The sequence below is a fragment of the Eleutherodactylus coqui genome, chromosome 4 (genome assembly GCF_035609145.1).
Source record: "Eleutherodactylus coqui strain aEleCoq1 chromosome 4, aEleCoq1.hap1, whole genome shotgun sequence".
Lineage (NCBI taxonomy): Eukaryota > Metazoa > Chordata > Amphibia > Anura > Eleutherodactylidae > Eleutherodactylus > Eleutherodactylus coqui.
The window spans coordinates 8401588-8545766 of NC_089840.1; the positions used below are offsets into that span (position 1 = coordinate 8401588).

The window sequence follows — 144179 nt, forward strand, 5'->3', positions numbered from 1 at the left end:
TAATGGCAATCAGACTAATCCCTGGATCAACCCCTAATAGTTCCTACCTGCCTGTATACCCGGATTAACAATTAACCTAAGATTTATATCCTGTAATATCCTTCCTCTCCAGAAAGACATCAAGTCCCCTTTTAAACTCCTCTATGGATTTTGCCATCACCACGTCCTCAGGCAGAGAGTTCCACAGTCTCACTGCTCTTACAGTAAAGAACCCTTTTCTATGTTGGTGATGAAACCTGCTTTCTTCTAGATGTAGCGGATGCCCTCTTGTTACCGTCGCAGTCCTGGGTATAAACAGATCGCGGGAGAGATCCTTGTATTGTCCCCTCATGTATTTATACAGAGTTATTTGGTCGCCCTTTAGCCGTCTTTTTTCCAGGGTAAATAATCCCAGTTTTGGTGCCTCTCTGGGTATTCCAGTCCCATCATTCCATGTATTAGTTTAGTTGACCTCCTGTGAATCCCCTCCAGTACTGTAACACCTTTCTTGAGCACCGGGTGACCAGAACTGTGCGCAGTATTCCATGTGGGGCCTGACAAGTGGCTTATATAATGGAAGGATAATGTTCTCATCCTTCGCCCCTATACCACTTTTAATGCATCCCAAGACTTTATTAGCTTTTGCAGCAGCTGACTGGCATTGGTTCCTCCAGTTTAGTCTACAGTCCACTAGTACCCACAGGTCTTTTTCCATATCACTTTTCCCTAGCGGTACCCCATTAAGTGAATATTGGTGACATCCGTTTCTCCTGCCCTTGTGTATAACCTTACATTTAATCGATGTTAAATTTCATTTCCCATTTTTCTGCCCAAGCCCCTAGCTTATCTCGGTCCGTTTGTAGCCGCACATTGTCCTCCGTTGTATTAATTATCTTGTATAATGTTGGATCGTCTGCAAATATTGATATATTACTGTGCAGTCCTTTTATCAGGTCGTTGATAAATATATTGAACAGAATGGGGCCCAATACTGAACCCTGTGGCCCCCACTAGTGACTGTGGCCCAATCAGAGTACGATCCATTTATTACCATCCTCTGCTTTCTATCTCTGAGCCAGTTACTTACCCAGATACACACGTTTTCACCCAATCCGAGCTGTCTCATTTTATATATCAGCCTATTATGCTTTAGAGAAGTCCAGATATACGAGATCAATAGACTCTCCCAGGTCCAGTCTAGAGCTTACTTCATCGTAGAAGCTGATCAGATTGGTCTGACATGAGCGCCCCCTCATGAACCGGTGCTGGTGAAGAGTTATATTGTTGTTCTCCTTGAGGTATTCTTTGATTGTGTCTCTTAGAAACCCCTCGAATATTTCAGAACCTCTCTTCTTGTAATCGATGGAGATCGCACCATTCTCTGTATACTCTCCACATCATTACACGTGAAAACCTCCCAGCGGTTGGCAGTAAGACCCCGGCTAGTCTAGCACCGATGACCCGGCCTCGTTGGAAGTCGCTCAGATCGCTGGATTTCCCCACCTAATGTGGATTCACACTGAAACTGATCCACGGAAAACTTGTCACGTGATTTTATGTTGCACTCCGGGGTCACGGGGAGAATTTCCATATAGAGAAGCATGAAAGGGCCGGGGCTCTAATTAAAGGGCCATTCAGGGTACATAAAGTATATGAGAATATTGCTGAGCATTTCACATCACTACTCTTAGTACGGCTCTTGGTAAGTTTTTAAACCATCAATATCTTAAAAATTGCAACAAATGAACAATTAACATTTTTAAAACTATCCGAAAATAGAAATCTGTTGAGTCGGCACATTCCGAGTGAACGCTGAGATTTCCCGATACTCTATGATGAGGTCATCCTGATTTACAGTCACTGTGTTGCAATCATTTCTTCTCTCCGATGACACATCTGTCTTGCAGAAAGTTTATCTTTATTTTTATTCTCAAAGATTTTGCAATCAGAAAAATGTGGAGAATTACCAGCTTACCGTCATGGCAGATCTGTGAATGCACTCCAGTTTAGAAGCAGGTCATTGCACAACACATTGCAGAACTTCTTATATTACAGTGTCCCTACAATGCCCCTATAGTCAGAGCTAGTGCAATAGCCCCCATATAATCACCCCATCAAGACTGTTATACGAGGGGATTGTCGGGGTGAACAGCTGCATGAAAATGGTTCATGACTTACTATTGTTTGTGTAGCCAATTGTTTCCATTATTGTCAACTGCACATCCTTGATTTTGAGATCACGGGCCCTTGAGAGGTGTTGGGGCCCTCCAGTAGGTTCAGGAACGAGGCTCACCTGTGAGTAGTCAGAATCCGCACAACAAGTTCTCAGAGTCAAGGTTGCTATTTTCTAGCAACATGTGTGCAATCCTTTAGTGTCCACTTACATGAGTGAAGGGGATGGCAGAGGTGGTGGTTGGGGTAAGTTCCTAGCCACCAGGGGGTCGTGAAGCCGATCAAACAGGCTGTGTTGAGGCAGGAACCTCCAGTTTGTCCTCAGGCTGAGGCCCCTCTCCTCTGTGTCATAGTCCTTTTCTTGTGGGTAGAAGGGAAAGAAGTTATCAAGGCCTCGTGGCCAGGTTCGGGCCACCTCAAGTCCACCGGAGACCTATTGTGGGTCTCGCTAAACTGGGCTTATGACAAAATGGGACGACAAGAGTTCAGTGCATAGACGTGAAATTGAGACTCCCAACTCATCGTGGAATACGCTTCAACTTTTACTGTAAAATGTATACAACAGCTGTCCGACCAACAGTCAATGAAACAAATAACAGAAGCGTACAGCGTTCCCGAGGCACAAGTCCGACTCCGGCTTCTTAGGCCACAGCTGGCAGCAAGTTCAGCAAACAGGTGGTTGGACACGTCCGCAGCGGAGACCACAATTAAGACAGAGTCCCTCTAATAGCTTTGCAGGGCTCCTCCAACACAAAAACTGATTGTCCTTTTCCAGGAGGACGCGTGCAGCCGTGCGGTGATGAGGAGGTGCGGAAGGGCCTTCTCAGGAGTCGTACACCGGCCGTTCAGAAGGAGGAGCTGAGACTCAGTGTAAGGAGGCCGCTCCGGAGTACCCACTCTACGTTCGTCCACTGGGCAGATGGCTCTGGTGGCCCCTAGGAGCCAGGCCTGCTCAGGAAAGCTCCGGGTCTGCGTCCTTGCACGATCTCTTACAATCTCTCACTGGTGTCAGGCTGGATGCCGACCAGAGAACTCAACAACTAATGTGTAGAAGAGCGCCCCTCCACAGGGCCGTCCTAGATACCGCTCCAATCCTCCTCATTCACTGCACTATTAAAGCCATATTACATATCCCCAAAGCCCCATATGCTCCCCCTTTTACATGAGCAACTGAACAGTCCCTATATCAAGTCCAGGGCATTGCTGTTAGGAGACACGTGCTCAGGGTGCGAGGGTAGTCATGGACATCTGAGGCTAAATCTGCATCGATCCCGATGTTTTGGGGATACCCCAGAACCTGCTAAGCCTCTCCTTTCAGGCCAAACCACTGTAGGCCATGCCAGAGGGCCTGTTACAGCATCCAACTGGCAGCCGCATCCTCTCTGCAACAACTTCTGGCATGAGCTGTGCCACACCTAGAGCCAGCGACACCTCTCTATGGTGCCTGTGTTCCCACGCGTCCTCACAACCCATGTGACTCACCACAGCCAATCACAGTCCAGATCATTAGACTCTATAGTGAGACTTAAATCAGTTACATTGCAAAACCATTAGAGGGCAGACCAATACAGCAAATATCAGAACAGGCATTGTACCTAACACTGCAAAAACCACTGTGAGCCCGTTACTTATAAACCCATCAAGACGCACCCCTTAGACCTGCTTCACCAGCTTGGCAGCAATGGGTCATCAATTTGTTGTATTCAGCTGACTGTGCAGCACTTGTTGGTCAGATCGATTCCTGACATCCTCCTCTGACCCCTTTCAATATTGAGTTGTTTCCACCAACAGGATCCCCTTTTGCTGGACTGTTTGGATGTTTTCCTCGGTGGCGCCATTCTCTGTATACTCTCTACACCGTTACACGTGAAACCCCCCGTGGTTGGCAGTGAGACCCCGGCTAGTCTAGCACAGATGACCGGCCTCGCTGGAAGTTGCTCCGATCGCTGGATTTTCCCTTCTAATGTGGATTCATACTGAAACTCATCCGCGGACACTTGTCACGTGATTTTATGCTCCGGGGTCACGGGGAGAATTTCCATACAGGGGGCGCCAATCGTGAGAGGGCCGGGGACTAATAAATGGGCCATTCAGAGTATATCAGCTATTTGCTCCCTCCCTGACTCTAAGGCCAGTTTAATTCTAGCTTTGCCTATGAGCTCACCCAGCAAGTATCAGCGCTTTCCCTCCTCTAGGCACAGCGTCATTGTCAGGCACATTGCTTCATGGCCGAGTCTGCATCTGTTTATAGTCGGCTCGGAGGGTGACTCTAGACATATAATACAGCACTTCTGACTTCCATCAGGATGCACTCCCCGTTTTAGTCACAGAGGGACAGCTGACGGGGTCAGAGCATTGAGGGGCTGCTATTTGCGGCGTGCAAGGGCAGAGCGGTGCTAAATTATTTACTATTTATTTAGTTGTGTTTATCTCGGATTGGCCTCCGCCGCATGCAGATGTAATCCGAGCAATTTCACAGGTATTTCATGAATTCTTATTTATAGATGCCACAAATGTGCAGCTGGGTTCAGAAACTCTATATTATACCTACAGGGGATGACGAAATCGGCCTGGGACCGTTACACTATAGAAAAGGCCGATTTTTATATACTTTATTCTAATGAATATGAACTCTGCACATTCTGAACTTTTATTTTTAGGGGTCTCTCTGGGTCATACCATTAGCTCTAGACATGCATAATTATGTTTTTTGTTTTTTTTTACAAAATTTTACTATTTGTTGTAAAATTGCATGAAGGCGCACAGGAGTGTTAAAGGGGCTGCATCACAATTTGAAGTCATTCCCTGCCCACAGGATAACTTGTTGACCACTGAAACACCCACCGATCTGAAGAACAAAACTCCCGTGTCCCATTCTGCCCGACACTGCGGGAATCCCTCCCCCCTCTACAATGACGTCACTGTGAATGGAGCGCTGGCCGAGCATGCACAGTAGCCATTCCATTCATTTCAATGGGGCTGACAGAAATAGCCAAACGGGTGCCAATCAGGTATCTACCCTGTCCTATTGAAAGTGAACAGAGCGCTAGTGCTCTTGTATGACCAGCGCTCCATTTAGTCTCCTGCTTACGGGAGGTGCATTAGCGCCATAGTGAGAAGGACGGGATACACAGGACCCCCATTCTCAAGATAGGCAGGAGTCTCAACGGTGAGTCACCCACTGATCAACAAGGTATCCCCTATCCTATTAATATGGCCACGCCCACCGAGCACCACCGGCAGCGTTCATGTGATGTACCAATCATGTGATGCCACTTCTACATCACATGATCACCGGCGGCGGGGCTCAGTAGTAGTTGCCGGTGTGAGGATTTCAAGTCAAAATCCAAAACAATGCGTTTGTATTGCAGAAATGCTGCAGATTTTGACGTGAAATTTTCTGCTGCGGAAAATCCTTTGTTCAAAAACATCTACAATTTGCGGCAAACTCAACATTGCAGAAGAAAAGTGTGAAGGTTCCAGAAACCTACAAGGAGAACCAACAGCAGTTTCCTTTCTTCCTGCTGCTGAAAGCAATAATCTGGAGACAATGTTACGATGCGTCTGCCAAGTTCTTGAGTCAATCAAGGGAAACCGAAGGGGATATCTGGGGAGACTTTCCTTTTCAAAAACTTGCTCAACCTCAAGTAGTGTCATAAAAAAAGTCATACTCTGCTGGAGTCTGGTCCCCACAGGTCTTCACTTCTCACAACACAGCAGAGTCCCCACAACAGATTTCGTAACTGTTGCAGCTCATCACTGGCTGAAGAAGGCCAACGGTTAGCTGCAGCGGTCAGATGGCCCTGTGTTGGCGACATCAATGACTCCCAGAAGTGAAAGCAGCAGAGGAGCGGGCATGGCGATTAGATCTTCTTTTATGTCACTACTCTATACTGAAAGTTTTTCAAAAAGAATGTCTCCCCAGATGACCCCTTAAGAACCGGCCTGTTTTATTTTTTAATTTTCGGTTTCTCCACTCCACCTTCAAAGAATGATAACTCTTTTGTTTTTCGGGTGATGAAGCTGCCTTGTTGTTTTTTGCGCGACGAGTTTTATTTTTCAATTGTACTATTTAATGTAGAATATAATGTACTGAAAAACTTAAAAATGTCTTAAGTGGAGTGAAATATAAAACCCCCACAATTTCGGCATCTTTGGGGGGAGGGTGTTTCTGGTTTTATGACGCACAAACTGTGGCAAAAATGACGACAACTGTATTCTGCAGGTCGGCACGATTATGGCCATACCAAATGTGTTTGCTTTTTTTGCTGTACTACTTTTAAAAAAATCTTTAAAAAAAATTATTTTCTGCAGCCTTCTTCTGACTTCTCTAACTTTTTAGTCTTTTTGGCGATATAGCTGTGTGAGGGCTTGCTTTTTTTGTCGGGACGACCTGTGGTTACTCTTAGTACCATCTTCCAGTACATACAATTCTTTATTGCTTTTTATTACATTTTTTTCCTGGAAATAGGGTTATTAAAAAAACACAATGTGACGTCCTGTATTTTTTTTTGGACTACATTTACCTTACAGGAAAAGCAATGCGTTACTTTGATAGATTGGACTTTTACAAACACGATATTAACCCCTTCCCACTATAGGATGTACAGTTACGTCCTGCGGGGTCGGGGTATGTGTGAAGAGAGATCACGTGGCTATCTCTCTTTATACATCGCAGGGGCCGGCTGTTTATTACAGCCGACACATGGCGGTAACAGCTGCAATCGGCCGTGTGGTCGATCAGGGCCGTTAACCCTTTAAATGCCGCTGTCAATTCTGACAGCTGCATTTATATCCCTCATCGTTTGGGGTAGTGTGGCTGTGATGGCAGCCGGGGGCCTTCTGAAAGGTCACAGGGCTGTCTTGGCAGTATGCCTATGATGCTATCCCCGTGGGGTGGCTTGATAGACTACCTGCCTAATCGCAGTATAATGTAATGCTATGGCACTACATCATACTGCAGGAGCAAACAAACCAGTGCATGTTGTGGTCCCCTTTGGGGGCTAAAAAAAAAAAAAAAAAAATAATAATAAAGTTTAACTAACGGTAAAAAAAACGTAATAAACGTTCAAAATCCTCCCTCTTGCCATATTTACAATAAAAGAATCTAAATAATAAAACGAAAATTCATATTTAGTATTGCTGCGTCCAAAAAATTCTGAATTATCAAAGTAACATATTATTTACCCCGCATGGTGAAACTACAGGATGTACCGCACAAAAGAAACCCTTGCACAACTAAGTTGATGGAAAAATAAAAAAGTTATTGCGCGCAGAAGATGGCAGCCGAAAATAATTAAAAAAAATTAAATGTCTTTGAAAAAAATAAAAGTATTACAGCAAAGAAATTTTATTTTTTTAAAAATTTTAGTATCGTAGTAATTGTACTGACCCATAGAATAAAGTTAGGGTGGGTTCACACGAGCATGTTTTTGTGTGTACTTAGGTGCGTACATACATGCGCACCTAGATACGAGCAAAAACATGCGTGAACACAGCTGCGTGCTTGTTGTCAATGGACCAGCAGCTGCTGCCGGCGACTCCATTGAAAACAATGGTCTGCCGGCCCCCTGCATTCTTTTTCAGAGAAGGGCTTTACATATAAGCTCTTCCCTGAAAAAGAAACATTTTAGTGTAAAAAAAAAATGCAGGCATTCTCTTCAATAGAGCCGCTGCTGCTGCTGGTGGCTCCATTGAAGACAACGGTCTGCCAGCACCCCTGAAGTGTTTTTCAGGGAAGGGCTTTACATATAAGCTCTTCCCTAAAAAAGAAAAATTTTATTGTAAAAAAAAATAAATTTACTTACCTGTCCGTCGCTGCTGTGTCCTCCGCGGGGATGAAGAGCACATCTGCCGCATGCGGCAGATGTTTCCTTCATCCCCACTAGTTTAAAGAATTCCCTGCTGCTACAGCTGCCACGTCTGTGACAGATGCAGCAGAGGAATTCTTAAATTCTCTACAGCAGCTGTCACACGTCAGCTGCGGTAGAGGATTCTGCTGCCGGCAATTGATTTCAGGGAAGGGCTTTGAATATAAGCCCTTCCCTGAAAATCAAGTAAAAGTGGTTTAAAAAAACAAAAAAAATACTCACCTCCCTTTAGCTGCCGAGGCTCAGCAGGTCTTCTCCTGCTGTCCCCTGCACTGTGGTGCTGATCTATCAGCAGGCGGGGATTTAAAATCCCCGCCTGCTGAAAGAGCTCAATGTGATTGGCTGAGCACCTCAGCCAATCACATTCAGCTTTTTCAGCAGGCGAGAACACGCTGGTGTGAACCCACCCTTATCATGTCATTTTGTTGCAGTTTGTGCGCCCTAGAAACAAGACGCACTAAAAGATGGCGGATTGTCGTTTTTTTCTATCATTTTACTCCCCTTTTTAAACTTTTTCAGTACATATTATGGTACATTAAATAGTACCAATGAAAAATACAACAAAAATATGTTTTGGGCTTTTTTTTAAATATATTTTTTTTTTTTTACAGAAAAAAGAGAGTTTTTAAAACTTTTAACGTCCTATAATTTTAGAACAATAAAAGTTTTTTTCCACGTATTTTTAACTGCATTTAGTCCCCATAAGGGACTTATACTTGCAGTTGTTTGATTGCTTATATCATATATTGCAATACTTCAGCATTGTAGTATAAGTATTTCTGCTGGCATTGTATTAAGATAGGCCACAGGCATGTCCTTTATAAGCGGAAATACATGGCAGCCCTGGGGGCCTTCAGAAGGTCATTGGCTGTCATGACACATGAACAGCACCTCACAATTTCATCACAGGAAAGCTGTTTGGGACTTCTGATTGCCGATTGGGATATTTAAGTGTCCCTGACAGAGTTGATAGCAGCATTTAAAGAGCTAACTGCTGCGATCGGTGTGAACGCTGATCATGGCTGTTGCAGGCGGGATTCAGCTGCCAACTTCCGTGTATGGAGTGGGCTCGGCTTCTAAGCCTGTACCATGTTAGCCCCGTTCACCTAGAATGTACATATATGCCCTGGAGTGTGAAGGGATTAAAGCTGATTAAATGTGATGGTAAAAAGGGTCCACTTTATTTCCACACAACTCAAGTTTCGAGGTCCCGTTAGAAGCTGTGGAAGCAAAACGCTCATCCCGGGTTGCAGCGGGAAAAGGGGGTGGGAGGAGTCCCAGCGGGAAGAGGAGGTGGCAGGAGTCCCAGCGGGAAGAGGAGGTGGCAGGAGTCCCAGCGGGAAGAGGAGGTGGCAGGAGTCCCGGCGGGAAGAGGAGGTGGCAGGAGTCCCGGCGGGAAGAGGAGGTGGGAGGAGTCCCAGCGGGAAGAGGAGGTGGCAGGAGTCCCAGCGGGAAGAGGAGGTGGCAGGAGTCCCAGCGGGAAGAGGAGGTGGCAGGAGTCCCAGCGGGAAGAGGATGTGGCAGGAGTCCCAGCTTTTTTTTAGTCTTAATAACTTTATTGGAATTTATACATACTTGTACGTGTGCTGAAGCTCGAAAATCCCCCTCACAAGGGTATAACAGTGTAATACAAAGCTATAAACTTAATACAAAACATCCACACAAAGTGTTAAGTTTAAGCTGGGAAAAAGGAACTTTGTTAGGTTTATTATTAAGTAAAAGAAAACTGAAGCCAAGTAAGTAGAACCCGACAACCCACCTCTGAGGGTATATCCCTAACATACTGTCCTCAATTAGTGAGTAGTCCAGAGTGACCGAATATGTCAAGATAAATAGAACAGAGGAGCGAAGTCTTGAGAAAACGTTCTATGTTATCTTCTCTCATGGCTGATAAGTCTCCTCACTCACCTTCTTGGTGCTCTCCCTAGGGAGTGATGATACCCCTCCCGACCCACATCATAGGCCTCTCACTAGCCAAGCTAGGATCCTACTGCACACTGATGAGGGGCAAAAAAACCATAACAGCTGTCTGTGTATGGGTCCTGGCTTGATTTTTCCCAATCATTGCTCTACAGATCTGTACAAAGAGTCAAACATTGATTTGAAGGAATGCTGCCATTCAATAGGTGGCGCTGCAGAGGCATTGTTCCATCTCCTTTATTTGCATATTTCCCAGAGGAGCATGGATGGCCTTATAAGTCTCCTCACTCCTCTCTCTAAGGAGTGATGTTACCCCTCCCGACTCTTGAAACTCTGGCATGGATTGGATTAATTTGAAGAGTAAGTGATAGCAATCGATAGGCAATGTAAATTCTAACTGCCATACTAATATATTGAGAAAGTTTATGCTGTTGATTACTAAACCCAGGGGTTTGTCAGCCAAGAGAAAAATCAATGAAGACAGGGGGAACGTTTGCTGAGGACTCTAGATATAAGGTCATCTACCTGCCTCCAAAGAGACCTCACTACTGGGCATGTCCATCAAAAATTGTGATGCTGTTCCTAGTAAATTGCAGCCTCTGTAATATCTTGAATGATGATTCAGCCAAAGTTACTTGATCGATATCTTTAGATATGAAAATAGAGCAATGTTGCCACCAAGCTAGAGAGAGGAATATGATTTAGGTCTGATTCCCAGCATTTCATAACAGGGAGCTTAACTTCCGGTGGAGGTCGATTCTTGGTAGCGTAGAGGAGGAAAAACACCAACCAGGCTGAAGGGGTGTCCATATGCATAATCTGTCAAAGGCAGTGGAAATAGTAAAAGAAGATGTTATCAGAGATCGGATGTCTTGGAATGGAGTGTTTTTCTATACGTTGTTGTGGGGTGAGGAGCTTATATGGCATGAAGTGATATAATAAAGTCAGATCTTTGTTTCGCCGCCCATCACTCTGGATACTCGTAGCAAAGGCCTGATTGGGAATACAGGTAATAGCGGGGATAGATAGACGGACATCAGTGAGTACTTAAGTCAGTTTTCCTCCAGATTAGGAACAAGTGGTAGGTTAGGTGTGAGAGCGGCTGTATAAATGTGGGTTTTATATTTTAGGAAAGCAGAAGGATCTTGTTGGGGCCAGTGTTTATATAAGGTGCTTTAAAACTCATAAAAAGGTTTGGGCAATTTTATCTGGGCTCGAGGTGCAGGTTCTGCTTTGGATCTAATGGAGAATATTATGTTAATTCTCTCTTTTAAGTCTTGTAGTTCCTGAAGCTATTGGGTTTATTGGCTACATTAAAATAAGTAGATTGGATCCATCGAAGAGCTTTTTCAGCCAGGAGAATGTACAGGAGATGAGGTTGTATTTTGGTGTCTCTAAGGTCTTCAGTTAAAGAAACACTAGGCCATTGTGGATTAGCTATCTCTAGTAGAGTAAGACAGCTTTCCGAAGCAAGTTGGGCCCGTGGTTTTTCCCTCTTTTTGCAGGAGGCAATCCGAGATCTGACCTCTTATGAAGGCCTTATGAGCTAGCCAAACCCAGATAGGTTGTGATTCTGGGTTTTCATTCATTGCAAAGTAAGTGGAGAGATGTTAGGATATTTTTGAAAGGGTTACTGGATCATTGAGTCTCCATCTCTTAGCAAAGGATGGGGTGAATAGGTTCAAGAAATGAGATGCCATGATATCATGGTCTGACCAAATGCATGGGATATGTCTCATCCCTGTGAAGGATGGTAGGAGGTGCATAGAAATAAGTGTCTAGTTAATGCATGAGTAGGATCTGTGTGGGGCTGAAAAAGAGTTATATCTTCTCCTTTTACCATAAGCCTTCCTCCATAAATCAGCTAAAGGCAGGTTCCCCAGCATGGAGCTCAGTGAGGCTCTTTGCAATGCGCTGCGTTTGTCTGGGCCAATTGAAGAGCGGTCCCGGATAGGAGAGAGGACCATATTGAAGTTGCCCATCCAGTAGGTGCAGACAATGTGTATTGTTCTAAGGTTATTAGCAATAAGAGAAGGCGGTTTAAAAGGATTGTTGATGGGTGCAAATACTACATATAACAAGATGATAAATCTACCATGTGGTCCTTCTCAGTTTTGCTTATAGAGAGGAGGAGTGAATTATGTAAAAGGATTGAGACGTCTTGATGTTTTTTGTGGGCTACTGAGGAATAAACCCGTGTGTATTAGGAATGGAGGTATTCAGGGGCGTAAGAGGTAGAGAAGTGGGTCGGCTGTAAGCGAATCACATCTGGTCCAGTTTTGAGATATTGTATGAAGGCCCTTCACCTTTTGAGTGGGGAACTAAACCCTTTAACATGATGTGAAAGTATTACAACCATTGTATAGTTAAGATGAGGGCTGGTAGTACCTAATTTTCAGAGGAAGGATAAGGGGGCCTCCGAAAAATATTATAACAGTGTGTGGATACAAAGTCAACCATAAATATGATGACAAAGAACAACATAGGAACAAATTTGAAGTTAATGTCGTAGGATCGCGGCTATTAACCCTTTAAATGCCGCTGTCAATTCTGACAGAGGCATTTAAATCCCCCGAACATCGTCCCGTACGTCCCCCCTGCAGTGAGATCGGGGAAGCCGTGCAGGTGTCATGGCTGCTGGGGGCCTTCTGAAAGGCCCCAAGGCTGCCTTGAGAGACTGCCCATCAAGCCATCTTTGTGGGGTGGTTTGATAGGCTGCCTGTCAGAATGCAGTATGACGTAATGCTATAGCATTACGTCATACTGCAGAAGCGATCAAAGCATCGCATATTGTAGTCCCCCAGAGAGACTTAAAAGTAAAGTCCAAAAAAGATCAATAACGTTTTTTTAATTGTAAAAAAAATGTTTAAATTGCCCTCCTTTTGCCATATCTGTAATTTAAAAATCTAAATCATAAATTAAAAATACATATTTGGTATCACTGCATCTGTAAAAGTCTGATCTATCAAAGTAGCACATTATTTTTCCCGCATGGTAAACGTCGTCTGAAAAAAAAAATAAAGAACGCCAGAAATGCACTTTTTCAGTCACCCTGTCTCCCAGAAAAAACGCAATAAAAAGCGATCAAAAAGTTGTACGTATTCCGAATTAGTACTAACAGAAAATACAGGACATCCTGCAAAAAATGAGCCGTTGCTGAACTACGTCGACGGAAAAATAAAAAAGTTATTGTGCAGAAGATGCAGCAGAAAATAATTGAAAAAAATTAAATGTCTTTGAAAAAAAAAGACTAGTACAGTTAAAAAAAAAAAACTAGACAAGTTTGGTATCGTAGCAATCGTACTGACCCATAGAATAAAGTTATCATGTCGTTTTTGTTGCAGGTTGCCGTAGAAACAAGACGCACTAAAAGATGGCGGAATGTCGTTTTTTTTTTCATTTGACTCCACTTCGAATTTTTTAAAAGTTTTTCAGTACATTATATGGTACTTTAAATAGCACCATTAAAAACTATAACTCGTCCCGCAAAAAACAAGCCCTCATACAGCGACGTCGATGGATAAATAAAGGAGTTACAGTTTTTTTTAAAAGGGGGAGGGGAAAAGAACGAAAATGGGAAAAAAAGGGCCGCGTCATTAAGGGGTTAAGTTAAACACATCATGGTCTGTGAAGGATAGTGACGTCATATATTCGGATGTATAGAACAGAAAATCCGAATTTTAAAGCTTTTTATGTCTTTGTGAAACAGAAATGATTAATTAAAATTTTTGTATGTAATGTGACATAGAGCCCCTGTGGCCCCCACTAGTAGCGGTGACCCAATCAGAGTATGTACCATTTATGACCACCCTCTGTTTTCTATCACTGACCAGTTAAGGCCCATTTAGACACAATGATTATCGCTCACAATTTGTTAAAATTGTAGCAAGTGAGCGATAATTCTTACGTGTAAACGCGCGCCCATCGTGTACTTTTCGTTAGTAATTCGTTCATCGTTGGCTTTCAGTTCGCTTAAAATCCATCGTTTGGCACTTCGTTTTTTGTTTGGTTTATTCAGTCATTTAACGATTTTTACCCCATTTTGTTACCTTCACTGATGCACACGCCTTTCAAACAATCGTAAATGTAAGCGCTACACAATGATAAAAGAACTACTGAAATTCCCGGACGCCTCGTACATTTTCCAACGATAATCGTTACGTTTAAATGGTTGTCCTTAAAAGCAAAACCATCGCTCACTTTCGATCGCTTAAACGGATTTTGAACGCTAATCGTTGCGTCTAAATGGACCTTTACGCACCCCCTCACACATTCTCACCAGACCAAGCATTCCCATTTTATATACCAACCTTTTATGCGGCTCAGTATCCAGTGACTCCCCGTTCCAGTCTAGGACTTACCTCCTCGTAGAAGCTGGTCAGGTTGGTGTGACAGGAGCGATCTCCCATAAACCCGTGCTGATACGGAGTTATACAGATATTTTCCTTGATGTCCTCCAGGATGGCGTCTCTTAGGAACCCTTCAAACATTTCACACACAATAGAAGTAAGATTTACCAGCCTGTGGATTCCAGGTTCACTTTTTGACCCTTTTTGAATATTGGCATCACATTGGCTAAGCACCAACCCAGTGGCACAGACCCCGTCATTATAGAGTCCTTAAATATAAGAAACAAGGGTCTGTGTATCACAAAACTTAATTCCCTTAAAATCTGGCTTATAGGGGATTCTCTCTTCCCTTAGCACATGCTTCCCATTCTCTAGGGATCTAATTGAGAAGGACCTTAGATTGATGAACACAAGTAGTGCAAACAGAAAGTTCCACCTGTATCTCATATTCAACCGTCGGAGTGCCAGAGCGATGGGTCTCAAATTTCTTCTCTTTACTAAAGTTGAAGGTGCAATGTCAGCGAATATCTGTATGGGTGAAGGAACCCCCAGGAGAGCAGATAAGATTTGGTCCCTCACCTCAGTGTAATGTAATTTGAGAATGATATCAGGTTTAGCAGGCTTGGTGAGGGCATGATGGATCCTATCCATGCAACATGATTCCTGGCCGATTTGAGGTAGGAGCGCAGAGATGGATTAATGGCAGCTTCTTTTAAGTTGTTTATAGACTCAGGCAGGCCTCGAATCCGTAGATTTGCCCTTCTGCTCCTATTCTTGAGGTACACACATTTCAGCTCCAGGGCTCTTGCAGAGTAGTCGTCCTATTTCGCTCGTTCCTGATCCAGCGCATAGACTATCTTGTCCATTTTGTGTTCAAGGTCAGTCGTACATTGGCCCAAGTCAGAGATTTCTTTAGAGATTTCACAAACTGCTGTTTGTAGTCAGTCTTGGAATACGATAGAAGGCTGTGTTTTCTGAGGTACAAAGTTCAGTGTTCTGAGAAGGTGTCATAAGTTGGTTAGGTTGCCAGTTAGTAGAGTGATCTCCTGGGTCATTAGAGTCAGAAGCCCATGGTGAGGGGGCCAGTTGAGTGGAAGCAGTGGATTGAGAGCCTGAGAAAGGATTTGGCAGGGCACTCTGGATGGATGGTTGTTGTACCTTGTTTTGTATAGCGCTTTTTCTGGTCATCTTAGGTATTTAACCCTAGGGAAGTCTTTTCGTGTATCGCCTTACTGGGTTTCCACTTGGATGTCTAGGATGGGGTCAGAGCACAGTTCAATGGAGGATGGCAATCATCCCAATAACTATGTATGAGCTCCACCAACAGGGGGGCTTGGTAGGTCCGCGGCCTTGTATCCAGTCTCTATTCAAGTAAGAATTTTATACACGTAATGTTGTTGAATTTTAATTTGCTTGGTAGGTAGAGGAAAAGCAGAAATAGGGGGGAGAAAGTTTCGAGGCCGCCTCCAGCTAGAAATTGAGGAAGATGAAAATGCTAATAATGATACAATAAAGTCGCTCCGTTGCAATAATGTAATTGCCAGGCCTTTCAAATTGTATATGATAAAAGATGAGGCTGAAGGAGTGTGTGTATGTGGTGGTGGTGGTGTGTGTGGGGGGGGGGGGGCGGGAGTTGCTGAAATGTATTCTTGGGGGGGAGTGGGGAAACAAGGAGGAGAGAGGAGGCAAAAACGTGCAGTACATACACTCAGCCAGTGCTGGAGAGCAAAAGAAGGGGAGCTGCAGGTCAAATGCAGGTGCTCCTGAAGGTAAGGGGTGAGTGGGCACATACCCCTCCACCAGCAGTCCTTCTCCACCACTATTCCTCCACAGGAGTGGATTTATGCCCCAGTCATTAGGTCCCATCATCACAGCGTAGGGGAGGGGGTCTGCAGTCCCCTTAGTGTTCCACATCTCAAAAGGTATCTCCTTGGAGCGGCAAGACCCCGACATGTGGGGGCAACTTCATCCGCAACCCCTCTAGGTGCTCTCCGCCAGAAGTCTGCGCAGACTGAGCAGGTGCTAGCACCTGCGTAGCAAACAGCGACCGGGAAGCGACTGTGGCCTCCAAGCGGGGGTCCAGCCCCAGTGATCTTCAGAGTGTCAGGTGAAGTCCTGATACAATGGAGGTGGGAGTGCACCCCTTTTTCATCAGGAGGGTCTGGGTACAGGCAGGCAGTCCGATCCAGGATCCAATATGTTTTGCATGGCTAGCGGTGCTCAGTGTGAGTCCCGAGGTTGCAGGCTGCGGTTAGGCCTCAGGTCCTGCGCTGGTCCAGAAGCACTGCAGGGGCTCCAGGAATGGACGGGTAAGACGTGTAACAGTCCAGGGGCTGCGGGGATCACCTAGTGAGCCGCAATGGGGGAATCCACAGCTGGATTGGCCTGGATGTGTAAAATATCCTCAGAGCTACAGAGATTAATCCTCACTGCTCGGTCGCCAGCCTCACCCCCCAGACCAGCTAGTGGGACTAAGTCAGGGGGCTCGAAGATGATGTCAGCGGCCCGCTGAGAGATTAATCTGCATAGAATTTTATACGTATTTAGAAGAAAAAAAAACATCATCCAGGGCAGATATTTAAGGCTTATCCATACGGGCGCATGCGTATTTTAGTCCATGAGATACACGGCATTCTTACTGTGTGTATATACGCGCAATCGGTGCAAATGTGTCTTTTTTGCACATGTATTCACAGTTTTTCCACATGCGCAAGAAAAAAAAAAACACGCAAGAAGGCGCAATTGATTTCACAAATTTTTTAACCATTGTTTCCTACCAACATGCATAAAAACGCAGTGAATACGCATGAAGCCGTGCATTTCCTGCGGTTTTCTGCAATCCTGTAGACTTTAAAGGAAAATGTTGGTTTGTGATTACAGACAAAAATAGAAGTGAAAGTCGCATGAAGAATACGGAATATATCGGTACAGATCAGTGGGGTTTATTAGCCGCGTGTAATATAGAACGTAAACGTGTGAATGAGCCCCTACTATAAGGGGTTAATAATCGAGCCTGACAACAGTAACTCCTCTCCGTCAATCATCCAACTTTTGTCTTTCTTGAACCGAAAAAGTGGAAGTGAAATCACATGGCAGGAACTTTTACGGCTCGGCGTTGATATTGCTAATAGCCCGCCGCTCCGTAGCGTGAAAACTCATGGGGGAAGTGATACAAAGAAAGGGGAAATTAAAGGAAATCTCTACGGCAGCGCCAGACACAACACAAATAATACCGATGTGACAAAAGTGAAGTAAATCGCACGCGGAGCAGAAAGGAGAGTTCTAGAGAAAATCCCGGGGATCAACGCGTTTCCCAAGCAAATCCGATATCTCGTCTGTAAGTAGCGCTGAGAATGCAAAGACTCATCAGACGCAGAACACAATGAGGCAGAAATATCATAAGTACTGCAGGGCAAACATGGCGGTGCTGCCCCTAGCAGCCAATCAGATTGCTGACTGCATTCTCCAATGGGATGCAAGAGGAAGCTGATAGGTTGCCATAGGCAACCCCACCGCTGTACGCAAATTGTTATCAAGCACATCCTGTTCCCATTTACAGTAATGCGCGTATTTTCGGTTTGCATGTTGTCCGTGTGCTCCATGGACATCACCTGGACCCATCATAGCCTACGAGGATATACGCAAATGATTGGTCTGTCTGAAAAACAATGAATGGCTGTAATAGGTTCGTCAAGCGCTGCATTGATTGGCTGAACCATGGCGCCCGAAAAGTGCCGCAGGGCGGACAGCGCCTGTTAGGTAATGTATTGTTTTCTGCTTTTAATGTAGCTATGGCTCATTTTCAGGGTAGGGCTTATATTTCAAGCCCCCCCCTGAAAATCCCAGCAAAAGAGAGCTAAAATATCGCACAAATTTGTAGCACCAAAAAAATCGCGATCTCGCAGCGAGAAGACACAGAACACAACTGTGATATTGCAGTGATTTTCTCGCTGTTGCCCATGTGAAAGTGGCCTAAACCCGCATGTGAGGGTCATTCGCACCTTGTTTAGGCTTTCAGGCACAATTCCATTTCTCGGTTCTCACAAGTGCGCAATATGCAGAGAACAGAACCCATCGGTCTCAATCGGTTTGTTAACATTCACGCGTATTTTTCCTGTGCATTTCAGTTACACAAAATAGAAAAAACACTGCAGCGCGCTCGACTTTCCTGCGCTTGTGCGCGTGTCATTTTAATTCAGGGGGGGGGTGCACGAATGCGCAATGCACAAGGAGATGCGTGATATGCTGCGCAATTCTGCTGGAAGAACAACACATCTGGAACTAATTAGGCTCATTAGCCATTTAAATTGGGGCGGGTTTGTTTTCCACGTGTATATACACATGCCTTGCGGGGGCAAAAAGTACAGTAAAATGCGCCAATACGTGTGCTAATTAGCTTTCTCCCGTGCACAAATGTGCAATAATCACAGAGGCGAGAGAAAAATCTACGACAAAACTGAAAAAGAAAAAGAAAGCCTCATCTGATAAACTGCAGGGCGGCTCAATCACCATGAACCCTCTCTAATCCATTGTCTGACCTCTGAAGACATTATGATTTAAGTCTGTACAGCTCCGATGTTGGAAGACGTCCGTCGGGGTTCTCTTACTGTATATTGCCAGCCTCTCTGCTGTCGGAGCCTATCCAGTGTGTCACCACATGCAGTACTGGCTTTAGCCAGCAGACAGCGCCATTTTATAACGGCAGAAAAAGAGTAAGCCCCCTAGGAAAACCAGGATACAAATTGGATTGGAAAGGGTTAATGCAGAGGGCCAAAGTGCAGCATGAGCTAAATGTTCAGTGCCAACCAGTATACAGCCCAGATCGGGAAGGGGTGACTGTAACATAGTCCGCACAGGTGAGCTGATACCAAGGATGCCAGCCATGGATAAGTGCGCCACACCATACAGGAGTACGACCCCTCCTGGCAGAGCAGTGGATCGCCCTGTATCACCAGTGTGCCACTCTGGCAGGACACCCCGGGCTCGCTCGGCATCTAGAGCAAACCGCATAAGAAATAAAACACGGCTGAAATGTGAAGGGCGTCAGAGGCTTTAACAGAATGAATAGGTAACAGTGAAAGTGATTACAGTGCAGTTACCTCCAGTGTCCACAGGGGGCCTCATAAGTGATCTCTTTTGTTCTCTACAGATTAATAGTGTCCTGTTTTGTTACGCCCAACACAGTAATGATTCTCTTTTGTGAGTCCAGAGTAATAATACCCTCTTTGTGTCCCTGAAAAGTATTAATACCTCAGTATCCTGTGCCCTACAAAGCAATAGCGGCCCTTCTCTGTGCCCCACAAACAATAGCGGCCCCTCTCTGTGCCCCACGAAACAATAGCAGACCCTCTCTGTGCCCCACGAAACAATAGCGGCCCCTCTCTGTGCTTTCACATTTTAATAGCATCTGTTCTATGCCCCCACATTCTACTAGCAAGTCCTCTTTTCTCCCATATCTTAATAGCAGCCGCTCTGAGAACCCGCATTTTAATACCGCCCCCTCTGTGCGCCCGCATTTTAATAGCGCCCCCTCTGTGCGCCTGCATTTTAATAGCGCCCCCTCTGTGCGCCTGCATTTTAATAGCGCCCCCTCTGTGCGCCCGCATTTTAATAGCACCCCCTCTGTGCGCCCGCATTTTAATAGCGCCCCCTCTGTGCGCCCGAGTTTTAATAGTGGCCCCTAATCCCCAAAATTCAAAGCAGCCCACTGACAAATCAACTTCCTTGACATGTCTTTAGACATCTATTAGGGGAACCGCGATTCGCACGGCTGCCGGAATTCTTTGTAGCCGTCTCTCTAACTGTAGTCTCTGCAGCTTTGTTCTCTCAGCAATGTCGGATGTGGCGCATTATGGAGTTGTGTCTCTCAAACATTGGCTGCTTCCTTTCTTGAGCCGCTGTCCCTCTCTAATGGGCGCAGACTCTCCAGCACACGGCTCACACGGCTCCTTAACCTGACTCCTCACGCCTTTGGCAGTTCTCTCGGTAATGCAGTATCTCTTAAGGCTCAGTACTACAGGAATTGCTCTCCAGCTTGCAGCTCTCTATGATCTCAAGTCCTCCAGCTCTCCCACCTGACTTCTGCAGCCAATGGGAAGTCATATACAACACTCCATAGAGAAATACACAAACTGCAGTAATGTATGATGGCCAGTAGATGTCATCCTTATATCATCCAGAGTACCTAACAGAGTTTATTACAGCACAAACTCCACCCTGGGCTCCCTCCTTACATGCCCGCCAATCAGCTATTCACCATTAATGTCCAGAGCTACTGTGTGCTGAAAACACTCTGCTCTGTACACTGTGCAGAGGTCCACGATGGTACTGCAGGAACAGTTCCTATAGCCGTTAGGGGTGTGTCTACTGACAAACCTGTTGACTGTTTCCAGCAGAATTGAGAATGCAGCTCTGGAGTATAATAAAGACTGTAGGAAGATCAATATTGAGATTTAGGATCTAGTATTGGGTCTTGTTGAATGACACATTGCCTAAATGCTCCATATTTGCCTGGAAATGATGACATTAGTAAAGCACCACCAATATCAGTAAATCGGTTTGATTGATCTGCACAATTCCAATCCCCTATTACACTTGAGATCAGGATGCCGCTGACTTTTTAGCTTTTGTAAGATGTTAGGATCACGTTATTAGAAGTCCGATAGTCCAGAGAATTGTCTCCACCTCCACATGGTACCGCAGCTGCAGTGTCCACTAGAGGGCGTCATGTGTCACAGGCATCCAGGAAAATGTCCAAATGATAAATCTCCGGATTCGTTATTGAGCCATCTAAGATTAAAAGACGGAGGAATTGACTAGAATATGAGCACGGCGTTATTTACAGATTATTCCATTTTATGAGTGAAAGCCAAGAGCTCCCGAGGGACACGTTATGAGAAAAAGTGCCGCATAATGAGGTGCGATCCTTATATTATGGGATTAACGGAACCTTAATGCCCAAAACAGCCGAGCAGATCGACTTCAGGGCGATTATTTCAGGTCATCGTCTGCAGTGTCATTACCGCTCGTTCAATCAGAGAAGCAATTAACCTTTTCCTTTCAGTAGAGCTTAAATACATCACTGGTCCCTGATGTGCGGATGTATATGGGATGCGACCCGGAGGCACCCCAGGTCGGAGGGGGTTACAGATGGCAAAATTACTAGAACCAGGTATACAATATGCACACGGGAATTAAATCTGGGATTCATAAGGATGAGCTGTCAATAGGTTAGATGACACCTTCTGCAGATTCTTTTTTTTTTGGTCCCCCCACCATCGAAGAATAAAGCTCTCTCTCTCTCTATAGATATATATATATATGTTGCACTCATGTGTAGTCTGCCTGTAGAAAGCAGCAAGATAACAGCATGCCCAGACCACAACAGCTCAGTACATAAATATGGTACCTGAACCAAGCTTGTTACCTAAATACAACCCCAGAAGCAAACTCATAACATAAATATAACCCCAGAACTAAGCTCAGTGCACAAATACAGCACAAATCAACCTGAGTACTTAGATACGGTACCAGAACCAAACTCATAATTTAAATGCAGTAGCAAAACTAAGCAATTATGAGTCAGAAGGAGGATGATTCAGGTAGCGGCACGGAGGAAGAAGATCATCTGGTCAGGTGAATCCAGGGGATGACGATCACCCCCAGCCTACATCCGCCTGGTGTACCCCGCTTACAAGCTGGACACCAGTACCCCATGTGACTGCAGGGGTCACACGTAGATGGGCCCGACCATGCCTGCACCCCCATCAACTTGCTGGAAGGAGGGTATATGGCAGTCATATGAAGTAAATAGGAGTTTCAGGCAAATATCAAAGCCACAACTGTATGTATGGAGCTCAAGTGAGCGCCACATCCCCTCCGTGGTTTGCCCACACAGCACTGTGCATATCTTGCTAACATTAAAATTCCCCAAATTGGAACATTTGAACCCTATTGCCCTGTAATGCCATCAAACGAGCGCCTGTGGGGCCAATCTGCATACACCCAACCCCTTTGCAGCCTGGTTCACAGGATTATCTTATCCCTTGTGGAGAGCCTCAGGGAAGTGTCAGGAAACATAAAGGCCATAAGGTGCTCCTCTGGGAAATCTGGTATGCAAATGAGAGGAAACCGCAACATTTGTAACACCTGGGCAGATAAGGATGTGGCACCAAGGGTATTGCAGTGTAATTCTTGTACCTGCATCATTTATACTGAAACAAACTTGGGCCACCACAGAAGCCGTTCTGAAGCTGTCTGGATTATTGGTTGCCAGATTAGAGGAAGATCTCTGTAATTAATGCTGTATCGCTCTGTGCTGTTAATGGATATGCTTCGGTTCGTATAGGAACACTATGGAGGAACAGAGGAGCTCAGAGAGTTTCTAGAGAAGAGGATTTGGGTGAATTCCTAGTATGATGCATCACTCAGAGGCGTTTTCTCTCATCAGCTGACTTCCACACGGCTGGGCTGCAGCAGATTAGCTGGCACGGCTCTCACTTAGAACTTTTTCTTTGCACTTATCTTTCCTTCAATATTTCATCAGAACTTTCTTTTCCCCTCCTCTCGATATATGTGAGCGTTTTCAGAAGAGATAAGTCATACGACGCGCTGCACCTCATCTGCTGCAAGGAGAAGCTACGGAAGACAGAACAGTTCCAGAGGTAAGCGGTGATGATACTACCGCAGGTAGGGAGATATCTGAAGGATCAAAAGATGCTGCCGCCACTGTTGACCTATAGGGGGCGCATGATATCACATGTATACCTGCAAGCATTCACCGAACTCCGTATCACAGGCACCATAGGTTAACATTAGCGGGAATAATATGTAGTATTGGACTGTAAACTACGGTGATCATAAAGTGTGATAATCTTGGTGTGCTAAGTCGTCATCGGGGTCAGACCTAATAGGGGCTGTCTGAATTACTTTATATACACTCTTTAGCAAAAAACAATTCAGAAGAAGTTGTCATTTTTCTTTACTGTATAACCCGTCCTGCGGTTCCATCTCAGCAGATCTGTAAATGATGAGAGTTGTGGTGATTAGATGGACGGTCTTGTCACCGGAGGCCCTAAAAGTGGTTCCCCCCTTGGCCTATAAGAGGCTCTCAGAGGCTCCTTGTGTGTAGTGGCCTCTTCTTCCACTTGTAGAGCTTGTTGGCCACTAGACGCCTCTATGACGCAGAGAAGAGATTTCACCTCGTTACCAGAGGGGGGCGCATTATTGGGATCTGAGAAGCTGGATGGTCATATCGATTAATTGTCCCCCACCGGGCCATTCTGACCAGACTTAGGGGCTGTTGGGACCAGTGGATAGGGGCACACAAGGTGACAGACTCAGGACCCCCTACAGACCACCAGTAGAGAGTACCGTCTGACCAGACTGTTAGGAAGTATTGGGACCAGTGGATGGGGGCACACAAGGTGACCGGCCTCAGGAAGCCCCCTACAGACCACCAGTAGAGAGGAGCATCTGACCAGACTGCTAGAAGGTGTTGGGACCTGTGGATGAGGGCACACAAGGCGACAGGACTCAGGACCCCCTACAGACCACCAGTAGAGAAGAGTGTCTGACCAGACTGTTAGGAGGTGTTGGGACCAGTGGATGGGGGCACACAAGGTAACCGGGCTCAGGACACCCCCGACAGACCACCAGTAGAGGAGAGCATCTGACCAGACTGTTAGGAGGTGTTGGGACCAGTGGATGGGGGCACACAAGGTAACCGGGCTTAGGACGCCCCCTACAGACCACCAGTAGAGGAGAGCATCTGACCAGACTGTTAGGAGGTATTGGGACCAGTGGATGGGGGCACACAAGGTGGTCAGGCTCAGGCCCCCCCGACAGACAACCAGTGGAGAGAACTGTCTGATGGTCCGACAAGCACCAGCAGCTCCAACTGTTTCATTGTCCACGATCCAGAGGCAGGAGGTACCATCGTTAGCCCCCTGTGGCTAAAGGACATTTGGTCTCACGGTGCCCGTTATATTTACTGACTTTGACCCCCACCGTCGCCTCCATTTGAAGTGATGTTGTGAACGATGAAACTGGACGCTACGGAGTGGAACTGGGTTGTCTTCAGCGACGAATCCAGGTTTAGTTTGAGCGGTGATGACGGACGTGTTCGTGTCTGGAGACCTCGGGGTGAGCACCCCAATCCTGCTTTTGCTGTGGAGCGGCACAATGTACTGAAAAACTTTAAAAAAATTCTAAGTGGAGTAAAATGTAAAAAAACTCGACATTTCGCTATGTTTTGGTGCGTCTTGTTTCTATAGCGCACAAACTGCAACAAAAAGGACCTGATAACTTTATTCTATGGGTCAGTACAATTACTACAATACCAAACTTAGGGCTTTTACCCACGAGCGTTTTCTGTAATGTTGCGATATCGCTGCGGTTTTTTCAACGGGACTTTCTCATTTTAAAATCACATCGCACAAACTTGCAATTTTAACATTAGAAAGTCCCATTAAAAAAAACGCAGTAATATCGCAGCGTTACAAAAAGACGCTCGTTGTGCTACTTTTATTTTTTTTCAAAGACATTTAATTTTTTACATTTTCTGCCGGCATCTTCTGCGCAATAACTTTTTTCAGATTTTTTGTGGGATGTCCTGTAGTTTGCGTTGGTACCACTTATTGCATTTTTTCTGGGAGACAGGATGACCAAAAAAGTGCATTTCTGGCCTTCTTTATTTATTTTTTAGGACAATGTTCACCGTGCGGGGTAAATAATGCATTAGTTTGATAGATCAGACATCTAAGGCTGCAGCGATACCAAATATGTATTTTTGTTTCATTATTGAGATTATTTTTAATATAAATAAAGGGGGTCTTTTTTAACTTTAATTACTTTTTTAATATTTGGTAAAAAACTTTATTGTTCTGATTTTTACTTTTTTTTTTAGCCCCCCTGGGGGACCACAAGTAGTGATGCTTTATCCATAGCATTACATCATACTGAGATCGGTAGGCAGTCTATCAAGCCACCCCACGGGCATGGCTTAATAGGCAGTCTGCTAAGACAGCCTTTCAGAAGGCCCCCGGCTGCCATGACACCTGCAGGGCTCCCTGCAGAATTGACAGCGGCATTTAAAGTGCTAATAGCGAAGATAAGCCGCACTACTGATTGCAACTATTGCTGGCGGTTGTCAGCTGTAAGAAACAGCTGACGCCCGCACTGTATGAAGAGAGGTTGCCCCGCGATCTCTCTTCATACATACCCCAACTCACAGGATGTGACTGTACGCCCCATAGTGGGAAGGGGCTAAGAGCTGCTCTTTCTAATGGCACAAAGTGGAATAAAATTGTAAGTGTCCTTTTTGAGTTACAGCTCATAAAAAATGATAAAATTTGCAAAAATGATTTTTTTTAAACCAATTTCAGTTGGGGATAAAATAGTAAGTATACAAGCAAAATAGTAAGTATACAAGCAAACTTGGAATATTTTTCGAAAAGACCTGTGAGGGAAGAGCGACTTTTATGCAAATGGTTCTAGTGCCTCAACCAAGATATACAGCAAGCCGAAACTGTAGAACTTCATACAGGTGGGGATGGACATTCTGTAAAAATGTCAGCAAACTTGGAGGTGTTCGAGCCGGGACCATCAGGCCACTTGACATGGAATGACCCAAGTGTCTTGCTTACAGCCAGTAAACCTGACAAGAGGATACATGTGCAGGCATGCTCCAACCCAGCGGCCTACGGAGAAGAGATGGGAGGCCATAGCAAAAACATAAATGGTGTTTTTCTATATATCCGTGTGTCATCCATTTTTCATGCAGGCAAAAAACCCCACAAGAACGCCCAAGTGATGACAGTTTTGTCATAACCTGCAGAAAACAGGGTGCGCAAAAAGACGCAGTGAGCATGGATGCTGGAAAAGGCCTCCTTTGGGCCGAAAACGTAGATTGCCTTCTTTTAAGACCATGAAGCAATAAAGGTTACTTTTTACTTTTAACCTCCCTGCTTCTGCTGCCGCTGCTTTATATTCTTCCTGGACTGTATATGGAGCCTTGAGGGTCAGCCACCCATCCAGCGGCGTCCCTTACCCTCACCTCACCCTGAGTGCTGCCGGGTTCGGGCTTCTGGATTTTTAATGCACGAGTGTCATCCATTTTTCACGCACAAAAAAAGTAAGCGGTCCGATTGAATATTTTAAAACCTCCATTAGAGCCATCGGGTGCCTGAAGATAAATGCAGCGCACACCTACGTCATGCAAGTGCATTCTGGTTTTTTTTATCACGCATCTATTGACTTTTTGGCCATATTTACACCGGCGGGTGCGATATCAGACCGATATCACGTGTGCAAACATTCCATCTTTCTATGTGAGTGGGATGCGTTTTGTGAGAACACATTGCATCTCTGCACGTAGAGTTGGGGGGCTGCTCCAGTATTCTGTACAGCCGGTGACTGGGAGCGCCGCTCCGCAGGAACAGCTCTTAAAGGGAATGTGTCAACAGAAAAATGATATAGATAACACAAGATCCATAACTTATAATAGGTGATGCCACAGCTTACCCCCTCCCCTTCTCTGCAGAGGTCACAGCGGGGAGGGAATTTTTATGTGATGTGGTAAGTGGGGTGCAACATTGGGGGCACTAAGGAGGCATCTGTGTGAGGGCACTAAGGAGGCATCTGTGTGAGGGCACTAAGGAGGCATCTGTGTGAGGGCACTAAGGAGGCATCTGTGTGGGGGCACTAAGGAGGCATCTGTGTGGGGGCACTAAGGAGGCATCTGTGTGGGGGCATCACTAGGAGCACTTTTTCTTTGTGAGGGCAGGAAGTAGGAATTTTTACTCTGTGGGAGCATGACTGGGGGCTCGAAGGGATAATCTTTAATTCCGGAAGAATCACTACTGTGAGGGGGCATTCAAGGGTGTAACTATAGTGGATGCATAGCGTTAGCGTACAGTCGTACCCGGGCCCTAGAGCCTTAGGAGGGGCAATAAGGGTATAACTATAGTGGATGCATAGCGTTAGCGTACAGTCGCACCCGGGCCCTAGAGCCTTAGGAGGGGCAATAAGGGTATAAGTATAGTGGATGCATAGCGTACAGTCGCACCCGGGCCCTAGAGCCTTAGGAGGGGCAATAAGGGTATAAGTATAGTGGATGCATAGCGTACAGTCGCACCCGGGCCCTAGAGCCTTAGGAGGGGCAATAAGGTCTCTCTTTCGCATACAAGTGAACAAGTAATATATGTGTGGGGCACAAAGAGGATGATTACAGTGTGGGGCACTAAGGAGGCACTACCAAAGTGTGTTAGAAGAAGGATGGCACTACGATGGTGCATTCACATGGGCAATGTTCACTGCGGGTGTGTTGTGATTTGCAAGAAAATTGCATTGCATGGCTGTTTTCCATTTGTGTGAAAATGGCGTGTATTTTCGTGCTAATAAAATACGATTTTTTTTTCTCCCATTGGAAACAATGGCGGAGATTTCTGCAGACTCACAGAAAAATAGAACATGCCGGTATCCTTATATCCATAGAAAGATGTAAATACGACCATGGAAAACAATGGGGTCTATTTCAGTGTGGGTTTTGTACGTTTCGTAACGCACAAACACGTGTAAAAGACTCGCTTGTGTGAACGCACAGTTAGGCCTCCTACATACGACCGTAACTACAGAGATATTTAGCCACATAACAAAATCGCTAAAAAATCGCGACCATCCGAACCATTGGATTTCACTTTATTCATTCGAATGAACAATTTTTGGGCACATAAAAATTGCGCCAGGTAAAATAGCGCATACATGACCGTTTTTGGTCGCTGATTTTATACGCTGTGTGAAAAGGTAAGTCTTGCCATATCTTTTGCCGAGGTATGCAGGAAACTCCCATAGACTTCTATGGAAACTGGAAAAAAGTGAGGGGGAGGAAGTTACCGGGGGCGTACCGCGCTGGGAAAAAAAGGCGGGGGGCTCTATTCAAGCATTAGCAGTTCATCCCAGGATTTCTGTCGCTGCAGTGTATTTTTTTGCCGATACGCCTCAGCTGCAGAAAATACGGCAGAAAATACGCGGCTAAAGATCGGGACTTGATCGCGGCTATTCTTTATTAGTGGGATTTTATGGCGTGTACGGGCAACCGAAAAACGCATAAAGTTGTGTGAAAGAGCCCTTACAGTGCTGTGGGACAAAGACGACTGGGCGGGATCAGAGGAGGTTTAGCTTTAACACAATTTGCGGTCGCACTTAATGACCGCTGCACTGATTGTCCCTGTTTTCACTCTTTACAAGTTGGGGGGAGGGGTGATTTTCCGTATGGTATCTTGCATATTTGGGTGTGTTTGTGGTCTACGGTGCATGTATTCCTCTGTACGGTATGGGGTTTTAATTATTTCAGTACTGTAGTGGTTTTACGGATTATTTAGGCAGTGTTTGGCGGTATTACGGCACTGCATGGCGGTATTATTTGGCAATATATGGCACTTTTAGCACAATTTAAACATAATAATTACGGTATTAATTCTGCAATATTTTGGAAATACATGCTGGCATTATTTGGCGTAGTAACACACTTATTTTAGCACTACGGTGGTATAACCTGAGCATTGTATGGCGGTTTTATTTTAGCACAGTATGCCAATATTTGGGCTTATCTTGCTGATGCTGTGTGCGATACATTGAGACTATGTCCTCAAACCATGACGGGCCGCGTGGGTACGAGCGCGCCATGTAGCGTGTCTCGGTTGTGCTCTGTGATGAAATATTCTACGTTACACAAGAGCTTGAGTCATGTAGTGAGGAAATGCTGACTCACCCCATGTCAGCAGCCGCAGTGAGTCAGCAGCCTGGCACCAGTGTGCCGAGCGCTGCCTGCTGGGCATCCCGGCTGCTCTTCCTGGTTAACCTCCGCTGTAGTTTGTGGTTTTCCTTACTAAGTTCTGTTTTATAGTTTTTGTCATCCCACAACATGAGAAATGGAAGACGTTAAGGCAGGCCGCCACGGCGCAGCCACCCTTCATGTCGCCTCCTGGCAGTCACCACCAGCACTGCAGGGCTCATGCAGCGGCACACAGAGCCCCAGCGGGTCATTGTGTTTATTACGGACCGCTAATATTCCTGGGGGAGAATACCTCCGTAATACGGCGTGTCGCAGCTGGATCTTACAACTATCATACCCCACTGTCCACTGGGAGCAGGGCATAAATACACTGCATATTACCGCATGCGAAAAAGAACGTAGATGGGCTCCTGGATACGGTGCGCAAGCAAGCAGGAGCGTACTTGTGCCGCCCATTCACTTCAATGGCTCATTGCGATGTGTAATGCGCCCCAACAAGGTCGTGCTGCAGGACTGTACATCGTGGTAAAACATTGAAATCAGCGGGTTCTATTCACTGCGTATTCACCGCGCACAAGACATCGCAGTCATTGAGGACCGTTACAGAGAGAGGTACAATCCGGATACGATGGCGACTCTTGCTGGTTCTTACGGGAGGAAGTCAAGATCCAAGCGGCGTTTTCAACCAAAAACAGTTGAATAGTAATATTACGGCGCGTCCAAACAGTTATCATCTGACATAAAGGAAATGGTTCGGAACGTGAAACGTGCGGCGATTCAGTGTGACCGCGGAATCAGAAGGGTTAATTTTACAGAAACATCAATTACTTTCTGATGAAAACTTTGTCGCGCAGCGTTATATGTTGATAGTTGAGGGTCGCAGACGGGAGCCTTACAGCTTACATCGTTTATAGTGGATATAAGCCACTCCCCTTTCATGAACGCGAACACGTTTATGATTGTGCACACGTACGTGCGTGCGATTCCTCTCCTGAGCAAATGTTTTTGGGCTGAAGCAAAGCCCCCCGGGAGCGGCACAGGGCTTTGGGGACCGGCAAGTGTTTTCCATCGTTTTTAATAGGAAACATCGCATTCGCAGGCACCGCGCACGCCATCTGATGCTTTTGCCGGCCCCAATGAAAACAATGGTCAAGGCGTTCCGAGGGAACAACCAAAGTTAGGACATGCCGCCATTTTTCCCTGCACCGCAATGTGGGAAAAGATCATGTGTCTGACTCCATTCAAAAGAACGGGCTTCATATTTGTGGGAGATTTGTGCGTCTCATAACGCCCAAATCCCGCGCAATTTTCTCCAATATGTAAACGCGGCCTCAGGGGCTGTTTGAGGTTGGCGCTGCTGGCACACATAATAAAGGGGCCACGAGCGACGACCCCTGAAGAAACCGGTGTGCGGCTTTGGTTGGGACTGCGTGGTGTGCGGAGGATACTGAAGCGAGGAGCAGGAAACGGCATTTCTGGATAATACGAAGTGTAATTTGCGCGGCTGCGCTCGGACGCTGATAGCTGCCATCTTATGGTCTCTGTGGACTAATTCTAAATACTGCGGGTTCTACGGTCGGAAAACGTCCTTGTTCGGAGACGGGGGACTCGTTGTTTTCCATATCTTCCGGCCGGATCAGCGCGAGGTGAACTGTTTATTAATGAAAGCTTTGAGCATCGTACAATGTCCGACTACATGAGGTTTCCTGCGGAAATCTCGCGTCTGCAGCGGGACCGCACGGACATTCTGCGGGTTTGAAGCGGCTTGTCCGCCTGTATTCCCCTGCGGCCATCTCTATCTACAGAGAGGAGAGAGCCTGCAGTGGAATTAGTATGCCGCGGCTTTGAAATCCACGCGGCACGTCAGTTTCAGCGCAGCTTGGCCGCAGCGGTCTGTCCGCAGCGTGTGGACGAGATTTTTGCCAATCTCGTCCCCTTTGCTGTTTAGGTGGGGGTCTAAGATTGCAGGCAGAATTTCAGTGCGGAAAGTCCGCCCAGAAATTCCGCGCCTGAAACAAGATGCGATGACTCCACCCGTAACGACAGCGAGGTACAAACGAGATAAGTGACTCTGTGGCTCCTCCACCTCAGTCTGGGCGGATTCCGTCTGTCAGGGTCTCAGGGAACCCCGCACCTTGCATCGGTCCTCCCCCTATACAGATACGCTAGAAGTATATATATACACACACTGTGATTCTCTCCCTGGGAAACCCAAATTTTTGTCTAGTTCGCTATGAAAATTGACGAAGATTATGGAGCAGATCTATATGGCGACTGACCTGTTGCCGCTAGCAACCAATCATAGTGCAGCTTTTATTTTACCGCAACACGATGAGTACAGAAAGCCGAGCTCTGATTGGTTGCTAGGGGCAACAAGACCATTTCATAACTCTCCTCCCCATAACTACTGAGCCATCAGACCTCTCACTGAGGTGAACTGTATTCGGGACGTCAAGGCGCGACCGCCAAGCAGGCGTCTAACTCTGCGCGCCAGAAACATGTACTCATTGATGGGCGCGCGTTTATTGGCAACCGGCTCTAATTAAACAATTTCAAGACACAGCCGATGAAGGAACCGGCTGACAAGATGCCGGATTCACTAAATTGGTGAAAAAAAATTGAGACGAATTAGCGAAAATGGCGCGGCGTGCATATAATACAAGTGCGAGGAAACTAGAAGTTATTTTGGTGACTATTTTCGAAAAACCTGTGACCACCGAGACGGCAGAAGGGTGATGACATCACTGATGACACAGTAGCCGTAAACATTCAAAAGTGCTTGGATGCTGGATGCGCCATTTTCAACAGATGCTGTCGGCAACGTCTGAGGTAAATACTGATCGGTTCTTATAGGGAACCGGACGCGGGTCGCACATAGGAGCTTCGGGCGCGTTCACGGGCGGATAATCCATCCGTGTGCTGATCGTATACTTCATGGACGGCGCACGGACATGCTTTAGCACGTGTGTCAAACTCAAGGCCGCGGGATGAATCCCTCCCGCCATGTTACTTCATGTGGCCTGCGACGGGGCCGGACGCACAAGGACCAACTCTCCACTTTCCCGGAGGGCACAGTCAGCGCTTTGCAGGGGGGGGCGGCGCTGGCACAGGGCGCGGATATAAAGCGCACATACACCCGCAATATCATCGGTCTTCTTATCACTGACACAGAACTGCACTCGCCCGTCAATAAGGCCGCAGGCTGCGTTTACATGGTCATTGTGCGGTTGTACATTCTGTCAGTTTCGTGCGTCGTGAGATTAGAACCCGTTATTTAGATGATTTTTCTCTTGCAGCGGGCTGTATTTTTGGGTGATATCGCAAATTATTTTCTGTGGACCTGAAAAAAAATCGCATTGCTCTGGCACGCTGTGCGGATGTGACGCATTTTTTACTATTGAAACAACCTGCGTATTTCCCTGCGTAACACGCGGTAAATGGAGGCAGTGAAGTCTATGGTCCTCCATTCTTCCATTCACCCCTGCCTAGGAGCTGTCACGTTTCCGTGACGTCAGAATCCCATACACGCCCGTGACGTCGGAATCCCGTACACGCCCGTGACGTCGGAATCCCGTACACGCCCGTGACGTCGGAACCCCGTACACGCCCGTGACGTCGGAACCCCGTACACGCCCGTGACGTCGGAACCCCGTACACGCCCGTGACGTCGGAACCCCGTACACGTCCGTGACGTCGGAACCCCGTACACGTCCGTGACGTCGGAACCCCGTACACGTCCTTGACGTCGGAACCCCGTACACGTCCGTGACGTCAGAACCCCGTACACGTCCGTGACGTCAGAACCCCGTACACGTCCGTGACGTCAGAATCCCGTACACGCCCGTGACGTCAGAATCTCGTACACGCCCGTGACGTCAGAATCTCGTACACGCCCGTGACGTCAGAATCTCGTACATGCGTAGTGCCAATCGCAGCCTCTATGCCATCTCTGCCAGCAGAGCGAATGGGCTGCGATGCTACAATGCTGCGAGATACTCACAGAGTTCTGCGCTTGAGCCCGTATGAATGAGCACTAAGGACGCAATCACATGGGTGCGCGCGTTATCGGTCCTGAGAAACGCAGACGGATATCACGCTTGTAAAATTGCGGTGTTCATTGCGATTTGCAAGAAAATCTCACCACATTGCCAAGCGTGTGATTTTCATGTGTTTTTGCGCATGTTTTGCATGTATTTCTAATAGGAAAATTAATAATGGCATAGCGCTTCCGTGCACGTACGGCACCCGTGAGGGCGCTTAGCTTTCCTCACCTATTGAATATAGATTTCTGCGCACTTCGCTGCAACCTGTGAAAATCGCATGTGGTTTCAATCGTGAGAAATAGAAAACTGGCGTGTATATTGTACGGCGCGCACGTTGTAGGGCGCGCACATTGTACGGCATGCACATTGTACGGCATGCGCATTCTTGGCTGCGAACATTTTACGGCATGCACATTGTAGGGCGCGAAGATTGTAGGGCATGCGTATTGTTGGCTGCGCACATTGTAGGGCATGGACGTTGTAGGGTGAGCACATTGTAGGGCATGCACATTGTTGGCTGCGAACATTTTACAGCGCGCACGTTGTAGGGTGCGCACATTGTTGGCCGCGCATTGTACGGCATGCGCATTCTTGGCTGTGAACATTTTACGGCATGCACATTGTAGGGTGCGCACATTGTTGGCCGCGAACATTGTACGGCGTGCGTATTGTTGGCTGCGCACATTGTATGGCATGCACATTGTAGGGTGCGCACATTGTACGGCATGCACATTGTAGGGTGCGCACATTGTAGGGTGCGCACATTGTACGGCGCGCACATTGTAGGGCATTCGTATTGTTGGCTGCGCACATTGTAGGGCATGGACGTTGTAGGGTGAGCACATTGTAGGGCATGCACATTGTTGGCTGCGAACATTTTACAGCGCGCACGTTGTAGGGTGCACACATTGTTGGCCGCGCATTGTACGGCATGCGCATTCTTGGCTGTGAACATTTTACGGCATGCACATTGTAGGGTGCGCACATTGTTGGCCGCGAACATTGTACGGCGTGCGTATTGTTGGCTGCGCACATTGTATGGCATGCACATTGTAGGGTGCGCACATTGTACGGCATGCACATTGTAGGGTGCGCACATTGTAGGGTGCGCACATTGTACGGCGCGCACATTGTAGGGCATTCGTATTGTTGGCTGCGCACATTGTAGGGCATGGACGTTGTAGGGTGAGCACATTGTAGGGCATGCACATTGTTGGCTGCGAACATTTTACAGCGCGCACGTTGTAGGGTGCACACATTGTTGGCCGCGCATTGTACGGCATGCGCATTCTTGGCTGTGAACATTTTACGGCATGCACATTGTAGGGTGCGCACATTGTTGGCCGCGAACATTGTACGGCGTGCGTATTGTTGGCTGCGCACATTGTATGGCATGCACATTGTAGGGTGCGCACATTGTACGGCATGCACATTGTAGGGTGCGCACATTGTAGGGTGCGCACATTGTACGGCATGCGCATTGTAGGGTGCGCACATTGTACGGCATGCACATTGTAGGGTGCGCACATTGTACGGCATGCACATTGTACGGCGCGCACATTGTAGGGTGCGCACATTGTAGGGTGCGCACATTGTACGGCGCGCACATTGTATGGCATGCGTATTGTTGGCTGCGCACGTTGTACGGCGCGCACATTGTACGGCATGGACGTTGTAGGGTGCGCACATTGTACGGCATGCGTATTGTTGGCTGCGCACGTTGTACGGCGCGCACATTAAACATCCATTTAAAATAATGTCACAATGTACAGGAGTTACGCAAGAAAATCGTTCAAGTAAAATGCACCCTTACGAGCGCAATATCAATGCTGCAAGCGTGATATGTGAGGCTGATGTCGCCCTTGTCCGTGTGAATACACCCCTAGGGAGGATGTTTGGGTGTCCTGCTGGCAGCATCACTCTGCAGATGAAGCACTGTATAATACACTGCAGTACCTCCCGCAGGCTGAGCACATGCACTCCACTCACCACACTACAACCAGCAGAGAGTTCGCGGACTGCCTTAGTTTGGCCCTCCGGGGCTTCTGTAGCCGCTGACGTCACCCCGTTACGTCACCCAGGAGACACCAGCAGCCCAGGAAGCCACCGGAGAACAAGGAAGAGGAAAGCGGAGGGACGGCAGCCCGTGCGGCCGCGGTGAGTGAGCGAGCGGCGGGGGGCAGCCTTAAAGGGGCCGCGTCCTGGGGAGTGTCGGTACATGCTGGGTCTGCGTTCGTGTATCAGCAGGGTTTATGGGACCCGTATGTGGGGTATGAGCCCAGGTTATACTACCCCGGGTATTCCGCCCCCTGCAGGCCGCCTCCGTATTACTGGATCCTTCTGTTTGCATTGTGCCGTACCTCTGTTGTTCCTCCTGGAAATGTGTGTGACTGTTCCGCCTGTCAGTAGGCGGTTCCTCTGCGCTGATTGGATGGGGCCCTCGTGTAGGAAACACCCAGACGTCCGTTCATTCATACGTTTCCAGGAAGAGTAACAGAGGTGTAAGGCCGGCTCCCACTGCCGTATGCTGATCCCAGCTGTGAGCCGGCCGTGGCGCTGCGTGTGATGCGGGCTCACGCTGGCGGTCGTGCTCAGTACACGTTATTTTGGTTGTTTTTTCTTGTCTTTGCCGTCGCTGAGTGATGACCGATACCGCGGCCTCCGTGTGGCGCCGGCGAGCAGCCGGTACAGCTGTGCTGGGTTGTAGATTCTGCGATAACATACAACTTGCTGCGTTCTATCTTGCGATCGCGGATTACGTATTTCCGACCCGATAATGTGATCCGATAAACGGCGTTTGATGGATCCGTGTATAACCGCGCACCAAGCGCTCGCGGAATCCGCAAATAGGCCGCTTGGGCACGAATGGATGTTTGCTGTGAAATCCGCGGTCGTCGTCCGCACGGTGGATCCGCAGTAAGTACAGCATCGCCACGGCAACACGCTCTTTCCTTCACCCTCACGGAAACTAACTGTGATTTCTGTGAACGGAAGAAAAGTCGCGACACGCTGCATTTTGGTGCGGACGTCTCGCGGGCGGCCTATGGGAGCCGTCCGATTTGCTGTCCATCCGCGAGTCCCATTATGGACGAGCCGCAAGCAGCCGCGGTGCTCCGCAATACGGCAAAGTAAGGTACGCAGGGCGCCGGCCTCAGACCCCCGCTGACCGCCATGTACTCTGTGGCCTCCGTCACGCGGAGGCCGCGTGGATTTGCGTCATTATCTGATGCAGATTCTGAAGCCGCGCCTCCGATTCCTGCAGCACACTTTCGTTATAAATGGCGCGGGTCCGCCTGCGGCTCTACCCCGTCTGTGTGGTGAATCTGCGTGCGCCGCCTGATCCGCCAACTGACATTTACATTTTTTTTCTCGCAATGTGGATATCAAAATCCTCATCGTATGAACTTTGGCGCCGATTCCCATTGAATTGATTAATATACTAACAGGACGCGGATCTCGGCTGGGAGCCCGGACGCGGTGTAACCGCAGTGTCGGATTTTTATTTATATTTTCCGTGCGCATTTACCACGCAAACGAAAATCGTATCTTGTTTCAATAGGAGCCAGAAAAATCGTATCGCGCTCGCATGAAAATTGCATCTCTACGAGGAACCCCCCCCCCCCCCCCCCCCGATAATCGCTAGGGGCGTCCACCTGCGCAGGCGTGAAGCGGTCTGGCAATACTGGACCCTCCTCGCCCTCCGGCTGGTCCTTCTCCGGTTGCATTGCTGGACGTACGATTTTTCATGTGCTTCCGTTGTTGCGCTCGTCTCATAAGAACGACTGTGCGATTCTGTAGTGAGGATGACCCCCAAACCGGAGGCGCAGCGATCGCGATGTCTCAGACTGTCGGTGCGGGAGAGGAATCGTTCCTGTGTGTAGCCAGATGAATGTAATTGCCTGTGAATTACCACATATCCCCCGGGCGCGCGGCGCACACGGACGCGGTAACCATTCGCTCCGGCGCATTTTGAAAAAAAAAAAATCTCCCGTTATTTTTTATGATGATACAATTCATTTTTTCGTGCGATGACCGGTTTTTATTTTTCCTGTTGGACCTGACTTTTGCGCACGTGCTGCAGAGATGCGATACGTTTTTCTTGCGTACCTCATCGCACTCACAGCAGAAATCGCAGGTTTGCCAACGCAGTATCGCTCCGTTTCTCTGACGGATATCGCACTCGCTTTCGCGAACGCGTCCGAAGGCCCAGAAACCGCGGGAATATGACCCCTCCTCCTTTGTATGGAGCAATGTTGTATCTATTCGCGTTTCTTGGAACGCATCGCCCGTTGATTTCAGCGGGATCTGTAATACGTGGCGGGGGTCCCGCACACCATGTGACGCGCGGCTTCACATTGGTGGGAAACGCTTCCGATGCTCAACTGCGCAAGAGACTCATGAGCGGATCGGAATTTCACTGACGTGATGCGTTTTGGCGGGTAAATTGCGCGTTCATGAGCGCGATGTCTTGTCAGGTTTCTCCGCCTGATATGGCGCACGCCTGTGGGTACCTCAGGGCGCTGCTCACTGGCGGTTTTCTTGTGTGAGGAGGACCTTCTAATGTTAAGAATGCGGCGCAAGAAAACCGCAATACGTTTTTAACGTTAAAAAGTCCTATTAACTTTTGCATTAAAAAAGCAGCAAAATTCAGTGAAAAAAAAAACGTGCGAGAAAAAAGCCGGTGTGCGGGAGCGCTGGGGGCGCTGCAACATCACTGCGAGAAAAAAGCCGGTGTGCGGGAGCGCTGGGGGCGCTGCAACATCACTGCCAGAAAAAAGCCGGTGTGCGGGAGCGCTGGGGGGCGCTGCAATATCACTGCCAGAAAAAAGCCGGTGTGCGGGAGCGCTGGGGGCGCTGCAACATCACTGCGAGAAAAAAGCCGGTGTGCGGGAGCGCTGGGGGCGCTGCAACATCACTGCCAGAAAAAAGCCGGTGTGCGGGAGCGCTGGGGGGCGCTGCAATATCACTGCCAGAAAAAAGCCGGTGTGCGGGAGCGCTGGGGGCGCTGCAACATCACTGCCAGAAAAAAGCCGGTGTGCGCGAGCGCTGAGGGCGCTGCAACATCACTGCCAGAAAAAAGGCGGTGTGCGGGAGCGCTGGGGGGCGCTGCAACATCACTGCCAGAAAAAAGCCGGTGTGCGGGAGCGCTGGGGGCGCTGCAACATCACTGCCAGAAAAAAGCCGATGTGCGGGAGCGCTGAGGGCGCTGCAACATCACTGCGAGAAAAAAGCCGGTGTGCGGGAGCGCTGGGGGCGCTGCAACATCACTGCGAGAAAAAAGACGGTGTGCGCGAGCGCTGAGGGCGCTGCAACATCACTGCCGGAAAAAAGCCGGTGTGCGGGAGCGCTGGGGGCGCTGCAATATCACTGCCAGAAAAAAGCCGGTGTGCGGGAGCGCTGAGGGCGCTGCAATATCACTGCCAGAAAAAAGCCGGTGTGCGGGAGCGCTGGGGGGCGCTGCAACATCACTGCCAGAAAAAAGCCGGTGTGCGGGAGCGCTGAGGGCGCTGCAATATCACTGCCAGAAAAAAGCCGGTGTGCGCGAGCGCTGAGGGCGCTGCAACATCACTGCCAGAAAAAAGGCGGTGTGCGGGAGCGCTGGGGGCGCTGCAATATCACTGCCAGAAAAAAGCCGGTGTGCGGGAGCGCTGGGGGGCGCTGCAACATCACTGCGAGAAAAAAGACGGTGTGCGCGAGCGCTGAGGGCGCTGCAACATCACTGCCGGAAAAAAGCCGGTGTGCGGGAGCGCTGGGGGCGCTGCAATATCACTGCCAGAAAAAAGCCGGTGTGCGGGAGCGCTGAGGGCGCTGCAATATCACTGCCAGAAAAAAGCCGGTGTGCGGGAGCGCTGGGGGGCGCTGCAACATCACTGCCAGAAAAAAGCCGGTGTGCGGGAGCGCTGAGGGCGCTGCAATATCACTGCCAGAAAAAAGCCGGTGTGCGGGAGCGCTGGGGGGCGCTGCAACATCACTGCCAGAAAAAAGCCGGTGTGCGGGAGCGCTGAGGGCGCTGCAACATCACTGCCAGAAAAAAGGCGGTGTGCGGGAGCGCTGGGGGCGCTGCAATATCACTGCCAGAAAAAAGCCGGTGTGCGGGAGCGCTGGGGGGCGCTGCAACATCACTGCCAGAAAAAAGCCGGTGTGCGGGAGCGCTGGGGGGCGCTGCAATATCACTGCGGGAAAATCGCTGCCAAACCGCAGTTTTGTTCACGAGACGTTTGAGCGTCGGCGCGGGTTTTTCTTGCACGCAATTTTGCTGCAATTTTTTTTAACGTAAATGTCAAAAGGACTTTCTATTGTTAAAACGCAAGTTTGTGCGCCGCGCTAAAAAGAGGGCGATAAGACAACACAAAGCGCAGTTTCCCCCCCCCCCCCCCCCGCCATATGCAGTCTTGTGTTTCTCTCTTTGACTATGTGGCCGCTCATACCATAGATGGTTCGGACGGTTCGCCATCGGACTTGCGCAATGCAGATTTTTTTTTAACCACCTGCTTTGCCTGCGCCGCCTCTGCCGTGTCAAGGACAGAGCTGCGGATCGGACGGCTCTCATTGACTTCGTGTGCATGAAGAATCCGTTTTCTATCGCACGCTGCGGGCGGTATTTGCTGCGAAGGCGGCCGCCCGAGCGCAGTGGCCTGAGGAACACATTCTGCCTTCAGACGCCCATTGGAGGAGCGGCTTCTCTGCCCAACTGGTTCTTTACAGTCCCGAAATCGGACAGCGCCCGTGTTTGTGCGCACGCACCCGCGGCTACCTGCACGCGCTAATGCGCGAGCTCGGGCCGAGAAACGTGCAGCATGCGCTACTTCTCAGAAACCGCATGGGTAGCGGTTTATACACAACCCCGCTATGAAGTCGCGCCGCTCCTGACCGTGTGCGTATGATACACGGGCACACACAGTACCCTCGCTGCCAGCAGAAGCGGCATCACGCAGACCGGTAAAACACAGTGCGCCATTCCTGCTGTCTTACCTGCAAACTCAGACAGGACCCTCAGTGAAGTGTCCGACCGCAGAGCGAGCGGCGCCTCCTGTCTACCAGTTTGATGTATAATGGCGGCCGGTTTCCCTTTCCATCCGTCCGATGTCGCGCTTGTCAACGTGCGTTTTACCCGCGGATGCGAGGCGTTTTTAAAACTAACACCCCCCCCCCCATCACTTCTGGGCCCCTCTGGCAACCGAGTCTGGGTTTGATTGTCCCATTGATGCGTTCCAAGTACACGAAAAAATCGGACAAGCCGCTATGTTTACCTCGCAGCGTCGCTCACGCGTACCGCTCCACTCAGAAGGATGCCGTCTGTAATCGTACAAGGTTTGTGCGTCTTGCAATGCACAGAACTGGCGCGGGTGTGAATCCAGCCCTAATGGTGCGCTCACACGGGCGAGCGCCATATCTGTCTGAGCACATCACCCAACGGGCGGTTTTTCTTTTTTTTCAGCTTCCATGGGAAATAACGGATGATGTCACCCAAAAAGTAGGACCTGCGGTGATTTTTTGTTTTCTGTCTCTTGGCGCTATTCTTGTTTTTGGGTTTTGTTTTTACGGCGTTCGCCATTCCGTAACAATACGCTGATGACGTTCTTGTGTGGATCGGCGTGATTACTGCGACACCAAGTTTATAAGGATTTGTTTAATTTGTACTATTTTTGCACAATAAAAGCACATTTTTAAAGAAAAGCATCTGACTGCGTCGCGGCGCTCGCACGGACGGATTCGTATTGTGTATTACGCACGTATGATATGCAGTGATTGATTGGCAATCGAATGCAATGACTTTATACAGTGAGTGACATCACGGCGGCGTGTGAGCATTCCGTGTTACGCAAGCGCAGCCCGTTCTATCCCACCGCGTATAGTTGCGTGCGCAAGAGCCCCTTGTTCTGTAGGGGGCGTAATCAGAGCTGTGCGTGCGCCGTTACATTGTGTGCGGGCGGCGATGATACGCGCCATTACGAAATGACAGAGGGGGGAGTTTAAACAAAGCGGGAAGACTGCGGGTGACGGCGTGCGGGAGATGCGCAGTACAGCAGCGCTGCCGTACGCGACTCATGCAGGGTTTTGCGCATGCGGCGTGTCGGCTCGGCCTTAGACCCAAAGTGTTGATATTTTTCTGGCTTGTATTTTGCGGGATGCGTTGTAGTCTTTGGCGCCGGTCTGAGGTAGGCGGGGCCGCTGGATTCATTTCTATTGCGTGTTTTTTTTGGGAAGGTGAGCAAAAGAAAACTAATGGGATGAGCGAGTATACTGGCTAAGGCACTGCTCGCTAAGGCACTGCTCGCTCGGGTGATGGGCCTTAGACGAGTATCTCCCCGCTCGTCCCGAAAGATTCGGCTGCCGCTGCGGGGAGCTGCGGGGGAGAGCGGGGAGGAACGGAGGGGAGATCTCTCTCTCCCGCCCGCTCTCCCCCGCTCCCCGCCGCAACTCACCTGTCATCTGCGGCGGCCCCCGAATCTTTAGGGACGAGCAGGGAGATACTCGGCTAAGGCACATTACTCGAGCGAGTAGAGATGAGCGAACGTACTCGGTAAGGCCGATTTCGCAATCGAGCACCGCGATTTTCGAGTACTTCACTACTCGGGTGAAAAGATTCGGGGGTCGCCGGGGGGCGGGGCGTGGAGTGGGGGGTAGCAGCGCGGAACAGGTGGGAGCCCTCTCTCTCTCCCTCTCCCCCCCACTCCCCTCTGCAACCCCCCGCTCACTCACAGCGCACCCGAGTACTTTTCACCCAAGTAGTGAAGTACTCGAAAATCGCGGTGCTCGATTGCGAAATCGCCCTTACCGAGTACGTTCGCTCATCTCTAAAAAATAACAATTCTGTTTTTTGTTTTGTTTTCTTAAATTTATTAGCGAGCGAGATAAATAACAAAATATTGTAATACGAGAGCGGTGACACCTATTCGGGCGCTTTTGAAAAGTGGCGTGTTTTTTTTTGTATTTTGTGAGGAATTCTGCAGTGTTTTTTTTTAAAATAGTTTTTTTTTTTCTTTCCATTAAACCTTTATTGATTTTTTTTCCCGGCATGTTTTAGTCTCTGACGGGCGCTCAGCGATGCGATTGGCCGATTGCCAGAATATTCTACTGCATTGCTTATGTAGTGGGTTCTCCTAAGACCGTTCTCACGCAGCCCGCTTTTTACCGTGATCAGCGCGGCTTTTGCAGGTACAACGCTCCCGCTGATCTCAGTGCGGCCGCACAGACAGCCCACAAACTATTTTCAAGCGTTCTCTGCTCTTTTTGCACGTTTTAGCGTGATGTCGGGGTGCGGTAAACGCTGTAACATGATCACAAAAATGCACCGATTTTGCACGTGATGTTTTTGAATGGATGTGTGGGAGCAGCTTAAGCCTCTGACAGCAGCCTATTGGGCTCTGCGGGAGGCGGGGCCTAATCGGCCGAGTTACATGACAGACAAGGAGACCTTCGTCAGGCTCCTGTCTGAGATGGGAATCCGCTGGTACTTAGCAATCGCACCGCAGGGTTCCGATGGGTGACAGAAGGAGCCCTCTCCCCATTATCTGCTTACAGGCTGCAGCTGCTATTGGTTGTGGCATGTCAAAGGTTAAACCGTCAGGATCCAAGGTTTCTCCATTCCTGCTGTTAGAGCAGGAGCCGGGCTGTCTGTAATCCGCTAAGACACCGCCTTATAAAGATGTAAGTGCCGCTTTAAAGGCGATAAGTGAGGTCAGTAAAAATGCGGATTGCAGTCACTGAAGGGCCGTTTACACGCAGTGATTATCGCTCAAAATTCAGTCAAAAGCCATCTTTTGAGCAATAATCGTTGTGTGTAAATGTTCCCATCTTTCACTCTATGGCTAAACAATGATTTTTAGTTGAGCATAAAATCCATCATTCAGCCAGAGAGAAGCTAACACGGACCATATTCTGTGTTCTCCACGGGGAGCGCTGATTACATTTTCAGAACAAAGGAGCTGAATGCAGATAACAGACCGCATGCTGTGTTCTTCACAGGGAGTGCTGATTACATTGTATTCAGCTTGCAGCCCCGCATCAGAACAAAAGAGCTGAATGCAGAGTACAGACCACCTTCTCTTCTATGCATACAGCTCCGGAGGCTCATTTGCATGCAAATGAAGGTGATAAGCTGCTAATGGGCATTAGTGCCCATTAGCAGTTTATGCAAAACAATCGGTCAAAATTTTTTGAACGATTATCTTTGCGTGTAAACGGGCCTTAACAGGTCAAAGAAAGTTCATGGTTTATAAAAACAGACCATAAGGCTAGTTTCACATCGGTGAGTGCGATGTCGCAGCGAGAAAACCTGACCATATTGTTTATGTGCTCATTAGATGTTTGATGCTCTTCCTCGTCCTTGCGGGTTCCTCACACGATGGACATTAGGAGATTCTAATGTTAAAAACGCATTGCAGGAAAATCGCAAGTTCATGCGTTGCCTGTGCGATAAAACAGGGAAAACCTGGTGATGAAGTAGCAAAACGCAGAGCGATAGGCGGGCCGCAGAGCGATAGGCGGGCCGCAGAGCGATAGGCGGGCCGCAGAGCGATAGGACGGCCGCAGAGCGTCGCAGGAGTGAAGGAAACCGGTGACAATCAGCGCTGTCCTAATTCTGCGTTGTCACTCTCACATCGCACAGAAATCACACGATTTTATCACCCACATGAAAATGGCCTAAGGCCGGGCGCATGTGAGCGGGTCGTATTCTGCATGCGGGGGGCCTGCAGTAAGCCCGGCCGGTGACCCTGCTTACCTCCCTTAACTGAACTGCGGATGACTATGGCGGCTCGCAGGCGATCGTGTGCAGAGCAGGGTTTTATTTTGCTCTGTTTGTATTCCCCGCACTGTTGCTTAGCGATGAGGCCATCCCGGCAGCCATATGCAACTTTGCGCCCCTTCTTTTAATATTTTAGCCGGGGCCACACTGCCGGCACTGAGGTGCGCCATCGCTGCTTTCCAGATTGCCACATTGTTATTTAAAATGGCTGCCAGGAGTGAAAAAGCGCCATCCATACTGACGAGTGCGCGTTCACGGCTGTACACCCTGTGTCGTCGGTGCAGGCATTGAACTGAGCGGGCCTGTCCAGTAAACGGCGGACGTAACCGTTGGATACCATCAGAGAACTAAGCAAGAGGGGTTTTTTTTCTTTCGGGCCGTATTCACATTAGGTGTAATAATAATATATATACATCTCTGCTCTCTTATCCCCCCCGGTTTCCTCCTTACAGAATAGGCGGCGGCGCGTTGCACGGTTTTGGCGCGTTGCACGGTTTTGGCGCGTTGTACGGTTTTGGCGCGGACGTCGGGTTCTTCCTTTTCTTTATTCTCACTATGGAAAATCCCTGATAGTTTCACGAGTCGTGTGACGAGGTTCCCCGCGTCGGAGGATGAGTGTTGTGCGCTAAGCGCTTCCTTAGAATGGTCTAGAGATGGCGGGAAACATGGAAGAGTACCTCTGCAGCGCCACCTATTGGAAGGTGACATTCCTGCAAGTCACTGTTAGGCCTGATAACTGGTTGGTGCTCTCCTTAAAGGCTCATGTGCGCGGGCGTGTGCCTGCAGCGGTTTACCCATCTGCTCTCAGAGACCGTGTCTGGCTGCGTGTACCTTGCTCATGCCCACCTGTTTCTCATGCGTGTCTACACACACACATGTGCATGGACCAATGGAGGTCCATTGACTCCATTTATCACGTATTGCTGACAGCGCTATCTGCTTCCTGCTCTGTCCACAGCGATCCAGGGCTCAGTGACCAGCAGCGGGCATCCTAAGCGGCCGAGTCCTATCCGTTGTTGATGACCTGTCCTACGGATAGGTCATCAGTAAACTCCCGGCCATCCCTTTAATAAGGCCTGGAGGTTCTTCACTGGTTGTCGGACCTCCTCCTGTGTTCGCCTGACCTCCTCCTGTGTTCGCCTGACCTCCTCCTGTGTTCGCCTGACCTCCTCCTGTGTTCGCCTGACCTCCTCCTGTGTTCGCCTGACCTCCTCCTGTGTTCGCCTGACCTCCTCCTGTGTTCGCCTGACCTCCTCCTGTGTTCGCCTCACACGTTGCGTCCTTGCCGGGACGGGAGCTGGATTTCACTGCGCTGTAAATGTAGGAGGTTGCCAGAAAGTTTGCTCATCTTCTCCCTCGCCCGGAGTGGCGCGTTGGCCGTAATGCTGCGCCATCTGTGTTGGGTTATTAATCATGCATGTCTACAGCCGGCTCTCATTGTCTGATGCCCGGTCTTCGGTGGGTGCAGACTGCGGCGTCCCCCTGTGACCCAATTAGAGGGTCTGGCTGATCACAGACAGCCGCAGCAGATCTATCAATCTCATCATAAATGTGTAACCGAGGGCAGCGCACAGTCGCTGCCATCTTGTGCCAGCGTAAGAACCAACTGCCAGTATGGCGACTGCCAATGTGGATAGCTGGTATTCTTGATTTCAGATCCCGAAGAGCGTCCGATACTCACAGAACGGGGAGCGGCGATTAGTATTACTTTGTTTTGCAAAAACTTTACAAAGTTTAACCCCTTAAGGAGTTTCCTAGGGTCACATGTCATCCGGAGGATCTCGCTGCTGGTTCGGCTCCCGCCAGAAAACGGTGGGGTTTTTTTCCCCACCATGTAAGAGGTAACCGCGGGCGTTCGCTTCACGCACAACTTGGCCATCTGATTGTGTCGTACACGTTCAGCTAATGAGCTCTGCCAACCGTTACAGCATAAACAGCGAAGAGTATTCAGAATAACGCGTGAACCGCGCAGAACGCTCATCTGGATAATTAGTGGTTTTTACTCGTTTGCTCCACATTTGCGTTGGATAGAACTCCGTTTTTAATGTTTCGATGCTTGAGAAAGGCTTATAATTAAGCCAAAACGCGTGGCAATATATGATTTAATAAGCTCTCACTCCTTTGCCACACCTGCGATATTGCCCACTATCGGGGATCCCGGGGTCCCGAGGATGAGGCCCCCCTGAGAAGGGCTTATATTTCATAGGACTCCTTTCTTGCACTGGAGCGCTGGTAACGTTTTCTACTCTGATGATTGTCTATGGGCATACTGCACTGCGGCTCGCCCGCGCCTGTGATCCACAATTCAGTTGGCCAGTGAATGTCCGGCCGTCTCGCACCGGACGTTTTTTTACCATGATTAACATGGCGTTCCGGCCGCCGCACTAACCGCGGTACGACACTCCTATTGGTTTCAATGGGGTTTTGCAGACCTGCGCTGCGATTCTGATGCCATGGTTTGTGGGGCTGTCTGTAAAGCACCTTATCGCACAATGATTGGCGCGTTCAGTGCTGCCAACTTGCTGTACGATGCATTCAGGAACGCCGCTCGGAATCCCTGTAAAATGACTTTGTGTGTGAGAGCGGCCTGAAGGTCTTATGGTCGTCCATTAGAGGACGCTGCCGTACCAGACCCTCTTGGACCGTCTTAGTCTGCGTCTTAAGACCTAATAATGTACATTTGGCTCTGTAAGAGGAGAGGTGCTTGTAGGTATCAGACTGGCAGGCTTACTGCTATGAAGAGCAGAACGGGGTGCGACTATCTGCAGGATACATCTGATAGACTATTTACCAATAACGGTGAAGCGACTCGTTCGCCGTGTCTGAACTAATGCATTGCCCGACCCAAATCTATAGGGTTCCCTCAGGTGCCTCGTACCGCTCTCGTGTGCACGGCTTGTGTCTAGGGGCCACAGCTCTGTACCCGGCCAAACAAGACCTCCAAGGATGAAGCGCCATCTGTCCACCAGGTTCCTGTTGTGGCGCCATCCTCGGTTTCTGTTTCTCCTCTTTGGCCTCGGTTATCTTCTAGGTTGAGGCTCCCGTTGGGTTTATCTTCCTTGCCTCGTCTTTGTGACGTGTGAATTGTGAGACGCTTGGACAATCATCGAGAGACTCTGAATCCGCCCTGAGCAGCTACCTGAACCAAGCGGGGATTGAACTTGCAACCATTCTGCTGCCCTAACACTCTGCGCCACACGGGGCTCACTTAAGAACCCCATTAACCAAATGTTTCCCCGTCACCCTCTATACCCTCAGGGGACTCCATGTTGACATACTGCTCAGACCCCAGCTTCGTAGGCCGCTTTCACATTTGCGCTGGAGTCTGCGGTCAGACGCTCAGTTACAGATCCGCCACAAAAGGCCAGAAGAAAAAACGCAGCATGTGGTAGAATGTCGGACGGCTGAACGGAAACTAAACGGGGGCGGTTGATTCCCCCTTTCTAGCCCTATAACGGAGCAGGAAGACTGCCCCCCTTGCCCCAGCGCAGCGGTGAAAGCGGCCGTAGCCATACTCTTCTCTGTGTGATCATAACCTAGAACAGACCGACAAGGATACAATGTATCATCCGCCGCTGGATGAGGCCCACTCACATTCTCTGAGACGGGTAAGATGGTCATACAGGGTGTTAGGCGGGCATCTTGACCATTGTACCTGATGGGCACAGACAATACCAGCCTGTACAAACCTTGTTGTGACACTGTTGGACCCTGGGGCAACCCAAGAGGAAGACCCTACACCACCTCCCCCCGATGACTGATGTGTCAGTCCGGGCAGTAGATGCACCACCATGGGGTATATCGCCCGTGGGAGGCAGGTCCGTTTACCATCATCGCTCTGTTCTGCGTGTTTTGCTTTCCTCCACCTCACTCTGTGATGCCTGCAAGACTGATTCCAAGGAAAGGTCCGTCCCTTCTCACGGGGAGTCGGAGCCTCCGCCATTACTTTGGTCAGAGGCTACAGGGCTGCAGCCTTAGCGGCTCCATCTGCGGAGCGTCTCTGTGGTATTGGCCCGGACTTTGACGATTGTTTGGTTTGAGTTCGTCCCGACAAGAAGTCTGATAAAGCTTCGGCATTTCTGATTGTCTTGTCCGAGGAAATACAAGGAAATGCAAAGCTTCTACTGTGCCAATGGGCCCATAATAGGAGGTGAAGCTCCAAGATTACCCGGACCTTGTGCTCAGTTTTGTCTTACCTCCCGCCATCTTGCGTGCCTTCAGCTCACCTCCTAGGTTGGAGTGGTTGTTGTAGTACTTCACGCTGCATGGCAGTGCATATCCTGTCTGGTGTGACCCGTCTCTGTAATACCTGAAGCCAGCTTCCAAAAAAATGTAAAAACGACATTAACCGCAGAATTCTCTTTAACATTTCTTAATTGTTTTGGCGGTCTTGTCTGTCTTTTTGCTCACCCTCGCTCCCTCCATGGTGAGGTTAGATGGGGTCGGAGAGCGCCCTTGTGTTTAATGACAGCAGAAAGCTGTGTATTTTCAGGACCTTTAGGGAATTTCCAGAACTCCATTAAGGAGCCGTAGAATTACACCATATTCCAGGATTATATCCGTGATCTCATCTGGGAGAGACGCAACCGCAACGATGGTACTAATACAAGAAGGGGGCCAGCGTCTAGATGTACAGCAATAAGCCACCTGTCTATGGTCTGAGACAAGACGCCTTCAACATAAAGATATATATTACAGTTCAATTCAGTGTATTATACTTAAAATGTATAGCATAAGTCAGACATTCAATCCAAGCAAGCAGTGTTAGTTAGTTACACCGAATGTGACGTGCCGTGCATATAAATAACCCTAATTGGCTTCTATTCAATATAAACTCCTGTGTCCAAATGAATTAACGATCAGCGGAGAAATAACAAGAGACATCAACTGTGTGAAGCCACCACTGTGCTCTTTCTGAGGGACCAGCTCAGTGTTAGCTTTATATATAGTGCAAAGTAGAACAAAGAAATGTGCAGTGTCCAATCACATGAGAAATTCCTTAATCGTAGCGGATCATTACGACCGTTTTTTAGCACTGACGAATAAATACATAATGTACTTTGGAAAACAGCAGTTGCTTCACGTAAAGCCGTGTCTGCAGGCCATTTTGGGGTATTTCGCTGTCTCCTTTCTGATGCTCCTGTTGTCACTTTCATTTGCACCAAAGCTGATGAAATTGATTCACAATTGCTTCTATTACAGCAATTGATTCTATTGGTGCTATTACACGAGCGCCGTCCTCGCTTGTGTAATTGTGCTAATTGTTGGGCTTCACCTGTGCTTGCAGGTTCAGCCTAGCAATTGTCTGGTAAACGCTAGTGCTCATGTAATAGCAGCCATACTGGACAGATTGATGTCCCTGAAGTGTGAGTTACTTGTGGTTATACCGGGATCCTTAAAAGGTTTGTCCTTCTTCTAGCTGTTTTGCAGCAGACAGCTCTGTACATTGCGCAGTGGCCCGGATTGGTACTGCAAGATGAGTTTATTTCAATAGGACTCAGCTTGCAGTACCAGCCCTGGCCACTGTGTAATGTACAGAGCTGTTTGCTCCCTGCAGCTAAACTGCTGGAAGTGCGACAACCCCTTTTAAGGGTTTCTGCCATTTTCTTGAGCGGTGTGTGAGGACATATACTGTAGGTTGTGTCAGAAGTCGCTGTAGTAACCACATATTTGCCTTTTCTTGCAGTGGTGGAGATACCGTGAAGCATGGTAGCTGAGTACCCCGTGCAGGATGTCTTGTAGTGAGAAGAAGGACGCTGATTTTGCTTACGAGTCTTCAGTTCACAACGCCAACCTTCTGCTTCGCCTGAACAGCCAGCGGGAGCAGGGCCTGCTCTGTGACGTGACCGTAGTGGTGGAAGAGCAGAGGTTTCGGGCACATCGCTCTGTACTCGCAGCCTCCAGTGACTACTTCCTAACGCGTGTTGTGCCGGCGAGCAATGGCGAGTTTATTATTACCCTGCCTGAAGAGGTGAGAATGGGCAAGGGGTCATACATGGGCTGTCCCTCTGTTGTTCTTCCTGTAAATGGACAACTGTGTGTAACCGTTCTCCTTGTTAATCGGGCATATCCCTACACGATCTGATTGCCGGCACTGATAGGATTGTTTGGGACCCACTAACAAGGGAAGGGTAATGAATGAGGAATAATAGGAACAGCGCAACATAGAGTTCCAAGAGAAGATGTTTAAAGGGGTGTTTCCATCTCGACTCCTATGGTGTATCCACAGGATATGCAGTAACGTTATTGGTGGGGGTCCCACCACGGAGACCACCACCGATCCCGAGAATGTGGGTCCCGGTTTTCCCCTGTCGTCCTCCCGGTACGGGCTAGCTGCACCCCCACAGTGAGGAGGAGATTGACTGGATCTGCAGTGTCGCTTCATTCACATTCAGTGGGGCTGCCAGAGATATGGCAATTTTCCATCAGCCCCATTGAAGTGAATGGCGCAGCGGCAGCGCATACTTTAAGTTGCCTATGTAATCTATGCATGTCACATGATCCATTCTTGTGGTATCAAGTCGGGGTCCGGAGTGATTTGCTGTACGAGGGTCACTGCTGAACCAATGCTTCTATCTTATTATGTTGGCGATAGAGTTCAAGCCGTCATATCTGGTAAACTTTGTTGCTTTGGTCTCGTGGCAGCAGAGGGGCGGTCACACAAAAGGGCGCCATCTGACAAGAAAGTGCGTATAAAGCAGAGGTGTAGGAAGGAACGGCTCCGTATGGAGAACATTACACTCGATGACCTTCATGGTGGCTGCTGGCACAGCAAGGCGGTGACAGCGATGCGAATGACGAGGCCCAGCTATCACACCGCGACCTAAAGAGCATCTCCATCAGGTCAACCTCGCGAATCAGAAGATCGTAGTCCCCAACATATTAAAATTATCCCGCTCCCTGCACCGTTCGCTGGTTTCAATCCGCTGAGGAGCGATCGCAACACTCTTCATATCCAGTACTAGCGCCCGCTGTCTACCCGCGCCCCCAGTGCTAGCACCCGCTGTCTACGCGCGCCCCCGGTGCTAGCGCCCGCTGTCTACGCGCGCCCCCGGTGCTAGCGCCCGCTGTCTACGCGCGCCCCCGGTGCTAGCGCCCGCTGTCTACGCGCGCCCCCGGTGCTAGCGCCCGCTGTCTACGCGCGCCCCCGGTGCTAGCGCCCGCTGTCTACGCGCCCCCCCGGTGCTAGCGCCCGCTGTCTACGCGCGCCCCCCGGTGCTAGCGCCCGCTGTCTACGCGCGCCCCCGGTGCTAGCGCCCGCTGTCTACGCGCGCCCCCGGTGCTAGCGCCCGCTGTCTACGCGCGCCCCCGGTGCTAGCGCCCGCTGTCTACGCGCGCCCCCGGTGCTAGCGCCCGCTGTCTACCCGCGCCCCCGGTGCTAGCGCCCGCTGTCTACCCGCGCCCCCGGTGCTAGCGCCTGCTGTCTACCCCCAGTGCTAGCGCTCGCTGGCGCCCACTGTCTACCCGCGCCCCCGGTGCTAGCGCCCGCTGTCTACCCGCGCCCCCGGTGCTAGCGCCCGCTGTCTACCCCCGCCCCCGGTGCTAGCGCCCGCTGTCTACCCCCAGTGCTAGCGCTCGCTGGCGCCCACTGTCTGCCCGTGCCCCCGGGGCTGGCACCCACTGTCTGCCCGTGCCCCGGGGCTGGCGCCCACGGTTTGGTCTCTGTAAATGTTCCGCAAGCATTGATGAATGTCAACAGGTGCAAATTTTTTCCCGCCTGGAGGAATTCATCTAAGCACATTTACTTTATATGCACTTTCATTTTGGGCCTCATTAAAATTGACTGGATGTTGGTGGGAAGGTTTAAGCTCTATTGGCATTCCTTAAACATCGGCATCTGCCATCAAAAGCCAGTGTAATAAGATTGGTGGCATTAGTCTGAGCGCGACCCTCACAGTTCACTTGGAATAACATTAGGGATGAGTGAGCGTACTCGGAAAAGCACTACTCGCTCGAGTAATTTGCTTTATCCGAGTATCGCTGTGCTCGGGTCTGAAGATTCGGGTGCCGGCACGGAGCGGGGAGCTACAGGAGAGAGCGGAGAGGAACGGAGGTAAGATCTTTCTCTCCCTCTCTCCCGCCCGCTCTCCCCTGCTCCCCGCTGCGACTCACCTGTCAGCCGCAGCGGCACCCGAATCTTCAGGGACGAGCACAGTGATACTCGGATAAAGCAAATTACTCGAGCGAGTAGTGCTTTTCCGAGTACGCTCGCTCATCTCTAAATAACATCTTTGACTAAAGCCGGTGTCACATGAGCGTATTACGGCGCATTTCTGTACATACGGACTAGTCTTCTGGCCCGACCTGTACACCGGAGCACCTTGAGTTCAGGTCAGGACGCACGGTTGTGCCGGGACGCTCATCCATACTGCAGACGCATGAATGTGCCCGTAATACCCTCATGTTGAACTGACCTGAAGATGAAGAATTGTTTTTCTACACATCCTTTTTGTTTCTTTTTACCATAAAACGAACCTGGAATTTTACGTCTCGCCAATTGTTGTTGCAGGTTACGGTGAAAGGCTTCGCTCCGCTCCTTCAGTTCGCATATACCTCTAAACTTCTCGTCAACAAAGATAATTTATTGGAAATCAAAAAGTGTGCAAAGTTCCTGGAGCTGCACGACATCGAGGAGACCTGCTTCGAGTTCCTCAAGTTAAAGTTCTTGGACAATAAAACAGAAAACTCAGAATGTCCCCGGAAGAAATGTTGCAAGTCTTTCTGTCCGAAGGCAAGTATCCAGCGCCAGCAAGACGAAACGGAAAGAGTGGTTATACATGAGGTGGAAGACATCTGGAGGGAGGACTTTACCCAGAACCTCAAATGTCCAACGGAGATCGAAAATTTATCCCCGTCCCCCGAAAGTCCAAAACGGCCATGTGAAACTTTTTGCTTTGCCAGAGAGAATGCTTCCAACTTTTCCTCTCTTTGTCCAAAGTACAGAAAGTTTCAGAAAGCTTGTCGAAGTGGCAGAGTGCGATCTGCCAGCACATGTTCCAGTAACCAAGAAGCTCAGAGTCCATCACCAGCACCATCCAGCGAGATGTCTGAAAGTACCAATCAGCCAAAACCTCAGGTGGAGGACCTCCAGGTAGCCAGGCCTGACATGGAGCTGAACGTTCTACCTCCGCAGGACGCTGAAGTCATTTATCAAAACCTTGTGTGCAACGAGGACAAAATCGTTACCTCTGCCGTCTACCCTCCGTGTTTCCCCGCAGTCCCCGGACTTCCAGACTTCAGTTCTGTGCCTTTTCCATGTCCTTATCAGCCATACAGGAACATAAACTACATTGACACACCTAATAACTCCACTCCTGCAGTTCTCCCAGACAAGGGCAGCAACGAACTAAGCAACAGTCGGCCCCCGGAGGTACCGAGAGTAGACCTGGTAACCGAACCGGATATGTCTTCTGTAATGGAGCCACAACTGATGCAAGAACGTAGTAAGGTGGAGAGGGAAGTAGCAGAACATCTTGCGAAGGGATTTTGGTCTGATGTTTACCCCGCTGAATATTCAGGTCAAGAAGAAATGGGGATGGAAACCCCAAAGCAACTGCAGGAAGTGGACAAACGCTCTGAATGTCCGTGGCTAGCCATTTCTATTTCCAATGAGCCTCCTGAACGGACCTTCACCACCCTCAATCCAGTATCGTGCCCATTTATCAATACCATTTCTAATGAGGCGTGTGCCAACAGTCCAGAGGTGAACAACGAGAACATTGCTAAAGGAACGTCCCCAGAAAAGTGCGCCTATGTCTGCCCCATTAATTTGGAGGATGAATCGGAAACTGACAGCGAGGAAGATAGCGGCGAATCTTGTTCTGCCAGAGAACTGGAGTGTGAGGAGGTAAGAGGCAGCCATAGGCTTCTGTTCCCAACTTGTTTTCCAAATAAATGAGTTTACTGAGACCCCTGCTGATCTTCAGAACGGGGGTCCCTTGTTCCCCGTCCACCTCACTTCGGGATTAATGTACCCCCACAGTGAGGTGGGAACTGAATGAAACTCTGCTCACGCAAGCACATCAGCCCTCCATTCACTTTCAGTGGGATTGCGGAGAAAGCCGGGCAGCACCCAGTCAGCTATTTCCGTCAGCCCCATTGAAATGAATGGAACTCTGACCGCACATGCTCAGCCAGCTCCATTCACAGTGACGTTATGGGTGGGGTGGTGGTGTTGCACAGGTGTACATGGGAGTTCCATTCTCAACATCGGTAAGGGTCTCAGCAGTGAAACCCCCACCAATCATAGGGGATAACTTGTGATTTCGGAACAACTCCCTTTTTTTTTTTATTTAGTTTTTTTGCTGAAAAATTCTAATACAGTGCTGGCCTCCAGGGGTCTCCCTTCCTTTTAATTTACTGTACACTGCCTGTTGTCATCTCTAGTAATGTAAACACTAAGACAGATTACAGGAACAGGGGGAGGGTGTTGCTGATTCTGCAGATTGTTTTCTCTTGGGGAAGGGGGTAGTTACAAGAGGGAGAAAAGGAGAGCGACTCGCACAGATGCTGCATCTAATAGTAAGAGTTTACTCGCAGCTACTGAAATCACACCTACAACTACACCTCAGTCCTGTTGTACACTGCTCTCCATGATGCTGTTATGTCTCTGTGTGTGCTGCAGACAGTTAGAGAACAGAATCTGCTGTTTTCTCCATGCACAATGTATAGAAGACGACATAGCAGTAGGCTCCTCCAAACAGCTCAGGGGGAAACTTGGAATTAGATACAGAGGGGGAAAGTGGTTATAAATGCAGTATACACGACCTATAATGTCCAGATATAGTGGTGGTCCTTGTAGACTCACATGGGAATGCTTTGAAGGAGTCGTCATGGAACCAGATAATTTTCAAAAGCCAACTAAATGTGTAAATTGTAGTCTGAATAGATGAACGTTGTACCAAAAATGTTATTTACTTGGTGCAATTATCAGGAAAGGAACCCAAAAAGCTCTCTCCCACGGTGCGAACAGCTCTTCAGAGTATTGTAAAATGATCGCTTGTTAAGGGTGATCGTTTGTATAGTCGGCTTTACGCTTCTAGAAATGCATTAGAAAACTTGTGAAAAGTACCATGAAACTTTGTAACCTAAGTGGGAGTTGTACCCTGAGCCGCCTCGTATGCCGATTTCTTCCTTCCCTTCATCAGCTAGATGGTTTTTCCAGCTGCAGTAAAGCAGATACTACCTGTCTCAGCTTCCTAAGACAACTTGGACAGACGGGCTAGGCACCCTTAACGCTACAGGATGTAAGTTTAAGTCATAGGTGTATGGTACTTAGCACAGTGGGACATAAACTTACATCAAGTGGCGCCATAGTGCCAATCGCAGTGACAGTGTAGTGATGGCTGCTACATGGTTATCAGTCAATCACTACTTGCTACTAGGGGACCAATCGCAGCCTGTCCTGCCCCCAGCGATTACTATGATTGGTCAGTCGGTGCTGACTGACCAATCAGGGCACAGTAGCGAGATTTTGCGCTGTTTACAGTGCAGCTTCTCTCTCCAACCATCGTTGGTTGGAAAGAGAAAGGGGAAATTGCGCAAAAGAAAAGCATCATAGCGATCAGTGGTGGTGTGGGCGGCCCTGGTGGTGTGGGCGGCCCTGGTGGTGTGGGCGGCCCTGGTGGTGTGGGCGGCCCTGGTGGTGTGGGGCTGGTGTGGGCGGCCCTGGTGGTGTGGGCGGCCCTGGTGGTGTGGGGCTGGTGTGGGCGGCCCTGGTGGTGTGGGCGGCCCTGGTGGTGTGGGGCTGGTGTGGGCGGCCCTGGTGGTGTGGGCGGCCCTGGTGGTGTGGGGCTGGTGTGGGCCGCCTTGGTGGTGTGGGCAGCCTTGGTGGTGTGGGCGGCCCTGGTGGTGTGGGCGGCCTTGGTGGTGTGGGGCTGGTGTGGGCGGCCGGCTGGTGTAGGCGACCTGTTGGTGTAGTTAGTAATTTCACACCTCCGATCCCTGATTTTGCAGTGAACTTGGGGATAAAACTTAATACGGAGGGGTGAAATTTAAGTTTTTTTTTTTTTTTCTCCTATGCTCTTCTTGCCCACGTTGTTACCCAAACTAATTTCTATGTCCAAAATGTTATCTAATAAAGTACTAACTCCGGTTTTGCAGGACCCCTGTGGGTGCATCAGAAATCACCGACTTTTGGGGCATTGTATTATCTATGGGGTCTACTGGCGCACGGATATTTAATACCCCAATGTTCCACTTGGCTATGACAGGGAAAAGGTTATAATGCAATCATGAAATTCCTGCATTATAATGACAATACGCCGTGCCCACCCAGCGATGCCCCCGACTATCATCATTTATGTAAAATCAGGTCGGTAGGAGACCATCTCAATTCTAGGTCCGCCCGGGCGTACAGTATCTGCCCAGTTAGAGGACACTAAGTATGACGTGAAAATGTACAAGCTGTGCGAGAGTACATCGGGGTACACCCATAAGAGAAGGACACCGAAACTGAGCCCCCAGAATGTCCCCCTTCTGGGAATTACAGAAATAATTGTATGGGAATGCGTGCCCCCACTACTGGACCAGATTACCACCTCTACCTGGATAATATCACTCCAGTATTCCCCTATTCCAGATTCGCACTGGCAGAAGAACTGTGGCTCGTGGCACTGTGGGGGCGTTTCTGATTTTCTTCTAAGTCTCTGCTTGGGCATATTGTCAGAAGGGCTGAGAGCCGGCGCTATGCAGCGACAACGTATTGAAGAACAGGAGGGATGTCCTACATGGCTACAGCCATGCCCCCTGCCCAGTATAAGGTACCAGTACAGAGACCCCCAAACCAGACTGCGTCCCTGACCACCATAGGTACATGGGAGGGGTTGACCTGTCTGATCATGCTCTTATAATGGCATGCGGAAAACAAGGGTGTGGTATGAAGTACTGTCTGTGCCCATCATGCAGCTGGCACCTTATAATGCCTACATGCTATATCCATGTGCCGGCCAGAGGGGCACCTTCCTGCTGTTCCAGGAGGAGGTCATCAAGGCCCTAATATTTGGTAACTAGGATGCAGGGAGCCCGGTACGTCTGTAAGCGAGGCCACGTGTATTGTACCACGAGCGTTTTCGAGGGACATTCTTTCTACTGGTAAGAAGGGAAGCACCCAAGAAAGGTGCCGAGTCTGCTACAGACGAGGGGCAAAGAAGACCGCCATTTATCACTGTGAAACCCCACACAACCCGCCTGTACATAAATGATTGCTTCACAATATATCGCACCTCCCGGGGATTATAATATTGTTGCGTTGAACCACCGTTCTATGACTTACCTGGCTGGACTCCGTACCACATGCCGCTCCTTTCCTTCTGAACCCCCCCATGTGCCCAAACAGCAGTTTACATCCACGTACGGGGCATTCCGTGCTCGCGATAAATTGGGTAGCAACCCGTGGGAGGCTTTCTCTCCTTAAAGCCTCCCTAAACCTCCACATTACTGGAAAAATTGGAATTTTTCATTTTCACATCATAAATGTAAAAAAAAATAAAATTCCCAATGCCCCCGTGGGATCAAAACACTATGAATTGTCTGAGGGGTCTAGTTTTCAAAATCAGTTCTTGGTGGTTTGACTGCTGGACCTCCACTGATCCCAAGAATGGTGGTCCTGGAGGTCCCTGCATGAATGGAGCAGAGGTCGGGCATGTGCATCATTGCTTCATTCATTTCGATGGGAGTGTTGGCGACTGCAGAGTACAAGCGCTCAGCGATATCTAGCGCCACCATTGAAATGGAGTGAGTGTTGACCATTTATGTGGGGACCTTTAAGACTCGGTGAGGTCACAGCAGCTGGACCTCCACCACCAATACAGTTATCCCCTACACCTAAATCTTGGCATCATTGCATTAAAGGGAAGCTTTCGCCACGTTCTTGCTGTTGGAACCATGGGCATGAACTTGGGCCAGGTATGTAGACGGCACCCGTCGCGAATGTTGTATTCTGAAACCCTGCAATAAGCCTACTAGGATGATGGAGTTGGAGTGGAGCTCCGAGTCACGGGCGCGGCGCGCAGCTTCTCCCTGCCTGCATCATGTGGAATGATGGCGCTCGTCCTTTTTGTGTACAAGAAAAGAGCGGTCACATGATCCGGGTGGGAGGAGGCTGGCGCAGCACCACCCCTGTGTTTTGCAACGCCATTCCGACCGCATCTTCAAAATATATTAAGTGCCACAGGGTTTCGGAATAAAGTGTAGATGAGCGCAGTGTACATATCTGTCTCAGGTTCATACTGCCCATGGCTCTGGAAGCTTGAACCTGGTGCCAGATTGCCCTTTAAAGGGGTTGTCCAGTTGCAAACTTTTGATATCCTATCCTTTTGGGTTAGCGTTTAAAAGTAGATCAGTGGGCGTCTGCTGCCCAGGACCCTGCTGATCAGCTGTTCTTTGGGTTGGTGCACTTGTTCACAGAGCTGATTTCTGCAGGAAGCACACAGCTCTGTTCCCACTGAAGTGGCCAGATTTGGTATTACAGACAGCTTCGATTGAAGTGAATGGATGTAATACCAAGTCTGGCCACTGCAGTGAGAATAGAGCTGTCTGCTTCCTGCAGAAATCAGCTCTGTGCACAAGCCTACCAGCCTAGTGAACATCTGATCAATGGGGGTCCTGGGTGGTAGACCATATACTGAGCCACCAACTGTGGGCAGAGTTGCTAATATACGGTTTGATCGGCCTGAGCTTTGAAATAAAGATGAAAGCAATGTGAAATAAAGAAATAATGGTGGTTTCACATCTGCCTTGGGGGTTATGGTTTCCTGCTCCGTTTGGGGAGCGGGAAAGGGAATCCCCTGTCTGAACGGCTCTGTTTTGTAACCGAACAGCACCGGACGGCCCCTATTGGCTATAATGGGGACGGTTCCGCTTCCGCTCAGCCGTCTAGTATTTAACCGGAAAAAAGCGCGGTATTTTGTGCCAGATTGGTGAATAAGCCTCCAACTGGACACTCCAATGCAGATGTGAACCCCCCCCCCCAAGTCTAATGTCCCCTCGTCCAGCGCAGGTCACCGCCGGTTTGAACCCTGGACAAGCGGTTAGCGGTCACGTGTCGTCCGCTGACTGTCCGCAGCGTCTTCCGTGTTTGGCGGGGGACATTCCTGAGACGCAGATCTGTGCATGAAGGCAGCGGGCCGGTTGCTCACGCACTTCTTGCTGCTTTTGTTTGCACTGCGTTGGATCTGAGTTTAGCAGGTGGAACAAAGTATTAATTCTCCATCCCGTCTAGTTTTGGGATTCTGCAGGCCTGGGTACCAGCGGTGATGATGAGGAGCCTCAGTAGTGACCCGCGCCGTTGAACTAGACGCTGCGGGCAAGGATTTGCATGAAATGACATTGGCAATCACAGTAATCCTTTTATCGTGGCGGCGCAGCACACCGACTTCACTGCTTGTTTTTTTATAACCTTATTGATATTTTTCCTTGTTCTAGAAAAAACTGCCATTCAACGCACAGAAAATAATTTCCCTCTCGCGTTATGACTTCCAGTCCTTGGTAAAAATGCACAATCTCAGTCCCGAGCAGCTGGACTGCATCCACGACATTCGCCGGCGGAGTAAGAACAGAATTGCTGCTCAACGTTGCCGGAAAAGAAAACTGGACTGCATCCAAAACCTGGAGACGGAGATCCGGAAGCTGGTAAAGTCTGCCGCCCGGCCGGGAGTACAGCGGGGGCGGTGGGGGGCCTGTAATAGGGGATAGTGAAGGGCCGCGGACATGGCCAAATGTCATCCAGCGGTATGAGAAGCGTGGCTCCATGTTGGTAGCGGGTATTTAGGATGGTTTTGAGGCATTCAGTAGGAAGGACTAAGACCCTGTACTCGAGACGTGTTCCCGCTGGGACTCGTAAGGCCATGCGGCAAAAGTCGTGGATCCCCAGCAGATTTTACTCTTTCAATTTGGGGGGTTGAACCCTACCGCGGATCCGCACCAGTGGGGCACAGATTGACCTGGTTTTGGGTGCGGAATTTGACCCACATTTTGGTGCAGATTTTCCGCACCAATTCCGCTACTTGTGAACTCGCCCCACACGGGTCTGAGAAGTGAGGCCCGGGGTCTACAGCATGAGGCCTCGCGACAGACCGCTGTAACAAGAAGCGTCAGCGATTAAGGAGGCGCCTCCTAAAGTGGCGCATCTTGTAGAGTCGGATCTCTCGTGCATGAAGACGCTTCAGGGAGGTAGGTGGCGGATGTAAGGTACGATGAGAAGAAAAGCGCGAGCCGTCATTCAGACCTCCGGCCTCCTCGTCCCTCCGTGTGATGGAGACTTGTGTGAGTGATGCATCTCGCAGGGTTTGATGATCACTCGATGCCCATCGATGTCATCCAGTAGAGGGCGCTACATCTAAGTGACACAACAAATGCCCCACAGTTATAGATACAGAGGGCACCAATAGGGACTTGAGACGGGTTCTTTTTAGGACCCCACAGAGTGGAGAAGTTATGCCGAGATGCAATACCGCATACATCCCTTGGAGAACAGTGGCGCTGTTTCTGGAGGGAAGCAGTCATGTTTTTGTAATCTCGTGCGACCCCCTTTGATTATATGACAAGTATGTAGAGTAATGCTCAGCCCCACGGGGTGAAGGGGGCGGAGGTGTAGTTGTTCACATGCGGCAATAGTAGAAACCCCCTCCTACTGCAGTACTTTTTTTTTTTTCCGTTTCTTTTTATTTTTCTTCTTCCCCGCTGTTAATTCATGGCTTTTTCTATATTTCCGGTGACGGAGCTACACGAGAGCTTGATTTTTTTTTTTGTGGGATAAGTGGTATTTTTCAGTGGTGCCGTTTCATCTCCCATGCGATGTATTGAAAAACTTTAGGAATTTCCAATTGTCGTGACCTTTTTTGGCATTGGAGTGTTTTTTATGACATTCACTGTGCAGTAAATAATGTCGTGGTTTTTTTTTTGTTTGTTTTTTTTTTTTCGTGGATCATTATTATGGTGATACCAAATTTTATATAGTGCTTTTTGTTGTTTTTTTTTACTTTGATAAAAATCTTGCTTTCTGCCGCCGTCCTTTTTTTTTCCTATTCTATCCGTGAACTATGAGGCCTTGTTTTCGTTTTTTGGTAGGGCAACTCTAGTTTTTATCCCATTTTGGGGGGGGATTCTTACAATCTTTATCCAATTTTTCCTTGGAAATGGGATGACAAAAAAAACCAATGATGGCGTTGCAGATATATATATATTTGTACCCTGACGGCACTTACATTGCCAGATTAATAACGCAATAATTCAGACTACTGTGAAAGCAGCGATGGCAAATATTTTTTTTACTTTCTTGGTACAACGACTGCAAAAGGGTTTCTGTAATGTTTATCAGTAATAAATATAAAAGAAAAAACACTTTATTAATTAGAATTTTGCTTTTTACTTTTTTTTAAACTCCCAGTTTGCTTCAGCATTGCAGTATGTTGTACATTTACAAGCCTCCTATTAAGCTCTGCCACCGGCTGGGCTCAGTAGGAAGACATCGATGGAAAGCCTGGGGGCTTTCACAAGACCTTGGGCTTGCCCTGGTAACCAAACGGCAACTCGCAATCGTGTGTGTGTGTGTGTGTGTGTGTGTGTACGTGTGTGTGTGTGTGTGTACGTGTGTGTGTGTACGTGTGTGTGTGTACGTGTGTGTGTGTACGTGTGTGTGTGTACGTGTGTGTGTACGTGCGTGTACGGCATTTGGGAGACAGAGAGCGCCCCTTCCCTCTGCCAAGCCATTTAAAGGCAGCTATCAGTAATAACCACTGCAACTCAATGGTTAAATGGCCGCGATCAGAGATCTCTGCTCTTGGTCATTGCAACCAGGTATCAGCTGTTGGCTCCCAAGCCCACTCCTTCACTAACGTGTACAGCGGATGTTGGGAAGGGGTTAATAACCTATAGTAGAGCAGAGCACAAGGAGTTAACATTTTCAGATCAGAGACGCAGCAGGTCCAGATACATATTATCTAATATGGGGATGACGGAGGCTTCATGTTCGCACCAGATAACACTCCAGGATGATGCGGCATGACTGGCATGACTGGAGGGACGGACTTGTTAGGATGGGGGGGATAGAAGATCTGTCAGAAGAGATAAAATCCAGTCCTTTCTCATATTTCGTCCATTGCCGCATCTGTCACCTTCACCTAATGAGAAATCTTTCTTGTGCCCGTTCCTACCTCACCGCCTGCAGTACCAACAGTCAGCGCCGTGTAAAGGGGCCAACGATCAGCCGATGATCTTTGTCGGCTAATCAGCTCTGCTACACCAATGCATCCAGAGTCCATGGCCCGTACACAACAGGAGTGTCCTGCTGTCCTGTAGAGCGTAAGCTCTTATGGTCAGTGGGACCCTTCCCTGTCAAGTGGCAGCTCTTAAAAGAAGGCCTACTCCTCTTTTCCCGCTGTGCTTCACTTCTGGTTGCGGTGAGCTGCCGATGGTGACATATACACCAGTTCCATGTGACCACTGCAGCCAATCGCCAGACCCTTTAAGATGGGGAGCAGTCACGTGACCTGGTGGCTTGACGTCTTTGCACACCATCAGAATGGTCCCCCTCCTGGGGTAGATCCAATATAACAGCAGCTCTGATGCCTATGTGGGCATGGCCTAGTAGACAATCCGACAGACCTACAACATCTGCAGCCAGTAGTGGGGTCCCCCAAATGGGTCGTCTGTAGTTTAGTATGAGTTGAGCCTAATGGAGCAAAAAAAGAGTCTAACATTTGCATTTGTCACTTCGGGGCTCAACGATAGGGAGCTGGAAGTCTTATTCACTTTTATATCTTATTTTAACTTTTTTTTTTTCTTTTCACTTTTTTAAGCAAAATGAAAAACAACATTTACTAAAGGAAAGGGACCAAATCCTCTCCACCTTGGGAGAAACCAAACAGAACCTGTCCGGACTCTGCCACCAGGTCTGCCGGGAAGCATCTCTGAGCCAAGAGCAGATTCAAGTCCTGGCCAAGTATTCCAGCTCGGAGTGTCCGCTGTCCTTCCTGGTGCCGGAGAGAGGGAAGATGCTCCTTCAGTGTGAAGCCATATTGCAGGAATTTGCGGGGGGGCTGTTGAATAACATTGAGGCTTCCCACCCCCAAGGCAAGGAGAGCGTTGGCGGCAGCAGTTTGAAAAGTACAGGCTATGCACCAGTCTTAACCTCTGAACCCGCGGTACCCGGGCAGTTCAGCGCTCAAGTGGGTATTGCTGATTTTTGCCAAGAAGTGTCTGCTAAATGCACTACTGATGAACAAAACTAGGATTACTCCTATTTGGGTGATTTTTACTTTTTAACACAAAGCAATATTTTTTTTTTTTTCTGTTTTTAAAATTGAAGAAAGCAACACCCCCCCCCCCCCCCCAAAAGTGAGAAATCTCAATATGTGGTCAAATGTTTTGAGAAAGCTGTATTTAATTTTTTTAATTTTTTTTGCAGAATACACCTAAGTTTGTAAATTGGTAAAGTTTGGGAGAAGAATCAGTTCAGTAAGAAGCTATTTATCATATTACGCCGTACATCCCATATCGCACTCCATATGATAACAGTAAGGCCAGTTTCACATGAGCGTTATACAGGTGCAGTTATGCATCCGCAATACGACCAGTGACCTCGTCTGACCCGAACCCGGGGCTTTGTAGGGCCAGGACACTCCTCCTTATTGTGGGCGCCCCCATAATATAACAGGCCAACGAGGCTTTTATCCGCATACACTACAGTTCCACCCTAAATGGATTGCCCCACTTCTAGCAGTTTTGCTGCAGGAAACTGACTGCTCCATGGATTGCGCCAGGGGCGGTACTGAAGGGCGAGTCCTTTTGAAGTGAATGGTACTCAGCCCGTAGTACTGACCCTGGCCACTGTGCAATGTATGGCGCTGTTCGCTCCCTGAAGTGGGACAACCCCTTTTAAAAACAAGAATCAGTCGATTGTATCCATGCTCTTATCTTTGGAAACTTTATACCCCCTGTTTTTGCTGTATGATGGTGTTTTTGTGTCAGAGCCCCAGCACACAAGACTACAGGAGAATGTGTAGATATACAGTCTGAAGGTAGACCTCTATCCTCGAGCGCCACCTTTTTTTTTTTTTTTTTAATGTTTTAAAGAGGTTATTGGGGAATTTCTTGTTTTTCCCAGTAGTGGTGTAGCCATAAAAAAAAAAAGAAAAGCTCTCCTCCCGCGTCGCCCGCCGCTCCCTTCCCGCTGGCTCCTGATCCCCTACTGGTCTTTACTTGGGCAGGTCTCACACGACCGAATTTGGATTGTGGAATCGGCTATCGTCACCCGCGTGGACGACTCCTGGTATTCCGCATCCATTAACATGAATATAGCATTGGCATATCGGCGATTCCGAATTCACTCGCAGAAATAATATCCCAGCATGCTTTATTCTTGTGCGGATTCCACACAGACGGCTTCCATTGAAGTCCAACCCACGGCCCATTGACGTTGCAGATAGGTTTTGGATACCTATGTCATCGCCTAGCAATACATGTGGAATCCAGCCTGTCCGTGTGAGACCAGCCCTACGGGTGACCACTGTATCAATCACTGACTCGCAGCCAGCGTTTAGTCCCTCTGGTCACATGTCCTGTGTGGGGACGTCACTTGCAGCCGGAAGACCAGCGAAGGACTGGGAACTAGCAAAATGGTGGTGGCTGTATTGGCAGCTTTTATACTGGTACTGCCCGCCGATCACCTCTCTATGTTGGTACTGCCCCCCTCCTGGTCACCCCTTTTATGTTGGTATTGTCCCCCAATCACCCCTTTAAGGAAATATAAACGGTGATGTCCTGGACGGAGAATCACCTTGTATATTAGACTTGCGTTACCCCGTACCGCAGGACTTCCACCACCGCACAGTCGGGGCCCCTGAACCTCCACTATCAGTCAGATATCTCGCATTGTAATTTTTGTTTTTTTGTTTTTAACTCTACAGAGAATAATGTAAATTCTCTCACTTGTACTTTTATCCCAAGTAAACTAATTGTAACCCGCAGTGCATGTCGGCTTGGTCGGTCCTCGGCGGAGGTGCGGAGCGCTGGGGTTACTGTAAATAGTGCTTCCTGCAATAAAGAAAAGCGTTTTCTCTCTTAATAGCGTTATTTCCGATCAGCTCCGAAATTACAGATTTACGTCCTTTTGAGGTCCCATTTATTTATCCATTAGGTCTTACTAGAGATGAGCGAGCCTACTCGGTGAGGCAGTTACTCAAGCGAGCGTCGCTCTCCTCGAGTAACTGCTTGGTGATCCGAGCGGGCTCGGGTGAGCTGCGGGGGGCGGGGGGGAGCGGGACGGAGTGGGAGGAAGACTCAGAGATCTCTCTCTCTTACCCCCGCAGCCCACCCGAGCCCGCTCGGATCACTAAGCAGTTACTCGAGGAGAGTGATGGTGGCTTGAGTAACTGCCTTACCGAGTAGGCTCGTTCATCTCTAGTTCTCACCTCTTTGGGCTCGTTCACATCAGAGTTTTGCTTTCTGTTTTTAACGGATCTGTTATCTGTTTCATTAAAAAAAAAAAAAAAAAAACAATTTAAAACTGAACCGCACGGATGCCACAGTTTTTCCCGAATTTTTTTTACGTTTGTTTTTTTTTTTTTAACCGATCTAGTAGACTTCTAAAATTATATTAGATTTTTTTTTACTTTCGGTTTGTTTCCATTTAATTTCATTAATATTAGTTTTTTTTCTACCCTTCTGTGCATCCGTTTCCATTCAGTTACTTCATCCATTGATTTTGATGTAGAAGAAAGAAAAAAAAAAGTCTCCTTTCAGTTTGTTTTTTACGGCTCCCCTCATGGAAACGAGCGCTGCAATCTGCGCTATTTTTATAAAATGTAAATAAACGGAAATTAAATGGAACGCAGGCAAACCGAGCTCAGTGTTAGGCGCATTTATGTGGGCCATCTTGCGCACTTTCTATGCATTGCAGAACGCACATAATGACACGGGAACAGAAGCTTGTCGGGTTATTTACATGGGCAGCGATGTGAGGGCAGAACTATGAAGGGTCCTGTTTTGGGTGATTCTGGTAACAATCGCCCATTCTTCCCTACGGGACGCATCGCACGCGAATGGACATACAGATGCTTCATGCAAGCGGGTTGTGAGGTGTTTTTGTTCCCATTGGGAATAATGGGACCGCTAGGATTAGTTTCTCGGAGTGATGCTTTCCCGCCGCCCGCCCATGTACATGCACCCTTTAAACAGAACCCGTTTCCATTTGGATGCTCTTCCTAAGTGGGAAAACAAAAGTGCAGATGTGAACGAGCCCCGAGGGAAAATACAAGAATCCATCTATTGGTCAGCATGAAGGAAGTTCACATTGTGAGGTCAGCGAGGCCGGCTTCATGGCTTCATCACCTCTTCTCTTTTTTTTTTTTTTTTTTTTTTTTTTTCATACGCTCCCCTTTTTGTCCGTCGGGGCACTTTTTGGATCTGGTTCCCAGCATTGAGAATCTGTCAAGTGGGCGGTGTCCACGGCTCAAGGTCAATGAATGACATCTAACTTGATTAACAGTCTGACATCGAGTGACAGGGACCACCCACTTGACAGATTCACAGCGCAGAGAGACGACTCTAACAAAAGCCTATACAGGGGTGAGTATGAAAAATAAAACGGAAATATTCAACGTAGTTGCGACTCCAGAGCTGTACAGCCCCGCTGCCGTTACAGCACGGTAGGTCCTCTTTAGGTGGGCCTTCTCAAGGCATACCTGTTATTTAATTGACCTGCAGCTTTTTTTTGTTCTTTTTCCTCTAGAATAGATCTGCAGTTACAGGTTTAGTCTTTGCACTACAGCAAAAAACAGCCCATATCTTGTATAGCGCTCCACCACGGCCCATATCTGTAGGTCTCCATAGACATTTGGGTTTAGTCGTCTGAACCTGATAATGTGTAAGAAGGTCCCTCAATTCTCCCCCATCAGATGATTTTGGGGGGAAAAAAGTGGGCGCTGAATTTCAGCGCCCACTCCTATTCTATGGGAGATAAGCCTTCAACAGATCTAACTGCGGCTTACCTCCCTAAACAAACGACCGCTTGTCTGAGCTGAACATTCATGTGAATTGGAGAGCTGGAGGAAATGGCTGTCTGGCAGGCAACTGCTGAAGGTGTATGGCTACCTTATGACCTCTCTATATGATAGGAGGACCTCTGGGCAGAGTCTTCTATTCTTCAGAGTTCTCTGGAATTACAAAAGTCATGGGCTATCCTCAGGATGGGCCATCATTCCCGGATTGGTGGTGGTCTGTCTCTTGGCACCTCTGCTGATCAGTTGTTTAAAGGGGCTGCTGCACTTGTATTGTTTACCAAGCATAGCTCCATATTCTTAATAGTGGCCGCATCTGGTATTAAAACTGTCCAATTAAAGGGGTTGTCTCGTGAAATCAAGTGGGGTTCAGCACTTCTGTATGGCCATATTAATGCACTTTGTAATATACATCGTGCATTAATTATGAGCCATACAGAAGTTATTCACTTACCTGTTCCGTTGCTGGCGCCCCCGTCGCCATGGATCCGTCTAAATTCGCTGTCTTCTGGCGTTTTTAGACGCGCTTGTGCAGTCCGCTCTTCTCCCTGGTGAATGGGGCCGCTCGTGCCGGAGAGCTGGTCCTTGTAGCTCCGCCCCGTCACGTGTGCCGATTCCAGCCAATCAGGAGGCTGGAATCGGCAATGGACCGCACAGAGCCCACTGTGCACCATGGGAGAAGACCCGCGGTGCATCGTGGGTGAAGATCCCGGTGGCCATCTTGGTAAAGGAAGAAAGAAGTCGCCACAGCGTGGGGATTTGGGTAAGTAATAAACTTTTTTTTTTTTTTAACCCATCCCTTGGGTTTGTCTCGCGTTGAACGGGGGGCCTATTTAATAGAAAAAAAAACCCATTTCCGCGCGGGACAACCCCTTTAATGTGACTAGCAGGCACCGCTACTACTAACCGGAGTGGAGCCGCGGCGCCCTTCAGTGTTGGGAGCAGGACCCCCACCCATCTGCTTTTGATGGCCTATCCTACGGGAAGCCCATCTGTTCTCCTAGATGCTGCACGGAGCACAACATGTTACTGCATGTATATAATTTACAGGCCAATAAAGCTATAAGAGCGATTTATCTCATGTAAATATACGATTCGCATGGATTGAAAACTTTTCCTAATTATTTAAGTTTTCAGTTTTTTTGCTAACTTCCAGCTATTAAAACTAGTTGGATTTGCCCATTCAGCGTCGGCGCGACTCCGGGGGTCTTCATGTCTCTCCTCATTTAACACAAAGGACTTATATTTTGTGTAGAATAGAAGAAAACATAAAAAAATAATACAAATTGGTGAACTTTACCGGAGAGAATAAAACCGGAAATAAAGAAGAACTCGGAATAAAATGTCAAAACCAATCGAAATGTTAAACTACAGAAATGCGATAAGATGGAACTTCCTGCGGAGACGATTAAACAAAGTGAACAAAAATCAGCTACCTCAAATCTGGGAGCGTCTCCAGTGTGGAAATTGTTAACGTCTTTACTTAAAGGGGCGTCCGGCCACTTAAAACTCTTCAAAAATCTGTTTGGAATGCTTTACCATCTTAGTAAGAACCTGCTGCGGCTCCGACGTGCGAAGGTTTACTAGTTTCTGCTATTTCTCATTTACAGCTGATTTTCCATTTAGGCCTTTTTTTTGCTTTAAACTCGTAGTATTTCAGTAAAGTGATTATTGGTTCAGTGCGATCCGCTGGAAACTGCTGGCGGCTCGGCGTCGCCCAATCACGCTCGCCGCAGAACGGTCAACCCAGCACTAGTGTGAACTGACTGCTGGTTCTCGGGGGATGCTGAAATGTTTGACCATTATTAACATATAATTTAATAAGCAATTATATATTTTATGGGGGGGGGGGGGGGATTGGCCATTTGGTAATCTTCAATGTTGTAACCCGTTTCTTACGGACAGATGCGCACACATACACTACCTCATATCCAGATGATTTCAGGGTGCTTCTTGTTAGTTTGGTTCGGCCGAAGCATTACATGTATTCTCTTCTTTTATGCTTTCGCTTTGTGATTTGTTGTTTTCCCCCTTTTTCTCCTTTTTCGGCTTTTGCCTGTAGAGTCCTCTGAGGTAGGTGCTTGTTCAGCATCCGATATTATGCAATCTAGTATGTATACACAGACGGCAGAGGGGATATATTTGGGGGGTTTTGTTATGATTTTTTCTCTCGTGGATATGTGATACTTTTAATAAGCTTGTTTACAGATCTCTATGTACAGAATTCAGTCTGAATTAACTGGTTAAGAGTTCCCGCGACGCCTCTGATACGGCCGCTTTAGTGGTAATTACATGCTTCACAAGATAACGATTCTGGGGCATATTTTACTGTAGGTTTTGTCCTTCCCCCTGTTACTCCTCCTGAAAATCTATGAATAAATTCAGCATGACCACTCCCCTTGTCAACAGGGTGTGTCCCTGCACAGTCAGGAGTTTGTACCTCATTGACAAAGGGGACTGGCCACGCCTAGTTGTCAATTTATTGGTAAGTTCTCTGGTAAAATGCTCCAAACTTGTTATTTCATGGGGTATACAGTTATTTACTAAAACGGACATGTCGGGGCAGATGACGGGGGCTCTTGAAGTGTACACCATTCACCTCATATTAATGTTGCTGATTGAACCAATCAAACACTGGCAATATGTCACATGATCTTAGCATAAGGCCGGTAACGGTTTACATTGCTGCAATGCCCAGCGTGGCGATTATTTTAGCGAACTAATCGCTTGTATGTAAAGGGGTGGGGGGCTGGGCATTGTGTGAAATGGCTGCTATCGGTGTACTCTGTAGACACCCCTCCCCCATCAATATGCAGACTGGAGGGGGAAAGGGGTGGGGTCACGGATCAGATCCCCATGGCACACTGATTGGAGGATTCATGTGCCGCCTGGAGGGGGAAGGGGCGGAGCCTACCGCTACGCTATTAAAGGGAACCTGGCGGCACCTTCTCACACTGCAGTTCATCTATAGCTTTAAAACACCGATAAAATGTGCATTTGAAAAGTACCTTTGTTGCCCTCCTTGCGCCGAGCATACCGGCTAAATGGAGACCTGCAGGTGAAGGCGCGCTCGGTGCACGGAGGATGATGGAGTTACTCTGGGAATGCACATTCCATCTGTGTTTAAATGGTATAGAGGGATTACAGTGTAAGAACTGCCCTGAACAGTGTAGCATTGGGCCCTGCCAGGTCCGGCACATCAATTCTCCCGTCCTAGGATGGGTTTCCATTGATTGCACTGTCAGCAGCCATTTGTTGCTATTCCAAGACAACCCCTTTTAAGGCTGCGTTCACATTACTATCATGACTTCCATTCTTAGAGGGTTGATCACCTATAAACTGCTGATGGATAATCCTCGGGGTAGGTCATCAGTAGTTGTTCGCTTGGGAACACTGGCAGGTGAGCTCATGCACTGAGCTAATTTTGGCAGGAAGCAGACACCTTCGTTTCCACTGCAGTGGCCAAGCTTGGTATCACACACAAAGATACCATTCACTTCAATGGGAACATTACATGTAATACCAAACCTGGCCACTGCAGCGGGAAAGGAGCTGTGTGCTTTCTGCAGAAATGTCTCAGTCCATGAGCGCACCTGCCAATGAACAGCTGACCGGTGGGGATTTGGGCAGCAGACCACAGCCGATCTATTATTGATGGCATACCCTAGGGATAGGCCATCAGTAGTTTATAAATGGACAACTCCTTTAAAGGGGTCATAATAGATCCCATTGACACATAGCAGGTCCATCAGGTTTCCATGTCTTTGTGGCGCTAGTAGTGCAGCAGACTGCGATGATATTACCGCCACAAACCAGTGGAGACCCAAATGTCAGGCAGCGTTGCGGCAGTGTAAACCGAATCGGCCTCCAGATGCAATTACCTCCGGCTCGTTCTTCTCATCATTGTCACTGATTTATTGACAATCCATAATCCATGGGCACAAAATGACTTAAGGCTAAACGTCTTATAAAGGAAGTAATCGATGTTAATTATTAGACGTGTATTAACTATTATAGACCTGCCATATAAGTACGTTATGGCGCACGTTCAGGGATGAAGGTACATATTACGCTTATGGTGTGACGTGTGTAACAATTGTGATCGCTGTATATTTCTAATGTCACTAACATACATGCTTAATATAACAGTAGCCTAAATCTGACGCAGGACTCGGTTATAGAGGTGCGGCTGGAGCGGCCGTTCTGGCATCGATGCGTCGTCTCTTTTGGCTCAGATATTGAAAGGACGATCACAGATGATCGGCAAATGTATTCATCCATTTACACTGAATGACCCCCTTATTAGACCCCCATCTAGTAGCGCCCGACTCCTTTGGTCTTCATTATCATGTAGATTCCTTTGGGCGACAAAATCCTTCTGCAGGAATATCGGCCCCTGCGGACAGGAAGTTTTTTTGTAGATGAATGTGCTGGCAAGTTCCGACCTGCAGACAGGTTATTGATTCATGCTGCTTGCGCCAAATTCTGCCCTCCCATCAGCACCACAGAAATCTAGATTCATCCGACCAGGAGATGTTTTTCAGCTGCTCAGTGATACAAGTTTTGCGCCTTTCTCCCGCTCTCCCAAGTCCTGCCTTTCTGTTTCCCTCGGACGCAGTGGTTGTCTGCTGTTATACCATCCGTGCAGAGGAACGGCGAGTTGTGCGTTCGGACACGTTAGTTGGAGCTCCAGCGTTGTATTGCGCTGACTGTGCAGCCTGTGGGTCAGAACGATTCCTGACATCCTCCTCTGAAGTTGTTTCCAGCCATAAGACCCCCTTTCGCTGGATGTCTTTCCTCCATCGCGCCATTCTCTGTATACTCTCCATACCGTTACATGAGAAACCCCGTGGTTGGCGGTGAGACCCCGGCTAGTCCAGCACCGATGACCGGCCTCGTTGGAAGTCGCTCCGATCGCTGGATTTTCCCATCTAATGTGGATTTACATCGAAACTGATCCGCGGAAAACTTGTCATGTGATTTTATGCCGCACCCCGGGGTCACGGGGAGAATTACAGTACAGGGGGCGCCAATCATGAGAGGGACGGGGGTCTAATAGAGGGTCATTCAGAGTATATGATCTATCACCGACGATACATCATTGCCAGAACGTCTCCACCGACACAATCCGGTTGGCTATGACCAGGATTCCTCGTAGCGAATACTAAGCCCCATATATCAAAGCGATGTGTTATCCCCATTTGTACGTTGTTTGTGGTTTCAGTCAATTTATCTGTCTTTTTGATAATCAAATGAACATTTTAAGGCAAACTTAACGCCGTCTCATTTTATTACTTCTGTGAGGACAATAAAGTTTCAGTATTGTAACGAGATAATGCCAAATTTGCAGGTATCTTCCACTGTACTTTGGATGCACAGATAAATGCAATAAAGATTGTATAAAGCATGACTCGGGGCGCTTCGCTGTCTTTATTCTCCACATTGACTGCAGTGTTTGGTTTTAGTTTACTTTTTGCCACCTTTATAGATCTGCCCGCTCTCCGTAAATATTGGCAATCACTGTAGATACAAGTGGCTTTACACGAGACTACCACTGTCCGAATGGTCACTCGATAGAAGTCCCCTATGTAAACAGGCCACCAACTGGGTGATCAGCAAGTAGTCGTTCACTAGTCACTTCGTTTCAGCTGCCCTAAAAGTCGCTGGTTAATTTAATCATCTGGTATCAACGGGTAATCGTTGTCTTCCAACGACTAGCCAACAGCTCTGCAGGGAGCTTCTTGCTTGTCCGGCCTCCCACCGAATGCCGATCGGCTCTTGACATTTTTTAACACTTTGCCTTCCCACTTAACATTTATTGTTTCCTGAAAACACACAAATACGCGCCAACGATCCTCAACACAACAATCCCTGCTGGCCTTCACAAGAACACTGGCTGCTGCCGTCGCCGGCTGGTTTTGGTCTTCGGAGATGTGAGCGTTCACACAGGCCGCTCGTGTGTATTAATGTGTGAACGTGGCAACCAATGCATGTGCTTGAGGAGGGGTCCCGCTCTCCTATCACTGGGGGGCGCTCCTCTCCCCGCAGTGCCATCCTTGTGGATGTAGTGCTGGCCGAGCACGCAGGTCAACAATCCACGCTGTTCAGTCAGGCTGATGGAAATACCAGAGCGGGTGCTGCTTGGCGAAAAATAAAATAAATCCTGTTTGTGTAGCGCCAACTTCTTCCGCAGCGCTTTCGGGTAATTTATTTATTAAATCTCATCCACTTTGCTGCTACTGCAAATTCGCCCCATGTAGTCATGGTGGCCCCAGTAGTAATAGTGACCCCTATTGTGGCTGAGTAGTAATAGCGTCTCCTATAGTGGTCCCAGTAGTAATAATGACCCCTATTGTGGCCCCAGTAGTAATAGGCTTCCCCATTGTGGCCCCAGTAGTGATAGCAGATTATAGGGCGGTTGGGGCGAGCGCCCCGGGCCTGAGACTCCAAGGGAGCCACGGCTGTCCCCATCACCCCTATTATAATCCGCCATTGGTCCCAGCTTTACTCACCCCTGTAGCGGTGTCCCAAAGTGTGCTCTGCTAAGCCCTTGGGCTCTGCAAGAGCTTCTCAGGGGCTCGAATGGAGGGTCTAGGACCCATCTCTACTCACCGCTGTAGCAGCAAATCAGCATACAGACCTCCTCTGGTCAGCATAGCAACACGGATAACATGACCGGAGCTGGCTCATGTGATCCACATTGCTATGCCAACTGCAGATCTTGCATGTTGATTTGCTGCTACAGCGGTGAGTAGCGATGGGACCCAGACCCTCCATTGGAGCCCCTGAGAAGCTCTTGCGGAGCCCAAGGGCTTAGCACAGCACACTTTAGGAACCCTGGTGTAGGGAAACGACATCAATACTTTATTTTTCTTTTCTGCATAAGCAAATACAACACCTTAGTCCTTTCCAGCCAATGAAGAACATTATAAATAGTCCTATTCTTACTACTAGAAGTTTCGACCATCCTGTACCCAGGTTATTAAAAAAGGATTCCATCTTTCCTTCAATAGATCTCCAGCTTTTCATTGTGTAACTTCGACGTTGTTGATGTGTACTTCTATGGGGTCTTGTGCTTCTTCCATCCAGGGGCAACACTCTTCACCGGTTATAGCACAAGTTCCTCACATAATCCACAGCCATTCTGTGTTAATGAGCACCTTTTATACCTTGTTACCTTCTCATTAAGAGAGTGACTAGGATCTGTAGTCCCATTAATTATCTTCTCCTTATTACTAGCATAGACTTTTAGCTTATCTGCCCATTCCGTTCCCCCCCCCCCCCCGCCTGTCCATGCAGGAGCCACATCCGACTTTATCTGATCTTGGAAACAACTCTCTTTTGTATTTTCTGGATTGTATTTCAGAAGATTCAGTAAACTTCATGTTCAAGGTTATCTGATGGCGGTACAACTCTTCCTGTAGTGCAGTTATCTCCGACTCCCATCGGCATCCATGAATAAGCTCTAGAACCACACATATCGTATAGACCTTGTTTTATTACCTGGGGAGTTATTCTCCCATGATTCTCCAACCAAAACTGGACCCCTTCATGTTCTTGTGTAGAGTCGTCTCTGATAGTTCAGTCGTCATCTTAATACCTTCTTGCTTCTCTGTAAGGTCACCACACTCGGGTCCACAGGATGACTCCACACTTGTACACCAACCCATCTTATTACAATGAGGTTGTATCGTGTTTCATGCTATCCTTTTGCATTCCCTATAGAAATGTAATATAACCTCTTTCCTGTCCGTCTGGCCCACATCCATCATAGGTAGACGTACTGTATGATCTTTAATGTTGGCTGTGATTCGTTTACACGGGTCCTACACATGGGTGGTGGAAATAGGCCAACAATTTCTACATCTATTCCCTGATCTGAGAGAGCGTTGTGAAAAGTGTGAGCGGGGTCTACTATACTATTATAACTAATCTGTGAGGTTGAGATCGATCATTGATATCCGGACACCAATCTGATTCCTTTGTGGTTAGCCGGAACCTGAGAGCAGATCCAGCAGTCGGTGGTATTCAGCTGCTTGGCTGTAGAAGACAGATGGACGACTTCTGCTTTTACTTGTATATAGAGACTAAAGGACACAAACAGCAGTGGATGCATTCCAAAAAAACGAGTCCCTGAACACCAATACTCTTCCTATCGCTGAATTAACCCCTTTTTATCCAGATTTTAGTTAAAAGCTCAGAGTTTACTCTCTTGCAGTGAGAGGCGTGAATCTAATTTGGTTTCCCCTCTACTTTCACTAATGTTGCTGTGGTCAGTAACACTTGGTATGGGCCATCACTCTAGATGTTTCCTCACTTCTCTTTTTATCACCACCCAGTCTGCAGGTTTCAGATGGGGAGTCTGTTAGGTTTTGCAAATTAGTCAGTTACCTTTGGAGCTGGATTACATAATTGGTTAAGTGAACTGCCCATGTAACTGCCGTGGAAATAAGAGGCCTGGCATTGGTGGCCTGCCAAATGGTAATTCAAATAACGACAGTCCAAGCAATCCCTTTGGGGTATTGCTCATTGCAAATAGTGTTAGGGGTAAGCTTGCACCCAAGTAAGTTCTGTTTGCTCCCAGACTTTGGCTATCCTGTTTTCCAGAACACCATTTCCGCTCTCCACCGTCCCAAATGATGGGGATGGCAGGGCGTGTGTAAGTGCTGGTTAATCTGTAACTCTCAACATTTCTGTAAATATCTTTCCAATAAAAGGAGTTCCTCTATCAGATTCGGCTGGCACAGGTACGCCATACCTACATACAGCCTCCGATATTAGTTTATTTGCTGTCATTGTGGCTTCAATAACCACCCAGGCCAGATCACACGTTCTTCGCACCAGTTTGTTGCATACTGTGGAAAACCCGGTGCAAACCACAATGTATGAACACTTGTGATCATCCCTCCTTTGGAAACATGAGACCCTAGAAGTGTTACATTTGCTAGCACAGGATTCATAACTGGAGGTGCCACGTCCGACCATCCTCATGCGGCTAGATGGTATTGTCTAGTTCACATCTTTCTGTGTATAAATGGGAGAGTAAGGAAGCGCTGGCCGTGACGCACCTGGAGGCTTCTGGTGGAAGTTCTACTAAAAGTGTGGGAATAACAACAATAATCATTATGTGTATAGCGCCAACTTATTCCAGAGGTTTGGTACAGGTGGGGTATATTCCTGAATGATTTTATTAACTGCTTGTAGGTCTTGAACCATCTGATACGGACCAGGTTTATCTTGTTTAGCCACTGGGTACAGCGGTATATTTACAGAAGATTTTATAGGAACCGGGGTTTACCTGATTCACAAAGGACTTGGTCTGTTCTCTTCCACCATTCATTTGTTTCTGACAGAGGATACTGAGGAGCCCTGGGTAACTTGGCTCTGGGTACAAGCTTGATAACCACTGGGTCTATATGTTTAATCAGGCCCATCGGGCATCCTCATTAGCCCAGACAACCTGGGGGACATGTTCCAAATCTGTAGGGGACGTCCTGTTAAAGAGGCTTATTGACTACCATCAGTGGAATCGGACTCCCCAAAGGACTACAACCTTCTGATTCCACTGATAGTCACAAAAGGTCCTTCCTCTCGATACAGAATGTTGGCTTTCCCAGGACGTCTCCACGACAGCACCACCTGAGATCGCCTCCTCCTGATAGGACAGGAACACACCGAGAGGTTAAAATCCCCCCCCCCCCCGTCCTCCCCTCCTCAGTGGTTTCCTGTCCTGCCAGGAGGCAGGATCACCGAGAGGGGCTGGTGGAGACGCCAGCCCGAAGAACATACCGGCAGATCGGAGGGCAGTGGTCCAGCCTGTCCTCCCTTCTTGGAGAGCGGCTCCCGGGACGCCACATGGGGTGGTTCCCCCGGGCCAGGTTCCTCCCGCGGCGGCCCATGGGGGGTTCAATGCGGGGCTCCAGCTCTCCTCTGCGCCAGCTTAGGAACGTGCGCGGCGCTTCTGGCTTCCCCTTAACGAGCAGTGGGGGGGTGGGGGGGGTGGGGGGGCGGGACGCCGCGTCATGTGACGAGCGCGATGACGTCACCGCGCAGGGCACGGCCAACGCTCGGAGGGGGCGGGGCTAAAAATTAAAGGCGCCAAAATTCAAAAAAAAAAAAAAGGAGGATTTAAAAAGGAACCTGAGAAAAGATGGCGCTGAGCGAAGAAGCCGTTCAGTGAGTATTGGCTTACTGCCCCAGGAGTGTCTACAGCTCCAGTGACAAAGCAATGAGTGCTCCAGCACCAGAGGTCGCGGAATGTTCAACCGCGGCGGCAACCATAAGTAGCCAGTGGGGCAAAACAAGGCATGCATATTTGTATATGTTACTAATGAATGTTGCATCCTTACATGCAAAATTTTGTTTATCTGCCAGGGGGATAAAAGAGATGCCCCTCCCAGAGCCAAAGCTAAAAAGTGCGCAGAATGCGGCGCAAGACTACCGGCTTCGCATGTGAGACCATTATGCAAAACATGCATAGCCAAGCTGGTCAAGGAGGAATCGGGCGGATTCCTCGAGGATGTCAGGAAGCTCGTCCGAGAGGTAGTGCGGTCAGCACTGACTACTCCTAAAACGCCACCCAAGGGGGCATCGGGGGCAAAACGCCGAAGGAAGGCGCATAGCCCAGAGGAGCACTCAGACTCTGAGGAGAGTTCGGGATCGGAACCAGAAGAGATGGTGCTCGAGGAGTCCTCAGAGGAAGAGGAATACCAAAAATACCTCTTCCATAGAGAAGACCTAACGGAACTGATCAAATCCGTTAGAGCCACACTAAAAATGGAAGAACCCAGGGAACCCCGTTCAATGCAGGACGAGGTCTTTGGGGGGTTAGGAGAGAGGAGGAAGCATACATTCCCGGTCCACAGCAACATAGCCAAATTAATACTCAAGGAGTGGAAGAAACCTGACACGGGCTCCTTCTCTTCTAAGGGGGTTAAGAGGCGCTACCCGTTTGAGGAGGGGGTATGTGCGAATTGGGAGGAAGTACCCAAGGTGGACGTCCCAGTGGCTAAGGTGGCTAGGAGGACAACATTGCCCTTTGAAGACGCCACACAGCTTAGAGACCCAATGGATCGGAAGGCGGAGGGCCTATTAAGAAGATCCTGGGAGGCAGCTGCCAGTACGCTCAGGCCAGGGGTGGCAGCCACGTGTGTCGCCAGAACCCTGGGAGTGTGGCTAGAGCAACTGGAGCTGCATATCTCGAGCAAAACACCGAGGGAACAAATTATAGATTCCCTCCCTATGCTAAAAATGGCCACCAACTTCCTGGCAGACGCAGTAGCGGAGTCAGTAAAGCTTTCGGCAAAAGCAACAGCCCTAACCAACTCGGCCAGAAGAGTCCTGTGGCTGAAGTCATGGTCGGGTGACCTAACATCAAAGAATAAACTGTGCTCACTCCCCTTTCACGGCCAGTTCCTCTTTGGTCCGGATCTGGACAAAATTCTAGAAAAAGCGTCAGACAAGAAGAAGGGATTCCCGGATGAAAAACAGCGTAAAGGGAGGACCTTCTTCCGGGCCCCAGCACAACAGCCGGAACCATATAGAGGCAAAGGCAAGACTGGCCGCTGGAGTTACCCCAAGGGAGGCAGAGGGAGGAGCTTTCTCTTCAACCCACACCAGGGGGAGCCAGCCAAGCAGAAGCCCTGACGCCATCCCATTGGGGGCGAGGCTGCAGAGCTTCGCGGATCGGTGGGCCTCGATTTGCAGGAGCCCGTGGATCCCGGAGATCCTGCAGCAGGGATACTGAATCGAACTGGTATCCCACCCCAGGAGAAGATACATTGCCACGCGAGGTCCAGTACAACAACTGCACCCACTCCAGTAGGCGGTACAGGACCTACAACGCCTAAGAGCAGTGTCCCTCGTGCCACAGGAAGAGGAGACCTGGGGGCATTACTCCAGTCTCTTCCTAATAAAAAAACCCGGTGAAGGTTCACGCATGATAATAAATCTAAAACCCCTGAACGTCTTCGTCAAGTATCGAAAGTTCAGGATGGAATCCATCACATCAGCAGTAAGGTTGATCCCCAAGGGTGCCTACATGGCATTGATTGACCTGAAAGACGCCTATTTTCATGTACCTATCCACAGGGACTCAAGGAAGTACCTAAGGTTCGCGCTGGAGATGGGCAAGAAGACAAGACATCTCCAATTCAGATGCCTGCCCTTTGGAATCTCCTCAGCACCCCGCATCTTCACGAAAATCATGGCGGAGGTTGCAGCATACCTAAGGTAGAGGTCGATTCTGATAGTCCCCTACCTGGACGACATACTAATTATAGCCGAGTCCAGGGAACGCCTAGCAGAAAACTTGGCAACAGTGCTCAACCTATTACAGTTCCTAGGTTGGATAATAAATTGGGAGAAGTCCAGCCTAAACCCCAGCACGGAGAAGGTGTTTTTAGGCATAACACTCGACTCAGAGGCCCAATGCTCCTTCCTCCCCGAGTCAAAAGGGCAGAAAATCCGACACATGGTGGAATCCTTCATGCGGAGACGGTCATGCACAATCCGGGAGGCTATGTCCCTCCTGGGAAGTCTAACGTCATGCATCCCAGGGGTAGCATGGGCACAGGCACATAGCAGACCTCTGCAAGCAGCAGTCCTCTCAGCATGGGACGGCAGGCAATCCTCGCTAGAAAGCAAAATGCAAATCAGGAACTCGGTAAAAATATCCTTGCGATGGTGGACGTCCCTGAGAAACCTAGGAAAAGGAGTCCACTGGATACTGAACCCGGCGGTGCAGGTCACGACAGACGCAAGCTCCTGGGGGTGGGGGCGCACGTCGGAGACCAGCTCCTACAGGGCCCATGGCCACTGGAGACGAAGCACCAATCCTCGAACTACAGGTAGCTACAAGCGATCTGGAAGGCCCTACAGCACCTGGGGCACACGGTAAAAAACCAACACATACGAGTACTATCGGACAATACCACGGCAGTGGCCCATATCCGACACCAGGGGGGCACGAGGTCACCAGCTTTACAAAGTATCACACAAAGAATATTTCGCTGGGCAGAGGGCCGCATCATCTCACTGTCGGCAGTACACTTGAAGGGATCTCTGAATCAAAAGAGCAGACTTCCTCAGCCGGGGGCGTTTAGATCCAGGGGAATGGTCTTTATCCCAGGAGGCATTCCGGATGGTGACGGACAAATGGGGTCTCCCACAACTGGACCTATTCGCGTCAAAACAAAACGCCAAGGTGAAGAACTTCTTCTCCCTCAGGCGGGAGGACCGACCGACAGCTGTGGACACCCTGAGCCAGGACTGGGGAGGAGAACTGGTGTACGCATTCCCCCCGATCCCACTAATCCCAAGGGTACTGCAGCACTTCAGGTCACAACCGTGCACCCTGATCCTGGTGGCTCCCTTTTGGCCAAGAAGGAGCTGGTTCAGCCTCCTAAGGAACCTGAGCATCCAGGAGCCAGTCACCCTTCCAGCTCAAGAGAATCTCCTAATGCAGGGACCCCTGAACTACCCCGACATAAGCAGACTCCATTTAACAGCTTGGTTACTGAAGAATCCATACTAAGGGGCAGGGGATTCTCGGACAGGGTAGTCAGAACGCTAATGGCAAGCAGGAAAGATACTACCAACCGCATATACCAGAAAATCTGGAAGAGGTTTAACTCTTGGAAACAGGAGAGAGGCTCCTCGAGCAACAGGGCGGACGTTCCTTTGATCCTGGACTTTCTACAGGACGGCCTGGATATGGGCTTTGCCCCAAGCACCCTAAGAGTCCAAACGGCAGCCCTTAGCGCCCTATTTGACACTAAGTTAGCCGGGCACAGGTGGATCAGTAGATTCCTAACAGCGGCAGATAGGCTACGACCCAGGTCCACCAACATATGCCCAGACTGGAATCTTTATTTAGTCTTGAGGGCCATGACAGGGGAACCCTTCGAACCAATTGAGGGGCTCTCAATAAAAATGCTCACAGTGAAAACTATCTTCCTAGTGGCAATTTCCTCAGCCAGACGGGTCAGCGAGCTACAAGCCCTATCCATAGGCCACCCGCTCCTCAAGATTACAGACACCAAATTAGTCTTTAAAGCAGACCCGACCTTCTTACCTAAAGTAGTATCCCCATTCCATAGGGCCCAGAACATCGTAATCCCCTCGTTCTATAATCACCCAAAAGACGAGAGCGAGCGAGCCCTAAATTGCTTAGACGTCAGAAGAGCGGTCCTGACGTACATCAAGGCTACAAGCCCATGGAGGCAGGACGACAACCTGTTTGTCCAATTCTCAGGCCCTGACAAGGGAAAGAAAGCAGCTAAAAGCTCTATAGCCAGGTGGATCCGCCAGGCCATTAGCGAGTCATATAAGGCTTCGGGGAAGGAGGCCCCCTCGGCTCTTAAAGCCCATTCCACGAGGGCAATAGCGATCTCATGGGCCGAGCATGGCTCGGCATCAGTAGAGCAGATATGCAAAGCAGCAGTATGGAAAAAGCCCCATACTTTCGTCAAACATTACAGGGTAAAGGTGCAGCTTGATGAGGACATGTCCTTCAGTCGTAAGGTCCTCTCAGCGGCAATCCCACCCTAGAATAAATTTAGTTGATACGTCTCAGGTGGTGCTGTCGTGGAGACGTCCTGGGAAAAGTAGGATTATACCTACCCGATAATCGGGTTTCCAAGAGTCTCCACGACAGCACCCGTACATTCCCTCCCTAAAAATAATGTGTATATATGTATATAAAAATAAATAAATAAATAAATTTAAAAAAAATTAGAAAAAAAAAAAATAAAGAGAAAAAGTACCAGATAGGTAAAAAGTTTAAGTTAGCTCCTACCTCGGCAGTTTCGTTATAATACACTGAGGAGGGGAGGACGGGGGGGAATTTTAACCTCTCGGTGTGTTCCTGTCCTATCAGGAGGAGGCGATCTCAGGTGGTGCTGTCGTGGAGACTCCTGGAAACCCGATTATTGGGTAGGTATAATCCTACTTTTTAATCTCATCAGTGCCTCTTCACCCAGCAAACTGCCGAGGACCGAATCACTGATGCTAAATGGAAGAGATGTATCAGTCGGCCCTGTAGTTACAGGAGTTTGTTCAGCTTCCTTCCCTGTAATTGGTTGACCCCCCCCTAATCTAACACCTTTTCACTGGGGCAGAAATAGTCTACAGAATCATAAACCCTTCAAAGACTAGACTAACTAAAACCAATATTAATTCAAATTCATTAAAACAAGCAAATATAACACAAAAAAGGCCTAGAGTAGAATCAATAGGTCTCAAATATTAGTGAAATCACTACTCTTATAGCGGTTGAATAGACAAAATCTAAATAGACTTCTGTGTATGAATAAATTATTGATAATCAGAGTAAACCCCAGCTTATTGGGTATTGAGTATACTAGGGTCGGATCAACCCTTTAAAGGTGCTACGATGGTGCGACCCATAACCATAATATGTATTCTTTTGAAGATGGTTTATAACGACTGAACTAACGCGTCTCTCTGGAGGTTACAGATCATCAGAGACCTCAATAGCCCCAGGATATAGTTTTCATATGGTTATGATAGCTCTGATGTATAACCTTCGGTCTATATGCCAGGAGGTAAGGCACTCTAATAAGGCCAAATATCATCAGTGTAAAGATTAATCCTTGTGTTAAATGGTGAAGCAGCACGGATTACTCAAGTAGCAAATACATATATATATATATATCTCTCAGAACTATAGAAAAAATATCTATAAATAGGAGTAGAACCTCCAACCAATTATATCCCTTAGAGCTTCCTAGTATTAGATAAGGGTATCGACTAGAGATGAGCAAGCATACTCGATAAGGCAAACTACTCGATTAAGTAGTGCCTTATTCGAGTACCTGCCCACTTGTCTCTAAAGATTCAGGGGGCGGGGAGGAACGGAGGGGAGATGTCTCTCTCCCTCTCCACCCCCCCAACACTTCCCCCTGCTCACCGCCGCAACTCACCTGCCAACCATGCCGGCAGCCGAATCCTTAGAGACGAGCGGGCAGGTTCTCGAATAAGGCACTAATCGCTCATCTCTAGTATCGACCATGACTAGCAGCCCCCCCCCCAGCTCCCCCCTTCAGAGGAACAAATTTGCGTGATAATCGTTACGTGTAAATGCATAGCCATCATGCACTAATCATTCATGTATTGTTTATTGCTGAGTTTCAGCCTTTATAGAAATGGTCGTTTAATTCATTTGCTTTTTGCTTCACTTAAATGGCTTTTGCTCAGTCTTTCAAAGACTGAACAACTTGAGGGGAGGCGTGATTGCTTGCACTGCATAAACACAATAACTACTTGTTTACTCTTGCCAGCAGACAATGGCCTGTCTTCACACTAATTAAAACCCTGCTAGCCATAGATTCCTTGTATAAACACATGCCCACCTGAGCAAACAACATGTACAGTGTTTACTTTAGCTAATGAGGGAAATGGGGAGGATTCACACAATTATCTGTACATTTAAATGCTCTGCATTTCTATGCAAAAAAGTTGTTAATTCATTGTCTTTTGTTCGTTCAAACAATAATCTGTGTGTGTAAATGGGGCTTTAGATCCCAACAATCTCTCTTGATATGGCCAATTTTGCACTTCACATTACTATAATCTCATTTTCTTCCTTCCTTAAACTCTCTTGTATGTTAGTCTTGACTCAACGACTAGTATTGCTTTTTGTACTTTCTCCTGTCCTTGACTATCTCTGGATTGAACTGGCTCTGCTCATCAGTGCTCAGACTGAATTGTCATGCCGGTCTGCATGAGCAGAAATTAATTTGGCAGTCCAGATAATTTTATATTCCCTGATCCTCTAAATTCTCACCTGCTTCTTCTCCAACCTGCCTAAACCTCTCATAGTAATCCTTCACTAGTTCTTTAGTTCTTGCTGAATATTGATCACCCAGGATTGTGGGGCAAAACCCTACCCCATATTACCCCGAATCTGAGTGACACATTGTAAATAGAGATGAGCGAGCACCAAAATGCTCGGGTGCTCGTTACTCGGGACGAAATTTTCAAGATGCTCGAGGGTTCGTTTCGAGTAACGAACCCCATTGAAGTCAATGGGCGACCCGAGCATTTTTGTATATCGCCGTTGCTCGCTAAGGTTTCCATTTGTGAAAATCTGGGCAATTCAAGAAAGTGATGGGAACGACACAGCAACGGATAGGGCAGGTGAGCAACTACGTGTTGGGCTGCATCTCAAGTTCCCAGGTCCCACTATTAAGCCACAATAGCGGCAAGAGTGGGCCCCCCCCCTCCCAACAATTTTTACTTCTGAAAAGCCCTCATTAGCAATGCATACCTTAGCTAAGCGCCACACTACCTCCAACAAAGCAGAATCACTGCCTACATGACACTCCGCTGCCACTTCTCCTGGGTTACATGCTGCCCAACCCCCCCCCCCCGCACGACCCAGTGTCCACAGCGCACACCAAAGTGTCCCTGCGCAGCCTTCAGCTGCCCTCATGCCACACCACCCTCATGTCTATTTATAAGTGCGGCTGCCATGAGGAGGAACCGCAGGCACACACTGCAGAGGGTTGGCACGGCTAGGCAGCGACCCTCTTTAAAAGGGGCGGGGCGATAGCCCACAATGCTGTACAGAAGCAATGAGAAATATAATCCTGTGCCACCGCCATCAGGAGCTGCACACGTGGGCATAGCAATGGGGAACCTATGTGCCACACATTATTCATTCTGTCAAGGTGTCTGCATGCCCCAGTCAGACCGCGGTTTTTTTATAAATAGTCACAGGCAGGTACAACTCCGCAATGGGAATTCCGTGTGCACCCACAGCATGGGTTGCTCCCTGGAACCCACCGGCGGTACATAAATGTATCCCATTGCAGTGCCCTGGACAGCAGAGCTAACGTCAGATTAAATGCAGGTGGGCTTCGGCCCACACTGCATGCCCCAACCTGACCGGTGTTTTTAATTCATAGACACAGGCAGGTACAACTCCCTATTGTGAAGTCCCTGTGGACCCACAGCATGGGTGGCTCCCTGGAACCCACCGGCGGTACATAAATATATCCCATTGCAGTGCCCATCACAGCTGAGGTAATGTCATGTTTAATGCAGGTGGGCTTCAGCCCACACTGCATGCCCCAGTCAGACTGGGGTTCTTTAGAAGTGGACACATGCAGTTACAACTCCGTGTGGACCGACAGTATGGGTGGGTGCCAGGAAGCCACCGACGGTACATAAATATATCCCATTGCAGTGCCCAGCACAGCTGATGTAACGTCAGCTTTAGCTTTAATGCAGGTGGGCAAAAAATTTATTGGATTACACTGTGGGCGAGGGCCCCAAAAAATTGGTGTACCAACAGTACTAATGTACCTCAGAAAAATTGCCCATGCCCAACCAAGAGGGCAGGTGAAACCCATTAATCGCTTTGGTTAATGTGGCTTAATTTGTAACTGGGCCTGGAGGCAACCCAGTTAAAATAAAAAATTGGTTCAGGTGCAAGTTTCAACGCTTTAATGAGCATTGAAACGTATAAAAATTGTTTACAAAAATTATATGACTGAGCCTTGTGGGCCTAAGAAAAATTGCGTGATTACGTCAGGTTTCAGGAGGAGGAGGATGAATATTATACACAGATTGATGAAGCTAAAAGGTCCACGTTTTTGATGGGGATAGAGAACGATGCTTCCATCCGCGGGTGCAGCCTACGTATTGCTTAGGTATCGCTGCTGTCCGCTGGTGGAGAAGAGAAGTCTGGGGAAATCCAGGTTTTGTTCATCTTGATGAGTGTTAGCCTGTCGGCACTGTCGGTTGACAGGTGGGTACGCTTATCTGTGATGATTCCCCCAGCCGCACTAAACACCCTCTCCGACAAGACGCTAGCCGCACGACAAGCAAGCACCTCCAGGGCATACAGCGCGAGTTCATGCCACGTGTCCAGCTTCGACACCCAGTAGTTGTAGGGGGCAGAGGCGTCACGGAGGACGGTCGTGCGATCGGCTACGTACTCCCTCACCATCCTTTTACAGTGCTCCCGCCGACTCAGCCTTGACTGGGGAGCGGTGACACAGTCTTGCTGGGGAGCCAGAAAGCTGTCAAAGGCCTTAGAGAGTGTTCCCCTGCCTGTGCTATACATGCTGCCTGATCTCCGCGCCTCCCCTGCTACCTGACTCTCAGAACTGCGCCTTCGGCCACTAGCGCTGTTGGATGGGAATTTTACCATCAGTTTGTCCGCCAGGGTCCTGTGGTATAGCATAACTCTCAAACCCCTTTCCTCTTCGGGTATGAGAGTGGAAAGGTTCTCCTTATACCGTGGGTCGAGCAGTGTGTACACCCAGTAATCCGTAGTGGCCAGAATGCGTGTAACGCGAGGGTCACGAGAAAGGCATCCTAACATGAAGTCAGCCATGTGTGCCAGGGTACCTGTACGCAACACATGGCTGTCCTCACTAGGACATCCTCCTCCTCCTCAGGCCATACACGCTGAAAGGATGACAGGTAAGCAGCATGGGTACCCTTAGCAGTGGGCCAAGCTGTCTCTTCCCCCTCCTCCTCATCCTCCTCATGCTCCTCCTCCTCCTCAACGCGCTGAGATATAGACAGGAGGGTGCTCTGACTATCCAGCGACATACTGTCTTCCCCCGCCTCTGTTTCCGAGCGCAAAGCGTCTGCCTTTATGCTTTGCAGGGAACTTCTCAAGAGGCATAGCAGAGGAATGGTGACGCTAATGATTGCAGCATCGCCACTCACCATCTGGGTAGACTCCTCAAAGTTTCCAAGGACCTGGCAGATGTCTACCAACCAGGCCCACTCTTCTGTAAAGAATTGAGGAGGCTGACTCCCACTGCGCCGCCCATGTTGGAGTTGGTATTCCACTATAGCTCTACGCTGCTCATAGAGCCTGGCCAACATATGGAGCGTAGAGTTCCACAATGTGGGCACGTCGCACAGCAGTCGGTGCACTGGCAGATGAAACCGATGTTGCAGGGTGTGCAGGGTGGCAGCGTCCGTGTGGGACTTGCGGAAATGTGCGCAGAGCCGGCGCACCTTTCCGAGCAGATCTGACAAGCGTGGGTAGCTTTTCAGAAAGCGCTGAATCACCAAATTAAAGACGTGGGCCAGGCACGGCACGTGCGTGAGGCTGCCGAGCTGCAGAGCCGCCACCAGGTTACGGCCGTTGTCACACACGACCATGCCCGGTTGGAGGCTCAGCGGCGCAAGCCAGCGGTCAGTCTGCTCTGTCAGACCCTGCAGCAGTTCGTGGGCCATGTGCCTCTTCTCTCCTAAGCTGAGTAGTTTCAGCACGGCCTGCTGACGCTTGCCCACCGCCGTGCTGCCGTGCCGCGCGACACCGACTGCTGGCGACATGCTGCTGCTGACACATCTTGATTGCGAGACAGAGGTTGCGTAGGAGGAGGAGGAGAGTGGTTTAGTGGAGGAAGCATACACCGCCGCACATACCACCACCGAGCTGGGGCACGCAATTCTGGGGGTGGGTAGGACGTGAACGGTCCCAGGCTCTGACTCTGTCCCAGCCTCCACTAAATTCACCCAATGTGCCGTCAGGGAGATATAGTGGCCCTGCCCGCCTGTGCTTGTCCACGTGTCCGTTGTTAAGTGGACCTTGGCAGTAACCGTGTTGGTGAGGGCGCGTACAATGTTGCGGGAGACGTGGTCGTGCAGGGCTGGGACGGCACATCGGGAAAAGTAGTGGCGACTGGGAACTGAGTAGCGCTGGGCCGCCACCGCCATCATACCTTTGAAAGCCTCCGTTTCCACAACCCTATACGGCAGCATCTCCAGGCTGATAAATTTGGCTATGTGCATGTTTAACGCTTGAGCGTGCGGGTGCGTGGCGGCGTACTTGCGCTTGCGCTCCAACACTTGCGCTAGCGACGGCTGGACGGTGCGCTGAGAGACATTGGTGGATGGGGCCGAGGTCAGCGGAGTTGAGGGTGTGGGTGCAGGCCAGGAGACGGTAGTGCCTGTGTCCTGAGAGGGGGGTTGGATCTCAGTGGCAGGTTGGGGCACAGGGGGAGAGGCAGCGGTGCAAACCGGAGGCGGTGAACGGCCTTCGTCCCACCTTGTGGGGTGCTTGGCCATCATATGTCTGCGCATGCTGGTGGTGGTGGCTCCCCGGCTGATCTTGGCGCGACAAAGGTTGCACACCACTGTTCGTCGGTCGTCTGCACTCTCAGTGAAAAACTGCCAGACCTTTGAGCACCTCGGCCTCTGCAGGGTGGCATGGCGCGAGGGGGCACTTTGGGAAACAGTTGGTGGATTATTCGGTCTGGCCCTGCCTCTACCCCTGGCCACCGCACTGCCTCTTCCAACCTGCCCTGCTGCTGCACTTGCCTCCCCCTCTGATGACCTGTCCTCAGTAGGCGTAGCAAACCAGGTGGGGTCAGTCACCTCATCGTCCTGCTGCTCTTCCTCCGAATCCTCTGTGCGCTCCTCCCTCGGACTTACTCCAATTACTACTACCTGAGTGATAGACAACTGTGTCTCATCGTCATCGTCCTCCTCACCCACTGAAAGCTCTTGAGACAGTTGCCAGAAGTCCCCAGCCTCATCCCCTGGACCCCGGGAACTTTCCAAAGGTTGGGCATCGGTCACGACAAACTCCTCCAGTGGAAGAGGATTCGGAACCATTGCTGCCCATTCTGGGCAGGGGCCCGAGAACAGTTCCTGGGAGTCTGCCTGCTCCTCAGAATGTGTCATTGTAATGGAGTGAGGAGTCTGGGAGGAAGGAGGAGCAGCAGCCAGAGGATTCAGAGTTGCAGCAGTGGACGGCGCAGAATTCTGGGTGGTCGATAGATTGCTGGATGCACTTTCTGCCATCCACGACAGGACCTGCTCACACTGCTCATTTTCTAATAAAGGTCTACCGCGTGGACCCATTAATTGTGAGATGAATGTGGGGACGCCAGAAACGTGCCTCTCTCCTAATCCCGCAGCAGTCGGCTGCGATACACCTGGATCAGGAGCTTGGCCTGTGCCCACACCCTGACTTGGGCCTCCGCGTCCTCGCCCGCGTCCACGTCCTCTAGGCCTACCCCTACCCCTCAGCATGCTGTATTACCAGTAGTGCAGAAACAGAACGCTGTAATTAAATGTGCCGCTTATTGGCCTGTGGTTGGAGGCTGACTTCGCTTACGGAACGCACAGCAGAGCCAGGAAAGATTTTTTGCGCAAGCCTGCTGTAACACTTAGCTGGCTGCGTATGAATTAGGACAACTACCCCCAGCAGAGATGCAGTGCAGTCAGCACGGTCACAGGCAGCCCAAATAGATTTTTTTTCCCAGATTTTTTTTGGAAAAGCCCACTGCCTATATAGACTGGATATGTATTTCACTGTCCCTGCCTCACCACCACTACTGGCCCTGGACTATGCAAAATTACTGCAGACTGTTTCACTCTGGACAGGATGACAGCGGTGATGTAAGAGGCAACGCAGAGCCAGGAAAGAATTTTGTGCAAGCCTGCTGTAACACTTAGCTGGCTGCATATGAATTAGGACAACTACCCCCAGCAGAGACGCAGTACAGTCAGGACGGTCACAGGCAGCCCAAATAGATTTTTTTTCCCAAATTTTTTTGGAAAAGCCCACTGCGTATATAGACTGGATATGTCTTTCACTGTCCCTGCCTCACCAGCACTACTGGCCGTGGACTATGTAAAATTACTGCAGGACGCAATGCTCTGCACGGCCGATATACAAAAAAAAACAAAAAAAACAGTGCAACACTGCAAAAAGCAGCCTCAACAGTACTGCACACGGTCAGATGTGGCCCTAAGAAGGACCGTTGGGGTTCTTGAAGCCTAAAATACTCCTAACACTCTCCCTATAGCAGCTCCGGCACCAGCAGCACTGTCCCTGATCTCTGTCAGAATGCATCTGTGGCGAGCCGCGGGAGGGGCCGATTTATATACTCGGGTGACACCTGATCTCACCAGCCACTCACTGCAGGGGGGTGGTATAGGGCTTGAACGTCGCAGGGGGAAGTTGTAATGCCTTCCCTGTCTTTCTGTTGGCCAGAAAAGCGCGCTAACGTCTCAGAGATGAAAGTGAAAGTAACTCGAACATCGCGTGGTACTCGTCACGAGTAACGAGCATCTCGAACATGCTAATACTCGAACAAGTATCAAGCTCGGACGAGTATGTTCACTCATCTCTAATTGTAAAGCATTCTGACCATATTATCATGGTCTCCTGCATTATGGACAGGATTGGCTTATTACATATTGCAGCTCTGTCCATTTCCCCAGTAGTTGTTTTTATTATTTGGTAAAGATCCCTCCAAGTGGGACTGTAACTGACTGCAATACTATAAAGTTCTTGTATAAACCCATATACATTAGTTTGTGGCTTAGGGATTAATGAGAATATTCATCTCATCTCTCCCGGGGTCCATGGGACATGTTGAGTAAACTCTCCTATCTGGCTGACCAGGTATAAACTGTTCGCCAACCGGGTATGCTGAAACCTGACAAATTTGTTCATTTGCCATTCTATCTATTTCCTCTTGAGAAGTTAAAAGTTCTCCCTGCACTCCACACAAAACTTCATGGGTCAACATATTTGTTGTGCCTGCTGGAGGAAGAGTGTGGAGATTTGTATACAGGAGTAGTTGCCCTGAGCTAAGGCTCAACACATTTTGGAGGGGAACTAGGCAAAGATGCCAAGCCTCCAGTGTGGTAAAGAGCAGCTGGTGTAGGAGTCACTGGTAGCTGCCTTTTTGGTCTTGCTGCTCGTTGTCCTGAAGCACTTGGGGTACTAAAATCAGCAACCCCTCGTGCTACAGCAGATTCCACCAGAGACTTTGCAAATTGCTTTGTTACACATTTCCTCAGCAGTTTCTTCGTTCCCCAATATATCCTCTTCTGCCTGTTTCTTTTCACTCTACTGTAATGATGCGATTGGCATAGTGAAGGGGCATCTTGGAAGCGGCTGGATAGGAAGAGAAGTCTAGCTGCCATGTTTAGTATGGACTGGAGAGGGGAGAGTCTGGTGTGGGTAAGGCCGATGAGCAGCGAGTTTCAGTAGTCGAGTCGGGAATGGATGAGGGCGACAACAAGTGTCTGTGGTGAGAAACGGACAGATTTTAGCAATATTCCTGAGATGCATATGGCATGTTCAGGCCAGAGATTGGATGTGGTGGGTGAAGGAGAGGTCTGAGTCCAGTGTGACCCCCAAGGCAGCGGCCGTGCTGTCTTGGGGTTATGATGGTGCCAGATACTGATAAGGAGATGTTGGGGGAGGTCGGCTGGAAGGCGGAAAGATGAGGAGGTCAGTAATTGAGAGGTTAAGTTTGAGAAAAGGGAGGACATTATCAGCAACCCTTCAATCTACAGCAGATTCCACCAGAGACATTGCAAATTGTTCTATACAAATCTCCTCAGCAGTTTTCCCCCCCGTACATCTTCCTCTTCTGCCTGTTTCTTTCGCTGTACTGTAATGATACTTTGGGTTTTCTTCTGCCTCTTATGACCTTAAATAATCCATCTCCACCATGCAAATTATTAAATCTGCCTTTGTTAATCTAGATTTATAGGTTTTATATAAACTAACCCAGTGGTTGAAGTCAAAGGTACCCTGTTTAGGAATACCCCGTTCCCTTCCCATAGCTAGACTTGACCATTCCAACAATGATTTACTGACCCACTTGTCATACTTTAATCTCATCTCCATTTTACAGGGATAAAGAAGATTCTGGACGGCCTTTTAAACCAGTTTGGTGTTTGGTCTGGCAGACGTGGGCGTTGTTCTCTGAATCTGTGATTGCCTTTTTTTCCAGCCCTGCCATAGTTTAATTTGTTCTGCCTCTTCCACCCAGCTGCAGACTGTTGGTCATCTCTTCACCACTATATAGAGGCCTCAGATCTGTCAGCCCCTGCTGCAGTGTTGGTGTTTTAACCCTCATTTATGCATGTGTCGCGCTGCTCCTGTTTGTCCCTGTGTTTGCAGTTTATGCTCGCTCTACAGTTTGCTCAAACACTTCCAGCTTGGTCCTGAGCTTGCTCACTCCTTGGTTCTGCAGACAGCGTGGTGTTATCCAACTTCCTGGCAATTAGTCCTGACAGGGTTAATCACTGCCTACGTTCCCACGCAGGGCCGCCCTTGTCAGGGCGAATTCTCTGCTATTGATAGGCAGGGGCTTCCCATCTCCTGCTTCCAGCATAGGGCTAGATCTCCTGGTCACCTTGCATTCCAGGTCATGTCTTCCAGCGGTGAGCATCCAGGTTTCCAGAGTCGGCTGTCTGCCCTGCCAGTCTGTTCCATCAACTGGTTGGGGGACACAGCGGAGCCACATCTAATCCCTAACATTTGGTAACTTACCAAACCCCGGTAACTTAGCTTTTCCCACGGCACAGCGCTATGGCTGTTAAGGAACACCCCACACCAAGTGTCCCAACTGTTGTTTTTATGCAAATTCTGTAAACTGCGCCAAATAAAAACCCACCGGAGCTGTATGATTCCACACAAGGTTTGCAGCGTTATGAGAACAGGTTTCTTGCCTCTTTATGGCGCCGCTTCAGCCGCCGGTCCTCTCATCCAAATCCTGGTTCTGTTCAAGCTACTTTCGGATCCTAAGTTTCAGCACCATTAAATTGTGTCTAAATAACCGTGAAGCGGTTCTCCCGAATTAATTTGCTTAAGCAGTATACATAGTATAATTAGATTTTAACCAATCATTAGAATTTCATATTTATTTTCCACCCCCTACTTACAGTTCAGTTTTGCATAGAATCTGTTGACCACGTTTGACCTTCTTGACTTCTGCTCAAGACAAAGGAGTTTAGTTTCCTTGACCCTCGGGTGTTTATTAGAGATGAGCAAGCACCCAAATGCTCGGGTCAGCGCTATTCGAGTTGATCTTTTCGTAAAATTTGAGAGCTCTACTCCAGTAACGAACCCCATTGACTACAATGGGAGACTCGAGCATTTTTGTATGTGGGACGCCGGGTCCCGAGCTTTTTTTTCTTGGTTCTCTCCCCTCTCTCTCCCCCCTCTCTTATCGCATACGCTAATACTCGAACGAGCATCAAGCTCAGCAGAGTATGTTCGCTTAACTCTAGCGTTTATATCTGCAGTTTATTAAACTCTGAACGTTCCAGGACATACATTTAGGTCATGGAGATTCGGGGTCGATCCGACATGCAATGCAGGTGCTGGCTGTTTCTTACAGCCGACACTCACCCCCAACAGTTCTGATCACCGCCACTAATCGGAACTGGTAACCCTTTAAATCTTGCCATCAATTCTGACAGCAGCATTTAAATTCCCCGATCGATGTTCTCATTACAGATCGATGCCCTGAAGTTGCCATGGTCTCTTGAAAGCCCCCACGGCTGCCATGGTGGATTGGTCAACAAGCCATGCCATGGTGTGGCTTGATTGCCCGTCCAGTCGCTGTATAATGTAATACCATGGTATTACATTATACTCAACAGATTCTATGCAAAACTGAACTGTAAGTAGGGGTGGAAAATTAATATGAAGTTTAAATAAGTTCTAATTCTGCTACGTAATTATGGGCAGATTTATGCTGAGAGCCCACCGTGCACGTATGCCTTAGTCTAAAGCACATTTGGCCAATTTTCCTTCTGTGTTGCATTATTAAACAACATCAGTCTATAGAGAAGTCTATGTCATCTGCATCCTGTATACCGCGTAAGCAAATTCATTTGGAAGAACCGCTTCACCATTATTTATCCACGACAATTTAATGGTAACTGGGAATCCGAAAGTAGCTTGAACAGATCCAGGATTTGGATGAGAGGACCAGAGTCTGAACCGGCGCCATAAAGAGACAAGAAACCTGTTCTCATAACGCTCCCCTCCCCTCTCTCCATTTTCTCTCTGTTCTTTGCCACTAGTACGGTTTTCATAAGAACTTGAAGGAGTCGTATATTTGTTTGATGTTACTAATATCTTTTGATATGTATGTGAGGGGATGAGGTCCTTTATGACGGGTGATTGTGCTACTTCACGCCGCCCCTCCACAAAAGCCAGCGGGAGCCGCGAGTGCAACTGTATGTTAGTGACGAATGTTTTCTATTTTTTTAAGTTTGTCTGTTAAGGCCCATTTACATGGAGCGATGATCGCTCAAAAATCACTAAAAAAGCGATCGTTTGAGCGATAATCGTTGCGTCTAAACGCACGGCCATCACGCACCTTTCGTGCGCTGCTGGCTGATCGTTAAATTCAATCTAAACTAAAAACTGTCATTCAGCCTTATCAGCAGTTCTCCGCGGGGAGTGCTGATAGCATTGTTTCCCACTAGAGAACAAAGGAACTGAAAGCAGATAAGGCTTCATTTGCACACTTAATTGCTCTTAAGTAGTTGAGTAGCTACTTAAAAGTTTATGCAAAATGATCGCTCAAAGCGGTCATTGGGCCGTGTAAATGGGCCTTAAGTTGTTACTAATTATTGTCTGCACAGCAGAAGGACAAACAAAAAAGGTGCATTAAGAGCCGGTCCTGAGGCGGTACAGGCTTGGTCTGTCATGTACAAGCATATTGCCAGGTCAGAAAATCCCTTTCTTGTGTAGGTACAGACAGAGGATAAGGAGCAAATCTTGTGTGGAATCCTGCAGCTGCAGTGACAGGGGTCAGACCTTTGGCCAGGGAGACAGCGAGGTTCAAGATTGTGGGGGTCAAGATGGCTCTACTGTCTCCACCTGGTACATCCAAAACGCGGCCTGGCTGCACGCAGGGGATAAAGTTAGCAACTGTACTAAGAAGTTTTGGTACTTATCTGTTCACGTGACGCCAGTGCCTCTTCTGAGTGATAAATCACCTGAGCCAAATAAGAGAGTCCACAATCAAGAGGTAGTTTCAAAGCAGAGGCACATGGTTTTCTTTTACTCACAATTTCCAACTTTGATTTTCCAAGAAGATGATACTTCAGTTTTAGATACAACACTCTTGGAGCATTTTTCTTCTGTAAAACCTCTGACATGCTCGCAATTAGGAGTCACTGTTCCCCCGAAGGACAGACGTCACCAGTCTCAGTTATCTGATGGAAGAACTTTTAGGAGAACGCTCCTGACATGGAGGGGAAACACATACCATTCTGTCATCACTTGCTACATTCCTTATCTCACATTTCTAGTGGCATTTTGCAGGCCCGAGGCTCTGCCCCGGCAGGAGCGCCAGAGCCTCTGCACCCTGCTCACACGTCCTCCTTCACCGACTACATCTCTCCTCTCCCCACACACTACTAACTCCGTCCCCAACCTCTCTAATGACCAATGACATCACACACAGCAGCTTAGGGAGACTGACACACTGACACCACCAAGAATGGTGACACCAACACGAACACAAGACATAGACTAGCATAACTACACATACGAAAGCACAAAGATAATCCACCTGGGGCAAACAAACCTAGATGTACCCTGTTACCATGCGGCGGCAATCACTGCCAGTTATTGGTTTCTCTCAGTGTGCTAGCTAGTTGGCCTCTGTTGGTCTCCTGCCTCTGTCATCTTGTCTGCTATACTTTGCTATTATCCGCCAGGTTTTTCTGCCTCAGTTCTGCTTAGTATTGTTCGTGTTGGTTATTTACATCTGCCTTTTCTGTCTGTATTCTACCTTTTCCATCCAGGTACGCCAGTGTCCCTTTTCCGGTCCCTAGTTAGAGTAGGGACCGCCGCCCAGTTGCCCGCCTAGGGTTAGCCAGGAGTGGAGGCAAGCAGGCAGGGACAGGGGTTCTGGGTGAGATGGTCTGGTGTATCAAGGGTAGTATACCGTAACATAATAACTGGCCCTCTAAAAAAGCTCTCCAATGAAGGCCATGAGTTCCCTTGCAAGTCAGTTGCAGGATTTAGTGGTCGTGATCCAAGACCCATCCGGTCGTATGATGGCCCAGGAGCAGCAGGAGTTAGTGCATGTTTCTACCGCCCCTTCCATTCCCAAGCCCAAGTGTCCTCTTCCTCAGGTATTTTCAGGGGAGAGGAGCAAGTTTTTTGTTTTCCAGCAGGCATGTAGATTGTATTTTCGGATGCGGCCCGCTCCTCTGGCTCAGAATCCCAGAAAGTTGGATTGATTATGTCCTTACTTTGGGATCCCCCCCAGACATGGGCCTACTCCTTACCCGAGATTTTGGCTTGCCTGCAGTCAGTTGATTTGTTTTTTCAGGAACTTGGAGGTATTTTTGATGAGCTGGGCTGTGCGGGTTGGCGGTATCTCATCTCATGTCTCTACGTCAGGGGAAGCAGTGGGTGGAGGACTATTGCTCTAAATTTAGACTGTATGCAGGTGAAACCTCTTGGAACGATAGCGCCCTTAGAGATGTGTTCTTGTTGGGTCTTTCTGACGCTGTCAAGGCTCTACTCATTTCTCATCCCGCTCCCATGACAGTCAATGATGCAATGGAATTGGTGGTCAAAGCTAACAGGAGGCTGAGATTTAGAAAAGAGGAGCGTCAGGCCCGTAAGGCTAGGGAATCTTGCAGACCCACTCCCACTTCTCCCATGCCAACTTCTGGTGCTGACACTATGGAAGTGGACCAGCTAAGTCCCGAGGAACGGCGACGGTTCCGGATGACTCATCGTCTCTGCCTCTATTGTGGGAAAGCAGGACATCATGTAGCGACCTGTCCTCAGAAGCATCTACAACATCAGTCCGAACCGGTGGAAAACTTCAGATCCTAGGCGATTTTTGGTAGGGTCACCTAGGATCACAGGTACTCCCTAAGTTGTTGGTGCCTTGTCAGATTGGCTTCCAGAATTTCACTCGGTACGGTCAAGCTTTTATTGATTCAGTGTCTGCCGCCAATTTGATTAGTTTAGGTTTTGTCAGACCTCTAATGACTGAATTCTCGGCGTTAAAGATTCCCATACGCTTCACTAGTATTGACTCCACCCCTCTGTCTGCAGGGGTTGTACAATGGAGGACTCCCGTGTTACAGTTCACTGTGGGTGTTCTTCACTCTGAGAATCTGTCGTTCTTGGTAATGGAAAGGATGTCTGTTAATGTAGTGCTGGGTATGCCCTGGTTGGCACTGCACAATCCCTGATTTGATTGGTCCACTCGGGAATTGACACATTGGGGTTGTCCTGTCATAGTCACTTAGCCACTATATCCGTATGTTCGGCAGATACCATACTTATTCCTGAGTATTTGTCTGATTTTCATGACGTATTTTCCAAGAGCCTGTCTGAGACTTTGCCTCCCCATAGGGAGTGGGACTGTGGTATTGATTTGATCCCCGACAGTCCCATCCCTAAGGGAGCCATTTTCAATTTGTCTGGGCGTGAGCACGAAGCCCTTAAAGGGGTTGTCCCGTGAAAGCATGTGGGGTTATACACTTCTGTATGGCCATATTAATGCACTTTGTAATATACATCGTGCATTAAATATGAGCCATACAGAAGTTATACACTTACCCACTCCGTTGCTGGTGTCCCCATCTCCAGGGCGCCGACTAAAGCTGCTTGTTAGTCACACTAACAGTCGCGCTTGCGCACCGCAGGATTCTTCTTCTGTCTCCCTCCGGGCTCACGAGCTGCGTGCTGGCTCCTCCCTCTTCTACGTGTCATCGTAGCTCCGCCTCCGTCACGTGTTGCCGATCAGCCAATGAGGTGGCTGTATCGGCAGTGGAACGCAAGACAGGAGAAGAAAATCCATGGTGCACCATGGGAGAAGACCGCGGTGCATCCTTGGGAAAGGAACGCCGGCCATCTTTAAAAGAAGAAAAGAAGAAGCTGCAGAACGGTGATGCAGGTAAGAGATTTTCTTTTTAAAAAAAAAAAAACAAAGGGATTGTTTTTAACGCTGCACAAGGTGGGGGTATGTTTAAAAAAAAAATTTTGCATTTCGGCGCGGGACAACCCCTTTAAGTCCTATATCTCAGAGTCTATGGCCAAACGACATATCCGGCCATCCAGTTTCCCTGCCGGGGCAGGTCTCTTCTTTGTACAGAAGAAGGATGGGACATTGAGGCCTTGTGTGGATTATCGGGCTTTGAATAAAATCACAGTGAAGAACCAGTGTTCCTTGGCCCTGATTCCTGATTTATTGAGTCAGGTGGTAGGGGCCCACTGGTTTTCCAAATTGGACTTGAGGGAGGCTTACAATTTGATTCGCATCCGAAAGGGAGATGAGTGCAAGACCGCATTCAACACCCCGTTAGGACATTTCGAATGTCTAGTCATGCCCTTCGGACATTCTAATGCCCCCGCTGTGTTCCAGGGATTTATGAACGCGGTCTTCCACGACTTCCTGGGGGTATTTTTGGTCATATATCTCAATGACATTCTGGTGTACTCCCCAGACTGAGATTCACATGTGCGGCACCTGAGGATGGTTCTGACCTGTTTGCATGAGTACCAACTTTTTGTCAAGTTGGAGAAATGCATTTTTAGTACTAAACAAGTGTCTTTTCTTGGTTATGTGATTTTCACCCATTGAGATTCAAATGGAGTCTGATAAAGTGGCGGCAATCTCCCAATGGGTCAGACCAGTTAACCTGAAAGCTCTCCAGCTGTTTTTAGGTTTCGCAAATTTCTACCGTTGATTCATTAAGAATTATTCGGTTATTGCTCAACCCCTGACGGATCTTACCAAGAAGGGTGCCGACTTGGTAAGATGGTTACCTGAGGCCCTGGAGGCTTTTAGTCGTCTCAAAAGGGCGTTTACTACTGCTCCGGTACTAGTACAGCCTGATGCGCGGTGACCGTTCTTCATTGAGGTCAATGCATCTGAGGTGGGGGCGAGGGCTATATTGTCTCAGGAAGTCAGAGGGAGACCTGGGTATAGTCTATGTGCGTTCTTCTCGCGGAAGTTCAGTTCAGCGGAACGTAACTACGACGTGGGTAATCGTGAGTTATTGGTGATTAAGTGGTCTCTAGAAGAGTGATGTCACCATCTTGAGGGGGCAAGGCATCCCATTACTGTGTATACTGATCATAAAACTTGGTATATCTGTCTTTTCTGTCTGTATTCTACCCTTTCCATCCAGGTACGCCAGTGTCCCTTTTCCGATCCCTAGTTAGAGTAGGTGTGGAGTGTTCCTCAACAGCTATACCAGTGTGCCATAAAACAAGCTGAGTGAGAAGGGTTAACGTCCCCTCCAACATAGTATAAAAAAAAATTATACTATGGGAAACGGTTACGGTACACCGGGGTTTGGCAAGTTACTAAACTGGTTTAAAGGGACGTCCAGAATCTCCTTTAACCCCATAAGAGGGAGATGAGATTAAAGTATGGCAAGTGGGTCAGTAAATCATTGTTGGAATGGTCAAGACTGACTATGGGAATGGAGCGGGGAATTCCTAAACAGGGTATCTTTGACTTGAACCACTGGTTATTTTATACAAAACTTATTAATCTAAAGTAACAAAGGCAGATAAACAAACTGCCTGGTGGGGATGGATTATTTAATGTCATAAGAGGAAACTGCTGAGGAGATTTGTAACAGAACAATCTGCAATGTCTCTGTTGGAATCTGCTGTAGATTGAAGGGTTGCTGATAATGTCCTCCCTTTTCACAAACTTAACCTCTCAAATACTGACCTCCTCGTCTTTCCGCCTTCCAACCGACCTCCCCAACATCTCCTTATCAGTATCTGGCACCATCACAACCCCCCAGACAGCACTCAATTCAAACTCCTCACCCTCACCCACAAAGCTCTCCATTGCGCCGCACTACCATACATCGCTTCCCTCCTGTCCATACAACACCCAGCCCGCATACTCTGATCAGCCAACACATTTAGACTAAATGACCCTCTAATTTGATCCTTACATACTCGTCTCCAGGACTTCACCAGAGCAGCACCCATCCCCTGGACCGCTCTACCCCAAAACATCCGGACAATCCCCGACACAAGGAACTTCAGATGCGCCTTAAAATCACACCTCTGCAGGGAGGCATACCAAACCTCCTGATCTAATCCTCCACCCCTCCCTGTGGCTTCCCACGCTTTCCACCTTGCCTATTGTTCACATTTTCTGCCCTTGTACCTCTTTACCACCCCCTCCCCGTTTTGTTTCCTAATAACTAATTAGCACGTAATCTTCGTACTGTTTCTGTTCCCCCCATGCCTCATCTCCTGCGCCTGTACCTCCTATATCATCCCCACCTCATCTGTCTCCAAACAATGGAATAGCACATGTAATTATTGCCTTGTTTGTGCTCCTCTGTGCTTTGAAAGCGCTGCAGAATAATGGTCCATTTACACGCAAAGATGATCGCTTACAATTTGTCAGAATCTGACAGTTTTGAGAGATCAATTTGCACTAGGTACTAATGGGCTAATCAGCCCTTTAGTAGCTAACTAGCTTCATTTGCATGTATTTAGAGAACAGCAGGTGGTCTGTTCTCTAAATACATCACTTTTGTTCTGCCACGGGCAGCACGCCACATACAATGCTACATACAATGCTATCAGCGCTGCCCGCGGAGAACACAGCATGCTGTTTCTCTTATCAGGGACTACGGCTTTTATGCTGAGCTAAACTCAGTGATCGATGAAGAGTGCACGGTAAGTACACGATGGACACACATTTACACGCAAAAGCAGTTGTTTAGACAAAGTTTAAGCGATAATCATTGCGTATAAGTCAGCCTTAACCCCTTAGTGACCAAGTCTGTTTGTGCCTTAATGACCAAGCCAAATTTTGGAAATCTGACTTGTGTCACTTTGACATAGAATAACTCCGTAACGGTTTTGCATATCCAAGTGATTCTGACGTTGTTTTTTCGCCACATGTTGTACTTCATTGAGGTGGTAAAAACAGACCGATAGAATTTGTGTATATTTATTAAAAGCGCCCAAAGTGGGAAAATGTTGAAAAAATTGTCATTTTTTTCACATTATTAATTGGATTTAGTTTTTCTACACCAAGCCACGATTGCAAAGGCTCCTAGGTGTCAGAATGATGGAGACCCCCACAAATGACACCATTTTAGAAAAGGACACCCCTTAATGTATTCACTGAGGGCGTCAGGAGTATTTTGACCCCACAGTTTCTTTTCAGGAATTAAAGGGGTTCTGACATGAATCAGATTTTTATGCTTTAGCAGCCATTGTTCCCTGGTCTGCCTAATGGACACAGGGAACCCACGATTAATGGCTGCTAAAGCATAAAAACCTAATACTTACCTTTGTTCCTGATGTTGTTCTGCAGCGGGATCATCTCCCAGCAGGCTCTCTTCTTCCTCCGACGAGCCTGGATGGGCCGCCCCCCCTCCGGGAATCCGCGCATGAACAGTGGAGAGGTGCCCTCTGACAGGAGTCAGGACGAGCCGCCTCTCCACTGCGCACGTGCAGAATCTCGGAGTTCAGCCAGGACGGACAGGCTGCCTACAGCAAGCACTGCTTGTGACGTGCTTGCTGTGGGAGGCCCGTATTTTCACCTCGGAAGTGGCTGATGGGCGGAGCAGAGCAGGAAGCGGTCATTTTGACCGCTCCAGCTCTGCTTCTAGAAGCCACCAAAGAAGATGCCCAATGGAGGGGACATGCCTGGTGATCGGACCTGGCCAGGCAAGGTAAGTAAAAACCCCTTTAATGCAATTTAGAGGAGAAAAAATAAAATATCATATTTTTGAAAATATGTCATTTTAAAGACATTTTTTTTCTAAAGTGCACCCGAAAATGGATACCCCTGTTTGCCCTGTGCTCAGAAACATCCCTATTGTGTCCCTAATCTTGTGTCTGGATGCACAACAGGGCCCAAACCGAAAGGAGCAGCCGGTGGCTTTCAGAACAGACATTTTGCTTGAAGGTGTTTTAGGCCCCATTACCCACTTCTAGAGCCCTTGAGCGGCCAAAACAATGGAGAACCCCCACAAATGACCCGGTTTTGAAAACTAGACCCCTTAACGAGTTCATCTAGGGGTGTACTGCGTATTTTGATCCCACAGTTTTTGAATGGATCTAAGCAAAGCAGAAGGAAAAAATTACGATTTTCGTTTTTTTGGCAACTGTGTCATTTAAAAAACTGTTTTTTTTGTACAGCAAACGTATGAATGAAGAGTTTCACGCCAAACTGGATACCCCCGTTTCTCCCGTGTTCAGAGACATACCCATTGTGGCCCTAATCTTATGTCTGTATGCACAAGGGGGCCCAAATTGATCGGAGCATCAAACTTCAACCGCGGCCCCACCAATGAAATCTCCAGGATCTCGGCTACGGTCGGTTCCAAGGGCAGGGAGATTTTATATTATATTCCATGTATTATAATATAATACTATGAGAGGAGATAAAACAAACTTTTTTTTACACTTTTTTAAACTTTTACATGATTGCTGTTATCCATTGGATAATAGCGGTCATGTGACCGGGCATCTCATACAGCAACTCCCGGTGACATCTCTCTCTCCTCCCGGGCCCCTGCACATGCGCGTGACGTAATGCCATCTGGCGCACATGTGCAGACGCTGGCGTCAGGTCCTGGGCAGTAAGAAAATGCCGTGGGACATCGTGGAGGACGAGGTGAGTATCCTCAACTCTCCTTACGGATCCGATCAGTAAGGGGAGCTGAAACTTCAACTTTTTAAAACTTTCCATTGATTTTAATGAGATCTATACTAATTGATGATAGACTGAACATGAGTCAACAATGTGATGCAACAGCTAAAAAGGCAAACACATTTCTGGGATGTATTAAGAGAAGCATAGAGTCTAGATCCCTGAGGTCACTATCCCCCTCTACTCTTCCTTAGTCAGACCTCATCTGGAATACTGGGTCCAGTTCTGGGCACCCCACTTTAAAAAAGACACAAACAAACTGGAGCAAGTTCAGAGAAGAGTTACCAAGATGGTGAGCGGTCTGCAAATTATGTCCAATGTGGAATGGTTAAAGGAGCTGTGAATGATTAGCTTGCAGAAGAGTGCGTTCCAGAGAAAAGCTGCAGCTTCAGATGCAGATGGGTCTGTTTTCCTTCTGGAAGAGATTTGTTTGTCTTATAAGCTTATTTATGGTGCAGAGCCTGTTGGAAGCCACCTTGACTTATGTGTCGGCTGCCTTCCTACAGGTGATGCTGCACAGGTACGTGTCCATCCCCTATTTGCATTCGTTAACCACTGAGATACAGACAAGCCTGCTCCCTATCAGATTACAGTATAGCGCGCCGCACGTGTCCCCTGGGCTCAGCTTGTGCGCCGCAGGTGTCATCCAATCATCGAATAAATTGCTTTATAGCAGACAAGTCCCAATATTTTTACATTTAACAAGTTCTCTATAGAAGAACGCGCCATTGTTTATACCCATAAACAGACCTACCATTCCATCAGCTGTCCTCGTTATGTAGGTGCTCAGACAAAGCACTGAAATCCAATGATCTTTCCACAGTGATAATTAAGGTCCGCATGCTGCATTCAGCCACATCTACTCCTATAATGCTGCATTTGGCGGCCGCCCAGCAGTCTGATTACATTCCAATCACCAATGCATTATGCAACTGTTTTTGGACCCAGCAGGACGTTTGTATGGCTGCGTAATTGGTTCTCGTTTTGTGAGCATCTGTTGTGATTTGGCGATGCTATAGAGGGCAGCACGCTACTGTTGTTGGCACCGTTCGCCCAAAGAATTCTTCATCCGGCAATTATACAGCGCTGAAAAGCTGGAAATAAAAGTCAGAATGTGCAGCTGCAACACAATTCGTCAGCATCCCTTACTGACGACTAGGTAGGGATTTAATATGGTTAATTACATTTCATGTTCACCTCGCCGCGAGGGTAGGGGTCGCCAGGTGCAAGCGCGGCTTTACAGAATGGCGGAGCAGCATTTCTACTTCGCTTTTGTTTTAACTCTTTGTCTTTTTTGTTGTTTATTCATTGTACGATTATTTAGAGCCTAATGGCCCTCGTGATAATGCTGGCGGCTGCCGGCAGCGCTCGTGACTTGCAGACTATTTCCGGGGCTGCATTTGTAAGTGCAGGTGCAGCCCAGCAATTAGCTCTGCAGGCGTGGCCAAAAGTTTTCAGGCTGACACAAAATTAGTTTTTCACAAAGTTTGCTGCTTCAGTGTTTTAGCTTTTTTCGTTAGCGGTTTCTATGGTTACTGAGCATTTCAAACGTTTTGAAACATTTATTGACAGATACATAGTTTTGACAAAGACTCCATATTTACAGTGTCGACCCTTGCTTTTCAAGACTTCTGCGATTCGCCCTGCTGGGTATCGGCTTCTGGACCAAATACTAGCTGATGGCAACACGTTCTTCCTAATCAGTGCTTGGAGTTTATCACAATTTCTATATATTTGTTTGTCCTCATTGGGTTTTTTTTGCCTTCCTCTGGATCAACAAGGTGTGTGTGTGGGGGGGTGGGGTGGGGTGGAAATGGGGGTGGAAATGGGCTGAACTGGATGGACATCGTTTTCTTTCAGCCTAACATACTATGTTACCTGCTTTTTGAAGATTGACCATGGGTTCTCAATGGGACTAAGATCTGGGGAGTTACCCAAAATGTCAATGTATTGTTCACTGAGCCACTTAGTTATGACTTATGCCTTGTGACATGGCGCTCCATCATGCTGGAAAAAGCATTGTTCATCACAACATTGCTCCTGGATGGTTGGGAGAAGTTGCTCTCTGAGAAGATTGCTCTCTGTGTTCCCATTTTTTATTCATGACGGTGGTCTTAGGCTGTGGGTGAGCCCACTCCCTTGGATGAAGAGCAACCCCACACATGAATGGTCTTAGGATGCTTTACTGTTGACGTGACCCAGGACTTATGGTAGAGCTCAACTTTTCTTCTCCGGACAATCATTCTACCAGAAGTCCCAAAACAGTTCGAAGGGGGGCTCCATCAGAGAAAATACTGTATTTGTATCGGACTGCAGAGGAATGAAGGAAAGTAATTTTCTCTTATGAAGTCCCTTCAGACTGTTTTGGGACATCTGGAAGAACGATTGCCCAGAGAAGAAAAGACGAGCGCTAACATGAGTCCTATAAATATTGAGTCTTTGCCTAAACTTGATGTATTTTTCACTAAAAGTTTAAAAACTTCTGAAATGCTTATAATTGTACTTCAGTAACCATAGAAACATCTGATTAAATGATCTAAAATACTGAAGAGCAAACTTTGAGAAAACCTTTGGCCACCACTGCAAATTGCTAGTGTTAGTGCTGTCTAAGGCTGGAGTCTCACAGCCATGTGTGTGTTGTTCCTGAGAATCTCAGGCGTAATGTAAAGAGGAGCCCCTCAATGGTGTTGGGCCCTCCAGTCAGTTCCGGGATCGGGGCTTACCTGGTTCCTGGATGCACTCTGGGTTGCTGTCTGGGACCGCCACTGGTGGAGAGGGACCTCTCGGTAGCCAGGAGGGGGTTCAGCTCTGGTGAGAGGCAATCTATATGCACTATCCTACCGTATTATTCACTCCATTGATGTGGATTAGGCCTAGTGCCCGCGGCCATGACGGGCACCCCCCCAGAGACCCCGTACTTACCTCCGGATCCACCGCCTGACATCCGCATGACGCTCCGGCGCGCATATTACATGGCCGGCGGTGGGCGGGGAAGCGTTTTCACGCTATTTTCCCTAGTGCTACAGCGGAAGATAGCGTGACGGACGGCTTCCATTGACTACAATGGAAGCCGTCCTCGTGTATGCACGCGGCAAATAGAGCATGCCGCGGGTGATTACGAATGCTTTCACGGGGAGGAATTCCACACCGTGAGCATTGCGCTATTAGGTTCAATAGAACCTTATAGCTGTGGGGCAACGCCGCGGATTTCCGCCACGTGATACGCGGCGGAAATCCACTGGTGGGAATTAGCCCTTAATGATTAGCTCCAATGTGTTCTAACAATGCATAAGAGTTATCAGTCTAAATCGTTTTGAATACTTTGTTTATTTGGGTTATTGTGAAATTACCTAAAGAAAAGAGGAACAACCTCAAGACTGACCTGTCTGACCTGTCTGAGCTCCGATGCCAAACTAACTAAAATCTGGGTGTTAAGTCCGAACTATAAGTGGTGATAGATATCTGCTCACTCAGAAGATTAAACAATTCATCCATCATATATTAACCTTTAAGATGATTCGCTGATAGAGAAATACTGTGTTGTCACTCAGTGATGGGACGGTTTTGTGTCGTGTCGGCAGCTGCTCTTGGTTATTGTTATTTCTCATCTACCTTTAAAATTAAAGATTCGTCGGGGCTCACACAACTGTATGCATAAAGCCGTGCTTGGGTCACGCAGGGTTTTACCGCTGTGGAGCCGTCTCCGGTACCAGGACTCGAAGCCCTGCTATAGGCCCATACATCTTAAAGTGCATCCGGTCGCACTCCTGCATCATAAGGGAAAGCCGATTGTAGCAACACAGCGAATGAGCCGAGCGAGAAAGCCAAAATAGTAAATAGCTTCTGAGCTTATTCCTTAAATGATGCAAATTTCTAATACAAAGTCTTCTGGGTAACAGCAGGTGTCAGAGCTTCACTCACCTGCTATCACACAACAACAGGTGGCATTGCTCCACTCACCATCACACAACAACAGGTGTCCATACAAAGTCCTCTGGGTAACAGCAGGTGTCAGCACTACCCTGACCCTCTGTCACACAACAACAGGTGTCAGCACTTCACTCACCCTCCATCACGCAACAACAGGTGTCAGTGCTCTACTTACCCTCCATCACACAACAACAGGTGGCAGTACTCTGCTCACGGGCTGTCACACGGCAAGAGGTGTCAGCACTTCACTCACCATCACACAACAACAGGTGTCAGCGCTCCCCTCACCCTCCATCACACAACAACAGGTGGCAGTACTCTGCTCACTGGCTGTCACACAACAAGAGGTGTCAGCACTTCACTCACCATCACACAACAACAGGTGTCAGCGCTCCAATCACCCTCTGTTACACAACAGGTATCAGCGCTCCACTAACTCTCCGTCACACAACAACAGGTGTCAGTGCTACACTCGCCCTCCGTCACACAGCAACAGACGGCAGCGCTCCGCTCACCCTCCGTTACACAACAACAGGTGTCAGTGCTACACTCGCCCTCCGTCACACAGCAACAGATGGCAGCGCTCCGCTCACCCTCCATCACACAACAACAGGTATCAGTGCTCCACTCACCCTCACCCTCCGTCACGCAACAACAGGTGTCAGTGCTCTACTTACCCTCCATCACACAACAACAGGTGGCAGCACTCCACTCACCCTCCATCACACAACAACAGGTGGCAGTGCTCTGCTCACTGGCTGTCACACAGCAAGAGGTGTCAGCACTTCACTCACCATCACACAACAACAGGTGTCAGTGCTCCACTCACCCTCCATCACACATCAACAGGTGTCAGCGCTCCCCTCACCCTCCATCACACAACAACAGGTGTCAGCGCTCCAATCACCCTCCGTTACACAACAGGCATCAGCGCTCCACTAACTCTCCGTCACACAACAACAGGTGTCAGTGCTACACTCGCCCTCCGTCAAACAGCAACAGATGGTAGCGCTCCGCTCACCCTCCGTTACACAACAACAGGTGTCAGCGCTCCAATCACCCTCCGTTACACAACAACAGGTGTCAGCGCTCCACTCCTCCTCCGTCACACAGCAACAGATGGCAGCGCTCCGCTCACCCTCCGTCACACAACAACAGGTATCAGTGCTCCACTCACCCTCCGTCACACAACAACAGGTGGCAGCACTCCACTCACCCTCCATCACACAACAGGTGGCAGCGCTCCACTCACCCTCAGTCACAGAACAACAGGTCGCAACGCTCCACTCACCCTCCATCACACAACAACAGGTGTCAGCGCTCCAATCACCCTCCATCACACAACAACAGGTATCAGCGCTCCACTCACCCTCCATCACAAAACAGGTGTCAGTGCTCCACTCACCCTCCGTCACACAACAACAGCTGTTAGTGCTCCACTCACCCTCCATCACACAACAACAGATGGCAGCGCTCCAATCACCCTCTGTTACACAACAACAGGGGTCTGCGCTCCGCTCACCCTCCGTCACACAACAACAGGTGTCAGCACTTCACTCACCATCACACAACAACAGGTGTCAGCGCTCCACTCACCCTCCATCACACAACAACAGGTGTCAGCGCTCCAATCACCCTCTGTTACACAACAGGTATCAGCGCTCCACTAACTCTCCGTCACACAACAACAGGTGTCAGCACTTCACTCACCATCACACAACAACAGGTGTCAGCGCTCCACTCACCCTCCATCACACAACAACAGGTGTCAGCGCTCCAATCACCCTCTGTTACACAACAGGTATCAGCGCTCCACTAACTCTCCGTCACACAGCAACAGATGGCAGCGCTCCGCTCACCCTCCGTTACACAACAACAGGTGTCAGTGCTACACTCGCCCTCCGTCACACAGCAACAGATGGCAGCGCTCCGCTCACCCTCCATCACACAACAACAGGTATCAGTGCTCCACTCACCCTCACCCTCCGTCACGCAACAACAGGTGTCAGTGCTCTACTTACCCTTCATCACACAGCAAGAGGTGTCAGCACTTCACTCACCATCTCACAACAACAGGTGTCAGTGCTACACTCGCCCTCCGTCACACAGCAACAGATGGCAGCGCTCCGCTCACCCTCCATCACACAACAACAGGTATCAGTGCTCCACTCACCCTCACCCTCCGTCACGCAACAACAGGTGTCAGTGCTCCACTCACCCTCCATCACACAACAACAGGTGGCAGCGCTCCGCTCACCCTCCATCACACAACAACAGGTGTCAGCGCTCCCCTCACCCTCCATCAGACAACAACAGGTGTCAGCGCTCCAATCACCCTCCGTTACACAACAGGCATCAGCGCTCCACTAACTCTCCGTCACACAACAACAGGTGTCAGTGCTACACTCGCCCTCCGTCAAACAGCAACAGATGGTAGCGCTCCGCTCACCCTCCGTTACACAACAACAGGTGTCAGCGCTCCAATCACCCTCCGTTACACAACAACAGGTGTCAGCGCTCCACTCCTCCTCCGTCACACAGCAACAGATGGCAGCGCTCCGCTCACCCTCCGTCACACAACAACAGGTGGCAGCACTCCACTCACCCTCCATCACACAACAGGTGGCAGCGCTCCACTCACCCTCCATCACACAACAACAGGTGGCAGCGCTCCACTCACCCTCCATCACACAACAACAGGTGTCAGCGCTCCAATCACCCTCCATCACACAACAACAGGTATCAGCGCTCCACTCACCCTCCATCACAAAACAGGTGTCAGTGCTCCACTCACCCTCCGTCACACAACAACAGCTGTTAGTGCTCCACTCACCCTCCATCACACAACAACAGATGGCAGCGCTCCAATCACCCTCCGTTACACAACAACAGGGGTCTGCGCTCCGCTCACCCTCCGTCACACAACAACAGGTGGCAACGCTCCACTCATCCTCTGTTACACAACAGGTGGCAGCGCTCCGCTCACCCTCCGTCACACAACAACAGGTGGCAATGCTCCACTCATCCTCTGTTACACAACAGGTGGCAGCGCTCCGATTACCCTCCGTTACACAACAACAGGGGTCTGCGCTCCGCTCACCCTCCGTCACACAACAACAGGTGTCAGCGCTCTACTCATCCTCTGTTACACAACAGGTGTCAGCGCTCCGATCACCCTCTGTCACACAACAACAGGTATCAGTGCTCCACTCAGCCTCCATCACACAACAACAGGTGTCAGCGCTCACTCGCCCTCCATCACACAACAACAGGTATCAGTGCTCCACTCACCCTCACCCTCCATCACACAACAGGTGGCAGCGCTCTACTCACCCTCCATCACACAACAACAGGTGTCAGCGCTCCACTCCTCCTCCATCACACAGCAACAGATGGCAGCGCTCCGCTCACCCTCCGTCACACAACAACAGGTGGCAACGCTCCACTCACTCTCCATCACACAACAGGTGGCAGCTCTCCACTCACTCTCCATCACACAACAGGTGGCAGCGCTCCAATCACCCTCCATCACACAACAACAGGTGGCAGCGCTCCGATCACCCTCTGTCACACAACAACAGGTATCAGTGCTCCACTCAGCCTCCATCACACAACAACAGGTATCAGTGCTCCACTCACCCTCACCCTCCATCACACAACAGGTGGCAGCGCTCTACTCACCCTCCGTCACACAACAACAGGTGGCAACGCTCCACTCACCCTCCATCACACAACAGGTGGCAGCTCTCCACTCACCCTCCATCACACAACAGGTGGCAGCGCTCCAATCACCCTCCATCACACAACAACAGGTGGCAGCGCTCCACTCACCCTCTGTCACACAACAACAGGTATCAGTGCTCCACTCACCCTCACCCTCCATCACACAACAACAGGTGGCAGCGCTCTACTCACCCTCCATCACACAACAACAGGTGTCAGCGCTCCAATCACCCTCCGTCACAAAACAGGTGTCAGCGCTCCACTCACCCTCCGTCACACAACTAGAGGTGTCAGTGCTCCACTCACCCTCCGTTACACAACAGGTGTCAGCGCTCCACTCACCCTCTGTCACACAACAGGTGTCAGCGCTCGACTCACTCTCCATCACACAACAACAGGTGTCAGCGCTCCACTCCTCCTCCATCACACAGCAACAGATGGCAGCGCTCCGCTCACCCTCCGTCACACAACAACAGGTGGCAACGCTCCACTCACTCTCCATCACACAACAGGTGGCAGCTCTCCACTCACTCTCCATCACACAACAGGTGGCAGCGCTCCAATCACCCTCCATCACACAACAACAGGTGGCAGCGCTCCGATCACCCTCTGTCACACAACAACAGGTGGCAATGCTCCACTCATCCTCTGTTACACAACAGGTGGCAGCGCTCCGATTACCCTCCGTTACACAACAACAGGGGTCTGCGCTCCGCTCACCCTCCGTCACACAACAACAGGTGTCAGCGCTCTACTCATCCTCTGTTACACAACAGGTGTCAGCGCTCCGATCACCCTCTGTCACACAACAACAGGTATCAGTGCTCCACTCAGCCTCCATCACACAACAACAGGTGTCAGCGCTCACTCGCCCTCCATCACACAACAACAGGTATCAGTGCTCCACTCACCCTCACCCTCCATCACACAACAGGTGGCAGCGCTCTACTCACCCTCCATCACACAACAACAGGTGTCAGCGCTCCACTCCTCCTCCATCACACAGCAACAGATGGCAGCGCTCCGCTCACCCTCCGTCACACAACAACAGGTGGCAACGCTCCACTCACTCTCCATCACACAACAGGTGGCAGCTCTCCACTCACTCTCCATCACACAACAGGTGGCAGCGCTCCAATCACCCTCCATCACACAACAACAGGTGGCAGCGCTCCGATCACCCTCTGTCACACAACAACAGGTATCAGTGCTCCACTCAGCCTCCATCACACAACAACAGGTATCAGTGCTCCACTCACCCTCACCCTCCATCACACAACAGGTGGCAGCGCTCTACTCACCCTCCGTCACACAACAACAGGTGGCAACGCTCCACTCACCCTCCATCACACAACAGGTGGCAGCTCTCCACTCACCCTCCATCACACAACAGGTGGCAGCGCTCCAATCACCCTCCATCACACAACAACAGGTGGCAGCGCTCCACTCACCCTCTGTCACACAACAACAGGTATCAGTGCTCCACTCACCCTCACCCTCCATCACACAACAACAGGTGGCAGCGCTCTACTCACCCTCCATCACACAACAACAGGTGTCAGCGCTCCAATCACCCTCCGTCACAAAACAGGTGTCAGCGCTCCACTCACCCTCCGTCACACAACTAGAGGTGTCAGTGCTCCACTCACCCTCCGTTACACAACAGGTGTCAGCGCTCCACTCACCCTCTGTCACACAACAGGTGTCAGCGCTCGACTCACTCTCCGTCACACAACTAGAGGTGTCAGTGCTCCACTCACGCTCCGTCACACAACAACAGATGACAGCGCTCCGCTCACCCTCCGCTACACAACAACAGGTGTCAGCGCTCCACTCCTCCTCCGTCACACAGCAACAGATGGCAGCGCTCCACTCATCCTCCATCACACAACAGGTGGCAGCTGTCCACTCACCCTCTGTCACACAACAACAGGTATCAGTGCTCCACTCACCCTCACCCTCCATCACACAACAACAGGTGGCAGCGATCTACTCACCCTCCATCACACAACAACAGGTGGCAGCACTCCACTCACCCTCCATCACACAACAGGTGGCAGCGCTCCAATCACCCTCCATCACACAACAACAGGTGTTGGCGTTCCACTCACCCTCCATCACACAGCAATAGGTGTCAGCGCTCCACTCACCCTCTGTCACACAACAGGTGTCAGCGCTCCACTCACCCTCCATCACACAACAACAGGTGTCAGCGCTCCACTCACCCTTCGTTACACAACAACAGGTGTCAGCGCTCCACTCACCCTTCGTTACACAACAACAGGTGTCAGCGCTCCACTCACCCTCCGTCACACAACAGGTGTCAGCGCTCCACTCACCCTCCGTCACACAACAACAGGTGTCAGCGCTCCACTCACCCTCCATCACACAACAGGTGTCAGCGCTCCACTCACCCTTCGTTACACAACAACAGGTGTCAGCGCTCCACTCACCCTTCGTTACACAACAACAGGTGTCAGCGCTCCACTCACCCTCCGTCACACAACAACAGGTGTCAGCGCTCCACTCACCCTCCATCACACAACAACAGGTGTCAGCGCTCCGCTCACCCTCTGTCACACAACAACAGGTGGCAACACTGCACTAATCCTCTGTTACAAAACAGGTGGCAGTGCTCCGCTTACCCTCCATCACACAACAACAGGTGTCAGTGCACCGCTCACCCTCATCCTCCGTCACACAACAACAGGTGGCAGCGCTCCACTCACCCTCCATCACACAACAACAGGTGGCAGCGCTCCGCTCACCCTCCGTCACACAACAACAGATGTCAGCGCTCCACTCACCCTCGGTCACAAAAGAGGTGTCAGCGCTCCACTCACCCTCCGTTACACAACAACAGATGTCAGCGCTCCACTCACCCTTCGTCACACTACAGGTGGCAGCGCTCCCCTCACCCTCCATCACACAGCAGGCGGCAGCGCTCCCCTCACCCTCCATCACACAGCAGGCGGCAGCGCTCCCCTCACCCTCCATCACACAACAACAGGTGTCAGTGCTCCACTCATCCTCCGTCACACAAGAACAGGGGGCAATGCTCCTCTCACCCTCCATCACACAACAGATGGGAACCCTGAACTGACCCCAACGTTGGTGTGAGAGCGGCCCAACCCTCTAATGTAGCGCAATTATGTTTACTAGATTGACCTGATGTCGCTACGCGAACATAAATTGTTTCAAAAGTGCTGGTTGTGAACTTCTAAATCTGCTGGTGATTATTTAAATTGTCACTTTGTATTTGGAGCAGATGTATAATATAAAAACGCCTACAGGTCTCTCTCTGTTTGTCTTTCTCTCTGTCTGTCTGTCTCTCACTCTCTGCTTCTTTCTCTCTGTTGGTCTGTCTCTTTATTGTCAATCTCACTGTCTGCCTCTCTATCTGTCTTTCTCTCTCTGTCTCTCTCTCTGTTTATTTCTGTCTATCTCTCTCTCTCTGTCTGTCCCTCATTCTCTCTATGGCTCTCTCTTTCTGTCTCAATTGCTCTCTCTTTATCGCTTTCTCTGGGTCTTTCTATCGCTCTCTCTGTCTATCGCTCTTGTTCTGTCTGTCTATTGCTCTTGTTCTGTCTGTCGCTCCCTCTCTCTGTCTATCACTCTCTCTTTGTTTGTTTCTCTTTGTCTCTATCGCTCTCTCTCCGTCTATCACTCTCTCTGTATATCATATTCCAGAAGATTTCACTGATCTGCTCCAGATTGGTTATAATGAGAAGCTTCATGCATGAATATATGTATTTGAACTCACAGATGTTATCCGTCAGCCCCCAATACTCTTCTGCTTTATTCAAAGGAAGTACAATACAGATATACTGAATATGACACACCAATTACATGCACGCCCCCCCAACATCATACCAACTCATGACTGGTCTAGTATGTAATGATGCTAATGATTAACATATGTTTATACCCCAGGTGTATGTCGCTATGTGAACATGTAATTTCTATATGTCCGAGTTCCTCCCCTTGATAGCCAGCGCTGGGGAGGTTTAGCTTCAACTTCTACTTTTACATACCAGGGTATAATATTGAGCTCGCTAACCATTTAACTACTAGCTATTTCCTATGAAGGTGGATATATGAATATATATATGTTTTCTAGGCTGATTTAACAAACACATTCACTTCACTCTCTCCAGTGCTCGCCTGAAGCACAGCAGCGCCGCTCATTGACGTAACATTGTAACTTTCACCCCGCCTGACAGTCCCTGAATGTATTACACTCACATGCGATTTTCCGGCAGCGGTGAGCGTGTGCCTCATCTAATGACCCCAACATCAGACACCAAAGTTACAGCAAAGGGGTCAAAGTGTGGTGCAAGAAAAAGGCTTATTTATATTAGATTAGACAAAGTTCAGTAAAGTTATTTTTGTAAAAAAAAAAGTGCCGCCTCCATCTGTCATCACCGCGCCATCCTGAACTGTCGCACCATCAGCCACGCAACATATTCACGCACTGAGCTAAGCACCGGCTCCATATTCGTAAACCGATAAAGGCCGCTTTCCCACGGCCGAAAAACTAGTGCGAGATTTGTGTGTAGCGAGACGCACAGTTCTTGCGCAAATATGAACTCCATTCTTTTGAATAGAGTTACACACGTGAGTGATGAGGGGGGGTAAAAAAAAATGGCTGCTTGCCCTGTCTTTTCACGTCCCTTGGGACACATCGACCGTTGTTTTCAATGGAACGGCAAAATCGCGTATTTGTTCCCGTGATTTTTAAGCAACAGCGCTGCTTTTTCTTGCAAAAATATCACTGCCACTTGTGATTTTCTCACATGACTTTTTAGCTCTTCAATTAACCCCTTAGTGACGCGGCCTATTTTGGTCCTAAGGACTTGACAATTTTTTGGACGTTTTCATCTCCACTTTTCAAAAGCCATAACTTCTTTATTTTTCATTCTATTTGGCTGTATGAGGGCTTGTTTTTCACGTCGTGAACTGTAGTTTTTATTTGTACCATTTTTTTGGGTACATGTTATATATTGCATAACTTTTATAATTTTTTTTGCGAGTCGAAATGAACAATAAGGCATTTGGGCTCCCATTCTTTATAGTGTTTGCTGTGCAGGTTCACTCGATCGCATGGGTTGTTACGGATAAGATTATTCCAAACGTGGGTGTTTTTTTTACGTTTTTATTAAACAATAATGGGAAAGTGGATAAAAGTTTTAGATTTTTAACATTTTTTTATGTAAGGTACTTGAACCTGCGATGCTATGATCACACTGATAATACATTGCAGTACTCCTGTACTGCAATGCATTAACACTAATCATAGTGATCACAGGCCTTGGCACACCTGGATTCCATTGCCTGGCATCTAGTTGCCATGGTAGCCCATTGGCCCGCTAAAATTACATGGTGATGGGCTGATGACAACACAGAGGGAGCGCCCTCTCTCTGTGAACCCGTTACATGCCAAAATCAACATTGATCACATTGCAGCATGTAAGGGGTTAATGATGGGGATCGATATTGTCAGTCCTCGCTGTTGCAAGTCGTGCCTTCTACCCCAAAACGGAATCCATAAAAAACTACAGGTCAGCTTGCAAAAAACAAACCCTCGCAGAAAAATTTAAAAGTTTTGATTTCTTGAAAGTGGGGCAAAAATGAAAACAAAAAGCAAACAACCAAAAGTGCCGCAGCGGGAAGGGGTTAATAAGTGGATCGCTGCTATCATGCGTTTCTCTAAAGGAGGTAAAGCAGCTGATGACTCCTTACAGAATGGAGTCTGACAGAAAACATAAAAGGCAATCTGGGTCGACTAAAAATATCCGGATGCTGTAAGCCGCGCCGCCGCGAGTTCTGTTAGAAGGTGTTAATGTGTTTCCTTTCTTTGAGGAATCGATAACGGAGCTCTGAGTGACTTTCTTGGAGTGACTTCCCCCTGCGACGTTCAAGCCCTATACCACCCCCCTGCAGTGAGTGGCTGGCGAGATCAGGTGTCACCAGAGTATAAAAATCGGCCCCTCCCGCGGCTCGCCACAGATGCATTCTGACAGAGATCAGGGAAAGTGCTGCTGATGCCGAAGCTGCTATAGGGAGAGCGTTAGGAGTTATTTTAGGCTTGAAGAACCCCAACGGTCCTTCTTAGGGCCACATCTGACCGTGTGCAGTACTGTTGAGGCTGCTGTGAGCAGTGTTGCACATTTTTTTTTTTTTTTGTATATCGGCCGTGCAGAGCATTGCGTCCTGCAGTAATTTTACATAGTCCACGGCTAGTAGTGGTGGTAAGGCAGGGACAGTGAAAGACATATCCAATCTATATAGGCAGTGGGCTTTTCCAAAAAAATTTGGGAAAAAAATCTATTTGGGCTGCCTGTGACCGTCCTGACTGTACTGCATCTCTGCTGGGGGTAGTTGTCCTAATTCATACGCAGCCAGCTAAGTGTTACAGCAGGCTTGCGCAAAATTCTTTCCTGCCTCTGCTGTGTAAGCGAAGTCAGCCTCCAACCACAGGCCAATAAGCGGCACATTTAATTACAGCGTTCTGTTTCTGCACTACTGGTAATACAGCATGCTGAGGGGTAGGGGTAGGCCTAGAGGACGTGGACGCGGGCGAGGACGCGGAGGCCCAAGTCAGGGTGTGGGCACAGGCCGAGCTCCTGATCCAGGTGTATCGCAGCCGACTGCTGCGGGATTAGGAGAGAGGCACGTTTCTGGCGTCCCCACATTCATCTCACAATTAATGGGTCCACGCGGTAGACCTTTATTAGAAAATGAGCAGTGTGAGCAGGTCCTGTCATGGATGGCAGAAAGTGCATCCAGCAATCTATCGACCACCCAGAGTTCTGCGCCGTCCACTGCTGCAACTCTGAATCCTCTGGCTGCTGCTCCTCCTTCCTCCCAGCCTCCTCACTCCATTACAATGACATTCTGAGAAGCAGGCAGACTCCCAGGAACTGTTCCCGGGCCCCTGCCCAGAATGGCCAGCAATGGTTTCTCTCCCACCGGAGGAGTTTGTTGTGACCGATGCCCAACCTTTGGAAAGTTCCCGGGGTCCGGGGGATGAGGCTGGGGACTTCCGGCAACTGTCTCAAGAGCTTTCAGTGGGTGAGGAGGACGACGACGATGAGACACAGTTGTCTATCACTCAGGTAGTTGTAATTGCAGTACGTCCGAGGGAGGAGCGCACAGAGGATTCAGAGGAAGAGCAGCAGGACGATGAGGTGACTGACCCCACCTGGTTTGCTACGCCTACTGAGGACAGGTCTTCAGAGGGGGAGGCAAGTGCAGCAGCAGGGCAGGTTGGAAGAGGCAGTGCGGTGGCCAAGGGGAAGAAGCAGGGCCAGACCGAATAATCCACCAACTGTTTCCCAAAGCGCCCCCTCGCGCCATGCCACCCTGCAGAGGCCGAGGTGCTCAAAGGTCTGGCAGTTTTTCACTGAGAGTGCAGATGACCGACGAACAGTGGTGTGCAACCTTTGTCGCACCAAGATCAGACGGGGAGCCACCACCACCAGCCTCACCACCACCAGCATGCGCAGACATATGATGGCCAAGCACCCCACAAGGTGGGACGAAGGCCGTTCACCGCCTCCGGTTTGCACCGCTGCCTCTCCCCCTGTGCCCCAACCTGCCACTGAGATCCAACCACCCTCTGAGGACACAGGCACTACCGTCTCCTGCCGTATAGGGTTGTGGAAACGGAGGCTTTCAAAGGTATGATGGCGGCCGCGGCCCCGCGCTACTCAGTTCCCAGTCACCACTACTTTTCCCGATGTGCCGTCCCAGCCCTGCACGACCACGTCTCCCGCAACATTGTACGCGCCCTCACCAACGCGGTTACTGCCAAGGTCCACTTAACAACGGACACGTGGACAAGCACAGGCGGGCAGGGCCACTATATCTCCCTGACGGCACATTGGGTGAATTTAGTGGAGGCTGGGACAGAGTCAGAGCCTGGGACCGCTCACGTCCTACCCACCCCCAGAATTACGGGCCCCAGCTCGGTGGTGGTATCTGCGGCGGTGTATGCTTCCTCCACTAAACCACCCTCCTCCTCCTCCTCCTCCAACGCAACCTCTGTCTCGCAATCAAGATGTGTCAGCAGCAGCACATCGCCAGCAGTCGGTGTCGCGCGGCACGGCAGCACAGCGGTGGGCAAGCGTCAGCAGGCCGTGCTGAAACTACTCAGCTTAGGAGAGAAGAGGCACACGGCCCACGAACTGCTGCAGGGTCTGACAGAGCAGACCGACTGCTGGCTTGCGCCGCTGAGCCTCCAACCGGGCATGGTCATGTGTGACAACGGCCGTACCCTGGTGGCGGCTCTGCAGCTCGGCAGCCTCACGCACGTGCCATGCCTGGCCCACGTCTTTAATTTGGTGGTTCAGCGCTTTCTGAAAAGCTACCCACGCTTGTCAGACCTGCTCGGAATGGTGCGCCGGCTCTGCGCACATTTCCGCAAGTCCCACACGGACGCTGCCACCCTGCGCACCCTGCAACATCGGTTTCATCTGCCAGTGCACCGACTGCTGTGCGACGTGCCCACACGGTGGAACTCTACGCTCCACATGTTGGCCAGGCTCTATGAGCAGCGTAGAGCTATAGTGGAATACCAACTCCAACATGGGCGGCGCAGTGGGAGTCAGCCTCCTCAATTCTTTACAGAAGAGTGGGCCTGGTTGGCAGACATCTGCCAGGTCCTTCGAAACTTTGAGGAGTCTACCCAGATGGTGAGCGGCGATGCTGCAATCATTAGCGTCACCATTCCTCTGCTATGCCTCTTGAGAAGTTCCCTGCAAAGCATAAAGGCAGACGCTTTGCGCTCGGAAACAGAGGTGGGGGAAGACAGTATGTCGCTGGATAGTCAGAGCACCCTCCTGTCTATATCTCAGCGCGTTGAGGAGGAGGAGGGGGAGGAGGATGAGGAGGAGGGGGAAGAGACAGCTTGGTCCACTGCTGAGGGTACCCATGCTGCTTGCCTGTCATCCTTTCAGCGTGTATGGCCTGAGGAGGAAGAGGAGGATCCTGAAAGTGATCTTCCTAGTGAGGACAGCCATGTGTTGCGTACAGGTACCCTGGCACACATGGCTGACTTCATGTTAGGATGCCTTTCTCGTGACCCTCACGTTACACGCATTCTGGCCACTACGGATTACTGGGTGTACACACTGCTCGATCCACGGTATAAGGAGAACCTTTCCACTCTCATACCCGAAGAGGAAAGGGGTTCGAGATGATGCTATACCAGAGGACCCTGGCGGACAAACTGATGGTAAAATTCCCATCCGACAGCGCTAGTGGCCGAAGGCGCAGTTCCGAGGGCCAGGTAGCAGGGGAGGCGCGGAGATCAGGCAGCATGTACAGCACAGGCAGGGGAACACTCTCTAAGGCCTTTGGCAGCTTTCTGGCTGCCCAGCAAGACTGTGTCACCGTTCCCCAATCAAGGCTGAGTCGGCAGGAGCACTGTAAAAGGATGGTGAGGGAGTACATAGCCGATCGCACGACCGTCCTCCGTGACGCCTCTGCCCCCTACAACTACTGGGTGTCGAAGCTGGACACGTGGCCTGAACTCGCGCTGTATGCCCTGGAGGTGCTTGCTTGTCCTGTGGCTAGCGTCTTGTCAGAGAGGGTGTTTAGTGCGGCTGGGGGAATCATCACAGATAAGCGTACCCGCCTGTCAACAGACAGTGCCGACAGGCTTACACTCATCAAGATGAACAAAGCCTGGATTTCCCCAGACTTCTCTTCTCCACCAGCAGACAGCAGCGATACCTAAGCAATACGTAGGCTGCACCCGCGGATGGAAGCATCGTTCTCTATCACCCTCAAAAACGGGGACCTTTTAGCTTCATCAATCTGTGTATTCTATTCATCCTCCTCCTCCTGCTCCTCCTCCTGAAACCTCACATAATCACGCTGAACGGGCAATTTTTCTTAGGCCCACAAGGCTCAGTCATATCATTTTTGTAAACAATTTTTATACGTTTCAATGCTCATTAAAGCGTTGAAACTTGCACCTGAACCAATTTTTATTTTAACTGGGCTGCCTCCAGGCCTAGTTACCAATTAAGCCACATTAACCAAAGCGATTAATGGGTTTCACCTGCCCTCTTGGTTGGGCATGGGCAATTTTTCTGACGTACATTAGTACTGTTGGTACACAAATTTTTTTGGGCCCTCGCCTACAGTGTAATCCAATTAATTTTTTGCCCACCTGCATTAAAGCTGACGTTACCTCAGCTGTGATGGGCACTGCAATGGGATATATTTATGTACCGCCGGTGGCTTCCTGGGACCCACCTATGCTGTCGGTCCACATGGACTTCCCATTAGGGAGATGTACGTGCCTGTGTATACTTATAAAAAACTCAAGCCTGACTGGGGCATGCAGTTTGGGCCGAAGCCCACCTGTATTTAATCAGACGTTAGCTCTGCTGTCCAGGGCACTGCAATGGGATATATTTTTGTACCGCCAGTGGGTTCCAGGGAGCTACCCAAGCTGTCGGTCCACACGGACCTCACATTAGGGAGTTGTACCTGCCTGTGTCTATGAATTAAAAACCCCAGTCAGGTTGGGGCATGCAGTGTGGGCCGAAACCCACCTGTATTTTATCTGACGTTACCTCAGCTGTGCAGGGCAATGCAATGGGATATATTTATGTACCGCCGGTGGGTTCCTGGCACCCACCCATGCTGTCGGTCCACACGGAGTTGTAACTGCATGTGTCCACTTCTAAAGAACCCCAGTCTGACTGGGGCATGCACTGTGGGCCGAAGCCCACCTGCATTTAATCGGACGTTACCTCAGCTGTGATGGGCACTGCAATGGGATACATTTATGTACAGCTGGTGGGTTCCAGGGAGCCACCCATGCTGTGGGTGCACACGGAATTCCCATTGCGGAGTTGTACCTGCCTGTGACTATTTATAAAAAACTGCGGTCTGACTGGGGCATGTAGACACCTTGACAGAATGAATAATGTGCGGCACATAGGTTCCCCATTGCTATGCCTACGTGTGCAGCTCCTGATGGCGGTGGCACAGGATTATATTTCTCATTGCTTCTGTACAGCATTGTGGGCTATCGCCCTGCCCCTTTTAAAGAGGGTCGCTGCCTAGCCGTGCCAACCCTCTGCAGTGTGTGCCTGCGGTTCCTCCTCATGGCAGACGCACTTATAAATAGACATGAGGGTGGTGTGGCATGGCATGAGTGCAGCTGAAGGCTGCGCAGGGATACTTTGGTGTGCGCTGTGGACACTGGGTCGTGCGGGGGGGGGGGGGGGGGTTGGGCAGCATGTAACCCAGGAGAAGTGGCAGCGGAGTGTCATGCAGGCAGTGATTGTGCTTTGTTGGAGGTAGTGTGGTGCTTAGCTAAGGTACGCATTGCTAATGAGGGCTTTTCAGAAGTAAAAATTTTTTTTTTGGGGGGGGGGGGCACTCTTGCCGCTATTGTGGCTTAATAGTGGGACTTGGAAACTTGAGATGCAGCCCAACATGTAGCCCCTCGCCTGCCCTATCCGTTGCTGTGTCGTTCCCATCACTTTTTGCCCCGATTTTCACAAATGAAAACCTTAGCGAGCATCGGCGATATACAAAAATGCTCGGGTCGCCCATTGACTTCAATGGGGTTCGTTACTCGAAACGAACCCTTGAGCATCTCGAAAATTTTGGCCCGAGTAACGAGCACCCGAGCATTTTGGTGCTCGCTCATCTCTAATCCTTTCATAAAGCATGATTGTGGAAATTCTATTGGTCATCTCAGGAAAAGGGAGGCTCAGGATTTTCCATTTTGAAGCGATATAGATCCTTGCAGCCATACATATGACTTGAATAAGCCGATGGGCTCTGAATTTAAGCTTCTGTGGTCGGTATCCTAGAAGGAAAATTGTGGGAGATTTAGATATCGGGCTCACAAACAGCTGATTTATCAAATTAGGAACCTGCTTCCACAGCTTAACAATCTGAGGGTTTAGAGGACAGGTTATATTTAAATCGGGTACTTCTCCACAGCAAAAGGAAATAGTAAGAAAGGGGGCTCATTTGCAGCAATCCTGAGGGAAGAGGGTTCGTGGACCAAGTTAAGGATGGTATCAGGTGCGGATTTATGTGTCTTTTCCCAAAGTCCACCCAGAGTGGGTTATTTGTGCTACCCAAACATATAGCCCATTGGGCTAATCACGCTGATTTGTAATATTTAATGAGGTTGGGCACCAAGAGGCCTCCCAGTCATCGGTGGTAGCACATTATAGTATGTTTGATCCTCAAACATTGGTTGGCCTTTATGAACTGTAGTATGGTATGCTGGAAGTTATGGAGGGTGGGCAGAGGGATAGGTATTGGTATCTGAAGAGATAGAGTATTCTTGGAAAAGTGACCATTTTAATCGCGTTAATCCTACCCACCGATGACAAATTTGGCTTATCGTATTTCAGCAGGTCCGAGCTTCTCATTTTATATATTAACCTATTATGCGGCACGGTGTCAAATGCTTATAGAAGTCCTGATATGCGAGATCAATAGACTCTCCCAGGTCCAGCCTAGAGCTTACTTCATCGTAGAAGCTGATCAGATTGGTCTGACATGATCGACCCTTCATGAACCCGCGCTAATGAGACTCCATAAAATTCTGACATGGGCTAACAAACAAACAAACATACGTACTTAGAGACAGAGAATATGTGAGTCAGGATGGGTTGACTAGATAAATTGATTGACCCAAACGTGACTCTAACGCCAATGTGACTAACTATGATGTCAGATAGTCGATTTTAGGCGGGATACCAGTAAATTTAACTGCGTTATATTTTGGTTAGATCAAGATATCGAAAATGAGGCTATCAATTGGATACGTGTGAGTGAAGCTCATGAGATCTGAAAAAGTCCAGATGCCTAAACTCACCATCAGAGTTACAGGCTCTACCATTTTGTTGTTTTACCCATTTGTTTGTGTGTGATATCCTAGTCTCACTATCGTGTTTTAGAAAAGACCTTTATCCTAGGCAGCAGTGAGATTAGCTTTGATTGAAACGCTTCCGCTATTATGCGGTTTCTCCTGGCTGATAGTGCTTTTTGTTGAATGATTGGGATTTAAAGGGGTTGTCCCACGCCGAAACAGGTTTTTTTTTTTTTCAATAGCCCCCCCGTTCGGCGCGAGACAAACCCGATGCAGGTGTTGAAAAAAAAAAAACGGATAGTACTTACCCGAATCCCCATGCTCCGGTGACTTCTTACTTACCTTGCGAAGATGACCGCCGGGATCTTCACCCTCGGTGGACCGCAGGTCTTCTGTGCGGTCCATTACCGATTCCAGCCTCCTGATTGGCTGGAATCGGCACACGTGACGGGGCGGAGCTACGAGGAGCGCTCTCCAGCACGAGCAGCCCCATTCAGAAGGGAGAAGACCGGACTGCGCAAGCGCGTCTAATCGGGCGATTAGATGCTGAAAATTAGACGGCACCATGGAGACGGGGACGCCAGCAACGGAGCAGGTAAGTGAATAACTTCTGTATGGCTCATAATTAATGCACGATGTATATTACAAAGTGCATTAATATGGCCATACAGAAGTGTATACCCCAACTTTGTTTCGCAGCACAACACCTTTAAGTGAACTCCTCAACTTAGAGTTCCTGATCCAGTTACTATAGCTTTACTATCATCTTACAGCTAACACTGCTCCCTACGGTAGCAGAGTGATTAGCTTCGGTAGAGGGGTTTCCGCTATTATGCAGTCTTCAATAGCTATTCATGTTTCTGGATCATTATTTGAGATCTAGCTTGACTCCCTAACCTAGATTTCTGATCCTATCATTCATAATTGTGGATTACTATAAGTGCAGTATATAAAAAAGACATATTGTCTCTCTTGCACTCTCTCTTTCAGGTGATATGATACATATTCTAGGGTATCACACCAATAAGCTGACAGAGGCTTCATATTTTCTCTGCCCGAAACTAATTTTGGGTAGTTCACTACTGGTAATAGAGTCTATCGATACGTTACTACTCATACAATTGCTCCTGATGAACTACTATCTACATTAGTAGGGAAACGCGTCGAGCCTTACCATCCCTTTGAGGAGCTATGAGCTTTACCATCCCTTTGAGGAGCTATGAGCTTTACCATCCCTTTGAGGAGTTATACCATCTCTTTGAACTATATGAATTATACCATCTCCATGATCTTTACTACCTGACTATATCCAGAATTGGACTATTAAAGAATAGCATAATTTTGCTTAATGGATGCGAGTACATACCTGATACCCAGTATTTGTCTTAGATCTGGACTTTTTCAGATCTCATGATCTTCACTCACACGTATCCAATTGATAGGCTCATTTTCGATATCTTGATCTAACCAAAATATAACGCAGTTAAATTTACTGGTATCCCGCCTAAAATCGACTATCTGACATCATAGTTAGTCACATTGGCGTTAGAGTCACGTTTGGGTCAATCAATTTATCTAGTCAACCGATCCTGACTCACATATTCTCTGTCTCTAAGTACGTATGTTTGTTTGTTTGTTAGCCCATGTCAGAATTTTATGGAGTCTTAAATAAAAGTTATATTTTAGTTTGTCTACTTCTGTGAAGGGCTTCACTCTTGAATAGTTAGACATAGTTCTGCCTCTGTGATTCCTATGCTAATGAGAAGTTAGAGCGTTGTTCTCCTTAAGGGTATTCTAGGATGGCATCTCTTAGAAACCCCTCGAATATTTTTCCAAATATTGAAGCGAGACTTACTGGCCTGTAGTTACCAGGCTCTCTTCTTGACCCGTTTTTGTATATTGGAACCGCATTGGCAATGCGCCAATCCAGTGGTACAAACCCAGACTCAATAGTGTCCCTAAATATAAGAAATAGCGGTCACAGCACTTAGTTCCCTTAGAACCCCTGGGTGTATTCCAACTGAGCTTGGTGATTTGTCAGAGATAACGCCACCTGTGTTCACTAGAGGTAACTGCACTGTAATCACTATCACTATGTAGAGCTGGTAACTGACTATTATTTAGAGATACACGATTACTATGGAGGGGTCAGGAACGATCACTATTACTGTGAGGAGAGACAAAGAGTGTGGCTTAGTGTAATAGGGGCGAGGCTAAAAATATGGCAACAAGGTTATGGATAAGATTACGCTGCTAGTGGACTTTAACATGGGGGGGGATGTCCGCAGGAGGGGGGCTCCATCATAATCAACTGCTCCATACTGTGGGCAGCCTTAATCTGGCCATGGACAGGCCAAATATTGAGGTAGTCAACCTGACAAGACAAGTTGTTTCATACTGTGCCGGAAACCTCCCAAGACAGCAACAACGGGGCTAAGCAGTTGCAGAGGCTGCAGTTTTGACTTTCTTCTAACAAAACCCCAGATCCAGCGTTCCGGCAGCAGCACGGCCTGCTTCATCCAATGAGCATCAGATTCTGAAGAGGAATGATCTTATTCTGTCTCATAAGACCCTACATCAGCAACTTTCTCCTGGTGAGGCGTAGCACCACATTATTTACTGTCCATGTCTGTTATGGAAGGTGGATCCGGATTTTACAACCGTCATCATATGGAATGATGGGCCCAAATTCAACCCAGATGGTGTATCCAACATGCCAAATCAACATGTTTGGGCTAGATGGAACCCAGGGGTGGTTACAACATGTTGCATTAACGTCTGCTAGGCATGTTCAGCTAATTAGTTTTCACCCACAGTTTTTATATTCCCCACCAGCGATTCTAGTACTAGCTGCGGTATAGAAGAGGACTAGAATTGGTACATCTAGGGACTTTGCATTCCTGTGAGGGGCTACCCTAAAGGGTTAAAGTGTTGCTATGTTATCGGCATGCCTGGTGGATTCTTACTGATTGCCTAATGCAAGGCATATAAAAGGGAATTTTTGCTGCGCCGCCAGGAGATACCAAAAAGGGACTAAGTGATTGAGCTGAGGTGTTGATGGGAATCTCATGCTAGTAAGAGAGGAAAAGGCAGCAGGAGCTTGCACTGCTGATTGACAGACGGCGCTTAGAGGACAGAGAGTGTGCCAAGCTGAGCCGAGTGCTAGACTGTCAGGAAGGCCCAAAGATCTGCTGTCAGTGTCTGGAGCCAAAAGAGAGAGCCGCTGCGCCACCACCCTAACCTGGCGGGCAGCTGAATCATCATGAGGGACTAAGAAGGGCCGTGGTAGAGCCACTATAATGACCCAGGACAAACTTGGGTTAGTACAATTAAAGCAAGCACAGCACTCCAAGTTCACGATACGAATAAAATCAGAATTATCCAAACTAGAGGGAACTCCCCTGGAATGACCAGTCTATCCGTAAAAGGCAGGCTGTCACATCATGGTCCAAGAGTGCTCCATGCAGTAAATCTACTAAGTGGACCCCTCATCACTCAGGACACCCAAGGAGAAACCACCTTGGTCAAAATGTACAAAACTATAAATGAAATAAATTCCAGCACTCCAACAGTCTAAAAGCAGGATCAGAGTAGATGTTGGTGGAAAAAAATAGAGAACGTAGGGGGCTCTTAATGAGAAGACCCCTGGGTATGTCAAACTACAATTTTAAAGCCTAGATCCTAAGATGCTGCTATGAAATTGTAGTTTGGCATATCTGGATTTAGGGGGTCTTCTCATTTGTAGCCACTCTACAAACAAAGTAAGTTCTCTCTTTTTGTTACTGCTAACTTCTACTCTGATCCTGCTGTTTGACCCTCAGAGCACTGGAATTTATTTTATTCATGTTTTATAAGCTTGGTTTAGTACCGCTGTGCAACAGAACCGTAAGTGAAGCTGGCCTCAAAGGGACACTGGGTGTGCACACTAACAAAGGTTACAAATAGAAAAAAAGAGTCACAGCAGCACTCCAAGGGTTCAGCCACACCGCTGGTGCAAGGCACTATGCAATAGCCCAGTTAGGGTCCCGACTCCCCGGGTCCACCGTTGGTCATCAATGCAGAAAAGAAGAACCAGGCAGCATTCATTAAAATTCTCTTCTTTATTGGAACAACATGAGGAAGCAAAGGTTTACAAATAGTTAGCAGGCCTGCTGCAGGGAGAGACAGGAACCACATGGGGAAATCGGACCATTGCTCAGGATCCAATGCTTGAACCCCTGTTCAATGTTTGAGCCAAATGTTGCTTGGGGTATCGAGCGAGGCTTAAAGAGACATTAGGAGTGTCAACCTATAAAGAGAGACTGCATATTATATTCCGATCTCTGTATTTCTTGGAAATGGGACTGATGAGACTTCACATAACTGTATTCTTAAATGTATTGTGGTTATTTCATGCCGCACACAAAGTATTATTCCCAGGATTTGGTTAGCTGCAGCTAGTAAGGAGCTATTCAGTGGGGAAAGTTTAATGTCTAACTTGGGAACCCCATGTGACTAAGTCACGGGAAGATCATTGCACTAAACGTCATCACGCATAGCGGACTGTCACGTGACCTCCCGGGATCCATGACGAAAGATCCCTTGGAAGGAAAACAACAGGAATTCGCCCCTTCTGTGTATCCAAGGATACTGAATGCTGGCCGGATCGGCTTGGGGTACACCCCTGCATCGTTGGAATTTTCCTGCTACTTTGGATATTGGGGTGCCAGGAGTCCAAGGCACCCCACATCAAGTAAGATTTTCACTTGTTGATACAGTTGGATGGAGCGCATCAAGTGAGTTTTTTCTGTCTTTTTTAAAATTTACATTTCTCTCCTCCTTGACAACATTGTTTCGGAGTCGCTCGCTGCTGCTCTCCCCTAGGGGATGTCTCAGGAGCACCAACGTATCCCATCCCAATTGATTTGAAATACCCCAGTGGACCCATGAACTGACCGGTTTCCTTTTACTAGGACCGGTTCAGTTGCGGTGAGTTCTCTTTCCATATTGTTCCTGTTTGTAACTTCGTTGTACACCATTGGAGCGCCGCTTCTGATTCACTGTTTATTAGTCCCTTGTGTTACTTTGTCCTTAAATATTGTACATCTTTGGTACTCCTTCTGCTACATCGTATCCTGAGTGTGCGTTGCAACGCCACCTACCAACGGCATTCATTTCTTGGTAACCCCTTAACCCCACAGGATTTACAGTTACGCCATGGGCTTTCAGGGTTCGTATGAAGCAAAATCAGAAGGTGATCCCACTCCATACATGGCAGGTGCCGGCTATTTTTGATAGTTGACACCCACCTGCAACTGCCACGAACAGCGTGAACACTGATCACCGCTGTTAACCTTTAGATGCTGTTGTGACTTCTGAGGTATTCTGTGACTTCTGAGATATTTCAAACTGTCCTTTGCTATCAGATCGCGAGGCCCTGTTCGGTTGCCATGGCATCCTGTGGCATGGCTTGATAGTGTTACGTTGTGCTGCTGTGACCTGTAGTACTAGGGTTTCTAGCAGCACAGCCTACAGGTGGGGAATGATTGTGCTAGCTGGGTGCGGTGATCTCCTGCTAGCCAATCCCCCAAGTCTTTGCTCACATATAAACCCAGCTCCTGTCAGTGTCTGTCTGGTGTCCAGGGTGAGCAGTCATGTTACTTCTGTGTTGCAGCTTGCTGTGTGACTGCTGTCCAGTGTTTGGCAGGTGGCCAGACATCAGGTGTGGATAGCCCTGTAGGGGGCATATGGTGTGAACAGTGTCAAGTTCTGTATGTCTAAGCAGGTGGCTAGACATGAGCAGTAAATTGTCCTGTTCAATGTGGTTGGGTGTCTGGCATGCTAACCCTAGTGTGTTGTGGTGTGGACTGTGTCTGGTGCTGCTGGACTTCTGGTTAGTGTAGGGACTAGCAGTATAGCTGTGAAGTGGCCCGCTAGCTTCCACGTTTTGATCAAAATGTCAACTAATACCTGGTATTTATATATAGCTTACTATCTGCTATTAGTGGTTGCATTTTGGCTGCTGTATGCTGTGTTTTCTGGCTCTATGTGTCCTGTTGTTCTGTCCCTGTCATGTGACATGTGTATATGTATGTATCTGTTCTGGTGCGTGGTTCCTAGGATCAACTAGGGCCCAGATCCGAAGACCGCTGGGCCGCCCTTTATTGGGGCGATGTCCCCGCTTAGGTAGGGCCATGTCATCCTCCCGGTAGCACAGGGTTAGTTGTCAGAAACCCATGTGCGTGTATCCCTCTCTGGTCACTATCGTGTGGGCCCCGTACTTAGTTTTGCCCACACGATAGTAACAGATAGACTACCTATCAGAATGTGGTATAATGTAATACTATGGTATTGCGTTATACTCTATGAGCGATCAAACAATAGCAAATTAAAATCCCCTATAGGGGAGAAAAATGTAAAAATGAGTTTAAAAATTGTTTTATTAATTATTAGAAAAATATTAAAGGCAATAAAAGTTTCGATATTTATAATAATAATATAAAAAGCATGTTTGGTATCCCCGTGTAGGTAAAAGTCCAATCTACCAAAATAATAGTTTATTTGCCTCACACAGTGAACATCGGCAGAAAAAAAAATACACAACGCCAGAATTGCACTTTTTTGGTCCCCGTGTTCGAGAGAAAATGTAATAAAACGCAATAAAAAAAGTTGTATGTTCTTCAAAATTGTACCAGCAAAAACTGCTAAATACGAGCCTTCACACAACTACCGGACGTCAACAGAAAAATAAAAACTCCATGGTGCTCAGAAGGTGGTGCGAGAATTTTTTTTTTTCAAATATATTTTTTAAGAGCAGTACAGCAAAAAAACTTTTTAAATCGGTATTTCCGCAATCGTACGGACCTACGGAATAAAGTTATAATGTCACTTTTCCTGCAGCGTCTTCACTATAAAAACAAGATCTCTCAAAGATGGCGGAATTTCGATTCTATTCCATTTAACTCCACTTAGAGATTTCTTTAAGTTTTTCAGTACATTATACGGTATATTAAATAGTAGCACTGAAAAATACAACTCGTCCCGCAAGAAAACAACAAGCCCTCATACAGCGACGGTGATGGACAAACAAAAGTTATGATTTTTTGAAAGTGAGAAAGAAAAAGCAAAAGTGAAGAAAAAAATAAAGGCGGCGTTATTAAAGAGGTAAAAGTCCACCTCAGATTGGAATGGCTCTTGAGATTTGAGGAAACAAAACCCTTTGGTTATTGGCTCTTCGCACTCCATAACTCTCTTCCTTACGGAGAAGCAGCCTGTAATCACGCCGCCGCAGTCCATCTTCGGTCGCCATGACTCACCCTGATTTGTTGACATGTCACCATGCTTCTGGGAAGACAACATTTTATGTCCGGGGTTTATTGCAGTCTTGACTCGCCATGCTCTTCGCTGTGACATTTACGGTACGCTCTCTTCATATATTCTATGATGCTCCTACCGTAAATCCTGCAAATACAAAATATGCGAAAAAGCAAAAGAAAATTGTAGTTAATGACAGGCAGAAATCTTCCTTCAATGACAAACGGAACAGCAAAATGAGCCAGAAGCAGAGGAAATCCTTTGTGTGTGGACCTCAGAAACCTTTTTACACTTAAAGGGGTTATCCCAAAACTGGTTACCATAGTGGAAGGGGGGTGGAAGGGCGTGGTTTCCTTAAACTTTTACTGTTTATATACTTTACCCTGTAATGGAACTGTGACTTTAAGAGGCGGCGGGAATGGGTAGTGCGCTCTATGAGCAAGATGAACCAGATGTGGTGACGGATCGTCACTGCAAGAGAGAGGACCGGTGTTGGAGCCCCTCCAGGTAGACTGCGGTAGTGCAGTAGTTTGCCCTTCGGGCATGGAGGCCTCGGGAGTGCAGAGACAGAAAGAACTTGGTGTCTACCCCTTCCTCGTTCCCCTGTCTTCCACAATTGTTTGTCTGGATAAATAACTGCATTAGACCAGATACACAGGTGCTGCAATTAGAAATAATACTGCAAATACAGCTACTTCTAACTAGCCAACCCGCATAAAGACTTGAGTGACCCGGGAACAAAACTGTTTATCCATCCATATTGTTTATTAAAGCTTGTAGTTGACAGCAGACATGTCGGCTCCCGGACTCTATTTGAGTTACCTGTGGAACCTCTGGGCTATTGCTACCAAATGGACTTATTTCCAGACCTCAACTGGTATGGCCGGAGCCAGGACAACTGCCTGCCTATGAGGACAATGCCACTATGGTGTGCAAGAAGGAGCTGAGCGAGGCTGTCCCAGGCCGGGAACAGTTTACTGCAGGGTCCTGTAGGGTAACTCTAGACACATGGCATACATTGAGGAGCTGGGAGGATAAAGTGTTGGCATGTCACGGCGGCACTTACCAGGCTCCGTCCCAGAGGGACACATATAGCCAAGGCCAGGACAGTGCTGGACCTCTTCCGGACACTCTGCAATGGGTAAACAGGGTAACAGGTGTATATGGATTTGTCACATGTGACGCCACCGTTTCGGTACCCAACGGGATGACCATCGGAGGGGTAAATAAATGAGCCACAGACAGTTTAAGTACCTCAGGTCCCTGGGAGCGGTCAGGGCCTGGAAATGACTTTACTGTAAACTTCACTTTGGTAATAAAAGGCATAAATTCAAAACATGCTCTAGTGCAGGTAAGACGGTAAATTTAAGGTCAGGGAGGAAACTCAGGATGATACCGGTCCTGCAGGCCAAATTACCTGTCAGGTACCGCTCCTGGAAGGGGAACTCTCCGAAGGAAGCTAGGAATAGGGTCACTCCACAGACACTCTGACAGAACAGGACCTCCACCTGCGGTCCCAGACTTCAGAACACGCGGGGGTGTGAAACAAAACGATGGCATACCTCTGCACTAGGCCTTGACAGATTAGACTTGCTCTCTGCTCGAACTCTCTCTTTGGGGCTCACTTACAATTCATGCAGGCTCTTGCACTCGGGAATCTCTATTCTTCTTCCATCTTCAACACATGAGGGCTGAAGGTTCCCCATGGTCCTCTGTGCTTTCTCTCTGGTAGGACTCAAGATGGAAGACCTTTTCCCACTCTCAGGCACTCACATTTATACCTTCGCTCACACCATGTGACAGGATAGAATTGATACATTCACAGGCAGACAGCTCATATTTTGCAGACATTAACCCATCACTTACTGCAGCTGTGCAATACACATAGCAGAATGACAAGACATTTCCTTTACATGTATGACATTATGGAGGGGCCAGGAAAGCATGTACCTGGCTACTATATTACCACTCCCCGGGCCGACTCAAAGTTATTGCCGGAATGTCAGGGAAACCGGGGTGATCAGCTGGTCGTCCTGAGTCCTGCTGTTGGCACCCCGATTCTGCAGAGGGAAGCAGCAGGCGGCCTGAAGTTTCCCCTGCAGCAGCCGCTTTAGTAGACATGTAGTATTGCAGCACGGCAGAAGGCTCTTACTGAGCGGCCCTCCATACGCAGACATAGAAGGGGGTCCCAAGTTGTGGTATTCCCACATTGAAAGATCATAACATTATTATTTTTCTCGTGACTTATCTACTTTAAAAGACTTAAACAATGTCTAAGGGGAGAAGGGGGGGGGGGGATACAATTGCAGCAGTGATGGGTGACGGGCTTACAGCATTCCTGCTGCAGAAGGAATAACGCGCTGTCTTTATTCTGTGGGTCGGTCCGAGCGCATCGATACCAAATGTATACAGGTCTTTTATATGGTACCTCTGCCATCGTTTTACCCCATACCATTCTTCTGTTTCCATTGACGGCGCTGTCTGGGGGCTCGATACTTTTAGGATGACGTGTAGTTTTTATTATTTTGGGAAACATACAACTTTTTGATAGCTTTTTATTCAATTTTCGCTTGGAGACGCAGTGACGAAAAAAGCTCAATTCTATCTTTTAGTATTTTTTCTTCTGAGCTAATAATGTGAAGTTTTAATTAATTGGACAGTTATGGATGCATTAATACTATGAACATAAGGCCATCAATACAAGATGTGATACGGGGGACATGGAGGTCTAGTATCCTGTTGTACTGCTTCTAGCTTGGATACAAGATGTGATACGGGGGGGGGGGGGGCATGGAGGCTCTAGTACCCTGTTGTGCCGCCTCTAGCTTGGATACAAGATGTGATACGGGTGGGCATGGAGGTCTAGTATCCTGTTGTACTGCCTCTAGCTTGGATACAAGATGTGATATGGGGGGAGGGGTGTATGGATGCTCTAGTACCCTGTTGTACCACCTCTAGCTTGGATACAAGATGTGATACGGGTGGGCAAGGAGGCTCTAGTACCCTGTTGTACCTCCTCCAGCTTGGATACAAGATGTGACACAGGGGCATGGAGGCTCTAGTACCCTGTTGTGCCGCCTCTAGCTTGGATACAAAATGTGATACAGGGGGCATGGAGGATCTAGTACCCTGTTGTGCCGCCTCTAGCTTGGATACAAGATGTGATACGGGGGGGCATGGAGGCTCTAGTACCCTGTTGTGCCGCCTCTAGCTTGGATACAAGATATGATACAGGGGGCATGGAGGCTCTAGTACCCTGTTGTACCGCCTCTAGCTTGGATACAAGATGTGATACGAGTGGGCATGGAGTCTCTAATACCTTGTTGTACCTCCTCCAGCTTGGATACAAGATGTGATACAGGTGGGCATGGAGGCTCTAGTACCCTGTTGTACCGCCTCTAGCTTGGATACAAGATGTGATACGAGTGGGCATGGAGTCTCTAATACCTTGTTGTACCTCCTCCAGCTTGGATACAAGATGTGATACAGGTGGGCATGGAGGCTCTAGTACCCTGTTGTACCACCTCTAGCTTGGATACAAGATGTGATACAGGGGGCATGGAGGCTCTAGTACCCTGTTGTACCGCCTCTAGCTTGGTTACAAGATGTGATATGGGGAGAGGGGTGCATGGAGGCTCTAGTACCCTGTTGTACCGCCTCTAGCTTGGATACAAGATGTGATACGAGTGGGCATGGAGTCTCTAATACCTTGTTGTACCTCCTCCAGCTTGGATACAAGATGTGATACAGGTGGGCATGGAGGCTCTAGTACCCTGTTGTACCACCTCTAGCTTGGATACAAGATGTGATACAGGGGGCATGGAGGCTCTAGTACCCTGTTGTACCGCCTCTAGCTTGGTTACAAGATGTGATATGGGGAGAGGGGTGCATGGAGGCTCTAGTACCCTGTTGTACCACCTCTAGCTTGGATACAAGATGTGATACAGGGGGCATGGAGGCTCTAGTACCCTGTTGTACCGCCTCTAGCTTGGTTACAAGATGTGATATGGGGAGAGGGGTGCATGGATGCTCTAGTACCCTGTTGTACCACCTCTTGCTTGGATACAAGATGTGATGTACGCACCCTGCTAAACTGTCTATGCAGGCAATACAAGAAGGAAGAGTGCGCCTGCAATATGGCTCCACAGGGGGAGTTTTCAAAAATGAAAAATCGGACATTACCATCCAAAAATCCCAGCGCTAGATGAAACTCATCTAAAGATAAACAGACTGAGAATCTGTGGCATATTGGTCAGCCGGTGTTATTTTTTACCATCTGTGACATTTTATGTTGCCAAGTAATTACTACAATTATAAAAAAAGGCGCCGGGATGACAAAAAAAATCCTAAAATTAAAACCAATCAATAATTTGGGTTCAGATTGAGGTCATTTTGGCGTCACTGACTTTATAGATCGTGGTCAGCGGACTGTGATCCTCCTGATGCAGCGTGACATGGAAGAAGGATCTCAAGTCATCCTATTGATTAGGAAAGAGAAAGAAAGCCGAGACTGGAGGCCGATCAGCCGAATGCCAAGACAACATTTTTATAAGAATGTGCTACATTTTTCTTTATGTTACGGAAAGTCGATTATACATTGGATGCTTGGCATCGCCATCCGATACACAGCTGTATAGGGAGTAAAATATATTCCAAAAATGTTATATTTTTATTAATGAATATTTTTGGGGGTTTTTTGTTCAGTATTTTTTTTTATTTTCAATTTTGATATGATTTTTTAAAATAAAAACATCAGACGGCCTCTTGATACCTTGACATGTTTAAGAGAGGATAAGGACCGAAGACAATGTGGTGTGAAGACTCAAGGAATGGAGATACAAAGGGCCTGAAGGAGCATGGCCAGAATAAATTACTGGTGAACGTCTGAGCTCCAGAGGGGTTGGAAGGGCCAGAAGAGGGACCGTCAAAGCTAGTCCCAAATCTCTTTGGATCAGCAGGGTTTTCCTGTTGAAGTACCGTGTTTCCCCGAAAATAAGACACTGCCTTATATTAATTTTTGCCCCAAAAGAGGCACAATGTCTTATTTCTGGGGGGCGCGGCATCTGGGTCCCTGGTGCTGCTGATATCCGGCGGTGATGTGGCAGGCTGCAGTGTCTTTGGCGTTCTGGTGATAGGGCTTTGAATACCCTGCCTCCAGCAAGCGCGTGTTGTGATTGGATCACGAGCACTGTGGCTCAGCCAATCAGATCTGGCGCTCGATGAGCCAATCACATCCATTCAGTGATGTAATTCACTAAATGACTGTGAATAATCGAGCGCTGGCTCTGATTGGCTGGCACTCGATCCAATCACAGCACTCACTTGCTGGAGGCGGGGTAATTAAAGCCCCTCACCAGAAGGAGAGTTCTGTGTCAGTGCAGAGGACACAGCAGCCTGCCACAGCCCTGAGGACAAGCGCGAGAGACTCAGATGATGCCGGCTAGGTGAGTATTGATGTTTTTTTATTTTGTTTTCAATTTTCTAGGGCTTATTTTCAGGAGATGGATTATATTTCAAGCCACCCCCCAAAAATAAGGGTAGGACTTATTTTGGGGGAAAGACGGTATGTAGATGACAAAGCCAGCAAGCCTTCATGGCTGGTATGAAGTCGCGAGGCAAATTGGGCCAGCAATAGAACATGGATCCATGGGTGTCAGCTATGAAGTATTATTGTGAGACGCTATTTTGCAGTGACTGGGGAACAATGCTCCCTCCCCCACTTAAAGGTACAAGCATCCATATACAAGATATTTAATATTTTAGGAAGAAGATTAATGAAACTGTACATAAAAAAAGCATTTTCGCCATTGTTTTTAGCGATTTGTTTTTACAGCATTCACCACATGATATAAATGTTAGGTCAGTTCTGTTTTACGGGTCATTACGATGACAAGTCCAAAGTTATAGAGGTTTTATTATGTTTTACTACTTTTGCACAATATAAACACATTCTAAGCGCAGAGCATTCTTGTATTACTGTTCTCAGAGCTGTATGATGGCTTGTTTTTTTTTACGGGATGACTTGCAGTTTTTATCGGTACCATTTTGTGGTATAAACAATTTTTTTGATAACTTTTCTTTTCTATTTTGAGGAAGGGATATGAACAGCAAATTGGGTAGTTCTTTCTTTTTTTGGCTTTTTTTTCTTTGTTAGTCTTTTTAAATACAACTTTCCATGTTGGATACATAATGGTATATTTTATAAGACAGTTTATTATAGATGTGTGATACTAATTATGTGCAGTTTTTTTTGTTTTCTTTATTCTTTCAATATTTAAAGGACTATGTAAGAGGGGGAACCTTTATTTTAAATTATTTTTTGTAAAAATGTTTAGATGCTGTGGTCAGCAATGACTACGGCATCCATCGGTTAAATGGCATCGAACAGCGATTAGATGAGGGCTCATCTTCTCTCTCATTTTCCGGGGGGAAAAAATCTGCATATTTGACGATCAGACAGCAAATATGTTCTCCGATTGGTAAAAGTCGATGTGTTACGTTCGTGTGGGCAAGTGAGTACTGGGCCCACATGGACGTTACTGGAGATAAGGAATGGACAACAGGACCCAAACACTCACCTTGCATACCAGCACACATAACAGATGGAAATGCTATGAAAGTATGAGGTATTGGTTCGTGGATTGGCCAAGTCACTTAAGCCCGCAAGCCACTACAAGGCTCCTCATTGTCCTGTGGGTCCCTACACTAGCAAGACAACTGACCCCAAGCTTCAGGGAGAATGGCAGAACCCTACCTGTTAGCAAGGCGATCGCCTCCATAAAGGCGGCCCCGCGCTGGAACCTCAGACCTGACTATCCCTGAGGAGGTAATACACAGAACCAGACAGAACTGGCACACAAACAAATGCAGGACAGAGCGAGGGCAAACTGACATGAAACTGACAGAAAATAAATGTAAAAGCAGACACAGATATACAGGAAGCCTCATACAGGACAGAAGGTCAAGAAACAGACCCAAGACAGAGAGGCAGACAGGATACAGATCAGATATAGCAAGCATACAGGAAGACCAAACCAACCAGGCAGAAGGCTGATATTTATCTGCAAACAGACCGGTGGTGATTGGCTAGCAGGAGAAACCATGCCCAGCCAGCTTAATCATTACCCACCTGTGGGGCTGTGCTGCTAGAAACTCATGTGGTACAGCAGATCCCAGCCAGCACAACCCTTACAGTAGCTCCCTTAAAGAGGGGCCTCTGGGGATACAGGTGCCTAACACCATGCTATCCCTCCCTTGAGACAGGCAGCAGAATCACAGATCCTTCTCTGCTGTCTGCTTCTCCCCTGCTGCCCCCCCCCCTGCTCTGCACACAAAATTAAAGTCGTTGTCCCGCAAAAGTAAGTGGGGGTATACACTTCTGTATGGCCATATTAATGCACTTTGTAATGTACATCGTGCATTAATTATGAGCCATACAGAAGTTATTCACTTACCTGTTCCGTTGCTGGCGTCCTCGTCTCCATGGTGCCGTCTAATTTCAGCGTCTAATCGCCCGATTAGACGCGCTTGCGCAGTCTGGTCTTCTCCCTGGTGAATGGGGCCGCTCGTGCCGGAGAGCTGGTCCTTGTAGCTCCGCCCCGTCACGTGTGCCGATTCCAGCCAATCAGGAGGCTGGAATCGGCAATGGACCGCACAGAGCCCACGGTGCACCATGGGAGAAGACCCGCGGTGCATCGTGGGTGAAGATCCCGGTGGCCATCTTGCTAAGGTAAGGTAGAAGTCGCCGCAGCGCGGGGATTCGGGTAAGTAATAAACGTTGTTTTTTTTTTAACACATGCATTGGGTTTGTCTCGCGCCGAACAGGGGGGCCTATTGAAAAAAAAAAAAACGTTTCGGCGCGGGACAACCCCTTTAAGTGACAGCTGTAAATTCAGTATTTCCGACCCCACTTCAAATGGAGCTCTAGCTCTTGTTCTATCAGTGATATGGACATGCTTTTGGTCTCATTTAAAAGCCAAGAATCTTTTTGAAAAGAAGTAGTATAAGCTCAGTTTGTCAAAAACTTTAATGTCCCTTACCTGTATAATGAACAGAGCTCAGGGAGATCAGTTAGAGAATGATACAACAATCTGATAAACCCCATCAGCAAACAAGTCTCTCCACTTCAAGTGTCATTTTTTTTTCTGTGCTAAACCTGATGAACTCTGTTTTTGCTAGGGCCTATTATTGGGTCCCTTAGACAATCCTTTGGGGGGTGAGTGCAACTCGGTTTTGATGCAAGAAATTTTACACACTTCCCAAAAGGACATAATACGGACTTGCACATTATAACTCACAGATAAGGCCATAATCCTGGGGCTCTGCTAATGGACCTTTACAAGGATATCCAAAGGATTGGCTGCTTTACAGAATAAAATGCCATGGCTGCATATCAAGGAGGGCACATGGAGGATATTCTCTGGGTCCTCCACCATATTGATCTCCTAGGGCACCTCCACCACTCACCCTTCTTGATGGCCTTTTAATGATTCTATCCAGTTGAGAAGAAGTGGAGCGGTGGTGATGCATACATATGCTTTCTCTTTTAAAGGCTATGATTGTTCCTGACTTGGTGTCTCCATGATTACGATAATCTCATACCATACTTATTGAAAAAATGACCAAATCTGGGATTGACAAGACAACTGTTAGGTGGATTCCCAACTGGCTGAGTGATCGTACTCAAAGAGTGGTCATAAATGGCTGCACATCCAAGTGGAAGAATGTGTCAGGTGGGGAACCACAAGGCTCTGTCCTGGGCCCAGTGTGGTTCAGCATTGTTATAAATGATCTGGAGGAGGGAATTGATGGGAAACTGATCAAATTATTCTCGTATTTATTTTTATTTTTTTATTTTTTATTCTTTATTTCTTATTCATATTTTTATTATAGCTTTCATTATTTTCTCCTTTTCTTATCACTCACCTTTTTTCTCCTTTTCATATATTCCTTTTCACACCCTTTTTCATATGTCTTGTTCTACATTACTTTTCCTCAGTTTACACTATATATATCCTGGTTTTTATATTGGTTTTCGTTTGCTTTACTTTATAGCCACTCACTACATATTCATCTGGCCTGTGATTGGCATTATTAACTTTGCTATGGGGATTCCGGCGTCATCTTGTGGCTGGCAATTCCGCCCCTATCTATTTGAATCTCCTTACATAAAGTACGGGACTCTTCCTGTATGCGGGCACCATATTGTGGCTGGCAAATCAGCCTTATGCGCTGATGCCTTGGTTGGCGTCTTACGCATGCGCGGTTGGCCGATGACGTATTTTGGACGTCACCCACTGCCGCCCCTATCTATTTGAATCTCCCTATACGTAATACGGGACTCTTCCTGTATGCAGTCGCCATATTTTGGCTGGCAATTAGCCCTATGCGCTGATGCCTTGGTTGGCGGCTCGCGCATGCGCGGTTGGCCGATGATGTAATCTGGACGTCACCCGCTGCCGTGCGCCTGCGCTGTGACAGTATTGGGATGCTGAGTGCGGTATGACAACAGTGGAGCAGCCCAGCACATGGAGTTTACCCAGGTTTTTATTGTTTGTGGTTTTCATATGTTTCATGTGTTGTTCATATATGATAATTACCTCCCTGTGGAGGTGTGTCTGTTTTATTTTCTTGTCTGTTATTTACTATATAAACTCTGTACCAGTGGTATATGTTAGGCTTGGCAAAGACTTCTAAAGTCGAAACGTTGCCAGCTGTATGGAGCAATAAAACTCTATTGTTTTTGCTACGCCATTGATGCTGCCACTGCTTCTTTATCTTGGATGTAAAAAGGAATAAAAAGTGATCAAGAAGTCACAATACCTAATAAAAAGCCAATAAAAACTATAGATCGCCAACCAAAAACAAGTCCTCGCACAGATGCATGGACAGAAAAATATAAATAAGTCCTGGGGGTCTTAAACTCCCCTCCTTTCCCTAACAGATCCTTTCACCATAAGATAAACGCCTTCAAGTGGTACAATTACGTTTCTGGTTCCTAGTTGATATCCAGTCCTCAAGTGATGAACTACATTAACCTGCAACTATTGTCTTTTCTTTTGTAAGAAGGAACATCATCAGTCTCATTACTATCCAGCAACGATTGTATGTTTAAAATATGTCACGCTACAAACATTGTATTCTAACGCAACAAATAGGTCAACTTTCTGTTTATTATAAAACCCCCAAAAAATTATTGAAAAGATAAAAAAAACACAAAATGGTGACAAAGTAATTTTTTTTTAGTAGTACTATATTTTAAAAAAACTATATATATCTGGTATCACTGTAATTGTACTGCCCTGCAGAATAAATATATCATATAAGCAATAACATATCATGTACCCTGCACACCATATAAAGAATTCCCCAAAAATTGCACAATAGCATTTTTTCCCATTTCATCCCACTTAGAAATCCAATGCATCATTTGGTATGTGAAATGATACCACTGAACAATACAACTCGCTCTACAACAAGTCCTCATGTAGCTATGTCACTGGAAAAATTAAAAAAGTTAACTCTATCACGATGTTGTGTGCATAAAGAAGACGGGGCCCATGACAATAAACAAGTTGGGGGGGCCTGTACAGATACAAGCCACCCAATAGCAAAAGTAACAGGACCAACCCCAGCTGGGCCGTTTCTCTCCAAAGACCCCATAGCACTCCGTATGCAGATCCTACCCTACCATAATGGTGGCCTAACAACAAAGAACGATCGCTCACCTGTGGTTGCAGTCTTTCCAATTCTGGCTTAATTGGCACGTGAGCATCCAATCTCTTGTGAACATTGCTATTATTCTTTATGTTAGGGAGTGTACCAGCAAGGCAACGATCAATACGATGAAGGAACTGATCAGACCTCAGAGTCTCAACTGCAACTCATTAGAACTAAAGAGAAACTCTTATTGATCTGAACTGATGTTAAGGAAAGAACAGACAAACATTTCTAGAGATAAGGACTTTAATCCCAGCAAGAAATGAAGGAGTCAGTTTCCAAGGATACATCTGTGATGAGATTCCAGTCCATAAGGGGGAAGAGTTGATCGATTCTATGAAATTATGCTATGAGGAATCACCATTATCATCTACACTGAATGGTCACTTGATTAGCCCCCATCTAGTAGCATTGGACGTTTGTACATTAACAGAACTTTTGTACCTAACTTTTGTACGCTTAGTAGTATTTTACAGGTTATATATCTTCACTACAAGTTTTGACTTTTAGAAGTTTGGAAGTGGACATCAACTGACAACATGGAAAAGGAGAGCAGCCATTTGGTGAGCTGCAATGCATGCTATATGTTTACAGACCGACCAGAGGAAAAGCCAAACTTCACCGGCCAGGAATGCAAGCTTGTGTCTCTACTGGAGGAAAAGGTGCAAAGTCTTCAGGAGAGAATAGCTACATTGTAACTTATTAAGGAAGGTGGGGATTTCCTTGACAGAGTAGAAGTAAGTCTTCAGAATGTTGAAGGAAAAAAAATGTCCAGTGTACCTGCAGAAGCTGAGGAATGGAAGCATGTGACCCAAAGAAGCAAGAGGATCAGGAGTCAGCCAGCACCCATACTGCTCGGGAACCGGTATGAGGTTCTCAGGTGGACCTGATTCTGGTTCCTGAGCAGAAGGAGAAAGAGGTACAGCAATAAATGACTCTACCCACAAAGAACAGAGGAGAAAGAGGTCCAGCAAGAAATGACTGTACCCACAAAGAACTGTGTAGTGAGTGCACAGAGTCCTCTTGAATGGAGAAAAAGAATTGTTGTTCTGAAGAAGAAAAAAAAGGTGGTTGTGGGGGATTCCCTATTAAGAGGAACAGAGGCTGCTGTCTGCAGACCACACGCCTCACGAGAGGTGTGCTGGCTTACAGGTGCACAAATCACAGATGTGTCTGATAGGCTGTCAAGACTCTTCAGTCCTACAGAACATCACCCATTCCTACTGATACATGTAGGGACAAATGACACTGCAAAAAAGGACCTTGCAATTATCTGCCGAGACTTTGAAGACCTCGGAAAGAAGGTGAAGGAACTAGGAGTACAGGTGGTCTTCTCATCCATCCTCCCAGTGGATGGCCATGGAATAAGGAGATGGAACAGGATTCTAGAGGTGAACAACTGGCTACGTCGATGGTGTCGTCAGCAAAGATTTGGATTTCTAGACCATGGAGTGAATTACCTATAGGACTGACTGCTTGCTAGAGACGGGTGGCACCTTACAAAAACAGGTAAGCATATATTTGGTGGGCGCCTTGCTTCACACATTAGGAGAGCTTTAAACTAGAACAATATGGGAAGGGAAGTGAAAGGCAAAAATATACAGCTAATTAATACATTTGAGAACTTTGCTATTAGAAGTGAAAAGAAAGAACAAAGACAAAAAAATCAGAAGGAAAGTAGAGGAGCAACAGACCCCGATCACAAACTAACATGTTTCTACACAAATGCACAGAGCATGGGAAGGAGATAAGGAGAATTGGAGCTCCTAACACAGGAAGAGAAATATGATGTCATAGGCATCACGGACACTGGGTGGGATGATACACATGATTGGATACAAGGCTTGAAGGATACAATGTATTTATAAGAAACAGACGAAAACAGAGGGTAGGAGACGTTGCGCTGTATGTTAGGAAGACATTCATCTCCACAGAGATCCAAGCTTCAGAGCCGGGAGTTCTGTAGAAACTGTTTGGGTAAGAATACAAGGAGAGAACAACAGAAAGGACACCATTGTAGGCATTTACTATAGGCCGCCTGGGCAAGCAGAAGATATGGAGGAACTCTTTCTACATCAGATGGCCAAGCTCTCCAAAAAGCCTGACATAGTGATCATGGGAGATTTTACCGATCCAGACATTTGTTGGGAATCTCTCTCAGGTAAAAGTAATGGATCCAACAGATTCTTATCCGCTCTTGCTGACAACTTTATCTTCCAAAAGGTCAAAGAGAAAACAAGGGGATCTGCTATCTTGGACCTAATTCTTGCCAACAGGGAGGAAATGGTTGTGGAAGTAAGGGTGGCTGGGACCGTAGAAGGCAGTGATCATGATATCCTTGGATTTTGGATGAAAAGGGGAGGAAAACCTGAGAAGACTCAGACCTCAAGGTTGGATTTCAGACACGCAGATTTTAATGAACTCAAAAAGAGGAAGAATCCAATGGCTGGATGTTCTTAAGGACAGAAATGTCCAAGAAGGTTGGGAAATATTGCATAATGAAATCCTCAAAGCACAATTATTAACAATTCCTAAAAGACGGAAGAATGGGAAGCATTTAACCCCTTCACGACCAAGGACGTACCGGTACGTCCTGTGGCCGCGGGGTATGTATGAAAAGAGGTTGCGATGCAACCCCTCTTTATACAGTGCGGGGGTCAGCTGTTTATAACAGCTGACACCCGCGGGCAATAGCCGCGAGCGGCCACGCGGCCGATCGTGGCTATTAACCATTTAAATGCCGCTGTCAATTCTGACAGCGGCATTTAAATCCCCCGAACGATGTTCGGGGGTCCCGCACGGCCCCCCCCCCCCCCGCGGTGAGATCGGGGGAGCCGTGCAGGTGTCATGGCAGCCAGGGGCCTAATGAAAGGCCCCAGGGCAGCCTTAACAGACTGCCTATAAAGCGATCCCCATGGGGTGGCTTGATAGACTACCTGTCAAAAAGCAGTATGATGTAATGCTATTGCATTACGTCATACTGCAGGAGCGATCAAAGCATCGCATCTTAAAGTCCCCCAGGGGGACTTCAAAGTAATGTAAAAAAAAAATCAATAAAGTTTTTTTTAATTGAAAAAAAAAGTTGTAAAAGTTTAAATCACCCCCCTTTTGCCATATCTATTATTAAAAAATCTAAATAATAAATTAAAAATATGTATTTGGAATCGCCGCGTCCGTAAAAGTCCGAACTATCAAAGTAGCACATTATTTTTCCCGCATGGTACTATCAGAAACTACAGGACATCCTGCAAAAATTGAGACCTTGCTCAACTACATCGACGGAAAAATAAAAAAGTTATCGCGCGCACAAAATGACTGCAGAAAATAATTGAAA

At 48.2% G+C, this 144179-nt stretch overlaps 1 protein-coding gene across 3 annotated transcripts; it reads left to right on the forward strand.

Moving 5' to 3' along the window:
- The first annotated feature begins 22815 nt into the window (after positions 1-22815).
- On the forward strand, positions 22816-65043 carry BACH1 (BTB domain and CNC homolog 1). Of its 3 annotated transcripts, XM_066599051.1 has the most exons (6): positions 22831-22953; positions 24317-24433; positions 49564-49848; positions 52387-53724; positions 59301-59507; positions 62675-65043. In XM_066599051.1, exons 3-6 carry the CDS (start codon positions 49609-49611, stop codon positions 63104-63106), a joined length of 2217 nt encoding a protein of 738 aa, XP_066455148.1. In that variant the 5' UTR covers positions 22831-22953; positions 24317-24433; positions 49564-49608; the 3' UTR covers positions 63107-65043. The 3 variants fall into 3 exon arrangements, with proteins under 3 accessions (XP_066455146.1, XP_066455148.1, XP_066455147.1); XM_066599049.1 differs by lacking the exon at positions 24317-24433 and having other exon boundaries at positions 22816-22953; XM_066599050.1 differs by lacking the exons at positions 22831-22953; positions 24317-24433 and adding an exon at positions 35173-35284.
- The last annotated feature ends 79136 nt before the right edge of the window (positions 65044-144179 follow it).

What these genes read in the sequence shown, in the direction of transcription:
- BACH1 (XM_066599049.1), top strand. Translation starts at nt 49,609, where the DNA reads ATGTCTTGTAGTGAGAAGAAGGACGCTGATTTTGCTTACGAGTCTTCA. An exon ending in GAGAACTGGAGTGTGAGGAG is followed by an intron (nt 53,725 to 59,300) that starts GTAAGAGGCAGC and finishes TCCTTGTTCTAG; the next exon opens with AAAAAACTGCCATTCAACGC. An exon ending in AGACGGAGATCCGGAAGCTG is followed by an intron (nt 59,508 to 62,674) that starts GTAAAGTCTGCC and finishes CACTTTTTTAAG; the next exon opens with CAAAATGAAAAACAACATTT.